A 144,179-nucleotide genomic window follows, 5' to 3' on the forward strand; every position below is an offset into this window, starting at 1 on the left:
AAATGTCCTAGTGCATATTTATAAGTAACGCCCTACATAAATCTATAGGTAGGGTATTTTAATAGCCTGAATCCCCTTATCAGAGAGTAAGTAATAACATAAAGAATAACATGAAGCTGAGGCTGTTTAATACACTTGAAGTAAAGCAGACTTAACATTCAAAACACAACAAAAGGTTACTATACTATTAATTGTGTATGTGCAGTATATTGTGTATGTGCAGGACTGCTTGAAGGGTAGGACACATTGTTAGAACACCTGTTAGCGCAGACATGTTCAAACAGTTTTATCAGCATATCAGCAGTGGGAAAAGAAGTCAGTGGCATAGAACTATTTTGCGGTTTATGTCTGTTCTTCCCGTGTATCAAGAGATACAACATTCAAGAACGTCTCCACTACAGGTTTCATACAACTTCAAAACATGACAACCCACTTGATCTGTAAACTCAGTTCAAGAACTGATGAAAAAAAATTCATAAGTAACAGCCAAAGTTCAGAGAAAAAAATACTGTAAATAATGGCACTCATTGACTTGGATCTCCAGCTGGTTTATTTTATGTAAACTGTTTTTACTGATTGTCAGCTCTGTTTTGTCACGTTGAAAGCAAATTTTATCATAAAACAATAATATAAGTAAAAATAAAAGTGGTTTTATTACCTTGGTAATTTTGGCCAATTTTGGAGCATCACTACTAGCCACACATGCACACAAACACACGTTTAAATGCACCTAAATGCCAACATACAGCAGCAATGCTGTAGATCACAGTAGACAAACTAAGGCCCTGAAGGGCTGGCGTCCAACACAGTTTGGTGACTTTTCTGCTCTTAACAAAGCAACTAATCCTGGCAATTAAGTGCTGAGTTGAATCAGTTGTGTTTTAGCAGGAAAACCACCAAACTGTGCTGGGCTCTGACCCTCAGATATAAATATAGTGGGGTCCAAAAGTCAGAGACCACTGGTGAAAATGCTTCTGTTTTTCATTTCTTTCTAAGTTTGTTTGTAATGTTTACATTACAGATATAACAAATTGAGTGAAAAAGTAGAATCTTTGAATGTTTACATGAAGATCAGACAGCATTAGTATTTGATATGTTCTTTTTTTTGTCTTTTTTTCTTCTTTTGTATGGACTCAAGCTGGCATGGACTCCATAGGTTTGTGCAAAAGCCTCTGATGAGTAGATCAAATCCATGTGACAGTCATCTGAACATGTGTTACAAACACAGGAATAAGACTTAAACTGTCCTTTTTGTACAAAGACACAAAATGTACAACAGATACAAAATGATCAATCTCAAAAATTTGCTTTCGTTTGAATAGTGACCTAGAAATATTGCAGAATTTGGAATATTTCATCTTTAATTTAAATCTAACACCGCATCTTATTTTGACCAGTTGTCATTTTCTGCAAATAAATGTTTTAAATGACAGTATTTTTATTTGGAATTTGGGAGAAATGTCAATAGTGTACAGAATAAAACAAAAATATTTATTTTACTCAAAAATGCTAAATAAGCAGTACTCAAACACATACCTATAAATTGTAAAACCGGAGAAACTGATAACTTTGAAGTGGTGAACCGAGCATCCTCTGACTGAAAGGGAGATGTTTTCATGATGAGCCACAAGTGGTCCATGGCAACACTGCAATTTCTGAGTCAAATTTATTGGTAGGGAGCAGTAAAGAACCAAGCACCTATTTTAGGAACTTGTTCCCAACTTTCAATTATTATGATTACTGAATAATAAAATAGAAAATTAATTCACAATACACCACCTGTTTGTCATTCTGTACGAACGGTTCAAATTCAGTCATAATCAGAAAATTGCTTATGTATTTGTAGCACTTTAAGTCAGAATAAGCCAGGTCACATCAACTCCACTGATTGTTCTAAAACCAGTTTTGAGGTGATTCAATAAAAAGTCAACGAGTAGTAAGAAAACATTACCGTCCAAATGAGTAGTAAGAAAACATTACCTTCCAAACTTTTTAAAAAGACGTACATGCAAAATTGTCAGCCTCAGTGGAAAACATAACATTTAGAAACTTTTTGTGCCCCAAGATAAATATTGTAAAGCCTGGCTTTGTAAAGGCTGGAGAATATATAGCCATTTCTGATTCTGTGGCCAAGAGGTGTTCAAGTCAAATTCCCATATTTCCTGTGCAATTTACATATAATTGCAACATACATATAATTGCAAGTTTTATATGTTAATGGGATGTGTAGTTTGAAACCATTATCTTTTCTTTATTTCAATCATCGAAAAAAATAATGACATTTAAGTAAATTCACATTACATTAAGCATTGTAGGGGCCCATGGAGACAAATTTAATTGCACTTTTCATGCTTCCTCAGGTGATTATTTTGTATAATATTTCAAAATTTTCTAATAATTGGAGAAAGACCCATAAACTAAACAGTTCTAAAAGCACATTTTTCACATGTTGAACAACAGCAGAAAACATTAAAGGATTGACTTAAAGAAAAAGACTTAAAAATGTCATGTACAACTTTTTTTTAAAAGCATTCAGGTTGAGGCTCTTGTGATTTTTTTTAAACAAGTCACACAAGGATTTAGCAAAAACCCTAGGACTAGTTCACAAAAGAAGATTTCGCATATTATGCAAATTTGCAAAAATCTAAGTAAGCGGAGCTAAATGTTCTAAATTGCAATGTGTCTTTACACAAGGAATCAGGAAAAAAAAATTGTCTCAAAAAAATTTTAGTTTAGGAGTTACAGGGCCAAATGCTTTGGGCTGCACAATAGGAAGAGTGTGGTATTAGCTTGAAACTTTGAATGAGTACAACTTCCAAACTTCCAGGTCTTTCTGCCTCCTTCTCGGCTGTACTCCAGCCCTGCCTCCAAAGCCCCTTCCCGCAGAGGAGGCAGCCTTGCACATTCAGGTTGGCAACCACAGCAACTGCCACATGCTTATTCAGTGCTTAGACTTTTGTTTGATAACATAAACTGTCATGAATGGTGCTAAATAAACAGTAAACCATGTAGGATAACAATTGGCTGTGAGAGCACAGGCACACAGAAATATCAGGACAAGCACCAAGTCGACTGCCTGGGCAATTCACAAAGATATTTTCAGCGACTTTAAAGAAAAAAAAAAACAATGCTAACCAGTGGCCTTCGGAATCGGCAACAAGCTAGCTTACATTAGCCCGACTGCAACATCACATCAACATACGGAGTGTTTCTGTAAACATTACCATCTTGGGCTCCCGAGTGGCGCAACCGTTTAAGCGTTGGCCCTATCATCAGGAGATCGCGAGTTCGAGTTCCCTGGTGATGCTACAGCCATCCGTAGCCGGGAGTCCAAGAGAGCACAATTGGCCTCGCTCTCTCTGGGTGGGTAGGATGGCCCCTCCTTCTCCCCCCATCACTCAGCGCGATGCTAGTCAGCGCAGGCGTCTGTTAGCTGACGTAACAGATCTGGCGGTTGGCGCTTTCCTCCGAGCGCGTTCGGCTGTCCAATGACGTTACGTGAGCGGCAGTTCGAAAAGAAGCGGTGGTTGGCTTCACAGGTCTCGGAGGAAGCCTGTGTTAGCCTTCGCCCTCCTAGCGTTGATAGCATCGTGTGATTGGGGGAGTCCTAACTAGCGGGTGGAATTGGAGACGACTAAATTGGGGAGAAAAATCGGGTAAAAAAAAAACAAAAAAACATTACCATCTTAGCTTTGTGGATTCTAAATCAAGCAGGAATAATTACCTGTCACCAGAAACGTGGCTAACTCAGTATTTGATTTGAAACTCTTCAGGTCCCATAGCTCCCTCCACATCTCTGGCTCTGTCTAATTGTTTATTTTTAGCTTACTTTGCTTCATTTGTCTTCTTCTCTTTGCTTGCGTTTGTCATGTACGCTGTTGTTGGGAAAAGAGGGATGGCCAGTTTTTTATTTGCTGGTGGTTGTTTACCCGCCAATAGACCACTGTAGTCGTGTTGTCATTTTGTAGTTGGTGCCATGCTTTTTTGCCCATATTAGGAACTCCGGGTGTAAGCTTCATTTCTCTATGGCCAGAATGAATAGGATTTTCGAAAAAAAAAAATCGCCTCCATCGCATGCTGTGTTCAATAAAAATGTTCAGAACCCGATATGTTTTGTCCTATGAACATTTTTCTCTCGAATACCACTGCATCCTCTGGTCATTAAAGAGTTGAAATATGAATATTGCTACATGTAAGCTAATGCCACTGTGCACTGACTTCACGTCATTAGACTGGCAGTCTCCTTAAGCAGGTTTTGGCAGTGTACATTTCCATGTACAGACTGAGGGCAGATGAAAAGAAGTCAGAACAAAATCAGCAGGTTCTGTTCTTTATCTGATGCTCACTGATGCTCACGATAGATCTGTTCTTTTAGCTTAATTTGACAAGATCTAAAAACGTACCTGCACATCCTACCTAGAGGTTTTATTTACGGGTATACCTGTAAATATGTGCTACTATAGAAGAGTTTGATAAGCTAGCACAACTCGTCAGAGCACCGGCACAGCCTGCCTTAGTTTCATGTAGCTTAGTGAGATCAAATTGATGCACAGTAGCTTTAGCTCACATGTAGCAATATTAGTATTATAGCTCTTTAACAACCTTGTAATTCTGAGGATCCAGTGGTGTTCGGGAGAAAAATGTACACAGAACAAAACGTATCAGGTTCTGAACATTTTTATTTAAGTTTTTTTTTTTTAATTTGAAAATTATTGTTGCAAAATACGGCATAAATACTACTTGTCAGGTTAATACAATTCCTGCAGAACAATTTCTCAGCTTTTCTAAGTCTCCTCCAAAGAAATAAAAATAAAAATCTTAAAAAAAATATCTGTCACAGGGATATTAGCGATTTCTTTCTGAGCTTGATTATGAACTGCAAGAAGTTCACATTTTTTTCAGGTTTAAAGTCAAACCTAAAGCTTTCGAAAAAAAAAAAAAACTTATTTGCTATTTCGGTGATGGACCTTGGGTAAGAGATATATTACTATAAATAATACTATACTATAAATTTTTGTAAAACAAAAAAATCACTTTACAAAAATGAGGGTCAAAGGCTAATATTTCCAGGGTTTTAAACATACATTTCTGATCTAACGTATCAAAAGCTTTAAAAAAAGTCTAAAAATAAGCTCAAACTCTAATGTGGTAACAAAAAATCATAGTCAAGCATATCGAGAATCAGTCCAATGTGACTGTGAAAATTTCTTAGTTTAATAAAAGCGAACTGGGTTTTATCAATTATACTACTCATCCCCCTTTTTGTAGTCTATTGGCATACACATGTGAAAGCAGCTTATAGTCACAGGAAAGGAGTGGTTTCCAGTTAGCAAGACGTTCTTTTTCTTTATTTGGCTTTGGGAGGAGAGTGATTATGCTTGTTTCATGGTAGGAGACATGGTGGAATTACCTATACAATCTTTAAAAGCATCAAATGATAAGGTTTTTATGTCAGGCCAAAAATGTTTAACTCAACTGCAAGGCCATCGAGGTCAGGAGATTTACCACTGGGCATCAGGGAGATCGCATTGTCTAGTTCAGCAATAGTAAGGTCTGCCTCAGTAATACTAATCATGTCATCATCTACTTTGGGAATTTTATCTTTAAGTGAATTAAAGAATAAGTTACAATCAAGCTTCGAATATTTAGATTTATACAAATCACTACAAAAGGAATAAATATAATTGCCAATTTGTGGCAGGTCAACACACACAATTTTCAATAAATAATGGCATCACTGTTTTTCTGGTTTGTCTTTGTTTTTCTAAATTAAAGAAACAGGATGTTTTTTTCTCTCCTTACCCCATTCATCATGGTCTGGACCATATAAAGGCTCCTTTTGCCATACCTCTATATAGTTCGTCTATTTCAGACTGCAGAAGATACAAGTCCTTACTTTCTTCCTCATCTAATTTCACTTTACTGCATCTTTTAAATTGCCTAATTTCGCTAATTGTTTATCTTTTTTTATTGCCAGTTTTTTTTCACTTTAAAGTTAAACCATTCCCTTTTACTGACTGGTGATAATTCTTTTGTATTTTTTCACCTCATGTATCAGAGAGTAAACATTGTTACAAAAACAATTATTTTTAAGCAAATAACTATTAAATTTAAAGTGAGATCTAGAAGGTTTAAAGTCAACGGACCATCTACGGGATAAAGTTTTAGTTTAATTTTATCTAGTTATTAGCCAAAAATCCAGCTTAGAGCGCCCTGAGAAGTAACCCCATGTGAACTGCTTTTTATAGGGGTTATTAAATTTCCATGTATCACCCAAATCCAGGGCCTTAGGAAAATTAAATATTAGAGGGTTAAAATGAGTCTGATATTTACCCTCCCATTCATCTGAGACAGCACTGAAATCCCTAGTCAATTAGGGAACTCGAGGCATGAAACAATCTACTATTATTGGCCTTGTTAGTGTGACCATATGCATTTACATGCATATAGTTACCTTGGCTAACCTTGAGAATAACCATTATCCAGTAATCCTCAATATCCTTTTCAAAGTTGACGATCTTACCATACTTGTCCATGTTTAGCTGTTGTTGCTGTTGGAATGTCAGTAGGTCCCTCTCTGATTTGTCCTCTATCGCCCCTTTGAGTACTAAGTGTTTTAACCGCCATAGCAATGTAAGATTGCACAGTGAGTTTGTACTTCAGGCGCAGAGGTTTCATGCTGCATACTTATTACCTAGCTATGTTAGAGAATTTAGTTTATAGCCAGAAATGCTAACATTGTCAACACAGCTACGTGAATTTCTGAACACACGGACACAGAGTAAAGTAACTTGGCAGAGAAACTAAGCTTTTGTAATTTTAAGATCAAAACAATGACTGATTACGATTTTGATGACCACATTTTCAGCCAGGTACATTAAATCAAATGAACAGAAGGTACAAGAACCCAGCCATATATGTTCGAACTTAAGTACACTCATAAAGAAATGCGTCAGCTGGACGAGACAGAAACTGAGTTTACTTGTGGAAACAGGTGATGCCAACCGAGATGCTGTGAGGAGTGGGAACGGTTGATGCCAGCGCTTGAACAAATCAGTATTGAAGATTAAAAAATGTTTATTTCTACAGTCACACCACCTAAAGCAACATTTGTCATGAAGAAAAAGTAAACTATATGCTACTGCAGTAGGCTTGCGGTTAGGGATTCAGACTTCTGTCGGCTGTAATGTAGTAATGTACATCTGCAAACCCTGGTGCGTTTTGTTTGCCCTGATTTGTGAATTCAGATGACGTCATTTTCCACGCCAAAATTCACCACTATTACACATCAGGGTTTTATTTTCTAAAGCTTATAACTTCAAAAGTTGAGCTCTCAGATGAATGAAACCAGGTCCAAACTGACCTGAAATATAAGCATTTTTTTACTTTGGCAGGTAATTTTCACTACATCATGGCATCAAAATCTATGAAAATGTGTTTGATTAAATAGAGCCCAATTTGAGAAAAAATGGAGCAAATAGAGCTCGGTATGTTTGATTACTCCATACAGCTCTGTCTCCTTAGGAATAAGACTATCTGACTTTGGAGTTTAAATCCATGTACAAACATTATCAGTGACCTTTTTGTAAATTAACTTATTGCACATATTATTCGATTTGTGAAAATACACACAAACAGATTTTGTGATATTTTGTTGCTTTATACAGGTCTATTTCCATTACCATGCATACATAATTGCGTATTTCTATCATTTACCCTGGCACAGTAATATACATGTAAGGAGATGAAAACGGGCTACAATTACTTATCAGTAATAGATTAAGAAGCTTTTGCACAAAAAGCTGAAAAATATGTGGTTTAAACTTTGGAACACAATTTAATATATGTACACTACCAGTAATCATGCAATGTTGGTTATTACCTGATTTGTAAAGAAAACTTTCACAAACACAGTATATTTGAGTGATTTAAGCAGTTCTACTCCCATTTTCATGTGTAATAACACAGTAGTTCAGCTTTCACAACTATATTAAATGACTATCAGTCATAATTAATAGGTTTAGGCAACAAAAAGCGTAATATTTGGAAGGCTTGTCTCTGAAACGCTATGTACACTAACAGTAGCAATGAAATTTCACTTGTTGTAGCCATTATGTGATTTGTGAAAACTTAAATGTTTTCAAATATAAGGATTTTTGATTTTGTTACATAAAAAATATTGACAGTCAATGAAATAAATGAAACTGTTAAATGAAAAAGAAAGAATAAAATAACAACAGAAAGTTTTACAAGATGGAACACTGATTAAAGCTTGTTTTCATCATTTGGCATAATCAATGTTTGAAGTTATATGCATTGCTGTGCCAGTATTTGACTAACTAACTGGAATATATTTTACAGGAGAAAATGTACACATCATAGTATAAAAAACAATGAAAGTTAAATCACCTAGTTCCTAAGACAAACTAATAACATTGCTAAAAGAAATAGCTGTATTTAAAAAAAAAGATTTTTCATTGGAACATTGAAAACCATCAAACTGTGTTTGTGAAAGTCTTCACACATCACATAATGGCTACAACAAGTTAAATTTCATTGCTACTGTTAGTGTACATGGCGTTTCAGAGGCAAGCCCTCCAAATATTTAGCTTTTTATTGCCTAAACTTATGAATAAAAGGACTGATAGACATTTGTGAAATATTTCACAAATCAGAAAAGTTAATTTGTGTGTACTGTTATCTGTATGCTTGATCAGTTACTAAAGTTACAAGTATTAATGTTCTATATTTGCCCCCATGAGCTGAACTACTGTATTATTATACATGAAAATGGGAGTAGAACTGCATAAATCACTCACTGTGTTTGTGAAAGTTTTTACAAATCAGGTAATAACATTGCCAGGCTATTGGTGGTATATATATATTTAATTGCTTTCCAAACCACATTTTTATTTTTTAGCTTTTTTGTGCAAAAGCTATTTAATCAATGACAGACAAATAATTCTAGCCTGTTCTCATCTCCTTACATGTTTATTACTGTGCCAGTGTTTGGGTAAATGATGAAATATTCAATTTTGTATGCATGGTAATGGAAATAGACCTGTATAAAACAATAAAATATCACAAAATATGTTTGTGTATATTTTCACAAATCAAATAGTATGCACAATAAGTTAATTTACAAGGTTACTGATAATGTTTGTGTGTGGAATTAAACTCCAAAGTCAGATAGTCTTATTCCTAAGGAGACAGAGCTGTATGGAGCAAACATACCGAGCTCCATTTGTGAATTTTTTTCACAAATCGATCTCTGCTTAATCAAACACATTTTCATAGGCTTTGATGTCATTTGTATTAAAATTGCCAAAGTAAAAAATGCTTATATTTCAATTATTTTCACTTTCAGTGCTGGCGGTGTACACAGACCACGGCTGGGCAAAATAAGAACTGTGAAATTTTTCACAAATCAGCCTGGTTAGTTTGAACCTGGTTTCATTCATCTGAGAGCTTAACTTTTAAAGTTATAAACTTTAGAAAATAAAACCCTGATGTGTAATATTGGTGGATTTTGGCGTGGAAATTGACGTCACCTGAATTCACAAATTAGGTGACGTCAACTAACAAAACACACCAGGATTTGCAGATGCATGTTACTGCATTACGGAGTTATAGCCGATAGAAGTCTGAACGCTAACCACAAGCCAACTTTACTGCTGTAAAAAAGCTTACCGTAAATCCAATTCTCACCCAGAGAAACTCTGAACAGCTTTTAATGGGATTAAAGCTGGATTCTTATTCTTCAGCTAAATTTCCCATTCCAGCTTCAATGGTGCAGCAGCAGTTACATTCTGGTATCCGTACCGGCAATAGAATGAAATTGAAAAGAGTTATTAAGTCTTAACTATGCTGACAACACATGTGACATCTGCTCAGTCCCCCAGCTTTTGCCTTCAGACCAATGCCACCGGAAGCAAGCTGTTCAGACACGAAAGGACAATTTGAGAGAAGCTTTCTGTTCTCCTTCATTAATTTTAGTCTGATTTCAGTCCAATAAAAAAGCCACACTTAAGCTGTTTTAGATCACCCCATGGCCTTGTCCTTTTCTCCAGAGACTAGACTGTCTGTCATTTTATCCACAGGCTTAAAAACAAAAACAGTTCACCAACAGAGACAGGCAATCATATCACATAAATTCATAAAGAGGGTAAATACATTTTTATAACCTCTGTGTTTCATGAATGTTTTTACGTACTTATTTTTATTTTATTATTTTTGTATTTATGATGTATTCATTCACTGGTGTGTGAATTGTCTATTTTGATTGTAAAATAATAATAAATACATGTATTTACATTATTTGCAATTAATACAATTATTATTTTTGTTCACTCATTATTTTTGCAATGATCATTATAAGGAAGTAGTAACTAAAATTCGTTATATGGTGAAAGAGTACTGTTGTGCTGAATGGTTGTAATGATTTATGTTCTCTTCAACACATTCACAAATTGTTGCTGGGCAGCTCCTACAAACAGTACGGTAATTTGAACTGCACGCTGGAGAATTGCGTCTGCAGAGTCTTACACTTTGCTGCTATCCACTGCATGAGAAGTCCATCAGGAGGTGACATGCTTAACCTCAGCTGGTCCCAATTTGAAACAGCAGGATGGCTTGCTCCAGTTTATACATATTGTAAAAGCATTTGCTTAGTGATGAAGGAGTACTTTAAAAAAGGGCATGTGTGTCCTTGATTGAAATATTATGCTGTGGTAGCCCGCTGCCACGCACTGAGAAAGTTTAGTGTGAGCTGACAGAGCTCTAGTGGTTCCTTCTCAGCTCTTTTTCAGCCACTGAGCATGTTAAAGCAGCATTCCTGCGAGCTGCAGGAAACGAAGGAAAAAAAGAACATGTAGCATAGCCAACGTTAAGTGCAGAGTAGCCGAGTTTATTACTAGAGGGAAGGGCACTTGTTATTCTAGTGTTCAAATTTGTAAATGCAAAGTATTTAAATATCAACAAGATAACAAAACTTTTTATCCAAAACGCCAGACAAGTGATGCAGAAGAAAACAAAGAGAGTAGCCTCATTATTTGCTATTTAAGTGGACTTTTAACAAATGGTGCTACATTCCCTGTTTAAATGGTCACTTTTTTCCCCACCCAGCAGCCAGCTAATGATGTTTTACTTTCACTTTCTCGCACTAGATTTAGTTTATGAGATGATGAGATGCCTTTTAAATAATATGAGAATGGCCATTTAAGATTGTTAAATATTTGTTTGGGGTTTAGAACGTAATGTAGATGTAAGGCAATGAGAATTGTGAGATTACTTTTTGCAGGAACTAATGAATAAAGTGATCATGTTATGTTATAGCATTATTTACCAAAAATTGCAGAGGAGAGAGTGTGTAGCCTGACAGTCTGGCAAAACTAGGATTTCATTTCCAATGGTAGCATGGAGTCTTCTCACAGCAGAAGGACAGATTGAAACACCTTTGAATTTTTTCATACCTGAAGCAAGTGAAGTTGTTGTCTCTGAAAGATAAAAGCTTTTAGTACTGTTTATCTGATGGTTACAGTTCTTGTGTTCTACCAGGTCTTGCATGGTTATTAGGAGTCCAATTTTCTCTACATCTGTCTCCTGTTTTTTTTTCACTTATTTTCCTTTTACCTTCCCCTTCTTTGTGAAGCTGGATTTTCTTATATGTTATATACATCTTAAGTAAATGAAGGGTGGTCCTAGACTTTTGCACAGTACTGTATGTATATGTGTTAGATTATACAGTATCAGACAAAAATTTTGACACACCTATTCATACTAGGGTATTATGTTTTTTTAATATTTTTTACATTTTAGAACAACAGTGCAGACAGCAAAACTATGAAATTGCACAAATAGAATTGTGCACAGACCAAGAAAGAAATCAAACAATGTTTTATTTTAGATTTTATTTTAGATCCTTTGCCTTGATGTAGCTTCACACCTTTGTGGACATTCTCCCAAGCAACTTCATGAGTAGCCCCCTGGCATACTGTGGAATCGTGGTGGAGAAGAACCAGAGGAAGATGCAGAGGATGCCATTTTTCAGCTCAAAGCTCTTTTATAAGAACCAGCAGATAAGGCAACTAAAAAAACAGCAGGAATAGCAGGCAAGGTCTCTTTAACTATACATCTTCTGTTTGTGGTGAACACTAACACTCTAACTATCCCACAGCCCAACACAATAAAGCACAAATAAAACATAAAACATCTTAAACCCAACAATAATAACAACATTAACAACAACAACAACTTTTCTAATGAAGGCGGGGTTGCGTGTGTGGCACAGCTTTGCATACCATTCCCCTAAAGCCCTTTCTGAAACGCAGAGCATATGGCAGACACCACAATACTTTTCTGTCAAGATTGTGAAAAATGAAAATTCAGTTTTCAGTTAAAATTCAGGTGCATACAAACTTTTGACTTGTAGAGTTTATTTTGCACGCTGGTTTCAAGCTGTTTTGTGGTTATCTGATTGCAGTAGTATGAATGTAAATTTGTTTTGCTTGTGCTTCATAAAAAATCTGGATCCCCAGTGATGAAGAGAGAAAGCAAGGAAATCGTGTAATATGCAATATTGCTTCAACATGATGCATTGGCATTAGAGAAAACAAATTCACCGTAATTGTGTGCCAAACAAGATGATTAGAGTAGTCACATATACATTACAATGCTTGTAGATTTACAAACATTTGACATAACAAATGTTTAACTTGGCACAGGTAAGACTCGCAGTAAATAAACAGGTTTTTTTTGTGCTTAGATTTTATCATTCATTCAATCAATCAACCTTTATTTAACCTTTGAGAACATTGAGGGTGATCCTCATTTACAATGTTGCTGAGGTGATACAGGACAAAGGGATTGATAATGAGCATATCAAAAAGAGCATATCAAGTAAATTTAATAATAAAAATGACTCAAATCAGGTAATTGTAAAAAATAAAACATTAATAAAAATATATTTAAAAAACAGTAGAAAATATAGAACAATAATTAAATAAATTAGTGTTTCTAAAGCCCCATTAAAGCTGGATTAGTAGATCCATAATTTTATTCCAATATAACTTCACTCTCAAAAATAAAGGTGCTAAAAGGGGGTTCTTAAATGAGTTTTCAGGGATCCCCAAATGGTCCACATTTTAGCTTAATCTTGCGTTGGGAGTTGGGAATAAGCAAAAAATGTGTACACTCTGGGGGGCCCTGAGGGCCATTTTGAAAATCACTGTCATATAACTTGAAGCGACTAATTTACAGTGGTGGTGACAGGAACCAGGGGTCATGATGTTTAGAATAGATATATAGAATTATAGAACTTACTATCCTAAACCACCAGTGAATCTACACATGTCTTCTGAGGTTTTCCATGTAATGCTGCATATTTTAAAAAAACTTTTTCAGAACTATTTTGCCTTATAATGTTGTACATGTACCTCTCTGCCATTAATAGATTTTAGAAGTATGTTTTAGTCCAAAACCTCAAAACTATTGTAAAGCAGTGTCTCAGGTATCAAGCAGCATATTAGTAACCATTTTGTGTAAAACCTTTCTGTGAAGAAGCTTTTAGAGTCATTAAACTCGTCAGATGTCTGGTCCCCATCATCACCATTGTGGAAAATTCGGACTTTGTAACTTTTTCTAGAATGGAGTATTTCACATCAAACCACTCAGAATGACTGTTTACATCTTAACCATTTAACTGTGCCAATCTTTTAAAAATTTAAAGAACCTTAAAGTTTTTTGAAGAATCAATCCAAAAATCATGAAATGAGGCTGACATATTTTATCACTCTGTCATCTTAAGTCAGTACTACTTTTGAGGGAAGGGATTTTCTGCTTAGATATCATGCATTCTATTGTCAGAGATTAACCAGAGCCCTTGCTCTTATCTGCTCTGTTCCTGGCCCCCGTCAGAAGCGCTCACTTTTGACCTGGACTTTCATGTGTGCGCCACATGCACTAATGATACTCTAACACAGACATGTCAATCTCCAGTGTTATCTCAGAAGTGACTAAGGGCAACTATGAGAATGATTCTGTGAGTTTTTAACTATATGCCACAATTAACCTATTTAACCTATCTGCCGACTGTGATCTACTGCAGCATACACTCCTACTTACAATGCCACTACTATGTCAGTGTCACTGCAGTGCTGAGAATGATACAGCACCCAAATAGTACCTGCTCAGTGGTGTCCTGTGCTGGTGCTGACCATTGGTGAATGAGGTAAGAGGGGGCTAACAAATAATTAAGACAAACAGATGGATTACAATCTGTAATTGTAAAACTACAAAATGCACCTACAGTCAAATTCATGAAAAAATATTTTTACACTGTGTTTTGGAACAAAAAAATATTGTTGAGGGGTCTTTGACCACTCCTCCATGCAGAACATCCCCCACTCCTTGATATCCTTGAGTCTTCACTAGTGGATTGCTCTCTTCAGCTGAAAACTTGTTGTGTGTATTGGATTCAAATCTGGAAACTGAGAAGACTATTGCAAAACTGTGTGTTTCTGCAGTCATTTCTGTGTGGATTTGTGTCTATTGTATTATCTTGCTGAAAGAGCCACCCATGGCCAAGTTTCAGCCTTTTGGCCAAGGCAGACATATTTTGGTCTGAAATCTCCTAGTATGTAGTGGAATTCTCTGTGCCATTGATTTTCACAAGAGCATCTGGCAGCAAAGCAGCCCCAAGGCATCAATGATCCACCAACATATTTGATGGTGGGTATCAGGTGCTTTTCATTGTATACAGTCTCTTTTTTTTGCCAAACAAGAGAATGGTGTGCATTGGTGTCCATAAAGTAAAATTTTTGTCTCATCTGATTTCATTTGTATTGCCAATAAAATTTTGAAACATTAGATATAAGGTGCAGATCTGGGGTTTCATAGACATAGAGTATTATGATAATCTGGGAGTGTTGGTGCTGTTGTACTGCTGCTCTCGCACGTTTACTAAAATTTGTTGACGGTGGACTGACATCTCAGGGAGCCCTCATGTCTTTGTCACTTTCTGGCTCCCCCTTTTAGTTAAACTGTAATAGCTAAACCTGCCTGAGTCACTACTGGATTCTGTTAACACTGTATACTGTAATCAGTCATTCTTAACAAAACTGTCTCTGTGTGTTTCTTTGCCGAGCTGAACCCTTTAGATGTTGGTCCCAAACAGAGAGGGCATAGCTTTTAGAACTATATCAGAGTGCTTCACCTCATTGCAGTTGCTGAGCCTTTAACTAGCAGAAATACAACCTGAATTCCTAAAAAGTTGGGACGCTGTGTAAATTGTAAATAAATGTAAATTAAAACGGAATGCAATGATTTGCAAATCTCATAGACCCATATTTTATTCACAATAGAACACATAACAGATGTTGAAAGTGAGACATTTTACCATTTTATGAAAAATATTAACTCATTTAGAGCTTGACGGCAGCAACACATCTCAAAAAAGTTGGGACAGAGCCATCTCTACCATTATGCAGTATCACCTCTTCTTTTAACAAAAGTCTGTAAACATCTGGGAAGTGAAGAAGACCAATTGCTGGAGTTTTAGGAGAGGAATGTTATCCCATTATTGTCTGATGTAGGATTCTAGCTGCTCAACAGTCCTAGGTCTTCTTTGCCGGATTTTTTGTTTCATGATGCGCCAAATGTTTTCTATTGGTGAAAGGTCTGGACTGCAGGCAGGCCAGTTTAGCACCCAGACTCTTCTCTGCGAAGCTATGGTGTTGTGATAGATGCAGTATGTGGTTTAGCATTGTCTTGATAAAATAAGTAAGGCCTTCCCTGAAGGAGATGTTGCCTGGATGGGAGCATATGATGGTCTAAAACCTCTATATACTGTTCAGAATTGATAGTGCCTTTCCAGATGTGTAAGCTGCCCACGCCATAGGCACTCACCCCATACCATCAGAGATGCAGGCTTTTGAACTGTGCGCTGATTACAAGGCGAATGTTTTCTTCTTGAGTCCGTAGGACACGGCGTCCGTAGTTTCCAAAAATAATTTCAAATTTTGATTCATCTGACCACAGAACAGTTTTCCATTTTGCCTCAGTCCATTTTAAATGAGCTTTGGTCCAGAGAAGACGGCGGCGTTTCTGGATCATGGACCCCTCAGTCAAAATCTTGAAGTATGTAGATGACACTACAGTCATTGGTCTCATCCGAGACGATGACGAGTCTGCTTACAGACAGGTGGTTGATCAGGTGGTCCTTTGGAGCAGCTACAACAACCTGGTGCTAAATACAGCGAAAACTGTAGAGATGACAGTGGACTTCAGGAGGAGCCCTCCAACCCTGCCAGCACTCACCATCCTGGACAGAACTGTGGTGGCAGTGAAGTCCTGCAAGTTCCTGGGCACAACAATCACCAGGGACCTGAAGTGGAACAGCAACATCAGCTCCATCACCAAGAGAGCCCAGCAGAGGATATACTTCCTGCGTCAGCTGAGGAAGTTCAACCTGCCCCAGGAGCTGATGGTGCGGTTCTACACAGCCATCATAGAGTCTGTCATCACCGCGTCCATCATAGTGTGGGGCAGCTCAGCCACCAAGCATGATCTCCACAGACTGCAGCGCATCATCAGGTCTGGGGTTAAGTTGCCCACATTCCTGGAACTGCATGCCTCCAGAACCAGAAAGCGTGCAGAGAAGATCTCCACTGACTCGTCCCACCCCGGACACCACCTGTTCCAGCTCCTTCATTCAGGCCGGCGCTTCAGCCAAATGAGGATCAGGACATCCAGGCTACAGAGGAGCTTCTTCCCACAAGCCATCACTCTCTTGAACAGTTAAAATATTACACATTAAAATATTCCAGCTTCTAAACTACACTTCTAAAATACTGGTATATAGTAGCAAACTCAACTCCATCCTCTGAAACTACCGTCACAGACCAGTGTTTATTTTACCATCTTACTTACCTGCCATATTACCCCACTTATCTGACTGTCACCTGATTGATCCCTTTCTTTGCCACTATACACCCTTTAACTGCTGCTGCACTCAGCAATTTAACTTTAAACCCATACTTTGCACAATGTAAAGGTTACAGGTATGACTGTGTGTGTGTGTGTGTATGAGTGAGTGATGGTAGGAATGCATGTTTTATTTTATTTTATTGTATTGTATTTTATTTTATTGTATTTGATTCTATTTTATTTTATATTTATTTTATTTTATTTTATTCACTGCATGTAAATGTCTGTCTGATACTGTGCACTGTGAGCTCCTGTAACCAAAACCAAATTCTTTGTATGTGTAAGTATACCTGGCCAATAAAGCTTGATTCTGATTCTGATTCTGATGTTGACATATGGCTTCTTCTTTGCATGATACAGCTTTAACTTGCATTTATGGACTGTACTTCAAACTGTGTTTTCTCAGACAATGATTTCTGGAAGTGTTTTGAGCCCATGCAGTGATTTCCAGTACAGAATCATGACTATTTTCAATGCAGTGCCGCCTGAAATGCCTTGCTGCCATAAAGTTCTAAATGAGTTAATGTTTTTCATGAAATGGTAAAATGTCTCAATTTAAACATCTGATATGTGTTCTATGTTCTATTGTGAATAAATGTGGGTCTATGAGATTTGCAAATCATCGCATTCTGTTTTTGTTTACATTTTACACAGTTTCTTAACTTTTTTGGAATTGGGGTTGTACACACACACACACACACACACACCTGCTCATTAGGCAGAAGGGCAGGACAGGCTGCCAGACCATCACAGGGCTGAAGCACAGACACATACATTTACACCTAGGAGCAATTTAAATTTAGCACACAGACATGGAGAGAACATACAGACTCCACAGAGAGGGGACCCTGGTCACTTGGCCAGGGAATTGAACCCAGGCCCCTCTTGCTGTTAGGCGACTGTGCCACCAAGCCACCCCTCTATGGGGCTATACAAATTCCTCACTGAATAATGTTTCAATGCTCTCATGATTTTTTTCTTCATTTTCCAAAAAATATTCAGGGAAACATTTATCATTATTACCATATTTATTAATTCTGCTCACTCATAGAACTGGCTGTTTAGAGAGAATGATGATTAAAAAAGGGAACTTCAGTGATCTGAGATACTGAGTGCAGAAAAATAAAGCCTTCTTTATTACCTTGAAAATCCTTAGGGTTTCTCCTTCTGTTTCTCTCTTTTACGCACACTCTCTCTCTGTCTCTTTCGTGCAGACTTCAGGAATCAGATGTGACAGATACATTTGCTGTAAAAAGGCTATGGTTCTTCTCCATTCTGAAAGAAAAACCCTGCCATGTGGCACCTCAGCTTGATGTTTGGCCTTATATCTACACCTGGATCCCATTGACTCCTGCCTACCAGCCAATGAGACTGTGCCTCTGGGACCAACGGCAGTAAAAAACAATAACAACCAGCTTTAGGCCATTTTTATGACTCTCTCGCTAACTCACACATGCACACACACTGAGAAAAATGCACACATGAACAACATCCTCACACTGAGCTATATGAAGTATTATTCAAAATTCTCAGCCTTATAAAAAGCTCTGGCTCTGTAGTTGACTGTATAAGGTAAGTCACAGATGTTATAAATGTTCAGGGATGTCTACAATTTGCCCTTTCTTTTTCTCTCAACTTACTGTATTTATAGTTTTATTTAGAAAAAAAAAATCAGTGAAGAAGCTGTTTAATATATTTTACTACACCACCGTGGCAGATGCTGTCAGTGACTAATTTTGCAAGTCAGATGATGTATCTGATTTAGTGGCAATCAGAAAGTTCTGCTACCCCAGGATCACCTGACAAATCTTCCCTGCTGTTCCAAAACGACTTTCCAAACAATGAATGCACAATTCTCTGACAGAAATTAATTTAAAAAAGTGTTCATGCACAAATACCTTTTTTAGATGTTCATTCAGTCCCACACCTTCAGGTAAATAACCCTCTTCAAAAATTGGCAGGAAGAAAGCCGCAGGTCTTGTATGCTAGCTTAACGAGCTGTTAGAATCGCAGAAGTCCTCTTGTAAATGACCAATTAAATGAAAAGAGATCACCAGCAACTGCATACCTGCCTGGAAGGAACCATAAAATCTAATAAGGGGCAGAAAGTTTGCCTCAGAGAGGAACACTCCTGAGGATAATTACAGAGGGGGAATTTCTCCCTTCTCTCGCCCCCTTATCCTCCTCCACTTAAACTTGTATCGGACCATGATCTTTTTTTTTGTCATCAACAGTAGCCTACATCTAAGCATAGAATATACACATACATATATATATAAAGAATCCTCAACAATTATTGGCACCCTTTGGTAAAGAGGAAAAATTGGGTCTTGAATCTTTCACTGAATGTAGAAAATCTAACCTTTCAGTGAGATAAAATAATTCAAAAAGGAAATAAGGGAACCCCTTAAGACATGTCTGGTTTTCTTTTTGAATTATTTTATTGGAATCCCTACATTTAGTACTTTGTACACACTCCTTTTCTCAAGATAACAGCACTGATTTTTTTTAATGCTAAATGAAGAACATGTATAAAGGGATCAGAGACCATTCCTCTATTCAAAATCCTATGTCCTAGAGTCTTTGGTCCTTACATTGTGGGTGTGTGTCAAGAAACTGTCATTTAGGAGCGTTATGTGTGATTCTGCTGGTTTTGTGTTCTGAAAAGAAAAACAAAAGAAAGAAAAAGCGATTGTGGAGTCATTACTGTGTGTCACGAAGAGGACAATATGGGCTGTCTATCCTTCAAAAAGAACTTGAGGTAACAAATGTGTTAACATATGAAGAACATTATATAAGGATGCACCAGCAGGAATAGGATGCACCAGCAGGAATTTAAGTAAACTTCCACTAGTTCAAAATGCTGCAGCCAGGGTCCTCATTAAAACTAGAAAATTTGATCATATCAGTCCAGTTCTATCATCACTCCATTGGCTGCCTGTTAAATTCCGTATCGATTACAAAATTCTTTTATTGATGTATAAAGCCCTACATGGGCTCGCTCCTGAGTACCTGCAAGACCTTATTTCCCATTATGAGCCACCACGATTACTCAGATCACAAAGTGCTGGCTTTTTAATAGTTCCCAAAATCCAGAAGGTTTCAGCTGGGGGAAGAGCCTTTTCTTATAAAGCCCCCAAACTCTGGAATGATCTTCCAGAAAATGTTTGAGACTTAGACTCAGTCGCAATCTTCAAATCTAGGCTGAAAACTCACTTATTTAGTTTAGCTTTTGGTAGTTAATGTTTCCCCTTAGATAAAGGCAGCAGATCCAGGGGTCCATGGACACTGGGAATTATAGTAAACTGAGACGCTGGTGCTGTTGTCCCGCCGCTCGCACGCGATCACTCAGGTTTGTGGACGGTGGAGCGGAGGGATGCCAGATTGTTTTAGGGTGCTCCCGTGTCTGTGTGTCCTTTTGGTTCTCTCCTTTTAGTTAAGCTGTTATAGTCAGATTTACCGGAGTCATTAGACACACTCTGGAAATGTTCACATTCTCTGTTTTACATACACTCAAACAGAACAAAACTAATTCCATCTCCCTACCTTTTTCCGAGTAAATGACTGCCCACCTGCCGGACGGACACTGATGGATGATTGTCTGCGGAGCTCTCCTGCTATCCGCTTCAGACCAGTTGCCCACGCCCCAGTCGCCGCCACTTGCCCAGCTACCGCCACTTGACTTGGACTAGCTGCCCACTCCCACTCTACACTGAAGTTTTCATGGACTCCTAATTACTACTACTATTACTACTACTACTACTATTAATATTAGTAGTATAATAATTTTGTAGGTAGTTTGACCAGAGGAGGATGGGTCCCCCCATGTGAGCCTTGGTTCCTCCCAGGGTTTCTTCCTCAGCTCTGAGGGAGTTTTTCCTTGCCACTGTTGCCCCTCGCTTGCTCACCTGGAGGATTTACATTTCATGTTAAAACTTTGTCTTTAATGGATTTCTGTGAAGCTGCTTTGTGACAACATCAGTTGTAAAAAGCGCTATACAAATAAATTTGACTTGACTTGATTATATAAATGTAGCTACCAGGTTCAATGTATGTAAAAAGATGCTATAAACACTATTTCTCACCAACATTTCTCTTTTTGGACTTTTCATCTGTTGTTCCATCTGACAGCTGCAACAGGAGTGTTCCTCTTTCTCTTTGCCATGTTTACATATGTGCGCCAGACAGCACTTTGTCATCCAATTGGTTAAGGTCAAGGAACATGTCATAGGAGATGTCAAACTAATGTACAAGACCCATTTATCATTCCCGACGCTCATATTCAGACCCAACACTGTAAATTTGTTGACTGCGACAAAATCTTGCCCAAATTTTGCTGAATTCATATAATCTGATCCTGGCATTAGGGTGTTTCAAACACCTCACATTTTCACCTCAGGTAAACAGGAAGTCACGGAGGCTTATATGAGAGTTCCTAAAGACCTAAAGACATGCTTGAAAAGTTAAAATATAAATGAGATTAAAAATGGCAATTACATTTTCATAAGACTTTCTGGGGGTCCCAATAGTTGTGGCACATATCTATATTACAGAAAAAGTTGTTTTTGGTTGGATTTTTTCTTTAGTTTTTCTCTTTTAGGTTACACAGTCTGACTGACTGATTACATCATGTAGTCTGTTCTCTAAAAACCCAGAACCATATACCATTCCTTCACAACTATAAGCACATTGTCACACAACTGTGATGTACTCTTTTTGCAGAACCCTACATACAGCTCTCAGCGCACTAGCACAGTTCTCATTGTGTACACTCACAACTCTTTTTCATCAACACTGGGGTCACCAATCAAAGCACATCTCAGCAGTGTAAACACTGTTCACCACCAGTTATCCACTTAGATCTCCTTACTGTTTGAGGCATACAAAGCCACACACTGACGCAGGGAAATCAAACACAGGAACAAGAAAGAGCAAAGTGGGTAAGAGGCAGAGGATGAATTAAAACCAAAAAAAAATTCTAATGAAGTAAATGTTTCCTCTGTGTACATGACATCCAAAATGATTCATTGTCCATCCATGCACACAAATCACATTCTGGTAACACTTTACATTAAGGGTACATGACCTATCAGTAATTAAGGCATTTACTAATGAATAACTAAACAGAGAGTAATGAGTCATTAATCAGGAACAAATGAAAAAATCATATATTAACAACCACAGGACTAAATTACTAATGCATGTACTAAAGAATGAAGATGAAGGTAATAAAGGCTTTCTTCAACATCTGAATTTATCAGGAATTCATGTGTTAATTAAGCATACAAAAAGAATGTTAGTACACATTGGCATACTGCTAGAAGCTCATTTAGTTTCATCCTATTCATGCAATTTATGATCACCTATGTCATACTGCAATGGCGTACTGTTACAACATAAACATAAATTATTGTATGTTTAATAAACTATAAACTAGTTTATTCACTGAAAATAGGCATTTGATTGAATTAAAACTGTGAATTATCTTAATACATGCCACCGTTATTGTGAAAAATATATACCACCTTTAGAAAAATGAAAATGTGTTTCCCATTATAGATCTGTTATTCTTTTTAAAAATTAGCTATATCTAAATGTTTTAGTTATTGAAACACAGCATTTTAAAATGAAACTCTTAAACTGTTTCCTCAGCTGGAAATTACTGCTATTTTTCTTCGCCAATAAGTGGCAGTAGTTGCAACATATGCTATATTTCAAGCGGCCACAGAGTCTTGAGTGTATGTCTCTATGAATCGTTTAAGAGAAGCAAATGAAAATAATTGAAATAAAAAAGTTCAATATTTCTCTTTTCACATTTTCGGAATATTTCAGTTTTTTTAAGTTAAGTTTTGAGTTATGCATACACATACTGGATTATATACACAATTTACATCGCAGACATAATATTTACACGTGGTATTGTTGTCTGAGTGTTGTGAGTGTTTGCTAGTATGTATTTTTGTGCCTCACCTCTTTTTAGACTAACGTGTAAAACATGCAGCTGTTATCTATGGTGAAACAGAATGGATTTACAGATGCTGTTATTTCTAAGTTCGTTGTAAAGTAGCCTAAATATTTGGTTTGGTGCTTATTATTTGAAGTAAACCTTTTTGATTTTAAGAGTAGTAAGGTGTTTGTGTTTCTCACAAGCGTCGTGTGATTCTAGTAGTAATATGTGGTGTCAGGCACGTCTATTCTGTCTGGTTAAAAATCACATTGATTTTATGCTGCTTGGTTCATTTATGCTGCTTGGTTCATCCTCCCCTTTCTTTTGTACGCCGTTCTGAGTTTTTCAGTAAAGCTGAGTCATGGACTCGATCTTCAACTTGTGTAAGTTCTTTGGAAACACCACATGCTGCAATATGAATGTCTTTGTGACGTTAACTAGCAGTTCTGTCCGTTTTGCAGATGTTTGTGGAACAACAGAACCAGTATGTATTGGTTCCTCTTCATTTTCCGTGTACTACACTGATATATTCTCGTGCTCTGGTTCTGTGTATTGTGTAAAACTTATAATGATAATAAAATATACTTTTTTATTCCTATGAATTTCATCTATGTCATGTTTTTATATGAGCCATATTGTATGTATCATTCATCACTGTTCTTGAGAGGGCAAAAAGAATGACTTTTATTTTGGTAAGTAATGATTAACCCCTGCTATTTTGTTAGCTTTTAATCAGTAATAAAGTGGTACTGGTTCATCACTTTACTTTAGGGGGCACAAACATTATGAATTCAACATGAATAATCAGTAATCATTGCTTTCTTTATAATAAATTGAGAATTGACTCTGCATATTGTTGTATTTTCCTTACTCTGACACACCTCAACCAGCACAACAGGAGCTTGTAAATTAGCAGTTGAGTTCAATTAGGTGTACTAGAGGAGGGAAAGCACAAAAATGTGCATAGAATTAAGGATTCTTATGATCCTAGGAGAAAGGCACTACACTTTCCCTATCAATTATTAACTCATTTCTGAGTTCAGCGGTAACTGTAGGATAAACCATTCCCTCATGAGGCACTGTGTATCAACATAGGAGTTAAAACATGTCATATTATTAACATGAAAGATGAATTAAAACTATGGCAACTGTCACAAATAAGGATTAGTTGCAAAACAATGTCAGTGTAAGCTTTTAATTTTATTAAATAAACAGTCACTAGGTGGGTAGAAAGAGACGAGGTAACATATGAAATCAAAAACAATAAACTCAAAACCTTACAGATAGAAACAGGCAGATACAAGGGCTGCTTACGCAGCAAGATGAAACAGAAGGACAAGATAATTAGAAGATGGAGCTACAGAAAAAACTAAGTTGACTTTGATAGACACACTATTCCAGAGCACTGTCTCAGGGGGATCTTGTGACAACAAACATTAATTAACACATGAATTCCTGATGAATTTAGACACTGAAGAAAGCCTTTATTGCCTTCATCTTCATTTATTAGTACATGCGTTAGTAATTTAATCTTGTGGTTAATATATGACTTATTCATTTGTTCCTGATTAATGACTCATTACTTTCTGATTAGTTATTCATTAGTAAATGCTTTAATTACTGGCAGATCATGTACCACGTTCCTTCATCATACTCCCTGTTCCTTTAGTCCACCTAAAGGATTTTTTAGCATTGAAAGGTATACAGATTGTCGAAAAGACAGCCGAACTGGGTTTAATTCCTGGCTGGGCGACCAGGGTCCTTTCTGTGTGGAGTTTGCATGTTCTCCCCGTGTCTGCGTGGGTTTCCTCCCACAGTCCAAAGACATACACTCAGGCCAAATAGACACGCTAAATTGCCCCTAGGTGTGAATATGTGTGTGGATGTATATGTCTGTCTGTCTGTTCACCCTGCAATGGACTGGCGACCTGTCCAGGGTCTATCCTGCCTTCAGCCCAATGACCGCTGGGATAGGCCTTCAGCACCCCCTGTAACCCAGAAGGATAAGTGGTTTAGAAAATGTGTGTGTGTGTGTGTACGGTGACGTTTATTTATTTATTTATTTATTTTTTTGAGAAAATATAAAGTATCTGTTTAGTGTTTGCTCTAAGTGGTGGTTGTATTTGACAGCATGCTTAATGGTTTGTAGCATAGGGCCTTAGTCATGCTTAGGGTGTGTACACATTTGCTTAGTGGATTTGTGATTCTGAACTGGATTATTTGGTTTCGAGGTGTGCTTGCAGAGTTTTTCCTTGTTGGTGTAAGTTTGTTAAGAACAGTATATATGATACTGAGCTTTGTGTTTGAAGGACACGTGTGTAATGTTCTGAGAAATATGTAAAAACTAACAATTTTACTTCAGCTAAAGATCAAATAAATTGTTCGTATGCTGGGGGACATGGATTAAGCCTATAGTACCTTTTAGTACCTTTTTCTGTTTTTGAATGCAAACTGTGACTGGAAAATGTTATAATTCAGTTCTACTTTATTTGCAACTAAATACAGCTGGAAAGGAAAAATCTGAATTCACTCTAAAGGAAATAAAAGAGGTATGTGAGTACTGGGTGGTCTTCTCTTAACAAAATCTCCACTCTCCTCATCTATCATAAGGTAGAATCAGACTTTTCTGTTATGGGTATATGGTCTAGTTGTTTCTGCAATGACACAGCAATCCAAATAGATCTTGGTCATCTACCCAGAAAGGCACAAATAGATCTAATCTGCCCTGTTACTGCCATTCTGTTTAGCACATGCAATATCAGTACTTTATATACGATTTTGAGTAGTTTTATAGAGGGAAATGCATTAAATAGGACTACCTTTTATATTCAAGCAAAAAGGTAAAAAATATGACAGCACTAAGACAATTTCACATCTTGAATATTTTTGCTTTGCCTTTTATTTGTAACACAGGCATAAATTGTAGGGTGTAATGGGCCCATCTGTCAGAATGCAGATATTGCTTAGTGTACATTTAGAATGCAAAATGTCACACACAGCATACAAAACAGACAACACAAAATAGACAGAATCTTGTTTTTAGAGCTAGTAGACCTAGACCTTCCCTGTACAAAAAGGGAAGCTCAATTCAGCGCTGCCTTGTAATAATGTAATTATGTCCTTACATTACTGTGTGCAATAATATTGAACACCTCAACTGAAGTCAGGTAGACATTCTATTTCATTGTCTGTGCTGTTCTTTTACCACTGCTAAATGAAGTGAAGAGAATGCTCCAGAATGTGACAAGAATGCTCCAGCAAACCAAAACTGACACCATCAAGGACATGGAGTGAGAGCCAAAATGTGCAACCAAATGGACAACAAATGAACACTTTCCCTATTTGGCTAGATTATTAATGTATTGAGATATTTGTGGCATAGATGTCTAAACAAGTCCATTTATATAAAAACTATAATCTTTAGACAGGTACAGTAAAGATCACCCTTCATACTGCTTTCTACGTTCAGAAATGCTGTGTGCAATGTCATGGACAAGCAGAGTTTTGGACACAATTGCACATTGATTGCTCATATTACTGCCCAACTAAACTGCCCTCTCACACAAAAAGGGCAAGTCTGTGCAGTCATCTGTGAGGCTGTGTATCATGTTTCCTATTTTAAAAACATTACTGTCAAACACATCCAATTCCATCAAAGACAAATGTTTATATACCCATATCATGGAGGGCAAAAGGGACGTTGCTGGAAATGTTAATGACCAGTACATTGGCATCTCCTCTATACTCCTGACATCTCAAACAAAAGAATTTGGTCCAGTTTGATAAATGGCTGTCTGGGCAACTAGTGATTCTTCTGACCTAAAGGGAACAGTAAAACTGAATAAAAATACTCAGAGGATTTTCATGCTAGATTGCTCCCCCTTTAGCATATCAGCTTCCGAAAAGTGCTTAAGAACATAGCAGTTGCCATAGCATTAACCTTGATGTGTGCACATCATTAGTCCCGTGCTCACTGGAAGGGTCCTGAGCCAAAGCTCTTGTCCAACTGTGAGCACTGCTGTTCAAGCTGATCCAGTAACTTGTCCACAGAGTCCTCCTTGTTTTCTAGTTTGAGATACCTCCTGGTATATCCAAGATCGAGTCGAGGCCAACTGCGATGCTTCTGCTCCTCCATGTGTGCAAGGTCAAGGGTCACTGTGCCAACCCTTGTCATATTCACACAAATGTTTGAGCTGGACTGTCGCTGAAGCTCTCTGGGGTTATCTGTAGATTGCTCAGCCCTGTCCTCAAGGATCAGAGCTGTAGGCAGTGAGTGTGGTTTAGTCCTGTAGTTCACACTGTGTGAGCGTCTGGGGGGAAGAATGCTTAACTCCCAGTCCTCCCCCTCCAGAGTGGACATAGAGCTTGCAGTCAGGCAGATGCTAAGCTTGCAGTGGATTTCTGGCTGTGGCTGCTGGCCACAGCTGACACCCTGTTCTGCATCAGTAATGGTGTTGAAGTCCACTTTGCTGGAGTTGCAGGAATTGGAAGAATGTATAGAGGGGGTGGAGGAAGACTCTTGGTGATGAAGGACCTCAGTGCGCAGAATTGCTCTCTGCTGCGAACCTCCTTCCTCTTCTGTGATTTTGACCTGCAGCAGTGGTTCAGAGGAGGCCAGCTCCTGAAGGCATAGGATGTTCAGATGGGCTGTAGGCAAGCTGCTGACCCACTGGTAGTGCCTGGCCAGGGTGTTGACCTGTGTGAAGTCCGCTGTAGGCACAGCAGTGGACACGGAACAGATAACGCTCCGCATCTGAGCCAGAAGCATCTGAGTCTCCCTGTCTCGGTTCTCAAACAGTACTGTATTAGCACAAATGAGAATGAAGAGACCCACTCCCATAATCACAGGACCAAGGAGTTTCATCCTCTCACTGTGGATCAGGCTGGCTGTGGAGAACAGCCCTTTAGCTCCCAGTCCCCATCCAGATGCCTGAGAGGTGCCAGGGAGACTGTCACTGACAGCGCCCAGTGCTGACCGCTGCACTCGGTATGGCCAGTACCCTGCCACTGCCAGTGCTGTGCCAACAATCACAACCACCATGCCAAGCACCAAGAATGCCCCTGGGATGGAGCGAATGCGCAGTTTGCCCTGGATTACGCCCTCCTTCTTTTTTCGTGAGCACAGACTGAAGTGTGGCAGGCGCTGATGGGAAGGCACAGAAGGAGTTTGGCCTTGAGTCTTCTGAGTTCTCATGTTTCCAGCGCCTCCCTCTTAAGGCCACACCTTAATGGGAGTCTGCAGAGAAGAGGGCAAAAAGGCTACATGTTAAAACAGAGATTAAAAAGTGGCTTTGAGCCCACATCCAATTGTGCATTCAGGTAAAGTGTTATTTTCAACTTCCTTGCTGGCTTATATTTGAAAGCCTTTGGAAACCCATGTTGGCTTATGTTTGGAAGCCTCCATATAATGTTACCTTGTGATTAAACTGTAGTCAAATAGATATTCTGCTGATGCCTGTTTTTGGCCATAGTTGATTAGGGATGTACCAAGACCCTATGAGGCCCCTGAGTACAATCATCAGACACACATAGATAGAAACACACACATTATAAAATGCTCAATAAAGGTTGTAATAGCAATACTCGATAAGAAACACCTGTAGCTAACTTATCATAAAGGTTATAAGACTTATATACCATGTAAAGAATTAAAATATTCAAATGAAACTCAACAACAATACAATTTCGAACAGCAATAACAAGGATCCACAATATCGAAGTCACTAGCTGGATGGATCCTTCTTTCATTTAGCCATTATTACAAACAGTACTTGCTGACAAGAACACGATTTAAAATTTATATTTACAATAAATTGTCCCTGTCCTTACAGCCTGAAGCCCCTGTGCACAGTCCCCACTGGCTTGACCCATAATCTATCCCAGCTGCTGAGCATAATCAGACTGCCTGTCATAGTAGTTTCATATTAATATACCATTTGCTGGGATTACATACATAATTTAAGAGATTCAGTCATCTTGAATTTTGTACTTTTTTCATTACCAATGATGTTTAACATGGCAAAGAATAAAACAAAAGCCAGATAAACACTTCAACATCTGGTTGCCATTATTGACAAGCACATGTAAAGGCAAACAGCATGTACCAAGATGGAATACAACTTCATTAACTTTTTACTGCAATCAAGATTTAATGTGTGCACGTTTTCCCCTCTACTTACCTAATAGAGAACATAACATTCATTAAAGGACATCAGAAGAAGAAATGTGTAAAAACTTTTATGTTATACATGAGTTATGCATGATTAGCCACATTGTGCTCTATGATTCTGAGAACATTTTAAAACACTAAAAATGAATGTCATAGCTGAACTAAACTAAAATTCTTTATAGTTGAGTAAAGCTTTCTGTCATGATTCTGTAAATCTTTATTAATTTAACGCATTACAAATTTCAGCTCTCTCCAAAGATTTTCAAAGGGGTCGAGATCAGGACTCATTGCTGGCCACATTAAAAGAGTCCACTTCTTCCTCTGACCCATGATCTTCAACCCACACCTAGCTTCCTTACAGTAGGTAGCACATTTCCCTCTAAAAATGCATTTGTAATCTTTCGATTTCATTATTCTATCAATTCGGTTGAGCCCTCCAGCAGCTGAAGCAGCAAAGCAGTTCCACAACATTATGGATCCACCACCATGTTTGACGGAAGATAATGTGTTCTTTTGCTTTTCAGCATAACATTGCTAATGTTATTGCTAACATTGCATAAATTGCTGGTATGCATTGCCAAAGAGCTCTATTTTTGTTTTGTCCACAAAATATTTGCCCAAAAGGACTGTAGTTTGTCTAGGTGTGTTTTGTCAAAGATCAGTCGTGCCTTATTATGTCTTTCTTTCAGCAATGGAGGCCTTCTTTGGCCTTTGCCTATGAAGTCCTTTTTGTTTTAGTGTGTTTTGATTTATAGGTTGAAACCATCACACCAGATTGCTCCAGGTCTGCCTTTAGCTCTTTATATGTTACATGTGGTGTTTTTTCCACACCAACCTTTGAAGACTTTTCTCCCAGATTTTCCTCTTTCCTACTCCTCCACATCTTAGAAGGTTCTTGATAGCTTCATGAACAATAAACTTCTTAAATACATTACGCGCTGTTGAAAGAGGGATGTCAATGACTTTAGAGATGGCCTTGTACCCTTTACCATTCATGTGTTTGGAGATAATAGTACTTCTGGTGCTCTCAGACAACTCAGAACAGGATCAGAGATAACAAAATGGCTTTTTAAAGCATTAAAGCCATTGTTCATTTGTTAATTCAAGTCATGTTATAAATGGAATCCATTAAAAGGGTGCCAATAAGTGTGCCGTGTCCATATTTCTGTTTTTATGCATTTGTATACACACACACACACACACACACACAAAAGTATATATGGACAAAAGTATTGGGACACCTAAACATTACACCTACAAGAGCTTTTATGACATCCCATCCTAAATTCATAGACATTAATATGGAGTCATGCTGGGACAGAAAAGGGCCTTCCCCAAACTGTTCCCACAAAGTTGGAAGCATACAACTGTCCAAAATGTCTTGGTATATTGAAACATTAAGACTTCCCTTCCCTGGAACTAAGCACCCTAAGCCAACCCCAACCTCATAGCATTATCCCTCCTCCACCAAATTTTGCAGTTGGCACAATGCAGTCAGGCAGGTGACGGTCTCCTGGCATTTGCCAAACCCAGACTCGTCCATCAGACTGCCAGATAGACCAGCATGATTCATCCCTCCACAGAATATGTTTCCACTGCTCCAGTCCAGTGGCAGCAATCTTTATACCACTCCATCTGCCTTCTTGGCATCGTACATTGTGATGTAAGGCTTGCATGCAGCTGCTCCATGCCATGAAGGCCCTGGTACACAGTTTTTGTGCTGATGTTAATGCCAGAGGAGGTTTGGAACTCTGCACTTACTAAGCCAGCAGAGCGTTGGCAACTTTTATGCACTAAGCACCTCAGCACTTGATGACCCTGCTCTGTAAGTTTACGTGATCTCCCACTTCGTGGCTGAGTTGCTGTGGTTAATAAACACTTTCACTTTTCAATTATATTATTTACAGTTGATCGTGGAATAACTAGGAGTGAAGAAATTTCATGAGCTGATGTGTTGCAACAGTGCCACCCTAATACAATACCACGCTCAAATTCAGTGAGGTCTTTAGAATGACCCATTCTTTCACAAATGTTTGTAAAGACAGACTGCATGGCTAGGAGCTTGATTATATATACACATGTGGCAATGGGAGTGATTGTAACATCTGAAATCAATGAGAAACACATGGTCTGTAACTTTAGGCCTGGTCTAAAAAACGGAGCTGTTAGGACATCCAGGACATCCACCAAGTCAGTACTTTGGTATAAACCAGCACACAACACTAACAGAACAGATGAGAAATGCTCTGAACTAACAAAGGTACCACAGCCAGTGTCTCTTGGGAACTCTGAGAATGCTATTTAAGATCCACCCGACTAAGTCTGGTTTATTCAAACTTAAGGGACATACTTTGGATTTTCTGCCAGAGTCATTTTTTTTTTTTAAAATATGAGATACAACGGCCAGGATATAACAATCACTAAGTAACTGTTCTGTGAAAGCGTGTAGGTAAACATCGAGATTGATGATAGACTTGATACTTATCTGAACGCACGGATCTGCTGCAATGGCCCTGCAGCTAAAAAGAAACGGATTCTAAACATAAAGCCACTGCAAAACATTCAAAGTTTTTAAATCTTCTAACCCACTGAGAATATTGAACATTTCGCAATGTGTCGATTTGACATGGTCGAACGACTGATCAATCTCTCATTTTCAGTTTAATGACTGTACAACTTAAGTCCAAAAATTAAAATTAAACACAGGGGACATAATTCATAACGACAGATCAGTCATCAGCAATTCCTAAAGCGTGGCGACAGATCACTTATTTAGTTAAATTATTCTTGATACCTCAAACGCTGACCCACGGAGAGGAACCGCCTGTGCACTCATGGCTGCGATTTACTGTCGACGAACGACAAAATTCCGTAAAATATTCTATTAGGATCACATGGAGCATATTTTCTCCCTATTTTACTGAGCGAGATTAACAAGATATTTGATTATTTGCAGTCGTCGTCCTACGTATGTTCTGTGACGCTGTGACGTCCTGTCAAATCACTTTTCTTGCAGCTAGCTTAAGGGGGATACATGTACATGCCTTACATGAATCACGCATTATCAAACTAAGAAGATGTATTTCAGTTTCCTGTGTTTGGGGAGAGGGGGGTGAGTGATGCAGATGAGTCTCACATGTCCTAATGCGTTCATCATGTTGCGCACTGCGAATCAATATCAAATACCTAACAGTGTTGATCTAACACATTCATTATTTCACCGACCTTTCATACACTGTGAAAACTGAGGTTAATTGCAGTTACCAATTTATTACAGGCAGCAGAAAGTTGCCATCTGGTAAAATCATTCGAACATATTTCTAACGTAGGCTGTGTAGGCATTTGGAGGCGTAGAAACAGAACAAGAATCAGATTACACAGATTATCAAAGCTAAAAATAAAACCATTTGAAGCTAAACCTAAACTTGGGCAAAATTCTAAGCCACGCTAATGAAAGTCACTGACCTTATGTAAGGTCAAATCTTGATAAAGTAGGCTGTCAAAGCCCGATAAACATCACACTAAAGGTATTCCATGTCCAACAACAGGAAAAATATCACCGAAACCACGTTCAACGATGCTTCTCTGATTTCTTTTGTTTAATTCTGCAAAGTTACTTGCCTTGACTACGCTGTATATCGTCTGCGTTCATTGTCTCCACATACGCTCGATGTATCCCACTCAGTATTGAGAGGGCCACACATACGAAGAGCCTGTCTTACCCGCTCCGCATTTGGAAGTTTCGCAGATGACAATAAATCCAGAAATGTGTGAGGATTGCTAGCGCAGAGACGTCCAAGAACCGCGCCTCGCATGCTACTAGGGCACCCGTTGACCAAGAAAAGAAAGAAACAGAGTGTAAAACTTAATGAAGAACGTTTAAACGAGCACAGTCCCCATTGCGAATCATAGAGGTCCACACAAAAACCACGGTGGTAGCGGTCGAGCAAAATCCCAATTACTCTCCCTTGGCTATAACAGCAGCACACACGGCGCCTCCCTCTACCTCGACTTTTCTCTCACACTCCGACCGTGTAAGTGTGGGCAACGCTGAAACTGCATGATATGCACTGCATATTACACAGTCCTCAACTGTTTAAGCGTGTAGGGCATGAGGCAACATCTCTTCGGTTAGACGAGATATCCGTTGACTGCTGGTTCTACAAATGAATCCACACCATTTGATCATCCGCCGTTCTTTACCAGCACTATTCCTATAAGAAGTGTGCCCACACCAATAATCCAAGATTTGATAGAGCATGCACATGGCAAATACACCAAAGACAGAGGAAACGAAACTCACAAGAGTTGCAACACATAAAACAGTAGTTGAAAACACAAACAGTGAATATATCTATAGGCATTCTCCAATAAATCAACCATCTGTTTGACGCCCGTCTATTCCCGTTAGAGATGGTTTAATTCCGCTTCTTATTTGGTTTGGCGACATCTTACGGAACAGTACGGCAACTGTGGAAGAGTAAACGAGAGTTACGCCTTAAAAATGACTTTGTAATCGACTTTCTGCAGCAACATATCACTCTTGAATCTATTTACAACATACACAAAGCCCTTTAAATGAAATGATCAGATATACGTTGTTATTACGCAAGCCTTTTTATTTCATGTCTTAAACGAAAATGGTTAAAGAAGGACAAAATGACAGACAAAATTAAGTACAATAAACACCACTCTACATACCAGCAAAAAAAATGTTCCTATTGTGCACAGTACAAAGATTATGACGTATTAATCTCACACATTAGTTTCTCCATGTTTTCAAAGCTCTTAAGACAGCAATGACTATATTCTACAGACACTTCTCAAAAGACGGCACTACTCAAAGGTGTACAGCAGTGACGAATACAAATAGATATTAAGAAATGAAATCAATAAGCAAATGAAGCGCAAACACATGGCACAAGTGTTCTTATCTATCTACTGCAGTATTTATAAAAATACAAAGGGGCAGACAAAAGAGGTTGGTGAGGTAAATTACGAAATGCAAAACAGTACTCAGGCTCATGATCGAGAGCGTGAGCGTGATGGGGATCTTGAGCTTGAACAGGATCTAGAGCGGGACTCGGAGTGTGCTGCTGAAGCAGAGCGACTGCTGCCCTTAGCTGGGGTGTGTGACTGGGACTTGGAGTGGGATTTGGATTTGTCCCAGGCTTTGGAAGCAGAGGGAGACTGGGATCTGGAGTGAGAACGCGATCTGGAATGCAAGGTCCTTTCTGCTGTTCCATCATCACCCCTCTTCACAGCTTCATGACTCTTTAAGACAGACTTTTTGGAGCCATCTCTGTTGCTGCCCATTTTGGAGCAAGACCTGGAACAGGACCTGGATCGAGAGCGTGACTCTTTGTGGCTCCTCTTGCTCTCCTGTTTGCCCTTTTTTCTCTTAAAGCTACGACTCCTGCTGCGACTCCTGGCCTCGTCACGGCATCCTTGCATCTCCCGAATAGCATGATCTTCATTGCTACGCTCCTCTTCCTCCCTCTTTTTCCTATTCGGATTCTTCTTGCTTAAAGATCTGCTCCGGGACCGGGAGACTGCAGGCCTGAGAACAACAAAAATTAAATGGTCATAACATGACATTTTAAACATGGAGACATTAATACACACAAGTTACCAGTTTATCTGTCCCTACATTCAATGGCCATTTTTCAAGTACACATGCTACAAGGTGCACTTTGTATGTATACAATTACTGATGATTCATCAGACACTTTGCATCCTCTCTCATCAAGAAATATTTAGGTGGTTGACCATTCTAAGCTGGTGGTCATTTATTGGTTCCTTTCTACCAGTTGATGCAGCAGAGAATGGCAAGTTCTGCACAGATGGGCCACAGTCAGTAATTATAAATCTATATGGTAGGTTTAACTAATAAACTCAGTCTTTCGACATTTCCATGGACTGTGCAACAGAGCCATTTGTGCTGGAATTTGAAAGTTCCTTATCTTTAAGTGGACATACCTCATACCTTTTTCTTAACCACATAAATTCATATTTGGTATCACTTCTATGTTTCTCACTCACAACCAAAATTTGTGGAAAGTAAAATGACCCATTTTACAAGTCTGCCACAAATTAACAAATGGAGGTGTTCATGGAGTGTTACCTGGAATAGGAGCGACTTCTGCTGGGGCTACGGCTGCGGCTCTTGCGGGACCTCCTATTCCTCGAAGGAGACCTGAGACATATTTATTATCAGGAGTTATAATTAAAATTTAATTAAAATTTTGAAATTGATCAGCAGTTAAGCAGTCAACAATGCTAAAAACTACAACAATGACACGGTATGAAATAATTTTCCAGGACTTTTTCAGGACATAAATATAGGTAGACTGACTGATTTCATTCACATATGCTAGTCTTAAAAGACACTGCTAAGCTTTGAGTCCCCATATATACATCTATCACAGCAATACAGGCAGAACTGGTAAATTTAAAACACAAAGCCCCATCGTAATGAAAGCTAATTAACCAGCAAACCAACAAAATTACTGAGAATTCTGGGAATTTCAACAATACATTATTGAAGACTTTCATTCTGCGTTCTTGCGTCATTCTTCAGTTGCAACCTGATGCCAAAAATTATGATAGTGAGCCAATAAAACAAAGTATTCAGCAGATCATGAACCAATGGTGTTCCTCATAGGCAGAGTCTGAGGCCGAGCTGGACATGTACTGCCCTTTGTACTTGTAAACAAAAAAAGTATGTATTTATAATCATAAAGATTTTAAAAAACGGATACGTATTTAGTGAAAACTGATACGTAAAAATGTATTTAGACACCCCGAATATTAGTACGTTATGGGATTTTGGCCCATTCCTATCAGCAAACTTTCTTCGACTCCCCCAAAATTACAAGGGTCCCTGTATTGGATTTACAATTGCTCCTACCACACAAGGTGCTCCCACCTCTACACCGTGGGTGTGGTGTTCTTGGGATCATACAGGCAACCCTTCTTTCTCGAAACACGACAAACTAAATGCCAAATTCAATTTTTATTTCATGTTTGCAATGCACTTCAATGTTTATCGCTTTCTGTGTAACTGTTGCTCTTGCTGCTTTTAGGTCATCCTGCACTCTTTTCAAATGACCGCTGTCTTCTCTATTACCCTTCTTATTATTTGTGAGAAATCTTGCATGGTGCACTTGTTTAGGGATGATTTGTTCCATGAACTTTTCAACTTCACATTATCAAACCAACTGTACTGGCAGGGATATTTAAAGACTGCTACTCCTCTGTAGGCTTTTCCATTCGAGTTTTGTTTAATAAATGTTGTCTCTGAAAACTTTAGGGATCTCTTCCACCTTCACCATAATTGCTACTTGTTGAATGAAACCTTCTAAAGAAATGGCAACATGTTTTATAAAAACAGCAATGGCAATTTTGCACCAGAACATTTTTCATTTTATTTTCACAGCTTTCATATACAGAACATGGCATTTTTATGTATAACCTTTAAATATATGTATATTTTAAAATATGGTCTGAAAACTTTGTTTTACTTTATTTATCTCTGTTTTAAAATATTTTGTTTATGCTTGTGAACACACTTTTAAAGTACTTATTAGTAGTTTAAAAGTACAAATTTAAAAGATGTCAATTGTAAATTTAAGGTGGATAAATACACTGGAAGTACAGTACAGTAAATAACAAAAAAAAATGTCTGAATACTTATTTCCTGTCACTGTCTGTGATATTGAGAGCAAGCTGAACATCTTACCTTGAGTAATTGTATACTGTGATTAACTGTGTACTGAATTAACTGTATATTTATATTCTCTCATTGTAAAAGCATCTTTTATAGATATCCAGAAGTCCAAAACAGTATAAGCGTTATAATCATGTTCTCATTTTTTTTTACATGGGAGACATGGTTGAATCTGGCAGGAATGAACATGTGTTTTTTAAAATGATACCTTCAATAAGACGAGGCCATTTAAGAGGCTTACTAATTATCAGGGATGCTTCGATACCATGCTCTTTTACACCTACTCATAAAAAAAATAAAAAATAAAAATAAAAAAAATAAAAAAAATCATCGATGTCAACATTCCGATACTAGCTGATACTATGTGACGTAGGCACTGCTGCACTAATGAACCAATGAAGCAAGCTGGCAGTGAACAATGGTCTGCTCACACAGAAAAGTGTTACCGATACCATGCTGGTCAGAAACAAAGCCACTGGTCACATTAAACATTCTACCTTGGCAAATTCTTGCCAGGAATACACTGTGCAATGTTAGCCCATTTTAAACACAATCACAACTGCTTCCCTGATATGGGTGGAGACACGTAAGGTCAGCTAAAGAGAGGCAAAAAAGAATATTGCTACCAAAGTCTGTATACATCGACTTTACTCTGTTTGAGTGAGTAGAATAGTGGGGTTTAAAGGTTGTTTTTTTTTTTAACTGTGTTTGCAAAAAAGGCTGAAGAGACCGCAAAAATAGCATGGACAGAGTTTTATAAATTGTAGGCTTTATCCATACACAGCAGATTATTCAAATGTACAGTGCAACTCACCAACAAACAAGACTTCTAAAATTGCAGTGTATGTCTAACTTTAGGGGACAAACAGCTACAGCTCAACTAGCCAAACAAATGACATAAGACATAAAACTCCACAAGAAAGCTCCTCAGGCATGATTCCTGCCATCAATGTGCTACAGAGACTGATGTTCAAAGAACCTAATCAGTGCTCAAAGCTATGAGTGTACTTTACTTACAGCTGTACAAAAGCGCTTTTCTGACGTGGAAGAAAAGACGCTCTTCTCCACTGCAGCGCTACGTGATCCAAGGTAATTAATGCAGTTAGCACAACTAGCTAATGCAGTTCATTTAAAATCAGCTTGATTTTAATGATTTAACTGTTAAGGTACATTGTACTCATTTACACTAACTACGTAGCTCTAAGAAGGGTACTCAATATGGTTTAGGACTCTGTATCGGCACGTACTAAAAAATCTGTACTCAAACTCAGTCTGAAAAACATGGTATCGATGCATCCCTACTAATTATAGTTATCTTGGTTTTAATTATGTTCATTGGCTTGTTGAAATGATACTGTAGCTTTTATTCTACAACAGGTCTGAATTAACATCAGACTGTTTTAGACTGCTGACATTGTGTAATATATATTTTAATGACAGAACTTATCTGCCAAAAGATCTCTACCTGGAGCGGCTGCAGCTGCGTGAATATGAGCGTCTACGTCTGGCACTGGGGCGGTCCTCAATCAGACGGATCTTTCTGCCATTCACCTCAGTGCCATCCAGTTTCTCCAGTGCCCTCTTCATGTCTGAGTACAGCCTAAACTCAATCACTCCTTCATTTCTGCGACCCTTATTAGTGTCTGCATATGTCACCTCACCAGCCTGCCGCATATAGTCCTAAGGAAGAGACAGAACAATAAAGCATTCATACATGCATCTGGAAAATAATCTTTCTTCATAGAATGAGGGAAAAAACACATGAACTTCTGATACATTACATGGGCGAATGTATGAGCACACCCCTTCTAATTAGTGGAGCAGTGGAAAGGAGTTCTCTACTCAACTGATGAACCATGTTTGACTAGGGCATATGTTTGGACTGTTTTTCATGGTTTGGGCTGGAATGGAATGCTGTGAGCAAGTCTTTATCACTGAACATCAGTGCATGGCCTCACTAACATTAATATGCCTGAATGGAAGTGAATCCCTGCCATGTTCAAAAATCTAGTGCTAAGCTTTCCAAGAGATGTGGACTTTTGTAGCAAAAAAAGGGACCAACTCACATTAAATGTCCATGGTTTTGGAATCCAGTGAGCAGATATGGATGTGATGTTTTTTGTGACCAATAGTTTTCATTTATTTATTTTACCTGCATTAAACAGCAAACATTACAGGACTACACTAAGTTATATGGAACAAAATATCAGGACACCTACAAATTACACCTACAGGAGCTTTAATGACATCCCATTCTAAATACATAGGCATTAATATGGAGTTGGTCCCATCCTTTGCAGCTATAACAGCTTCCACTCTTCTGGGAAGGCTTTCTACAAAATTTTGAAATGTGTATATTTGTGAGGTCAGACGCTATTTTTGGACGAGAGGGCCTGGCTCACAATCTCCATTCTAGTTCATCCCAAAGGTGTTCAATGGGACTAAGGTCAGGGGTCTGTGTGGGCCAGTCAAGTTCTTCCACACCAAACTCACCCAACCATGCCTTATGGACCTTGCTTTGTGCACAGGGGCAGTTATGCTGGAACAGAAAAGGGACTTCCTGAAACTATTCCCACAAAGTTGGAAGCATACAATTGTCCAAAATATCTTGGTATGCTGAAGCATTAAGATTTCCCCTCACTGGAACTAAGGAGCCTAGGACAGTCCCTGAAAAACAACCCACAGCATTATCCTTCCTCCACCAAACTTTACAGTTGGCACAATGCAATCCGGCAGGTGACGGTCTCCAGGCACTCGCCCCACCCAAACTTGTCCATCAGACTGCCAGATAGAGAAGCGTGAGTCATCACTCCACAGAATACCTTTCCACTGCTCCAGAGTTCAGTGGCTGCATGCTTTGCACCACTGCCCCCGACACTTGGGATTGTGCATTTTGATCTTAGGCTTGTATGTAGCTGCTCAGCCATGGAAACCCCTTTCGTGAAGCTCCTAACACACAGTTCTTTTGCCTCCAGAAGCAATCTGGAACTCTTTAGTAAGTGATTTAACAGAGGATAGGCACTGTGCACTTTAGCAATTGGCGGCCCCACTCCGTGAGTTTGCAAGGTCTATTACTTTGTGGCTAAGCTGTTGTTCCTAGGTGCTTCCATTTCAAAATAATAGCACTTACAGTTGACAGGGGCGCATCTAGCAGAACTGAAATTTCACAAACTGACTTGTGGCAGAGATGGCATCCTATTACAGTACTATGTTTAAAGTCACTGAGCTTATCGGTACGACCCATTCTACTGCCAGTGTTTGTCTATTGAGACTGCAAGGCTATGTGCTTAATTTTATCCACCTGTTAGCAACGGGTGTGGCTTAAGCACCTAAACTGAATCATTAGGAGGAAAGTTTTGGGACATTTGTCCATTTAGTGTATGTACATTGCCAAGGCCTGATAAATAATAATAATAGAAATATAGAATAAAATAAAAAAATAGAATAAAAAGTAGATATCAAGAGAAACTTAAAAAGTTTTGGTTTATGTTGTATGAGAGAGATGATTAAAAGGTTATGATAACCTAAAGAAATAAGGCAAATAAATTAGTCAGTGGAGCACTTTTAAAATACATCAAAACAACCAATCTTATCCCACATTTCTATAATTCAATTCATAGCATAATCTCATTTCTTTTTGATATATTATTAGTGCTCCTTTCGCTATATGTAGTAGGCCTAGTGTTAATATTTGCCCAGTCTCTAATCATTCGAAAGCTGGCTTTGTTAGGCCTTGCTGTCAAGCACTCTAATAACACTGTTTTTAAGCTCTGTGAACCACATTCTTTTAAGTAGGCCCACTGGCTCAAACCATGATTTTACAATGAATGTCTTGTTACTTAAAACTGACATCACGTGGGGAATAGTGTCCCATAGTTTAGTAACTAATTCACAACTATAAAACATATACAAATATGTACATACTGCCCTAGCACCAGTTCACTTTCAGCCAGGTTGTGTACCACGGTTTTCTTAAATTTACTTTTCTAGCGAACTTGGGCTTTAAAATCAAAAAGTCATCAGGAATGCGGTCCACAAGTCAGACACCAAGCTCATCACATGGAGCGTGAGCCGAATATTGGCACAAAAGCTATACTTTCTTTTCATGGCAGTGGATACTCACCTAAACTGAACTGGGGACAAAGAGGCATTGTGGTGTTTAATGTGTTTGAGCACGGTATGAAATAAAACAATAAGCCACTCGAGGTAGTGTTTTTAAGTGATTTCACCATCATTAGGAGAATTGTTTATGGATGGCCATTTCAGTAAAATCTGTAAATTTGTAAAGTATTATTAAAAAAAAAAAATGTTAAATATCTTCCTTCCCCAAACACAAGGACACACGCTCACTGTTCTGTGTTGGTTCAGTTTTTTAGGCAAACCAAGATATGAATCAAACCATGAACGAAAAAAGGCCCAACCCAAACAATAAATGAGGTTACACCACAGACCAAAACGACTCTTACCTTCAGGTCCTGCCAGCTGCAGCGGCTGGAGAGATTCTCCACAATCAGTCTGTAATCAGTACGTGTTGGTGGACCATATCTGTCCCTCCCCCCACGCCCATACCAGTTACCTTCAAGATGATGAGGACAACAACATACATCGGTTTGGGTGGGCAAGAAAGGTTGGAGGTGGGTAAAATTGAAAGCAGTAACAAAGCTATTCTACTACATTTTTCAGATTATAGCTAACTACACATACAGTGAATTCTAAATTTATTGTAAAAATAAAAGCTCAGTTATACAAGACTCCAGTATGTGTTTTAATAAAAAAAAAATGTTTACTTTTAACACACTGAAACAGCCATAAACTGAAAACTGAATAATCAGTGGAATCTACATTAATTACATGAACCAGTTCTGAAGGAGACTTTATACAAAATCAAGTACTTGAACCTTCAGTGAACCAACATCAAATCTTTGTGATGTTAAATTCAAATAATGAAAAGGAAAAAGGAGGAAAAGCAAACTAAAACCAAAATAGTTCAGGAACCTACAAGAGCTCAACCCACATCTTTTCCTGACCCCATGGCATCCTCACCACCCGGCCTAAGGGGAAAAGCGGTCTTCATTCACATTGGTTCCCTTTATTGGTCTGCACAGGGGCCCAGAATGGTCAAAGAGGCACACGCTTGGGAAGGGGGGGACACCATGGCCAGCAATAGGGGCAGGCAGTCACTTTCAATTAAAACATTGAGGTTCTTTGTTAAATCTCTAGCTTTACTGTAACATTCATTAAAATGTAAATAAATAAAAGTTTTAGAAAACCGAAATTAGTTAATTTAGTTACTTTGTTGAAGTTATCACTGGAAAGATCATTATTCAGAGTACAGCAATTACTATAAATCATTACACCGCTCTAAAAAGAAAATTAATTTTTACCAGCTCCCCATCCAAATTCATCTATTTCAGAACACTACTGGTAAGTGTCCTCCAATCAACTACAAACTGAAGGCAATCAGGCTTCTCAGACAATGTACTCATGGTGGCTCACATTGCTCCATTCCCACTTAATAAGTCCAAGGTCTTTTTTTGTTGTTTTGTTTAACGGTATGGCTTGATTATGTGTCACTTCATTTGACCCAATAATGACATCAACACATCTTAAGACAAACATACCCCATTCAATTTTCAAGTGCTTTTAGTTTACAATTTAGTTTGCAACTTAAGATTGCACTCCACCAATAATCCATTTCTATCTGAGATGCCTTCGCAAATACACAGCCATCCCAACCTAAACCTTCAGAAGTATTCAGTGTCCCACCAATAAATGCTTAATCATACTGTAAATAATAATTTACTTCTTCCAGAGCTGTAACCTCCATCACGTCGTGGTCCCTTAGTGTGCTCCACAATCACCCTCTCCCCACACAGGTCCTTCCCGTTCAGGTCATATACTGCATCATCTGCATCGCGGGGATCATCAAATTCTACAAATCCGTACCTTGACCAAGAGAGAAACAAACTTGTCATTTTGGTTTGTAGCTGCTCGTGTCCGTATAATCTGCAGCAGTACGGGAGGAAAGATTAGCTATAGCTATACAGACATGCTCTGATATAGCTAACGCTAGCTAGTATTTTCATTCGTCGAGCACAGCAAACTTAACTACTTGCTCTATATTAAGCATGTACACTGAATCTAGGTTACTGCTTATTGGATTCACTGACACTATACGTTAAAAACCGACCAACAATGGGGTTGATGAACGAACTGCCTAAACTAACGATGTAACGTTAATCGCATTATACTCATCGGTGTTAAATGGAGTCAGTAACGTATTCATTTCCCGAATGCAATGAACCAACACCCAGCACAACTTTCGGTCAAAAAACTATCCTACCCCATGTCGCTAAACTGAATTTAACGTTATATTAATCATTTCAGCATTAACTAGCGTAACATGCTAACTGTTTGTGCCAGCTAGCTAGCTTGGCCTGGCTAGCTAACTTAGCTTCAAAATGTGGAAGACATTCAGGTTACCCATTTTTAAGGTCCACTTCTAAAATCTTTCCATATCCTTTAAAAAACTTTTCGACGTCTTTCTCCCTTGCGCGATAACTCAACTTTCCAATGTAAACTCTAGACATCTTCGTTTGAATCTAATGAATGATTTTTTTTCCAGTTGCTGCTTTTCCGTTAGCTAGCTAGCCACGTAGCGGCTAAGTGTAAGAGGAAAAGAACAGGCGGAGTAATCTCTAGCAAGCTGGTGAAAAGCCAGCGGAGGCGCTATCCAAATGTTGTACAGTGAGCATGCGCGTTGTGTGAAAAGCGTGCTTCTCTTAAAGGGCACGTTTAGCATTTGTGCCCTCAATGGGACTTATGCCACTGTAGTCGTGTCGTCATTTTGTAGTCGGCGCCATACTCTTATGCCCATATTAGGAACTCCGGGTCTAAGCTTGATTTCTCTATGGCCAGAATGAACAGGGTTTTCAAAAAATCACCTCTATCGGACCCCGTGATAGATAAAAATGTTCAGAACCCAATACGCTTTGTTCTATGAACACTGTTCTCTCGAATATCACTGGATCCTCTCAATTACAAGGTCATTAAAGAGTTGAAATATGAATATTGCTACATGCAAGCTAATGCTGCTGCACACTATTGACGTAATAAGACTGGCAGCCTCCTTAAAGAGTAACTACACCCCCTACTTTCACAACTCCACTCCTGGCTCAGCTTTGAAAAATGCTCAAAAATGGGAGGGGCACCGCGGTGATCTAGGGGTTTGGAGATGGGGCTGGGAGGGAACCCAGGTGGGCTGAGCTGCTGTGGGCTTAGAGCTCCCTACCGTTAGCTACCAGAAAATATGGAGAGTGACAAAATCAAATAACACGCTTGTGACTGAGAGGTCTTACGAGGTTGACGATTTTTCTTCACTACCATACACATCTTCGATTGGGGAAGGTGTTTCTGATCAGGCAGGGTGCCTTTAGCCTTACCACTTTGAGGCAGTGACTCAAGCTGCCGAAGAGTTAGCGTCAGAAAATGATTAGCAGCAAGTGAGAGAGGCGCCAGAATGGTAGGAAGTTAATTTAAACCGTGACAGCTAGCTTCTAATTATCTGCTCAGCAAAATACACATTCAGTAAAACCCAAGTCCTGATTACTTAGGTGTACTGAATTTCAAACAAATAAGGTGGATTTCTTTAAACATTGTCTAAGTTTCAGTCATTTTGATATCAAGCTATGGCGGACTTCTTGTGGGCACTAGCTACAAAGCTCTAAACTTTTATGAACACAAGCTAATCAAACCTTTGTAGCCTAAGCTAGTTAGCTACCTTTAGCTGTTCTCTGGAACTACTAGCATCACAACCTAGCTTTTTCGCATGCTGCCAGTTTAACAGGGATACTGTTATCGTACCATACAGGTTGTTCACAGATGTGACCAGACTGGGGTCGTACACTGCCTCACCAGTCATCCATGGTTTGCTGCAGTAGCCCTAAATCCTTACGTTCTACACGCTGTTCATGGGACTTATAAGTAACTATATGGAGACTTGCTTTTAAATCCTGCTCCTGGAATCCCTCTGCCCCAAACAGTTTCAACAATTCCCTGTTTCAATATGTCTATTCCACCTAATCAACTGATTATTAAGCACTTTGTGAGCTAGATAAGGTTTGTTGAAGTAGTGAATAGTTAAACTGTAGGACAGGGGTCCCCAGAAGCAAGAAAATCTTTTTCAAAAAAAAGATTTGAAAGTCATAGTCTCCTTAACCCTGTGAGTAACAGAGTGTAGTAATCTCCGTGAGGGATGCGATGGCCTAGATTTTTTCACAAATTATGTAAATCCCCTTGAAAGCTGAAAATAGTAAGTTTATTTATGAACGTAGTCAGTCTCTAAAGCTAATCCCGTAAACTAAAGGAATGAGTCTGCATTTAGGGACACATTTTTAAAAAAGGTTTACCTATTGGGACAATAATGTGTGCGATTAATTTCTCAACTAGGAGGAACGTCTCTATTCTTCTCCGGACGGACACCTAACCAGGCTCCTTTTAGGACCCGTTTATTTAGTGTGCTGTGACGTCTGATGTCGTTATAAGGAAGTCTCCAGCTACAGATAGATGGAAGGAGTAGGAAGTTAGCTGTTTTAAGGAGTTCCAAATCTAAACTTATAAATCTATGAATATTTTTATACCCAGGAGTATTCAGCGACCCGAGAAACGTTGAATGTTAAGAGGACCAAGTTGACTGCACAACGCATCTTTGCTACTAGTATACTAGCATCATTGTACAATAACGTTGCTACTGGGCAGGAAGCGTTTTTCTTTTTTTTCATTGATTTCGCTAGTTAACAATTACGAATGGTAGCTAGCCTGATATGTGGGTGGATACATTTACTATAGCTTTAAGGTGGTTCTATAAATCCAGTTTCAACCTGATCTTTGCAGTTGAGTATAGTGTCGTTATAACTGCGGTCTTGTATCGGTTTATTGTTTTCCTTCAGGTATGGTCAAGTACTTGTCATGTTTGGACTATTTATCATAGTCAGACAGCAGAATGCACTAGTGGTTCTTTGAGCTAGTCGACAGATAGACCTGGGGCAAATACGAATTTAATGCATTATTATTATTATTATTATTATTATTATTATTATACGTTTACTTTGGTCAGCAATAGACCAGGCTTTGCACTTAAAGTCCATTGGCACTGTCCGAATATGGAAGATGAGGTCTTTAATCAGATTCTTTATGTTATCAATCAACTGGTCTCTTGGATCGCTGCACTTGCTATTATATTTGGTGGTGTGGTACCATACATCCCCCAATACAGAGACATCCGCAGGACGCAGAACGCTGAGGGATTCTCCACCTATGTTTGTCTTGTGCTTCTTGTAGCTAACATTTTAAGAATACTCTTCAGGTAAGTTATTTTCTGTCATTTCATTCACCTTAGAGAGGGCACATACTAAACTGAAGGTTTTGCCTCTAATTTAGATTTACAAACTCAAAACATAGGTCTGTTTGGCATAACAAGTGTCAAGATTATCTGGGTAATGTCTAAAATTCATAGATTTCTGCATAACATTATGGAATATAACACCAGTAGTTTATGGAGGACCAGATTTGCCAAATTGAAAAATGAATAAAATAAAAAAAAATAAATGGCCCAGTAAATTAATCAATAAAAAAATTAAAGTATATATTGCTTATTGTAATTGTAATTATACACATATTTCTTTATTCTGCAGTTATATATTTCTCAATTTATTTCTGTATTATTTGTTGTTTTATTAATGCCATTTTTATATATTTTTTCCATATCTATATTTTTAACATTTGTTCTCTTTATTCATTATTCATGTATTCATATATTTATTTATTTTTTCATTGATTCATTTATTTATTTATTTACTTCATTAATTCATTTATTTATTTCTGTATTCCGTCGTTCATATGATAATTAGCAGGCGTGTTTTTCACGTTCAGGTTAGCAGTCAAGCCCAGGAGGAGAAGAGCTGATTAAACTGTTCTTTCGCCAACTCCATAAAGAGCTGCAATGCCACGAACAGACAAACCTGCCAGTAAATAACTTGCGATGGCTTCCACAGGCAGTATGTGAGAAAGGGGGTTCAAATGTCTGGGTTTGATCTGAATTTTGCAGAAAAAGATGAACCTCCTCCTCCAAAATTTCTGAACACTACGGGGTCAACCTCTGTATCAGCAGAGGCAGCATAATGGACCAAACTGTCCGCCACAGCCTCCATATGAACGAGTAAACAATCCGTACTTGCATTTTCAGCCAGATCAGCCGAGACTCTCAGATCTCTGACTGTCTGCTGCCTGTAAGAAGCCATTACTGTACTGTCTTGTCCTTAGTTACCGTTGAGAGAGCAAGACATGAACAATCAATCTACAGAATCTGATATCGATCAACCAATAGGAATATTAAGATGCTGTGACATCATTGACTGAGAGCCCCTTTATTAGCATGAGGACAAGGAAATACAGAAATAAATAAATAGAGAAATAAATAAATAAATTAATAGTCATGAAAATAAATGAATAGAAAAAATGTTAATAAAGAAACATAAATAACAAAAAAATAAATACAAAAATTAGTGAGAAGGGGAAATTACTAAATAGACATATAAGTAAATGCAGACTTATTAATTTATATAAGGTTTTTTTATTCATATATTAATTATGTATATATATATTTATTTTTAGATTTATCATCATTATTCTTTGCAATTCTACTTCATATATTAATTTACTAAGTCATTTATTTTTAATTTAATTTATTTTTCATTTTGGTAAATCTGGTCCTCCATAGTAGTTCATAGGATGGGATATGTAAAAGAGTGCATTCTCATTGATTTATATGCCCTGTTCTTTGCATTTTTGTGTTTTCTAGGTTTGGACGTTACTTTGAAATTGCACTGTTGTGGCAAAGCATCATAATGATTGCCACCATGCTGATTATGCTGAACTTGTGTACTAGTGTCCGTGTGGCTACCGAAATCAGCACCAAGCGCCGCTCATTTACAGGTATGCATTAGCAAGTTCATTAATGATTTTCATTGTTTGTAGAGAGGTGTTAACAGTAGCATGTTGTATATGTCTTGTATTTGTAATTATGAGAGAAATAGAGACTTGATTGATGTACATTTGACTCCAGGAATCACTGAATGTTGTAAGTATAATGGCATTAGCTCAGAGCTGTGGGTGGGTGGGTAGATGGGTTGTTTGGAAGATTGGGTAGATGGGTGGGTACAAATAACACAGGTGGAGTAGCTTGCTGAAAACATAAACATCTTTTGCATTATTTAAGTCAAATACTACAAGCAACTTGTAATTTTTGTATGTATGTGTATATGTGTGTGTGTATATATATATATATATATATATATATATATATATATACACACATACATACAAAAATTACAAGTTGCTTGTAGTATTTGACTTAAATAATGCAAAAGATGTTTATGTTTTCAGCAAGCTACTCCTCAAGCACATATCGCCACAATGAAGGTGGGCTTTTCTTACGAGTGGCTTTACTAGTAACTTGATTGGCTCTTTTAAATGCACTACTATAACCTAAGAATAACTCAACTCATTTTCTGCCATTGCCTGTCCTAATTTTGTTTTGCTTCTTCATGTTTTGCTTCTTTGATGATGAGGAGGTTGTCCAGAATGCAGGGTGTTTACCTGGTGCAGGGTTGGGAACCACTAGTTTAGAGGAGAAAAGAGAAACAGCCTATTGAAGTACTGTGACTTTTTAGCAGAACTTGCTGTTGCATTATTCTATAAATCCTTTTGGCTTGACTTTCATATTTACAGTTACTGTATATGTATGGATATATGTATGTATATATATATATATATGTAGTATTTAATAATATGTAGACAACTGAAAGAAAAGTATTAATAGGGATCCCCCCCAATTTGCTACAGTAACAGCCTCTACTCCTCTGAGAAGGCTTTACACTACGTATTGGATCATTTCTGTAAGGATTTAATTGTATTCAGCCACAAGAGCATTGGTGAGGTCAAGTACTGATATATGATTAGTTCTGGATCACAAATGCCACTCCAACTTTTGCTTTTGCTTTTGGATATTTTTGGACGTATAGTGTATATTCAGATGGCATTCTCTGAACTAACTCTAGCCATCTGATTGGGAGTTGAACGGCAACAGTTGCTCAGTTGTTAGAACCACTTACACTGTTCTTTCACCCTCTAAAAATGTACTATAATTTCTATGACAGACACTCACACACACACGTTTCCCTTGTGTTTGAGACTAATTTATGTGGCATCTGTGTTTCTGCTTTTGCTAGGTGTGATATTTAGATAGATTCAGTATGTGCTGTGAGACACATTCTATTCAGAAACTAAATGAAGGGCCATATCCTCTTGCCAAGCACGTGTGTACAGGTATGGTCTATTGCAAAAGTGGTTTGTAAGTCACATTGAAACCAAATTCTTAAGTAGTCTTGATGTAAGGTAAAATCTCATTTGAGCAGTCTGTAGTGAAACTCTTTGCTGTGATAAAGAGAGAATATATATATATATGTGTGTGTTTTACCTTACGGTAAAATTACCTTTTTTATGGCCATTAATCAAGACATGCATATATGTTATTTTATTTGTTTCTTAGGTACATTTAAAGTGGTAGATGTTTGTTGCTGAAATGGTTTCTCTCTGTTTATCTGTGTGCTTGGTGGTGAGCTACCACACATAAAGGAAGCTAGTACCAAAACAGAAATCTTTCAGAACTAAAACATTTGCGCCAGACTTTTCTTTAAAGATGTCGAAGCATTATATGAGCTATAGTAAATGCGAGCAAACAGAATGTGAATGTGAATGTTATAACTACATAAAACTTTGTTGTTTTAACTTTAGGAGATGACTCATTAGGCTTTGAAAACTATGAAACTCTTGGGACCAACTGGTAACACATTGATAAGAAAGAGCACTCGAGATTTTTAATGAAGTCTCACAGAATCATGAATGTAAAATATTTATCACATATTTTTCAAAAGGTTCTTGCTTGCCTATAGCAAATGGTTCGGGTTATATGATTGACAGAATCTTCTTTGTTTAAATCAGGAATGTGTTTTGTCTCACTCAAAACTTAGGTGAAAAAGTCATTTTTTGAGAATTAAACATCAAATATGTCCTTGTTCAAGAATGACAGTGTATCTGATGAACATACAAATAACACAAGTGTAAAGCTAAGTATACATCTATATAAATCCTATATAATTAAGCAAAAATATTTCAGTGAACTTGTGTGCAGTTATGGATACTCTCATTATCTATCAGTTTTTTAACTTTTCTGGAGCTGTTTGCCTGACAGTAAGGAGGGAAACAATGTTTTCTTCTCTCTTTCTTTCTTTTTTTCCTTTCTTTTTTGTTTTCAAGCAACAGACAGTAAGGACGAGGAAATCAAAGTTCCTAAGAAGTTCTTTCTGGGTATGTACTGATCAGTTTGCCATGAAATGCTAGTCATCCATTATTGCCCATCCTTCTTCTCTGTGTTGTCTTTTAAATATATTTTGAACATCTTGGGCCTATCAAAATCCTCTGTAAATTCTTAGAATCTTATCTTTCAATTAACTCAGGCCAATTTTGACACTTTTGAGTTGCATGTTTCCATAGGAGGTTAGTAAGTATGTTTATGTAGGAATTGACATCGGTAAATATGTAAATTAACGTTATCATCGGCCAGGAGTTCCCATCAGCACATCCCGGTTTGAATCCATTGACCTTTTTGACTGCATACTTGCAAAGGGAAACATAATGATCAAATATATATAATTTGATAACTGTAGTTTGTCAGCTTTTAGATTTTGTTCTGATATTTTTTATGACAGCCAGAAATAGTACATTGAGTGGTGCTGTTTTTTTCTGCATTTAATATGCTACTTATAATCCTAGGATGTTATTAACTTAAATATGAAAGCATCACTCTCGATTTCACTCTCTCTCTTCATTCAGTTATATGCTGTGAGACAACATATAGTAATTTTATTCTAACATTTTGTAGCTAAATGGCTGAGCTTCATTGTGATGGTGGACACACAAGAATGTTGTTGGTCTCTGAATGTACTCCAGATGGCACTATGGCACTTGCTCTGTCTATTGTGTGACTGAGACTTTCCTCTTTTTGGAGGAAGCTTGCTGATTTTGGTTGCTGGTCTTTGTGTTTTTCTGGTCAAAGCAACATTTCATATCAGTTTGATTGTTCAGAACTGTGAGAGATAATATTTACCTTTACATGCAGTGTAAAAGACAGCCTAACCGTATTTGCATTGATGGCCTGTGTTTTCTCTTATACCTTTATTAAAATTACCATTATTCGTATTGATTGTGGGAGAAGAAAGTGATTTGGATCAAAAGAAGCTCAGTAATACAATGAAGTGTTGTATTCTTCCCGTTACTGGAATGCTTGATTGTATTGTTTATTGTTTGGGGGGAAAAAAAAAACAAATTAAAAAAATGGAAGAGGTTTGATGTCTGACCCTTGTTATTGGATTTTCTGTGATACATTTGTAATTTTGCATTTCTTGTCGTTGACCTTCATTGTGATACATTTGTTTGCATTTTACCTCAATTTGTTGCATCAGTTCTCTTTCATTTTTCCTTAGAAGAGTTGTCCTCACACTGATTTCTGTTTACCCATGTTGGGTTGAATGTTTGTTAGATTGGTGGATGCTTTGTGAATATATGCGTTTCAGTACTAGGCATAAGATGCAGTACTGTTTGCTGCCTCATAGCTTGAAGGTTGTGCTGCATTTTTAGACCGGGCTGACTCGTCAGTATCTCTGTGCATGAAAGGGCAGTTTATTTTTCTAAAGCCAGTAGGCCTACATTTCACTTTGAGCAGTGGCACAATATAGATTATTAGTGGGGGCATATACTGCAATGCAACAGAAGATTATAGAGAAAATTGCAATGGGTATTTGTTGTGCTGGAAATTACAGTTTACAGTGACTCTTCTGTCTGATGTGGTGAATTCAGTATTGTACACTGCACTGATAGCATCTAAATCTGCTCTATTCCAATGCCTGAGGTACTGACTGGGCTTTGGCAGTGAGGTATATGATTTTTTCTGAAATTGTTCCACATTTTTTAGATGCAGTTTTTCGCGGATTGCCCATCTTTGCTTCTGAGCAACTCTGCCTCTCTAAAATGCTCTTTTTATACCCAGTCATGTGAGTTAATGGCAAATTGCTCCTCCAGCTGTTTTTTTATTTGTAGTCAAGTCAAAGTTTATTTATATGGCGCTTTTTACATCAGGTGTTGTCACAGACAGCTTTACAGAAAAATCTGGGTCCAAGCCCCCATGAGCAAGCCAGTGGGGACAGTGGCAAGGAAAAACTCCCTAAGAGCAAGAGGAAGAAACCTTGAGTAGAACCAAGACTCAAAAGGGGAACCCATCCTCCTCTGGTCGACACCGGATAGCAAACAGCATTAGTATAAAATATTAGAATACAAAACGGGGAAAACAGGCGGAGCAATGGTTAGTTAGAAAGCTTGAGTTTATGCAGCAGCATCAGGAGGGTCAGTTCATGCAGGTGAGGTTTGCACAGCATTGTACAGCATGAAACTCCATGGTGGTCAAAACGGTGCAGATCAGCCAACAGAGATGGAGCTCTGGTGACTATAGCAGCTCTGGTGGCTCCCATGTGGCGACTCGGGCAAACGTCGCTCAGGGGCTCAAATAAAGCGAGAGAGAGAGGGAGAGAAGTTGATTAACAGGACAGGCCCTTTTATGGACAGATAATAGTGAGTAATAGTGCAACAACTAATATTAGCAAAATATTAAAATTTGCAAACAGATACGTTTTAAGTCTAGTTTTAAATGTAGAGAGTGTGTCTGAGTCCTGAACAGAGATTTTGGGGCTACGTAGGAAAATGCTCGACCACCTGCTGTGGTTCTTCTAATTCTACAAACTGTCAGTAAGCCGTTATTTTGTGAGCGGAGCATATGTATGGGTTCGTATGACTGAATTAATTCACTAAGATACTGCAGGGCCAGGCCTTTTAACGATTTGTACGTTAAGAGAAGGATCTTATACTCTACATCCAGCTAAAGTAGTCTGGAGGTTATGAAGGCATGCACCAGCTTCGCATCATTTAGGGCTAGAATATTACGTATTTTAGTGATGTTACACAAGTGAAAGAATGCGGTTCTAGCGATGTTGCAAACGTGTATCAAAAGAGAGACAGGAATCGGAGATGACGCCTAGATTTTTTTACAGTGGTACTTGATTTTTTTTTTAATCTTTTTTTTATCCGTTTTTATTCTTTTTTTATCCTTTTTTATTATTTTTATATCTGTGCCATCACTGCCAGACTCTGCAACAGCTTTGTTCCTCAAGCGATCAGGTTTTTAAACTCACAAGGACTGATCTGAAAACTCCCTCACACACGTAATCTACACTCACCCTCTCACACACACACACACACACACACACACACACCTCTTTTGATGATCTACTTGCACTGGAACATTGCTGCTAACATTGTGTTTACACTGTTTACTCAAGTACTATCTCAGTAACTGCTGTGTTTATGTATGTTATATGACTACGTAAACTCATAGATCACAGCATGTTAAGTATCTCTGCACCTTATTCCACTACCTCATGTCCAGAAATGAGTGCTGTGTCGGTGCTGCACTGTCCTGTCTGTTTACTGTGTCTAATGTCTGTTTAATTTATCATATTTATTGTATTGTTTCTAGTTTAATTTTTTATTTGCATACTTATGTCTGCACGTTTGCACTTTGTACTCTTTTGTTCCATGTGCACCTTGTTCCTGGAGGAACATAATTTCACTTCACTGTGTACTTGTACGTAGATAGAATGACAATAAAAGCCTCTTGACTTGGCTTGACTTGGAATGACCGTATCACCATCTAAATTTAGTTCAAATTTGGAGAGTTGAGATGTCTTTGCTTTGGGTCCAAGTAGTAGGACCTCAGTTTTGTTGGGATTAAGAAGAAGGAAATTGTTGGTCATCCAGCTTTTGATATTTGTAACACATTCTTCCAGTTTATTTAGATTCAGAGCCTCATTTGGTTTAGCAGATACGTAGAGCTGTGTGTCTTCTGCTTAGCAGTGAAAACTAACGCTGAACCTGCGAATTATGTTACCAAGAGGTTGCACGTACAGAGAGAAAAACAGCAGCCCGAGCACTGATCCTTGGGGGACACCATATTGTACTAGCATACGATCAGAGTGTTTACTGTTAACACTGACAAATTGATAATGGTCAGTCAGATAGGATCGGAACCGCGACAAAGCCTGTCCTTTGATACCAACCAGATTTTCCAGCCTATCAAGGAGGATCTTGTGGTCAATAGTATCAAATGCTGCGCTGAGATCTAGAAGGACTAATATGCAAATATGGCCACTATTGAGAGACACAAGATCATTTACTACTCTGTTTCAGTACATGAAAGGGTCTAAAGCCAGACTGAAACATCTCATGGAGAGAGTTTTCTTGTAGATAGGAGCACAGTTGTTGTGAGATCTTTGCAATGAAGGGGAGATTGGAAATTGGTCTATAGATGGTAAGTTCATTGGGATCAAGATCTTGCTTTTTAAGTAGTGGTTTAACGACTGCAAGTTTTAATGATTTTGGTACGTATCCCAGATGGAGGGAAGAATTTATTATAGACAGCAGAGTTTTAACAACACAGGGGACAATCTGTTTGAGCAATTTTGTAGGTACTGGGTCAAGAATGCATGTTGATGATTTGGGTGAGCTTTGGGTGTGACTAATTCATTTGGTTGGCTAGGACTAAAAGATAGCAATTGGACTTTGGGGCTGGCAGGGCACTCATCATGTTGTGAAATTAGACCTATAGGCAAATTTTGGATTTGTAGTCTAATATTTTCTATTTTATCATTGAAGAATCTGCTAAAATCATTGCTGCTGTATGTTGTTTGAATATCGTCTTCAAACTGTTTAATGTTACCAGTTAGTTTGGATATAGTCCTGTAACAGGATCTTGGGATTATTTTTGTTATTCTCAATTAGTGATGAAAAATAGGATGCTTTGGCTGCGTTTAGGGTACACTTTTACTCTATGATGCTGTTTTTCCATTCAATTCAATTCCATTAGTACCTTTTACTTTTGCAGCCTTTTGTTGCCCTGTCCCAACTTTTTTGAGACATGTTCAAGTTCTAAATGAATTCATGTTTTTCATGAAAAAGTAAAACGTCTCACTTTCAACATCTGATATATGTGTTCTGTGTTCTATTGTGGATAAAATATGGGTTTATATGATTTGCAAATCATTGCATTCTGTTTTAATTTACATTTATTTACATTTTACGCAGTGTCCCAACTTTTTTTGGAATTGGGGTTGTAGATCAGACAGATAACAATGTGCACATAGGTTCTCTCATGTATCTCTCATGACATGTAGGGCAAGTATTCAATACTCCTACAGGCTTTTTCACTGGTCCGCCTATTTATTCTTATGATTATGATAAGAATGAAGCTCATATATAGCCATTTCTCTCTCTAATGGTTAAAGCCATGCTAAATGGCAGCCATTGTAGGGCGTAACCCCACTATGTATGTGTCTTGTGGTGTTTTACAGCAAACAGTGGGCTTAGGTGTTTCACAATTGTTACTGCAGTACTGGCTGGTGTTGCTTTCACTATGATCCTGTGGTATTAACATTCATCTTAAATGATCTGATCATAAGTGGACAAAGAGATGTATAGCCATTTACGCCTAGCATTTCCTTGGGTCTCAAATGCATCTCCGATGACCACTTGTGATCATCATATTTCTTTTTTATTCATTTGTTTATTGAAATGTTTATTGGAAAAGACATGTATCCACTTATTACTTACATACTTATTTACAGAACATTTAGGCTCTTAGCAGTGGTGCTAAGCTACTTATCTTTACATCACCAAAACTAGTCTAATTCCATTTTTATAAATGTCAAAGTAAGCAGAAAATACAACCACACTTCCAAACAGAATGCATTAACATGCAAATCACTGAACCATATATATGTCATTGAAAATAGTACAAAGACAACATTTCGAATGTTGAAACTGAGAAATGTTATTGTTTTTTAAAAAAGAGATACTCATATTAAATTTAATGCCAGCAACACGTTTCAACATTTGGGACAGTGATAACAAAACACTGGTAAAAGTATGTAACACAAAAAAAAATAAAAAACACCTAGTGGAACATCTTACAACTAATTAGGTGAATTGGCAACAGGTCGATAACATGACTGGGCATAAAAAGAGCATCCCAGAGAGGCTGAGTGTTTCAGAATTGGGAGGGGTTCACCACCATGTGAAAGACTGCGATGGCAAATAGTGCAACAATTCAATAATAACATTTCTCAATGTAAAATAAGGTAAGATAAGAAAGATAATCATTTATTAATCCCACAACGGGGAAATTTACAGTGCTACAGCAGCAGAGGAATAGCAAGGCACTCAAGAAAAGAAGTAACAAGAAGAGAATTAACAATGTAATTAATCTTGTTAATTGTTCAACAAGGTTACAGTTTGTTACTTGATACTATATAGACAATATATACAATACTAAAGATAAGCAAAAAATCTTTACATTGTAAGGATATTTTCCCAGAATTGCGCATGGAATATTGCACATGGAGTAATTACACATAAAATATCGATCATATTACACATGGGAATGGCAATGAATTAACAATATAAACATTATAAATAGGAAAAGCAAAAAGATCTTTAAACTATACAGATATTTCACATGTATTGCACATGTAGTATTGCTTGTACTGCACATAGGAAATAGTGATGAATTCACAGTTTATGTACTTTAGGTGTGTGAGGTCTAACAGGGGGTGGGTGAGGATTCCACTGGGAGCTGTGCTGGTTGTACAGTCTAACAGCAGCAGGAAGAAAGGACCTGCGATAGCGCTCCTTCACACACTTGGGTGAAGCAGCCTATCACTGAAGGAGTTGCCCAGTGCTGCCAGTCTTATGCATGGGATGGGAGCTGTTCTCCAGCATGGATGCTAGCCTGGCTGACATCCTCCTTTTATCCACCACCTGCACTGGGTCTACGGGGCTTCCCAGGACAGAGCTGGCCCTCTTAATGAGTTTGTCAAGTCTCTTCCTGTCAGCAGTTGAGATGCTGCTGCCCCAGCAGACCACTTCATAAAAGATGGCTGCTGCCACCACAGTTTTGAAAAAGGTCCTCAGGAGTGCCCCCTGCAAACAACTTCAGTCTCCTAAGCAGGTAGAGTCTGTTCTGGCCTTTCCTCTAAAGTGCTCTAATGTTATCTGACCAGTCCAGTCTATTGTTGAGATGAAAACCCAGATACTTTTAAGAGTCCAGTCTCTCAATGTCCATTCCCTGGATGTTGACTGGTGGAGGAAGCTGTGGAAATTCACCACCATCTCTTTGGTCTTCCTTGCATTGATCAGGAGGTGGTTCCTCAGACACCATTCCACAAAGAGCTGGGTCAGTTCTCTGTACTCTCTGTCATCCTCATCTGTAATGAGTCAGATGATTGTTTAGTCATCAGAGAACTTCTGTAGATGGCAGTAGCAAATAGCAAAGAATTTGAGATTTCCTTATCTACAGTACATGATATCATTGTAAGATTCAGAGAATCCAGAGAATTCTCTGTATGCAAGGGAGAAGGCCAAAAACTAGTATTGGCTGGCTGTGATCTTCAGGCCCTCAGGTGACATTTAATTAAAAATAGACACAATTATGAGTGGAAATCATTGCGTGGGCTCAGGAACACTTCTGAAAACCGTTGTGTCTGATCACAGTTTGTCGCTGCATCCACAAATGCAAGTTAAAACATTACCATGCAAAGAAGAAGCCATATATAAACAAGATTCAGAAACTCTGCCACCTTTTCTGGGCCCGAACTCATTTAAAGTGGACTGAGATTAAGTGGAAAAGTGTTCTGTAGTCCGTCACATTGATGCTTCATCCTCCAGGCTAAAGAGGCCTTGCTTATTTCAGTAATACAATGGCAAACCACATTCTGCACGTATTACAACAACGTGGCTCCATAGTAAAAGAGTCAAGGTGTTAAATTGACCTGCCTGCAGTCCAGACATGTCACCCTTTCAATTGCCGCATTATGACAAAAAAAATAGACAAAGGAGATCCCAAAGTGTTGACCAGCTGAAATCCAATTTCAAGCAAGAATGGGAAAGCATTTCACTTTCAAAACTACAGCAATTGGTCTTCTCAGTTCCCAAACGCTTACATAGTGTTAAAAGTGATAAAAGTGGTAAACATGCCCTGGTCTCAAATTTTCTGAAATGTGTTTTCATCACATTTAAAACAGGCATATATTTTTCAAAAAACAATAAATTTTCCCAGTTGCAACATTTCATGTGTTGTCTTTATACTATTGACAATTAAATATAGTACATATATTTTAATTATTTGCTTACCGTTCATTGCATTCTGTTTTATTTACATGTAACACAGCGGCCCAACTTTTTTGGAAACGGGTGTACAAAAAAATAAATAAATAAAAAGTTTGCCTTGTATTTTACAGTGTTCATTTTCTAGTTTTTACATTTTCTATTTACAGTGTTTTAGGGAGATGCTGGTAGTTGGTAGCCTGTCTTTCATACATCTATAAAACAAATACATTAGAATGAATAGGATTATAGTAATGTTAGAATTGGCCACAGATGGAATCAATAAAGCTACAACATGTACTCTTGAGACATGGCGGCAGATTTGTTTTGACACATTGTACAGACTAGCGTATTTTAAACATGTATAACCTTTGAGCATCCTATGTATTCATGAAGGTATTTCCCAGATATTGAACATCAAATCAAAAATTAATACATATTTCTAAAATAATTTCTAATGCACTGTATATATTTAATGATAATGGTTAGCATTTTGCGATCCATATTTGGATTGTCACTGGTTTATTTTCTAGTAAAAATATTGTCTCACTTGGAGGGATCTACAAAAATATGTTGTTTCAAGACCATGACAGTCTTTTAAGGCTTTAAAGTTTTGGAAATTACCCTTACCCATCAGTAAGCTGAGAGTTCTTTACTAATCCACATTTTGAATCGATTATTTAGGGTATTAAGGGAAAAATCCAGATCAATAGGACACCATCTTTTCTACATATTCTCTAGGTATTCCTTACCTCATACCATATTTTCAGTGATAGCTTTACCCATGGGTTTTCTGTCATACATTTAGTTAGTCTTTTATCTGCTGCCATTGCTTGGATTCAGATTTTTCCTGATAACTAATCTCTGTATCTTTCCATCTTGCTTTGTAGTAAGGATTGCACCAGCATATCAGTGGTCTTATCTGAGCTTCAGAAAATGTTTCCATAAACATGATAATGCTGTTCTACCTTTTTCCTTTTTCAGCTGAAGTGTTTTAAATTTTACTCTTGGGTTCCTGCCTCTCGATAAACAGATGAAGTCATAAGTTTACATACACTTAGGTTGAAGTAATTAAAACTCATATTTATCCCCTCCACAGATTCCATGGTAACAAACTATAGTTTTAGCCAGTTGTTTAGGATGTCTACTTTGTACATGACACAAGCAATTTCTCTAACAAATGTTTACAAATAGATTATTTCACTTACAATTCACTATCTCAAAATTCCAGTGGGTCAGAAGTTTACATACACCAAGTTGAATGTGCCTTTAAATAGCTTGGAAAATTCCAGAAAACTACATCATGGCTTTGGAAGCTTCTGACAGGCTAATTGACCTTATTTGAGTTAATTGACGGTGTACCTGTGGCAGTATTTTAAGGTCTGCCTTCAAGGCCTACTTGCCTCTTTGCTTGACATCATGGGAAAATCAAAAGAAATTAGCCAAAACATCAGAAAAAGAATTATGGATCTCCACAAGTCTGGTACATCCCTGGGAGCAATTTCTAAATGATAATATTCAAGTTTAAATGCTGTGGGACCACATAGCCATCATACTGCTCAGGAAGGAGATGCCTTTTGTCTCCTAGAGATGAACAAGTCAAGTCAAGAGGCTTTTATTGTCATTCCATCTATGTACAAGTACACAGTGGAGCAAAATTACGTTTCTCCAGGACCATGGTGCTACATGGAACAAAATAATACAGTACAGACAAAGTGCAAAAGTGCAGACGTAAGTGTGAAAACATTAAATTAGAAACGATACAATAAATATGATAAATAAAACAGACATTAGACACAGTAAACAGACAGGACAGTGCAACACGGCGCTCATTTCTGAACATGAGGTAGTGAGCATAAAGTGCAGAGATATTTAACATGCTGTGATATGTAGGTATACACGGTCAGATTATAACATGTAAGCAAAGCAGTTACTGAGGTAGAAATATACATTACTTGAGCAGAATACAGTATTAGCAGCAATGTTCTAAATATTGCAAGTAGAGCATCAAAAAGAGGTGTATGAGTGTAAAGTATGTGTGTGAGGGGGTTTTCAGTTTAGTCCTTGTAAGTTTAAAAACCTGATTGCTTGCGGAACAAAGCTGTTGCAGAGTCTGGCAGTGGTGGCACAGATGCTCTGGTATCTTCTGCCAGATGGCAGCAGTGAAAAAAGCAGTTTGAAGGACGTATGGGGTCGTCCACAATGCTGGTGGCTTTGCGGATGCAGCGTGTGGTGTAAATGTCCATGATGGAGGGGATAGAGACCCCGATGAAACCATGAGTCCATGTTAACAATGACGGGGAAGATGGACTACTTGGAAGGTCAGTCTAGAAGAAACAATGTGGTCATAGATGGCATTCCGGAAACTCTGAACGAGAACTGGACAGAAACAGAGGATAAAGTAAAGAAATTAATGTCAGAAAAGCTTAACATGGATGTGAAAAAAGTTGAAATTGAAAGAGCTCACAGAACCAGGAAACCGACAAATAATAAGGCCAGACCACATTCTGTAGTGGTAAAGTTTCTCAGGTTCAAAGATAAAACAACCATCTTAACTAACTCCAAACACCTGAAGGGAAACAACATCTACATTAGTGAGGACTATACAGAAGCTGTATGTCAAAAGCTGTATGTCATTCTAGCAATGAGAGCTGCAAGAGAAAGGGGAGAAGTAGCATACATCAAGTATGACAAACTAGTAGTCCATCCTCCCTCAAAAAAAGAAAAGAACGAAAAGGATGTACAGAGAACAAGAGGTATGAGTCCAGCTGTACGTACACGAATCAGAACACATGCAGAGACAGATAATGTGAAACATTAAGAAGCACAGTAATATGAGGTATAGCAAAAACTGACAGGGACAGACCCATCAAATGTCATCCTTAAACAAACTACCAAAGAAGGGGCTGAACATAGCACACATTAATATATGTAGTCTGAGAAATAAAGTTTATGAAATGTCAGAAATACTGAAGGTATATGAAATTCACACTTTAGCAGTCTCAGAAAAACACCTAGACTCTACCTTTGATGATGATGCAATTAAGATACAAGGTTTTAACCTTTTTAGAAAGGACAGGAACAGCTCTGGTGGTGGTATAGCGATCTACATTAAGTCACACATTGCAGTAAAGATTAGAGCTGACTTAATCTTCAATTATATTGAAGCCTTATGGTCGCAAGTTCATCTACCGTATGTGAAACCTATGCTTGTGGGATGCTGCTATAGACCACCCAGCACCGACAGCTGTTATTTAGAACTGATGGGAGAAATGTTGGATAAAGTGTCAGTAAAAGGGAAGTGTACTTTTTAGGTGACACAAACATTGACTGGCTATCAACTTCTTTTCTGTTTAAAAACAAATGGATAAATATCTTAAACAGCTGCAACATAAAACAAGTTGTAACTGAACGTACAAGAACTGTGAAACATCAAACAAACAAAAACATCCTGATGAAGCTTTGGAAATCTTCATGAAATTGTTAATGCCAGTTGTAGAAGAACATACACCCTTAAAGAAGTCTACAGTAAAAAGTACAAAGGCCCCCTGGATGGATGAAGAGCTAAAAAGTATCATAACAAAACAGATGCTGTGAATACTGTAAATTGAGAAATTGTATGTGCAGACTTAATAGGAAAAAGAAAAGGGAGTATTACAAAAATAAGAGTGAGGTTTCAATGAGTAATGGAAAGGTATTATGGAAAATGTTGAATTGTATCTTAGGCAAGAAAGATAACTCATTGCCATCTTTTATTGAGAGAATGGTCTTTCTTAACCAAACCAGGAAAAAATGCAAAGTATTTTAATGATAATTTTATAAAGAAAACAGACAATCTTCAAAACAAGTGAACAGGCATGTGTAAATATTAAAGAGCTAATTGTGAAAGAAAAACAGTGCAATTAAAAAAAAGGAAGAGGTTGAACAGCTTATAAGAACTATACAAAATGAGAAAACATCTGGGATTGATAATCTGGATGGGAAACTATTAAAAATTGCTGCAAAACATATAACTAAACCAGTTTGCTATATCTTCAATTTAAGCTTAAAAAAGGGTATATATACAAAGCTGTGGAAGGAAGCGAAAGTCATCCCACTGCCAAAAGACAAAAAAGCTTCCTTTAATGGACCTAATAGTCGACTTATAAGTTTGTTGCCAGTTTTAGGAAAACTGTTAGAGAAAGTGATGACCTCTAGATTACAAAGCTACTTCTTGGAAAACAATTTAATTACAAATTTTCAGCATGCTTATAGGAAAGGACATTCAACATGTACAGCATTAATACAGATGAACGATGATTGGTTAAAAGAACTGAATGGGAAAAGATTGTTGGAGCAGTACTTTTAGACCTGAGTGCTGCTTTTGATCTGCTGAATCATGATCTATTATTGAAGAAGCTAGCCTATTATGGGCTAGAATCAACAGTTATAGCTTGGTTTCAAAGTTATATCTCAGATAGAAGTCAAAGAGTTTTCTATAACGGATGTTTATCAATGAGGGTAAATCTAGGAGTACCTCAAGGAAGTTGTCTTGGCCCATTATTATTTTCGATAAATATAAACGATCTGCCTTTAGTACTGAACAGAGCCAGGCTGCAGATGTACGCAGACGACACTACTTTGTATGCAGCAGCTGAAAGGATCTTTCAAAAATGCTGGATGAAGAATTAAAGATAGTGGTAAACTGGATTGAAGGCAATCAACTTGTACTAAATGTACAGAAAACGAAAAGTATAATAAACGGGTCCAACTCATCACTGAAAGGAGAACCAAAGTTAACATTAAATATAGGCAAAGATGAAATAGCACAAGTTCAAGAGGTACAACTCTTAGGTGTTACAATTGACAACAGATTATCATAGTTAAAACATATTAAGAACATAAAAAAAATCGGAAAAGTTTTGACAGATGTGCAACAGTTTTAACACCGAGGTCACTAAAACTAGTGTCAGAATCACTGGCACTATGTAATTTAGATTATTGTGCTGCAATATGGTCAAATGCAGCAAAGAAACATCTGACAAAACTGCAAATAATGCAGAATAAGGCAGCAAGAATTACATTACAATGTCCATATAGAACCAACATCAATAAAATGCATCTTAGACTTGAATGGTTAAAGGTTGAGGACAGGTGGAAGATGATTCCTACTCGACTTATTAAAAATACTTATGAACAAAAATATCCAGCAAATCTCTTTAATCAACTGGAGCAAGTAAAAGGTAGAGAAACTAATATAACAAGATATACGACAAAAAATTATTTCAAATTACCCAGAGCAAAAACTAACCACATGTGTTGAATAATTTATAGAGCCATAAAGGAGTGGAATTCCCTATCGGTCTCACTGCTTAAAATTGAGGGTAAAATAATGTTTAAAAAACACTATTTAACAAATTTAGAGATCAGTTAAGTAGGTAGGCCCTTGACAGCTGGAACAACACTATGGTGGACTGGGCAGGAATGTAGATATTTACCAGAATATAGTCAACTAAAGTTTTTGTAAATATACACATGATATTTTCTTCATGATTTTTCAGTTTTCAATCTCTTTCTCTCTCTTTTTTTTTTTTGTTTGTTTATTTTGTTTTTCTTGATTTTTTTACTTTTGTGTTTTGTATGACTTGTATTGTTAATTGTTACCACACTGTTTTTGTTATGTATGATATGTCTACTGGACCCCAGGAAGAATAGTGGCTATCACAATAGCAGCTAATGGGGATCCTAAAAATAAACAAAAAATAAACAGAACTGTAGGGTCTTGCGGTCAGAGGCATTGCAGTTCCCAAACCAGGCGATGATGCAGCTGTTCAAGATGCTCTCCACAGTCTCCCTGTAGAACATGGTGAGGATGGGAGGGGGGAGATGAGTTTTCTTCAGTCTCCGCAGGAAGTAGAGGCGCTGCTGGGCTCTCTTGGCTATGGAGTTGGTGTTGAGGGACCAGTTGAGGTTCTCTGTGATGTGAACACTGAGGAACTTGGTGCTCCTGATGATTTCCACAGCAGAGCCATTGATGTTCAGTGGGGGGTGGTCACCTCGCACTCTTCAGAAGTCAGCAAACATCTCCTTAGTTTTCTCCACATTCAGAGACAAGTTTTTGGTTCTGCACCAGTCCGTTAACTGTGGCACCTCCTCTCTGTATGCTGACTCATCGTTCTTGCTGATCAGACCCACCACAGTCGTGTCATCAGCTAACTTGATGATGTGGTTTGAGCTGTACTTTGCAATACAATCGTGAGTCAGCAGAGTGAACAGCAGTGAACTAAGCACACAGCCCTGGGGGGCACCGGTGCTCAGTATGGTGGTGCTGGAGATGTTGTTACTGATCCTGACTCATTGAGGTCTCTGTCAGGAAATCCAGGACCCAGTTACAGAGGGAGGTGTTCAGGCCCAGCAGGCTCAGTTTTCCAGTCAGATGCTGAGGGATGAGGGTTTTGAATGCTGAACTGAAGTCTATGAACAGCTTTCTGACATAGATGTCTTTATTGTCCAGGTGGGTGAGAGCCAGGTGGAATGTGGTGGAGGTGGCATCATCTGTTAAACGATTGGGGCGATACAAAAACTGCAGTGCCTCCAGTGAAGGGGGGAGCTGGTCTTTAATGTGCCTCATGAAAAGCCTCTCAAAGCACTTCATGATGAAGGGAATGAGTGCAGTGGGACTGCACATCAGGTGTAATATTACAGTCACAACATGCACCGTGTGGTCTCTTATGCATTCCAGGAAGCATCTTTAAATTGTAACAAGTTGACTACCTTAGACTAACACCCTGACTAACCTGCAGTCTACTGTCACAAATAACACAGTCATAGCTTTAACCTACTTCAGTTTGTTTCACTCTTTTTCAGGCTGTGAGCATCTGAATAGTTGTAGTTCTTCTTTGTAATTACTGGTCGAATTGGCTTGCAGCTCCGCATACCACAGTAAAGTTGGCCTGGGGTTAGCGATTCAGATTTATGTCAGCTATAACTCCATAAAGCGGTAGCATACACCTGAAAATAACTGGGCATTTTGTTAGTCCTGATTTGTGAATTCAGATAATGTCATTGTCCACGCCAAAATCCGCCAGTATTACACAGGGATGTATTTTTTAAAGCTTATAACTTCAAAAGTTAACTACTTAGATGAATGAAACCAGGTTCACATTGACCAGGCTGATTTGTCAAAAACTTCACAATCCTGATTTTGTCTGCCTGTGGCCTGTGTAGACTGCGAGTAAGGAAAGTGAAAGTCAAATAGTGAAAAAAAAAAGGATTTTCAATACAAATGACATCAAAATCTATGAAAATGTGTTGTTAAGCAGAGCTTAATTTGTGCAAAATTTCACAATAGGAGATCCAAAAAGTCCTGTCCCACTGGACTATGACACTTCACTGCGTTAAACTGAATATAACTGAAAAAGCTGACACTGAGGCCCAAATAAGCCAGGCTGATAAAACAGTCCTGTTTTTATCTTTCATATATTGGTAAGTCTTTACATCATAAAGTGAAAAATAGGGCTGTCTGTCTTTGGAGTTTTGCAGGGGTGTAAAGAGTACTGAAAATCCCTACTCAAGTACAAGTACTGTTACTGTAGTGATAATTTACTCAAGTACAAGTAAAAGTATTAGTAAATAAAATTACTCAAGTAAGAGTAAATAAGTAGTTAGTTGAAAAACTACTTAAGTACCGAGTTACTTAGTTACTTTTTCGTATTTCCGCTGTCACAACCTGAACATATATCTGAGCTGACTCAAAGCTGAGGCTACATCACTGGAAATAATCTGTACAAAAAAACTTTAAAGTTCTGAGAGCTGAGACTGATCACAGTTTGCTCTGCTAGTGCACATTTACACATCTTTCTGTGAACTGTGTAAGGAACAAGGTTTACATTAAATTGCATGTGTTTCATGGTTAGATGATTATATAAGATGTCCTAGTTTATCAGTTTTTTTAGAATCCCTGAAAGACTGTCAGAGGGTGGTACTGTTTAATTAAGTTAATTTAAGAGAAAAAACTGAGTCAAAATTTTGATTAGATTGCTTAATTAATAATGTAATTTTAGTGAGAGTCCTGCTACCCATCAGCTCCCTGGACTCTAGCTTATGATATTAGGTGTGAACCTCTACAGACAGTAAACACATTCACAGTCTTCAAACTGTGTATTTGTCACTGATATCTGTTCAGAACATTTCTTCTATTAGAATCAGCAGCAACATCAGCAATTTACCCAGCTTTGTTTGTTACTGTAATATATTTCACTGATAATCATGCTGATTACTTCATACAGAATCAGACATTATTACTGCATTTCACAGTTAAACAGCTACTCAGTTGTCTCACAGTTAAAGACAAACACCAAGGGAGGGAGAGAGAGAGAGAGACAGAGAGAGATAGAGAGAGACAGACAGAGGGAAAGACACAGAGAGAGAGAGGGAGGGCAGGGAGGTGGGGCGGGATCAACGACAGAATCACTGCGCAGAGTTGATGAAGAGCCTGTATTAGACTAGATTTCTTGTATCACAGGCGTTCACGACCGTTTATCTCCAAAACAGCAGCTAAAGTATGCTGTATAAACTGTAGGCTGTGGGTGACACCTGTTAACTAAAGTAGCTGACAGACACTTGTAATAGAATATACTCAACAGATTTCAAGTTTAATAAACAGAAACATTATAAAAGAAAGAAGAAAAACGTAAACATGGTACCTGTTTAGCTCGGATCAACTAGCTCGGCTAACGCTCCCTTAGGCTGGAGTCGAGTTGTGAAAGCGGATCTCAGCAGGTTTCGTGTTTGGCCACTGATAATAACTCCGATTTCTTTAGCTTGTGTGAAAATAAATACAGATGACTGTTTGGATGCGGTCTGTTCCTTATGTGTGCTGGTTAAGTTCTCCTTTGTCCTTCTCCGCTAACCTGGACATGTCTGAAGTATTTTTCCTACCGGAGCTGGTTTTTGATTGGTGAATCTTTTAAATTTAACCGCGCTTCATTTGTGTTGGTTTCTGAGCTGATACGCTCATCGTATATTTTCACTCTGTAACGTTATGAAAATTAAAGTAGCGAACTAAAAGTATTTCATTAAAAATGAACTCAAGTAAGAGTAAAAGTACTATGATTTAATTTTATTCCAAAAAGTACCATTACAGGGAAAACTGTACTCAATTACAGTAACGAGAGTAAATGTAATTCCTTGCTTACACCTCTACCTTTATGTGCAAACACTATCAAACCTTTCAGATCTACATACACCACCAGTAACCATGCAAGTTCACTTGTTTTAGACATTACCTGATTTGTGAAAACTTTCTCACACACACAGTTGGTCAAATTTGATTGTTTTATTCAAGTCTATCTAACAGTTATTGATATGAAGATTTTCACAGATGATTAAAATCGATTAAATTAAAATAGACCTGAATAAAACAATCAAATATGACAAATTCTCTTTTCACAAATCAGGTAATGCTTAAAACAAGTGAATTTGCAAAGTTTACATAGTGTTGGCATATGAAATGAAACTCCAAAGTAAAATAGCACTGTTTCTCACTTTATAATGGAAAGACTTACCAATGAATGACTGACAGATGAAACAGAACTGTTTTTATCAGCCTGGCTGGTTTGAGCATCTGTGTCAGCATTTTAAGTTTCAATTTAAGGACTAAGTTCAATGCAGTTAAGTGTCTCGGTCCAGTGGGATAGAGCTGTATGGAGCTCTGTTATCACAAATCAAGCTCTGCTAAATCAAATTTTCATAGATTTTGATGTCATTTATATAAAAAATAATGCAATATGCCCAAATAGCTGAATATGCCAAAGTAAAAAAAATGCTTATATTTTACTTACTTTGGTGCTCCTTACTTGCGATCTACACAAGCCATGGACAGACAAAATCAGGACTGTGATCGAGATTTTTTTTTTCACAAATCAACCTGGTCAATTTGAACCTGGTTTCATTCATATGAGTGGTCAGCTATAAGCTTTAGAAAATCCTTGAAGTGTTATATTGGTGGGTTTGTCATGGAGAACGATGTTGCCTGAAATCACAAATCAGAGCTAACAAAACGCACCGTTTTTGCAGGTGTACGCTGCTACATTACCGAGTTATAGCTGATATAACTCTAAATCACTAACCACAAGCCAACTTTACTGAGGTGCGACACATCTCTTTTTTGCCAGTCTTTGGCTAGGACAAGTGCTAAATCTGCTCCATCAGTGTAGCAGGGGGTTTGGTAATGGCTATCGAGAATCCTCTTTCTGCTTTGTCTTTCTCAGCTTCTTCAGCCAAATTGTAGACCTTTGTGCCTTTGTTGTAAAAGACCATTTTAGCCTACTAAAATGCTTTGTGTCGCTGGTCAGTAGTCATGGTCAAAAGTAATTCTGTTTGGCTGAATTCAGAGGGTTTAGGTGCTAATGCCATGTGGGGTCTTTTACGGAGCCCTGCTGGTGACATCCCATGTAAATAAAAATAATGCACGGCCATGCTTTACTAACGCGTGGTAACGAGATCCTAATGCGTGGCCACGACTTAGTAAGGCATGGGAATGAGATAATTAAGTCATGGCCATGACTTAGTAAGGCATGGGAACAAGATTATGCCTTACTCAGTTGTGGCCACGCGTTATTTTTATTTATACAGAATGTCACAAGCGGGGTGCTCTTTCAATTTAAGCTCAAGGGACAAGGATCGAAGTGTAGGGTTGACTTTAAAAGATGTTCTAAAAGTCCATCATGCCAGGAAACTTTTTTCCCGACCTCTTAGGAACTCCGTAAATCCTGATATTTTCTCATCTTGACTGACTTACTGGTCATTCAGCCCAGCATCGAGGTGTCTTTGTAGCTTTAGCATCTCTTTAACTTCTACGTTTTGGATTCTTGTTTTTGCCACTTAAATTTTTTCTTCTGCCTCTTTGATTCTTTTGGTGTATTCAGTTTGTCTTTTATGTGTCGCAGCCCCGGCAAAATTCTCTTGTCTCGTTAAGTATTTTCTCCAAGCTGGCTTGCTCTGCATTTGTGTTAATACTTGCCAGTTCAAATGCATTGACATTACTGTTGTTGTCTTTTGTTGGGTTTTTTCTCTGTCTTCACCTCTTCTTTTGCTTCTCTGTTGCCTCTTTTATGTCTTGTTTTTAAAATTCAAAAACAATGCAGAGTTGTGACTTTAGGGCTTAAAATAGGTACAAGTTACGAGAGCATATGCGCTAAACTGCCATCAGCTAGCAGCCAAAACTGAAGTCTGTGATTGGGTTTCATGACTAGAGACAGGGTTTTGCGCATGTTTTCTATGGCAGTCTCTCGCTGTGTTTGTTGTTCGTATAAATGTAAGGGATGTTACAAATGTTTAGACCAGATGCATTGCTAACACAACATATAAACTAATGGGAGAGGAATGGAAGAAAGAAGCTGTGCAGCTCCTTTTGTCTTTGCTGTGATGACACAGTTGGTTTTTATTGCTGTTGAGGTCGCATCGAGAAACTTTAGCGTTTACACAGCAAATGTTGCGTGGTCATGTGTGTCGCTGACAACCTGTCCTCTTATGCTTAGATCACCCAAGATGTATGTTAGACCTTTTTTTACACCTGTCATACTTTATCATACTGTAGTGTGCACTCACAGTAATTTCAGTTGCATTTCAAGAGCACACTGAACTAGCTCAGATTTTTACTGTTTGTACTGATGTTTTCTTGTATCACATCGTATTACCTACCCAGAGTTTAGTAGTTGTATAACAGTGCATTATGACATTGTAATATTGGGATGCAAAAAATGACTGTGCATTGCTGAGAATCAGTGCTATATTTATTATGCCATCTAATGTTGCATTGTTGGCAAACATACACTACACTACTCCAGTTTTCCTGGCTCTAATCTATCAGTAAGGTATGCAAAAACAAGAATACAGTCATAATTTTGTTTCATTTAGGTGTTGCTAAAATGTCATGGGAGTATCAGATCATGTAACCAGCATCGTAAACAGAATCATGGGCTAGTTGTATCGTTACACTTTTTGTATTTAATAAGATAATTTCACTCATCTTTGTTTGTTTTGCTCTAGCCTTAGTTTTATACCTCAGTTTGTATATTAGTTTCACACAAGCTAATTTAGTTTTCCAGATTTTTAGAATGTTAACTAATATCCGCCAAAAGTGGATAGTGGATCACTTTTTAGCTCTCCATCCTACACTTGTGACTTTTTGCTGTGTTTTCATGCATATGCAGTCTTGGTTGTGTAAGTGTGTGCTGATTGACAAGGCAAGCTGGTGGGGAAGCTGTTTAAAAGCCAAGGCCAAGGTAAACTATTTTCCAAGCCATGCTTAAGATAATATTTTCACAATTATTTGTTTTGCCAAATAAACTTTCATGAAATGAAAGGTAAGTGAATATTATTATTTCTTTTTTGTTTCTATATCAAAATATAAAAAATATAAAAAATAACATTTCGTAGGGCAGAAACCACATATATATCAATTGTACTGGTTTATATATTGTATAGTTGTTAGATCAGATCTGAAGTGTGCTGTGCTGGGCCTTTTTGCTATAAAATGTTCAGATAGAGCTTTATTTTTGGTGAGGGGACTTTTAGTACAGAAGTGCATCTTGCATCCGTGGCACTTGGAGTTTCTCCAGCATTCTTCAATATTTCACTGCTTTGAGAAGGAGGTGCTGGTATGTGGCCCCTACTGCTGTGTAGGGCTGGGTAATGTGGTTACAAAATATGTTTCTATATTTTTCAGTCTTTTGGCTGGGAATGTGCTGATATGAAATTGTGGACTGATGATGATATCCAATATTTTTCATATATGAATTTTTATATTTATAAATGTAGAAATAGGGACTAAATCTACCTGGATTAGCGTTACAAAGAAATTTGGTAAAAATCTGTTTGAAATAATCGTGGTCCACTAAATAAACACATGGACAAATGGTATACAAATGAAATGAAATCAATCAAATGCATAATTCTTTTGTACCCGTTCATGCATTCTTTGTACTGCAAGGAATTCTGTTGGAGGTGGTGAAAGAAGCTTTTACATTTTTTTTTTTATTAAATCTTTACCCTCCTCATCTCTCTTTGAGCACATCTATGTTATTAGAAAACATTCTTATCCAGAGCAGCTCACAATGGCAAATAGGACTCTTTCCAGTATTGCGTTTCCTTCCTGGATGAGGAATTTTAACCCGCTCTTCCATGTGCGAGGTGAAGGCATCCACTGAGCTATCTCAGCTCAGCTACCTTACATGTTGCACTGTCACTTAATATTGGGGTCATCAGACTACAAAAGCTGCTATGGTTTTCAGAAACTTCAAGTACCTGCATAAAATATAGAAGTCCACCACAATGTTCCTAATGTTGCCTAATTTTGTATCTAGGACTACAACGATCAACCCAACACAATTATAATAGCATGCTGACCACAGTGGTGGACATACTCCCACTTTTTATTTTTTCATGAGGGAATAGCTTAGTGAAGCATATTTCAAACCAGGAGCAGTAACCAAGTCATGATGGGTTAATTCAACCTTGTTCTAGCTCTCACTTGCTGTCTCCCACAAACATGTGTCTGCTGCAGTCAAGCTTCAGCAAAGGTTCTGTAATTGATCTGATTCAGAAATGTCATTTGAAATGCCAGCGCTGGTAATTATCAATAGTTCAATAAATCTTTTTGAAATGTCAGAAACTTGCTATTATTCTGATTAGCCACCACAGTGATCACAGTCTGTGAGGCATGTTACTTCAGCAAAATGTGACATTGAATTTTGCTAGTAAAAAAGGGTATTTCTCTGATTTATAAGTCTGATTTTAGCCTGACTTTAACATTTTTGCAAACAAGATAAAACAAGACTGACTTCAAATTGTTAAGCTAATGTCATGACTAAGGTGAATTTTAATTTGGCAGTAATAAACTAATATTATTCCCCATATAGACTGTAATCTCATTTACAGTTGAAGTCATAAGTTAACATGCACTTTAGCCACATTCATTTAAACTCAGTTATTCACAATTTCTGACATTTAAGCCTACTACCCATTCCGTCTCTTAAGTCAGTTAGGATCACTACTATATTTTAAGAATGTGAAATGTCAGTATAATACTAGAGACATTGGTTTATTTCAGCTTTTATTTCTTTCATCACATTTATAGTGGCTCAGAAGTGTCCATACATGTGGTTAGTTTTTGGTAGCATTGACTTTAAAATGTTTAACTTGGATCAATGGGATTGAGGTCAGGGCTCCGTGATGGCTTCACTCTGTAGTTCTTAAGCCATTTTGCCACAACTTTGGAAATATGCTTTGAATCATTGTCCATTTGGAAGACATATTTGCGCCCAAGCTTCAGATGCTAAATGCTTATTTGTGTGAATCCATACTTAAGAGAACCTGCGAGAACCAATCCAACAAGTCAGTTTGCACAAGATTGACCCTTTAGATATTTCTGCAGTTTGTTTTATAGTAGGTAAAAAACAGCTGTATTCTTTAAATTGTAACCTCTGGTCGATACCAAGTAGCACACAAAGAGCAATATGGATAGAGTATAAAATTTTACAATTCTAAAAAAAAAGTCTAAAGTGAATAAGCAGCAGCAAAAGTTTAAAGTAAATAAGCAGTGGGATGTTGTGTAGGAAAGTGGCAGAAATATCAGTGGTCTAGCTAGGGGTGGGAATCTCTAGGCACCTCACAATTCGATTCGATTACAATTCAGAGGGCTGTGATGCGATTAAAAAACCATGATGGATGCCATCATGATCAAAATAATTCTCATCAAAATAATTGATAAGATGCGTCTTTTTTTTTCTATACAGGATTTCTTTTTTCTCACTGTGTGAGGACTTGGTACTTTTAAAGCAAATTATTTGTAATGATCCATAATGAATTTTACTTCCAATATCTTTTATTAATAAAACAATTGAAAGTTATGTGGCAAGTGAACTGGAAGGCTCTCATTCTGCTCTTGTTAGGGGTACATGAGACACTGGCTGCCACTCATCTGTGATAAAATGCGCAGTTACAATGACATCTACTCCAGTGGCAGTAGATGTCCATGCAGCACGTTACAGCTGTCCTTCCAGTTTTCTTTTATATTTTTTTGATTTTGTAACTTCGGTTTGGTCTCGTTGTAGAGTGGGGATCGCTGTGTCAGTAAAATATCTTCAAGACAGGATGCTGTATCTTGGCTCCAAAGTGTGCAACATAGCGCAAAACCCTAGTTCTCAACGACTGAGAACTGGCATGCAGACTGCAGGTTACATAGCAACGCAGTTATAGTACCTAGCTAGTAGCTAATGAAAAGGCAAAAACGAATGGACTTATTCACATTTATAAGCAGTGCAGTTGGTTTCCTGGAGCGTTAAACCTGCAATGAGAGACTGTCAAACACTAAAAAGTTGCGAAGATGAAGTCAGCTTCTCGTTCAAATTTTACAGCTCCAACTGCATTTACATTCTGGCACCTCAGGCAGAATTTAAGGTGGAACAGGAAAATTCAAACAAGAAGCTGGCGAATGAGAAGCAACTTCAGCCTTGTAAAACAGTCAAACGTTGAGAGACATTTTACAAGAAACTATTCTACTTTTGAGGAAAAGTTTTCTGGCGGAGATGCGAGGAAAGTGGCTATAGCTAAAGCTTAAAGCAGAGCAAAGTAAGTCTGCGTTTTTGTTTATATTTTCAACTTATATTAAGACATTAGCACATACTGAGACATACTTGACATTAAATATTGTGGATCCCAAGGTGGTTTGATTTTTGTTGAAAGGACAAAATGGCTCTTCTTAACATTTGAGTTGTCGACTCCTGACCTAACCTAGCTTTTAATGCAGAGGGTACCGATTGGATTTCTCAGTCATCCAGTTGTGTTTTTGTTACGTGCATGTCACAGAGTGTCCAAGCACTGCACTTCCATGCTTCCAAGTTCCGCCTTTTGCGTCCTGTCGACATTGTTATAAATGAAAATTTAGAAAATCGATTTGTGACATTTGTGAATCGAGTCAGAATCGTCCATGTCCGCATCGCGATGCATCTAAGAATCGATCCCCCACCCCCACCCCTAGGTCTAGCTCTGTATAGAATCATCTTGACTCAGCAGCACAAATGACTTTCCTCAACTTTGCTTGTTGCTTTGTCTTGTTCTGCGTCCTAGATTTTGATTGGAACTATTTCTGGGTGTGGAGTCGTTTTGTGGATTATCTGCAGTGCGTGCTGGCATTCACGCTGGTGGCAGCTTATGTGACGTACCTGCTGCTGGAGTCTGTACTGTTTGTGGAGACGCTGGGCTTCTTGGCCGTGTTCACAGAGGCCATGCTGGGTATTCCACAACTCTACTGCAACTACCAGAACAAATCTACTGAGGGCATGAGGTAGGTGGCATGATATATATGCACACATTTGTTTCTCTATGTAATTCTTTGTGCTGAAGTATGATATATTCATCTGTACTTCTCAGTTCGTCTAATCTGTAGTCTGTTTTAATGACATATCTTTTCATACCATATACTGACAACTCGGAAAGCAACTGTAAGCAACTGCTGTTTTGCTTGTATTTGTGAGTATTGGCCTGTATATTTGCTCTTTGTCCTCTCATGGTGAAATGTAACAAATACGCAAACAGTAATTTCAGTATTCAAATACTGGCACCTCAAACAGTTAACCGAGTATTCAATTTCCCCATGCACATCCCTAGTCAAAAACTCAACATTGATTACTTTGACGCATACTCACACATACTTTTATTCAGTCAATCAATTAAATATTTCTTATTTGAATAAATGAGGAGAAATTGTGAACAGCAGCTATAAAGGAAACAACTCACTTCTGCAGTCAAAAGAAGAATTAAATTATCAGTTGAAAGAGGTAGAAAAAAAACAACAGTCACTGACAGTCACTCCAGTTGATATCATGCCTTACAACAATGTGAAACCATGATAAAATCACAACACACTCCCTACTATGACTTATTGCTTTAGTTAACACATCTAGGTGGTCTAGAAGGGTTAATATTTGATTGCATTAAGGCAAATTGCTCATCTTAAATTGCACTGATTTAGAACCAGTGCTCTTTGGACATTCACTATCTACATCGCAGGTGCATAATTATCTTTCCATGTCCATTTATTTGTTTGAATGATCAACATGGGAGTTTATCTGGTTAAGTCATAATGTGGCCAATTGGACTAGGCACTTAATGATTAGATAGTCAGTTATTTTCATTAGCTCATTGCCATTATTATTACTATTTTTATTATTTTTATTGTTATTATTATTAATATTGTTGTTGTTAAAGTTGTTAATAGTGATAGTATAGTATTATAATCATATGCTGCTAATTCCCCAGAAGAGAGTGTTTTTTAGTTTTTATAAACTAAACTATGGAACTCACTTTTTTATTAGGCAGACTCCTAGGTACTTTTTGTAATAGGCCAGGTTAATTGTTGATTTATGAATGAGCTTATGCAGTACTTTAGTGTATAATTTTGAGGAACACTAGTTTATTAACAAACATTCTTAATATAAAATGAAAAAAGTATTTAATATGATAAAGCTTCTGGGAGGTGCTGCTCCCAGAGGTGCTGCTCCCCGACCACAACAGATAGAATAATTCCAGAAGCCTGCTGCACACGTTTAACAATCTGAGCATTCATGGAAAGAAAAGCCAGCTTTGGTCTTTTCTGTAGAGAGCATGCTATCAGTCCAGCCCACTCTGTCAATCAGATGTCCCCCCAGGTACTAGTAGGGCCAAAACATCTCCACATCCTTCTGCTGAATGTTGAATGGTTTCATAGACCTCCTATCATGGCAGAAATGCACCAGCAGAAATCCCCCACCCATTTGTCTTGTTGAGGTAGCCATCCTATGCACCACAAGATAAAGTCATTTCACCAGTTCTGGAGCCCCGCACACAAAGTCCATGTTTCCCAGTCAGAGAGGCATGAGGGCATTGAATGCAAAGTACTGTGCCCGGTGGTGCTTAATCGAGTTACCAATGTAACAGCTCCCAGTGACTTTAAACATTGTTCATTTTAGGGCTGCACAATATTGACATAAAATGCGATGTTCGATAAAGCTGCTTCGGATTTCATGAAGACTATGTGAGAAGCGATAAATTATTATTAAAATATTGTGTCTCTGGCTAAATGTAACGCGTTTTTTTGGGATGTGTAAACAGAAATCTAACTAACCTTTCTTTAAACCTTTAAATCTTTAAATCTGTTTGATTTTATGTTTTTGTTTAGCTATTAAATATTGTGCTGTCAGACACATTGGGTTGTATTTAGTAAATGTTGTTCATGCTTTTGGTTGAATGTAGTTAGGCACTCTGTTCTCTGTTGGTCCAGGACTCACACATACAGTTTTTTAATATAAAAAATATATGTTGTGATATAGCATGTTTTGTCAAAACTTCTTGGAAGTACTGCGATATTACATTGTTATCACATTGCCCCCCTCTACATAGTGTCACTGCCCTTGTGAGCAATGGCCTTAGAGGTACTCTCGCCAGCATTCACCAGTCTGGGTGTAGATGTAGAGAAACCAGCACAGGGGTTGGTGGCTTACTGCTGCTTTGAGTAATATGAGTGTGGGTACTATGTTCTGGCAGTATTTAAGTGCAAGTAGTAATGAGTATCATTTACCCTGATACTTGCTTGTTAACCATTAGCATGGTCCCTAGCTAATGTGCTTAGCTGACTCATTATTGTGCTAATTATTGTGTTTTTGCACTGTCCACAAGCCCTCACTTGCTTTAGGATGACTGCATCACAGTCATTTGCTTCTGATGTAAAGGATATATTTGTTCCTGACTTAATTGTCAGAAAAATAGCATATTCTCCCTGAAAAAAGGAGCTTCACATTGATTATATTAGTAATCCAGTAAGTTTATAAGAGGCACTATGGCCTAGGTACAGTTGCTTAGCTAAGATTGGGCAGTTGACATTTAAGAGAGTGATTTCTTATTTATAGAACATGTTAAATTTTCATTTTGAGTAACTGTTAATATAATACTTTTTATCAAAATTTCACCTACACATATGTGTCACTGTGCCTTTTTAAGCAAGTAAAAACAAATCTAGTTTCCTACAAAGTAGTTTCCTAGTGAGTATATGGCATATACCATACCATAGACTACACCTCGAGTAATTCATATATGAGGTCACAATGGAAAAACGTGCTTTGGCAAAATGCTAAACTGCCCACCTGTTTCCTCTTTTGTGTGTTTGTCTGCCTGTCTGTTTGTAGTCCTTGTTATATCTGTGCATAGATATGAATGAAGCCTGAGCTCAAGACCTGTTTAGCCAGTTTTTGGAAGGCTCTTGCTGTTGTCCTGTGGCATTAAAGCCTTATGTGATCATTTTCAATAGGGTATTAAAGTACTATTTATTTGGAAAGAGGCCAGAGTGTGATTTGCTGTAGAATTTTTTTCTATATTCTTATTATGAATTAATAATCCTGCTCATTTTTATTTCTTTTAGGTGGCTGTCGGCCATAGTGTAATTTTCTTACATTGTAAATATGTGTATATGTAGGGAAAGAAATCTTTCTGCAGTTCCTTTTGTGCTTGTACATGGTTTGTATTGATTGGAGCACTGTGTGTGTGTTAATATAAACACTGTGTGGTTAGAGCGACCCTGTGAGAGTGAATTTGTGTGTTTTGTGTGTCTTAGTAAGGTGCCGTCCAGCTCTCTGCTCCCCTGTTTGTGTGTGTGTGTGTGTGTATCTTCTCCCACACTCTGCAGTGACAACACATACAGTGAGGTTTCAGTGGCACCCTGCCACACTGACAAGATAAGCACTGCTGCTGTGCTGTATTTTTATTTCTTGTATAGCTGTTTGTGCATTAGCCTGCATTATGTGTATGCTGAACTATGCAATATTTACAGTGAATGGAAACAAGTAGCCTATACAAACCTATGTTATTTAACAAACTTCCATTGCATATATCCACTTCAGATTTACACATAATGTACTTATACTGTATTCAAAAGAATAAATTAAAAAAATTAAATTGATCAGGGAAATTTTATATATATATATATATATATATATATATATATATATATATATATATATTTACATATATATGTATGTATGTATGTGTGTGTGTGTGTGTGTGTGTGTGTGTGTGTGTATAATTGGTTTGATATTAAAGCAGAAAGTTCGTAAAACCATACGTGATTGCCCCCGACAGGTGCACCACACAAGTTAACAATGCCCGCTCAGCCTCAGACTAATGATAAAGAACATAAAAGAGAAGACAGCAGTGACCTGAAAACATCAGAAATAACTACATAAGCAGTGAACTGCACCGCAGTCATCTCTGTTCCTACACCTTACGCAAAACTCCTCAGCTCATAAAAGAGCCAAGAGATGCCCATCTAAAATTTGCAAAGGAGCATTTAGACAAATAAGAACTCTTTAGGAGCAATGTCAGATGCAACAAAAATAGAACCCTTTGACAATAATTTAGGTTGTGATGTTTGGAGAAATAATGGTTGACGTATGATCCCAAGAACACCATATCCACAGAGAAGTACAGAGGTGTGAGCATCATGATAAGCTTCTTTGCACATGGAACTGTGGCAGTAGAGATCATCTGAAATCTGAAAAACACGTATGGAGTGATGTACTGGGATATAAACTTCACTAAGTAGACTTAGCAGATACAGATTTGCAGATACAACCAAGCTACCTAACACCAGCATGGTATAATGCTGTTTTTAAGTTAAAAACAAATTTATAAAAAGACTACTGATGTTAAATATGGGGATTAAACATAACCCAAATCGGTGTCCCAAAACCACAGCTGGACAGCTCTGTCAGTAAAGCAGCTATTTTCTGATAGGTCTGTGGTTTGTTTTGACACGCACACTTGATGTTTCCAGTGTAGACATCCAGAAGGCTTTGTGATTATCCACGATGCTACGCAAAATTTTTCAGATGATGGAATGCAACCTTAGTAACGTTATTTATATGAGATATAAAACAGAAATCAGAATCTAAAATGACACACAAGTTTCAGACTTCAGATTTGACGTGATTCAAAAGGTTTTGAATTTCAGGGAGAATGGAAACATAAAAATGGTATCTCATCAGCGTAGCTATGAAATCTCATGTTTCTTGATTACATTTCCTAGACAATAAAGGTAGAAGAACACTGGTCCTAAATAGAACCTAGTAGAACTCCATAGGAAATACTAAAGTTTTTTGATAAATGACTACCCAGTGCAACAAAAACACGAAGCTGCCTGTTTGTCAAATGTGATCTAAAGCTTTCTAAAATTGTGCCTGGGCATATCCCATTTTCAAGTCAGTAGATCTTGTGCAGGCAGAAACTTCTATATTTTTCTATATAAACTCATAAATTTCCACAATAGGTATATAAAGGTGCACATTTGTTAACCCTGTCCTCATATCAGGGACAGGAGTAACAGTACTATGGGACTGTTGTAAGAACAGAAAAGAAGATAATAACATAAGTAATACATATATATAATCTGTTTACAAGGGCCACATATTTGTAAGATGTAATATGTACGTGTAAAATTTCTATATTGTTTAAACAGACAAATGCACTGTCATGGTTTTGATGAGCTACTGGATTGTCAAGTTTCATTTGTTGCTCTACACATCATAGATTTCTTTAACTTTTGTTTTATTTGGTATTGTATTTAAAATAGTTGCAAATGTCAATGCCTAAGATGAATGGTAACAACAAGTACAATAACTAGTCAATAAGTTCAAATGCACAATAATAAGCTACAAATGATTGAACAATAAAACTGGAATAAAAATAAATGTAATCATTTTGAATTTTAAATTTTATAGATTTTTTTTATTTGCGTCCTGCAGGACAACATTATGCTCGGCCTGATTGGTGACACTGAAATTGTCACTAGCAGCGGATGCTAATGTACCAGTGCCACCAAAGTCTACCCTTTTTCATCACTTCCTCTTAAAATATGCCCGCAAGTCCCACCCAATGTCCCAACGATAGGGTTTGATTGACAGGAGTGCTTAATGATGGTGAAAATGCTATTGCAAAACAGGATTGCAAATACATTTTTGAAAATATCAGAGTAATACTACACATTTTGCATTTGAATTTTGTCTTACATAATGCACACTGGAAATGCAATTGTACACAAATACACCATTGTACATAAATACACCATTTAATTAGCATTTTTAAATTTGCATTTGAATTTGAAAAAAGTCCAGAACATGCGTACGTAGTCGTGCTCTCTGGGCCACAGACACCATCCTGATTTTTACCAGTGCAAAGTTCAAAAGCCAGTGTCTGTCATAGAAATTTAGGAGCAACTAGTTCCATCTAGACATCTTTTTTAGTGATGTCCCTGCTTGTTTCTGAATGACGTATTGTGGAGCAAGTGGCACAGAATTAAAAAAAATACGGAGAACCCAGCAAGGGATGAAATAGGCAAAAGAAGTCAAAGAATTCAAAAACACACACAAAAAAAAAAAACTAATGCAAAGTACAAAAGGCGGAAGTGATAAATGCATGACAGGAGTCAACCATTTGTTCTTTTTACCTTAAGAAACATAGGCTGGTTATGGCTTATATTTACTCTAAACTTGGGTATACTGGAGATTAAAACACTAAAATTATAACTGTAAAATATGATGTGAATATACCAAATATAAAATCTGTGATTAAAAGCTATCCCAATTGGCCCACTGTATATACATTTTAGGACTGTCAAATGAAATGAAAATACTTTAGTGTGTAGTTAGTCATTTATTTGCTCTATTTTCAGTGTTAAACCTATTCTACCTTAAACCTCAACACAAAATCTTGTCAATGCAGGGTCAGCATGAAAGTAAGGTGAATGCAGTTGCCTATTTTCATTACCAAAGTTTAGTGTAAGCAGCAGTGGCTGAACTTCTTTCAGACTGTAGCTGTCTCATTCTCGTATAGCTGTTACTTGTTATTTTGAGGTAAACTGGAGTCTTCCTCTGTTTTTTTTTTTACTTTGATTTATATCCATAGCTCTCCTGCATGAACTGTCCAGAATAGCATGCTGAAGGCATCTTGCTAACATTACTGATATTACTAATAATGTTGTTATCTGCACTGTGTTGTGCCTGTAAATGATAATTCAGAGTTGACGTGCTTCGGTCATTCATGGCAATACAGCAGCTGCAAATAACTTATCAAGAGAGCAATCATTTTTGCCATGTAAAAGCTGTATTTCAATGAGAGGGCTACATAGCATCAGCGAGCGAGCGAGCAGCTGGACTTGAGGCTGGAATAACGGTATAAGGCTGGTAAAATAAGGATATTTTAAAGGGTCAAACTAGTAAAATGCGTTAATGGTGAAAATATTTGTGGTGTGTATAGCTTAACACAGTATGGATGACTTTGACAAGATCATTAACCATGTCCTAATAGCAGTCGAGAGTTCAAATGTAAAGTTAGACATTTTTTATCCCAGAGTAATGCAGCAAAACTTGCTTTGGTTGCATATCACACATCTTCCCCTTTATTTATTTACTTTTTTTTAGGCTTTGGTTTTTAGGGCTGTAGTCTGACAATAAAAAAGAAGAGAGTCTCTGAAGTGGTGTGCCATAAATATTTTTATAGCAGGAATGCAAGTTTTATGAAATTATAAATCAACTGCTGTGACAATTTGTGCACATTGTGTACATCCCTAGGTCTCAGGTGGAACTTTCCTCTGCCTGCTTTAAGGGTTCAGGTTTCAATTGTTTTTCATCATTTGCAGCTGTACAAACTCAGATTAAAAATTTACTGGGCTTGCATACTGCATGGCTCACTAGCTAATTACTTTAACATGTTAAATGTTATATCTATACATTTAGCATGATTCACAAGTGAATTACTTGATTCATAAAAACACTGGCAGAATTTGCTAATTCAGGTAACCTTGAATGTTTCAAACAAAAACACCATGTCTACCCATGATCTACAAAGAAACATGTACCTGAATGCTAAATTAGAGCTTTCTGCATGCAGCTGTGTTCTCTGCTGATGAGTGAAAGTAGCAGGATGCTGCTTTAGCCTGCTGCTTTCATTGTTGCATGCATTGTGGCTGTTTTCTAAAGCATTGACATACAAAGCATACACAATTTTTTTTTTTAATTTTTTTTTTAATGTGCTTTTTGCAATGGTAATTAAGTCTACAAATTTTTTGCTGGCTTTGACAGACCATTAAGGAGAGGCAAATGGCACTTGCAGTTGATTCCAAGGCAGTCAAGAGGTTTACAGTAGGACTGCAGTATGTATTACATTTGTGTCTTTATTGCACTATAAGTTTCTACTATAAACACTTTGCAAAGGGCTGTGATAGCTGTGATTGGAAATTATTGTGCCAGGACCACAAGGTAGCACCACAGAGAATTAGAGAGCTGCAATGAAAATAAATGCAGATGAACAGCTGAACAAGGCCATGGTTAATGAGTAGCCTTCAAAAAAAGGCTTCAAAATAAGTATGGATTTGGTAACAAAAAGGGGAGGTGCATCATAGTGGTTGGGTAGCATAGTGAATACTTCCATAGCACTTGACAAGGATGATCTTGGGTTTTATTCTCTCTCATGGCAGGTTTAGCTAGATTCCTAATGCCTAGTCCAACACTTGCCTCTGAAAGTCTTTGTGAATAATATGTGCTACTAAATATGTAAATATGTAAATGTGAAAAAATTTTGTCAAAGCTTTGGTTTAAATGAGATGTGTAAAACAAACCTGTATCGCCACTGAAAACACAACTATAAGGAGCTACTTTATCTATATCTTTATTCATTTTTACATTTTGCTTATAAAAGACACTGTGGAGGAAAAACTTAAGGCTGTTTTTCTAATAGCCGTATGATGCACAAAAAATACACATATGCAAAATGTTGAACACCCCCAGTCAACTGACATTTCATTGATTTTCTAAGTGACGTGCTCTACAGGGAATAAACTGTAGAGCATGTCACATTTTTCTGCAAGTTGTACAATTTCTGTATACACCGATCAGGCATAACATTATGAGCACCTCCTTGTTTCTGTGCTCATTGTCCATTTTATCAGCTCCACTTACTATATAGGTGCACTTTGTAGTTCTACAATTACAGACTGTAGTACATCTGTTTGTCTGAATACTTTGTTATCCCCTTTTACCCTGTTTTTCAGTGGTCAGGACCCCCATGGACCCTCACAGAGCAGGTAGTATTTGAGTGGTGGATCATTCTCAGCACTGCAGCAACTGCGGTGGTGTTAGTGTGTGTTGCACTGGTCTGAGTGGATCAGACACAGCAGTGCTGCTAGAGTTTTGATATGCACACAAAGGGCACAAACAAATCATTTATTAAGCTTTTGACCATCCTTTAATTTTGACACCGTGACTATGATGCTGACTACATTTAAAGTACCACACTGTGTCTGGTATTTTGGTTTCTTGTCAAAAGAAGCAAATACAGAATGGCAGCAGTGCTGATTGTTCTGTGGCTCTCTCGATTGAAAGGGGTGTTGACACCTTATTTAGGAAAACTGACTGTGTTACTGCTCTGGTTTGAGATTACCCTAGCGATGACCTCTACTCTGCAACTAAAAAAAAATGCCTGCAGCAAACTGGCAGTTTCTCTGCTTTAGAATTAAAGAGGAGGAAAATAAAGAAGCAGAGGCAGAAATTATTTAGGCAGCATATCAAATAAATGTTTGAAAAATGCTGCTGTGGTGTTGAACTGTTCTACTCTGTAGCATTGCTTAGATGATCTTAGTGAAGATATCACAAGGAAACTTTACCTGTATTGTCACAATGCAGGTAAAGTATGTGAAGTATGCAAAATAACATCTAGATGAGCCAGAGGCTTTTTGTAAACAAGTGCTATGGACTGAAGAAGTAAAAATGGAACTCTTAGAATGTTAGAATGGCCCTCACAGTACCCTGACTTGAACATCATTGAAAATCTAAGAGTAAATCTGTGCATGCAAGACAAGGCAAGTGTTCTGCAAGGAAGAGTGAGTGAAAATTCCTAAAACATGAATAGAAAGACTCCCAGCTGGTTACGAATAGCATTTACAAGCTGTGATTTTTGCCAGGGGGGCCAGTATCCAGCTGAGAGCTGTGCAGCGGGATCTTAGAAGGAAAATCCAGAAGGGGAAAGCCAGCTACAAGATGAAGATGGAGGAACAGCCGCAAGAAAACATCTTTAGTGGGGTCTGGAAAAGTCTTAAAACAATTTCCAGCCACAAGAAGCCCAACTCCCAGGCTGTAGGGGACCAAAAGTAGTTGAATGATCTCAATCTTAATAGACCAACCCCTACACAGCTATCCCTGCTGCAACCCCCCTCTTCTGCATTCCCAGTGTGCTGCCCTGCCCCCTCTCCCACATACACCCCTTCTCCACAACTCTCATCTCACAGCCACCCCCTACTGGTTCCCCTGCTGTCAGCCCAACCCCCCCTACCCGTATACTCCAGCACTCAGGACCCTACTCCAATCTGTCCCTTACAACAGCCCAGGTGAGAAAGGAGCTTGGAAAGGTCAAAACAAGGAAGGCTGCGCGTCTGGATGGCATCAGTGCCAGGCTCCTTAAGTCCTGCGCAGATCAGCTGTGTGGAATAGTTGGGCACATGTTCAACATGAGCCTGAAGCTGGGGAGAGTACCACAAGTATGGAAAACATCTTGTGTGGTACCAGCGCCGAAGACGCAGCACCCAGAAGGGCCTCAGCAGCTACAAGCCGGTGGCACTGACTTCATATCTGATGAGGACCCTAGAGAGTCTGGTCCTTACCCATCTCTGTCCTCTGGTGAGCTCATTTATGGACCCACTTCAGTTCGCCTACCAACCTGGCATTGGAATGGACAACGCCGTCATCTACCTCCTACACAGAGCTCTTTCTCATCTGGAGACACCTAGGAGCATTGTAAGAATCTTGTTCTTTGATTTCTCCAGTGCTTTAAACACCATAGAGCCTGGGCTCCTGAGGGACAAGCTGGAGAACATAGGAGTGGATCACCACCTATCAAACTGGATTCTGGACTACCTCACCAACCACAGAAAGTGAGGGCATGGGACCTTGTGTCTGACATGGTGGTCAGTAGCACAGGGGGCCCACAGGGAACAGTCCTGGCACCATTCATTTTCACCCTGTACACTGCTGTCTTTATATATGGCTGACCGAACTGTTACCTGCAGAAGTTTTCTGATGACTCCGTGATTGTCGGCCTCGTTACAGATTACCTGACTCAGGACTTTGTGGACTAGTGTCTGCGGAACCACCTCCTGATCAATGCGGGAAAGACCAGAGAGATTGTGGTGAATTTCGGCAGGTGCAGACACCTCCACCAGTCAACATCCAGGGAACAGACATTGTGAGGTTGGACTCTTAAAAGTACCTGGGTTTTCACCCAAACAATCGAGTGGACTGGTCAGATAACATTAGTGCACTTTACAGGAAAGTCTCCTGTTTAGGAGACTGGGGTCGTTTGGAGTGCAGGGGGCACTCCTGAGGACTTTTTTTTGACACTATGGTGGCATCAGCCATCTTTTATGGAGTGGTCTGCTGGGGCAGCAGCATCTCAACTGTGGACAGGAAGAAACTTCACCAACTCATTAAGAGGGCCAGCTCTGTCCTGGGAAGCCCTCTAGACCCAGTGCAGGTGGTGGGAGACAGGATAATGTTAGCTAAGCTTGCATCCATGCTGGGGAACAGCTCCCACCCCATGCACAAGATTTTGACAACACTGGGCAGCTCTTTCAGTGATAGGCTGCTTCACCCCAAGTGTGTGAAGGAGCACTATCGCAGGTCCTTCCTTCCTGCGTTAGACCGTACAACCAGCACAGCTCCCAGTAGATCCCCCACCCTCCACCTCACAAATTAACTGTGAATTTATCACCATACCTGTGTGAAATATAATCGTACCCCATGTGCAATACTTCTAAATATCCTTATAGTGTAAAGATTATTTTGCTTTTTGTATTTGTTTATATTGGTAATTTTTGTGAAGGATAGAGTTTATATTTTTATCTTTAGTTTATCTTCAGTTTATATGTATATACGGTTATAAGTAACAAACTGTAACCTTGTTAAGATTAATACCCTGTTTGTTAATTCTCTTCTTGTTACTTTTCTCTTGAGTTCCTTGCTATCCCTTTGCTGCTCTGATTCACAGTATGAAGGGAGAAGAAATTTCTCACTTGCCTGGTAGGCTTTTGGTATTTCACCAGAGAAATGTGTCATGTCAGAGTTAGTTTGCATGTGTACTATGCACACTAACTCTGCATTAACTGCATTATGTATTATGACTGCATTACTACAGTCATAATGTTCTGGCATCTTTTGTTTTAGTGTTCCTATTTTACTAGGGCTTTGAGACATTTTATTCCCACATTCTTTCATCTGGTTTCAGTGCTGTCACTGCATGTGGCTCCTTTGCTGTGTGGGTGTTTGTGCTGCATTCTCCGGCCTGCACTAAGAAGCTCTCCAGAATTGTTCTGGGAACACTGCAGCCACTGATTGCTTGTAGTGGCGACCAGCATGGTAGGGAAGCACAGCCTATGCTTCGTAACAACGCTGCTGTCTGGATGTGCTTGATCAACATATATCAGTTTTTCCTCCATGTTTCTGTCAGCCATTAAGTCTTTTCAAGTGTATAGTATTATAAATAGGATTAGGGTTCATTATTCTTAAACCCCCACCAGCGACCCAGAAGCATAAGTGGCTTAGAAGATGCGTGTGTGTGTGTGTGTATTCTTAAAACTTAGTTGATAAATCCTTAAGTGTTGGTTTTTTTTTTATTACCATGACTAGTAGACAGGATGCGAATGCAAACAGAAGGTAAGTTTGGACAGTTTTCAAACTGCAGAAATTTGTCCTTTTGGTGACATTGGTTTTTGCCTCCCTTTTACACCATATCGTAGCAGGTTTGTAATGTTGTATTAACTCTTCAACCTCTGTAAGAGGTCTTTGATTGTGTGAAATTATCACACTCAGGGTGACATTTAGGTCATTGGCAGTTTATGATTCATGGTTTCTATAGCAACAATATGGCACATTTTTCATTGCTTAGTTTGTGACCAAATGCTTTTGTAAGGTGCTGATTGTGGCAGACCTGTGTCCTTAATCTGCTCACATTGTTTTGTTTTTTTTTTTTCTCTTAGGCTAAAAGGCCTGATCTAGGTTTGATCCTTAATTTGTTTCACTAGGAGAGAGCCTACCAGAGTTATTATCGCCCTCTGTAGTATCGGCAGTTCATTTTGTTCTTTCATGTGGGTTATGGTTTGGTGAAAGAGCATGCTCTATTTTAAATTTTATTTCTGCCAACCCTCCATCAACCTGACATTGGTTGGCTTCCACTTTTGAGATGTTCAATTTAAAGAAGCAGACTAGAAGAATAAATACAACTGTTCAAACACTGCTAAGTTGCCATAACAGCACTTTCAAAGCTACTTCACTTTCTGAGAGAATAAATCATAGTAACTGCTAGACATCTCAGGCTTGTCAGAGGTTTTATTTGAATTTGTGTGTGCTACTTTTTTGCTGTACTCTGAAGGCTATTCATAATTCAGCTGTCTTCAGTGTTTGGGTGTTTGAGCTCCGTGCCTTTCAGTTGTCGCCTCATGTTAATTTCAACTACACAGTATCTTACTTGTTAATTTAAATTGTTTCTCTGCTTAGTTGCTGTCATTTTCATATTGTAATAACAGCATTTATCTTGCTCATATTCATTACTTTAATTCCTTGATGTAGTGGATATGCAATATATGTTCTGGGTGGAAAAACATATCTCAGTGGTTTTCACAAAAATGTGGAATTTAGGTTTGTAGGTTTACCTCCTGATGAATTCCCATTCTTATGGGACAGTGGCAGTGGAATAATGTTGTATGGTTTAGTGTAAGCTTAAACTGCTGAAACAGTGCAGTGCATGAATTTTGTTTTCTTAATTTAAAATGTCAGATAATAAAAAAATGTCTGCCAGGTTTGCACCATTCGCTTTTCCTTGTAGCACTAATCCTGTTATTTTTCTCTCTTGTCAGAGGCACTGAGCTTAGCTGACTGGCTGAGTGTGTGAGAGTGTTTAGTTTCTAGCCCTGAGTATTGGCTCGCTTCAGAGACTTTACTCAACATCATTAAAGATGAACGTCAGTCTAGATGCCATTACAGTCTTTTTGTCTTTTATCGTTGCTTTACATTATCTTGAAATAACCTTTCATGTTACCTTTTTCACCCTGAGAGGATTGCATGCCTTGTGAAGAAAAGAGCTATAACTGGGACTGTTAGAATCCTTTGGGATAGTGTGTGTTTTGAGTGTTGTCAGAACACACAGCCTTTCTCTGTTCTGTTATTTCCTTCCTTTCATTACCTTGGCTCAAATTCAGTGGTGATACTCTAAAGTGGCATTTCCTGCCTTAAAGGGACATCTCTGCCCAAACACCCAACAAGACTTGACTTTCTTTTTAATTATTTATTTTCTGTGGGTTCCTGAGAATCTGGAGCTAAGTTAGGCCAGTGAAGTAGACGTTAGACATATGGGGCCAATTGGATTCTGGGAAGCGTTTACTGACTGTGGTAGTTGGTGCACATTGTAAAAAAAAATAATGCAAAGTAAAATATATATTGTTTTTATTAGAGTTCTTCCGCTTGTCTCTAGGTAAATCACTTTTTGCTGCCGTTTGTTTTGACAAACAACAAGCAGTTCTGTATTTGGTACAGAAAAGAAACTGTACTTTCTTACCTTTTCATTACAATTTGTGCTACAATGACATTTACCATGAACATGAAAAATGTCATAATTTGTTCTCTCCCACACTCTCTCCCTTCCTCTGTCTCTTTAGCATCAAAATGGTGTTGATGTGGACAAGTGGAGACACCTTTAAGACAGGCTACTTTCTACTCACTCAGGCTCCTATGCAGTTCTGGATCTGTGGCTTGCTGCAGGTGTTTGTGGATATTGCCATCCTGTCCCAGGTGTACTACTACAGCCGCTACCCCCAGAAACCTGCCTCACACACCACACACACCACCAGCGCCAAGGCACTCTGAAACATGCACACAGGACACATGCATGGAGTGTGAGAAGACTGTTGCCTGATGGTGGACTCGAACTCTTGTCCCTTTTTTATATTCTGAACTGATGGATCCTTATTTAATATATTTTGTACATGCTTGTGTGTATATGCAGAGATAGGCAAGGGATGATGTTTATGCTTCTATGTCTGCATGCACACAGCCTCAGTAAATGCAGTATGATGTACATGCAGCTTTTGTATAGTGGTCAAAGCTGTGTGGCCAAAGCCAACAATTATTGAGGATGAAAATGTGTACCTTAGAGACTCAAAAAGGGCTACTTTACTTTCACAAAAGCAGTAATATACTTTTCAGCTGTTTTCACATGACCATTAACTTGTCAATATACAGTCTGTATTTGTAAAACCTGATACTGACATACCGTATGTTGTTTCAGTTTTATCTATATTTTAGCATTTTATTTGGATAGATAATGTGCCCATCAAATAATGTGGCCCTGTTGTCAAGCAGTTTTTTTTGCAATTTAATTTTGTGCGCTGTGCTCATAATACTGGGACCTGACAGTTAACTCCAATGTATGTAATTTACTGTGACCTTCAGATTGTTTTGCAATAATAGTTTAAAATCCACCAAAGATAAATACATTGTAAATTTTTTAGAAATTTGCTTTCTGTCTGGTTAACAATTAAAATACCTTGTAAGACTCTCATTAGTGTAGTTTTAGGAGAAGAACATTACAGTGGCCGACAAGACCCTACGCACAGTACAATTAAAAATGTGTTGCGAACTCATAAATGCAATGCAAATTCAGAAAACACTTTCCTTAACAAGACTACACCTACACTGCATTTCACAATCATGCTACAAATACAGAAAACACTTTCATCAAAATGACTGCATCAGCGCTACATTTCACAAACATGCTAATGCAGAAAATGCGTGTAACTTAAACACTGCAAAGCCAGTTTTCTGTGTTTGCAGAAAATTTACGTGTTTGTAGAGCACTGTTGTCATTTTGATAAGTGTTTTTGCAGTTCGTTTTTGTTTGCAGTTCATTGGGTCTTCTTAGCTACAATAGAAAACAGAACAAAACAGTCTAGTTCCAAACAAAACTGTACGTTTGTAATGCATTCTTTTTTGCAAAAAGTAGCAGTACTCAGGAAGCATAGGTTTCTTTATTAAGGTGAACTTCCTCAAATATCATCCGATATGATATATTTGGAAAATATTGAATTTCATCAGTATTGCCCACCCCTACCACTAACATAACAATGAATGTATATTGTTATCTGTGATGACAATAATTCAACATTTAGTTTTGCTTAGAATACAAGATGCGTAAAAATTGTCCCCTTTATGGTGTCTTTTGTAACAATTTCAATTGCACTCTAAGGAGTGCATTATGATGTTTTATAGATGGAGAAAGCATGAAAAGAAAGAAACTAATTATTTGAATCATTGGGTGGTTGAATCAAGGGTTTTTTTGAGGCCAAAGTTTCAAACATAGTGTACTATGTCTATGAACTATGTATGTACTTACTGAAGGTGCTATTTACTGTAGTATTTAAGGTTAAGAATGTTGGTGATTAGATTGTTTAAATTAGATTGAATGAGCTATGGATGAGGAAAAAGTATTTAACCGGGTGTAGTTTAAGGGTCACAATGTTCCTGAAAAGCCACTGATGTTTTCTTAAATGTCAGAAATTTAGTTATCTGTTACCTCTTCAGTAAAAATCACAAGATTCTCAATTTGTATATTTTATATTTTGGGGTATTTTGCTGAGCCATTGTTTGAATATGTTGTTTTAGGTCAGAGGATATTACTTTGAGTTGGTTTTAAATGGTCCCTCAGGGAAATGTGGCTCTATCTCTATATTATATGTGTAAACAGCTGGAAACAGATCATTTTTCTTTGAAATATTCAGAAAGAAGTTTTGGTTTTTTTATCGAACTGGGCATGCTAAAATGAACTGTATATCATATGTTCTTTTTTATGTGACAAAAACATGGCTGCCTTAAAAACTTGTATAAATTTGTGGTGTGAACAGGGGAATCAGGCACATCTAGGCCAAGTGTTTTATTTTTCCTGTAATTTCTTTCTTCGTTATCTTTTACTTTTATTTCTGTATTTCTGCATGTCATTCTGGTCAGTCAAGTCATCATTTGCATTTCTAGGATGTAAACTGCCAGTTTATTAGGTCTTGTTGCCTACATTCATTAGCCATTTCACAAAACACACGTCATAGAGACACTTTATAGGTTTACAGTTACTAACGTTAGCCCATCTGGTGCCGCATGATTTAGCCACCACCTTGTCCGTCAGAGTCTGTAGCTTATCTTTATTCATGAGCAGTGTATGTTAGTCATCCTCTAGCCCTTCATCAGTGGTTAGTTTCTGACCACAGGACCAGTGTTGACTGGATATTTTTGATTGGCAGACTATTCTCAGCTCAGCAGTCACACTGAGGTTGCTACAACAAGAAACATGTCACTACCGTATCAGTGTCACTGCTGTGGTGAGAATGATCCCCCACTCACATAATATCTGATCAGTGGTTGTCCTATGATGGTCAGCATTGATGGACAGCATTGAGGGTGGTTGACAAACTGTGCAGCTGCAGTATGTTTTGTTTATTATGTCGCTGATATTTTAAGTCATCTGTATAATTCACAGTTTTTGCCTTTTGTTTTCTTTGTTACATATCACGTGTTATTGCCAAAACAGGAATGACTTGTGTCAGTGTGGTTACTCCTACTCCTCCTTTTACAATTTTTTTCCTTCTTTCACAAATGTGTTTTTGTTTTTGTGTGTTTGTTGTTGTTTTTATTTTTGGAGGCGCAAACAAATACTTGTAAAATAAAAAAATATTTTTTTTGAGTGACGCAGTGGGTAATACTGTCGCCTCACACCAAATAGGGTCTGGGTTCAGTTCCCTGGCAGGACGAAAGTGGTCCTTTCTGTGTGGTGTTTCCATGTTGTCCCTGTGTCTGTATGAGTTTACTCTGGGTGTTCCAGTTTCTTCCCACAGTCCAAAGACATGCAGTCAGGCCAGTTGGAGATACTAAATTGCCCAAGGTGTGAATGTGTATGCCTGTATGTCTGTCCAGTGATGGAGTGGTGACCTGTCCAGGGCGTTTTCTTCCTTCTGCCCAATGAGCACTGTGATGGGCTCCTGCAACCCAGGAGAATTAGTGGCTTGGATGTGGAGTGAGTGATAGAATGTGTTTTTAAATAGCAGTTTTTCAAGAAAATTTTGATTGTTGCCCTATTATTATTATTATTATTATTATTATTTATTTTTAAACATTAATACATGTTTATTATAGTTAAACATATATATAAAAATCACTCCATTTAACATGTTCATTTATCATACTTAGTAAATTTGTCATCTGTATATGTCTGTCCATACAGATCATGTATCTTCATTTTTGTTGATTTTTACTTGTCTACATTGTTTGAACATGGCAGCTGTCAAATTGTGTAAAAACTTAATGATGATTGAGCCAATAGAAATAAAAAACATAACACTCCTTTACATTGACTTAAATTAAAAGATTAGACATGTTTTGCTTTCTCTTGTAAAGTTGCCATTTTGAAGATACTTGTTTGTTTTTTTGTTTGTTTTTTTTTGGGACAGTGACGATATGGTATGTACTAATGAGAGAGCACCAGCTTACAGCCAATTTGAATGATCATATCTCTATTGACAAATCTCAAGCCTTTTGGCATATTGGAATGTTTATTTGCTGCAAATGTAAGCACTTTATGGTAGAGCATCAGTGTTTCTAAGTCATTTTGTCACACGTATGGTGTAATAAGTAAATATACTACAAATTTTTATTAGAGATTGCAAGCTGACAGTTTAGTTGGCATGAAAGTAAGTGCAACAAGGGATTACAACACACAAAATGTTCCTTTTTATTTGACCAAAAAAACAGTGCTATGTGTAAAGATGTTTTAATCATTTGAATCATTGGGTGGTTGAATCAAAAGGTATTTTGAACTGGAACTGAAGTGAACTTTTTTCTCTTTTCCGTGTTCTATGACTCCTTGTAACCCTCACTGGCTTATCTCATCACGCACTGCAACTGCAAAAGTTCTCTGGAACTGTATGGAAAGGAATGGAAAAACATTTTTCCAAAAGATATTTCCTCAGTTGGTGTTTTGAGGATGATTTTGGAGAGAGCTGCCTGACACGTCGGTCCTAAAAACCGTCATATGTTCAGCTAGGCTGATATCTGGTGACTTTTTTCATTATTTTCATACTCATCAAATCATTCAGTGACCTCTCATGCCCTGCAAATAGAGATATTGCCATCGAAAGGTGGCTCCTAGAAGTAAGAATAAAAACATTACTCCAAAAGAATTAAACAATTACAAATGCAAGTGATGAATTATAAAAGTAATTGTAAGTACATAAATGTATTCTGTGTTAATCCCTTGTTTTTAATATTTCATTTTTCTCATTGTGGAAATTTTCTTTCACAATGGCCTATTCTTCAATAAATTGGAGCTTTACGTGATGATCTACAGACTTGTTGCGACCAGTCAAACAGATGATACACTGTATCAAGGATCCCTTGCAGCAGCATGTTTTTACCTTGTTTTATGTTGCTGCATGTGACAGCCTACCGTCACTGGTCCCTTCTATTGTCAGACTAAATTTACACCTCTGCTTAATTGAAATAATGATTGACAGCCAGTCACAACAGGCTCTAAGCATTACTTCCTCCATCAAATGAAAAACTGCCATGAGAATGGTGGGGCATTGAATTTTTCACATGGTGAAAAGGTTTCGTTGGGGAACATGTAATCCAGGCATATCCTCATCAAATCGTGATGTTCTTACTTCATTTCTGATGCTAAAAAAGTTTTGGACTAAACTATGTGCAATGTCAGTACTTACATGTTTGCTCTAAGCAGAGGTGTAAAATTGGTCTGACAAGTAGAAGAGACCAGTGATGGTAGGCTGTCGCATGCAGCAACCTAAAACGAGGCAAAAACATGCTGCTGCATTTAATTAGCATTTGTCACAATGTCTAATGATTTACATTTCAATATTAAAACACAACAAGAAATAATAGCATTAACAGAAATGCTAAAATCTGTTTTCTAATACATATTCAGTGAAGTGATTCAGTTTTTTTCTGGCAGTTGTCCTTTCTGTTGCCTGTCACTAAATATTTACTATAAATATCTGATAATATTTTTAGCAAATTACCTCAAAAATGTCAAATGATCTAGTAGAAAGAGAAAGGATTATTCATGATTTACAGCAGAAGTCAACAAATAATCATTGCATAGCCTATATGTGTTGAAAGTTTCATTTATAACATAGAGGCAAGGCAGGCTAGTGTTTCTTTGCTTTTGTTGCATTAACTGCATATAAAAGGCTCCAGCACCCCCTGCAACCCAGGAGGATAAGTGGGTTAGGTGTGTGTGCATATGGTCCATGCATATATGAACTTTGTAATCAGGTCAAACACAGAACATTACTTATTCTAACTAAGCAAAATAGCTTTCTATTTTGGCTTGAATTGGATAGTATTCTTCTTCATATCTCTATCCATACAAATGAAGCAATGTGTCTGTTTTATAAACTAAGTAATGCATAATGCGTAAACTAAATAAAGACAAAAATACATAATATGAGGTGCATCAGGTGGCAGACATTTTCTGACATGCCAATGTGCTTCCTCATTCTGACATGCCATATGCAGAATGCCTAAACTAAATAAGGACAAAAATACATATTATGAGGTGCATCAGGTGGCAGAATTTTCTGACATGCCAGTGTGCTTCCTCATTCTGACATGCCATATGCTTTGTAGCATAAATACACAATAAACACATAACAGTGATGGAAATGAAAGGTAGGATCTCTGAAGAGGTGCAACTGTCAAAGCACTAGTGGAGATGACAAGAAAAGAAAATGAAAACCAAATTACACCACAGACGATAACCTCTAAGAAAACAACTGGACCTAAACCAGCAACCATGTCCCCACTCACTGTATGGGACAAACATTTAGGCTTAGACCGTTCTTGGCACGACACACATGTACTCTCCCTTGAAGAACATGGTAAAGGATGTCCGTAGACCAGTGCCTATTGTTTTTACATCACTCTTTCAAATGTGCATTCATGTTTGTAATGAGGGATTGATGAACCACAGCCCTACTATAATGTCCCTCTCTGTGTAGTTGTGGATGGACTGTTCTTGCTGACACGGTCTGATCATGTCCTGCTTTGACACTATGCATGAGCTGTCATTAAATGTTTTCAACCCCAATTTTCACCCCTGTTTACTGATGTCTTTCCCATAGATCTAAACACAGATATCATGTTCCTATTGAAACAGTAGCCAGTTAAAAAGCTTTCTCAACAGAAGCTCCTTCCACCCATGCTCTAATAATGAATGCATGTCAAAGATTGTTTACTCTTGCCATCTTTATCCACATTAAAGGTCAGCTGGTCAGCTTAAATTTTATTCATGCCACAGAGCAGGATGTTAACTGCTTGAGTACATCAAATGTTAAAAAAACGATTTGTCAGTGCACTCTAGAAAAAATTACTTCATGTGGTAACAAGTAATTTCATTGGTTTTATTCAGCTCTAATAAATACTTTGAATCATACAGTGCAAAGTGCAAAATGAAAAGATTAGATGAAAAAAAGCAACATTTTACATAATTTCAAACCTCAAAAACATTTCAAATCAATCTCTTCCCTTTTCCACTTCATACAGTGTATGTTTCTCTACACATTCATTCATTTGTCTCCTATTATCTGTTGTACTGTTGTTTTCACTGGCAGTGAAAACAACAGTACCACAGATAAACTGGCCCTTTGAAAAAAATTTTCACGCTTTGGAAATACTGATATGATTGTTGTCCTACTCCAGAGCCTGAAGAGTGTGTTTAAAGAATAAAAAATCCTGAGTCTACTGCATTTAGAAGCAAGTCATCAAATTTTGAAAAATCATCTTTAGTCAGAAAAAAGATATTCGTGCTGTAACGGTAGATGCAAAATAATATGACAGTCATAGGTTTGAATAGCAGTGTTCACCATGCCATTGCTTAAGAGTTGTGCTTTGCATTGGGGTTGTAAAGACTTATTACAGTACATGAGATTAGCTCCACTTTGTCCTTTCTAAACCCTCCTCTGTGTGGCATTTAACTCAGCTCATGACAGTGCACTCAAAAAATACTGGGCCTATTTTTCATTAAGTATGAACAATAAGGAAGTGGTAGAGAAACTTTAACATCAGGTTATTACTGGGCCTATGAGATTTTGAGTTTGATATAGCAATACTGGGCCCAGTGGCCCATGGAACAAACTATTTGTTGCACATCCCTTGAGCTGTAAAGTGGCCACATGCAGTAAAAATTACAACAGGCTAGAATTACAGTTATGCACCTGCATTTTACAGACAGGACAAGATGACAATACAAACTTGTGGAAAACAAATGTGGAAAAAGGACCAATGAAGATAGATTTAACACTTAAACATATCGCTGTTCTTGGAACAAAACCTCGTATCTCCAAAAAGATAACTTCACAGGAGAAAGAAAACATATACTTTACTTTCAAGTTAACCAGACTTTTTCAGAAAAATTTTGGACTATTTCTTTTGGTCCATTCATTATGAAATTTACACAGAATGTCAAGGGCAACAATTACTTTTGACTCACATTTGCCATTTTCTCTAATTTTACTTGTTTTAATTCATATTTCTATCTTTGGAGGGCACTGCAAGCAGATGTGGTAGGGCAACACACAATTTTCTACATTTTATTTTTGTTAAGTATTTTGTGATCTTCTAATCTCTTAGGACTTTTGCATTGGCATGGGTTCAGTGCTGCTCCCTGGCAGCTGCTGTGTGATCTGTGATGCCATGGAGGGAGCTGTCTGTGTCTTGCGAGTCTTCACTGTTCTGGGACTTGGTGCTGTCCTGCAAATGGGGTTTGTGGAGTGTAGCACGGCTTTGCTCCTCCTTCAGCTCCAGGTAGGAGCGGGAGAAGGTGTGGAATATAGATGTGACTGGGAATGCCATGAGCAAGATACCACTAAGGATGCTGCTCAGTGCCACGACCTGTCCCGGAATACTGCGTGGCACCATGTCACCATAGCCCACCGTTGTCATGGAAATGACAGCCCACCAGTAGCTCCCAGGAATGCTGGTGAACTCCTGCTTGGCACCCATCTCACTCTCAGCTAGGAAGACCAGTGGTGAGAACAGTGCCATTGCGACACACAGGAAAAGCAGCAGCAGGCCAAACTCACGTGTGCATCGGCGTATCGTCAGCCCCAGCGTCTGAAGGCCCAGAGAGTGACGAGCTAATCGCATCATGTAGAAAATGCGCAGTGCTCGCAGGACTTGCAGGACCAAGCCTACCTTCTCCAGGTAGTTGTTTCCTGAGGTAGTGGGCCGGTCTCCCACCGACAGAGAGTCCACAATCAGAGTGATGTAGTAGGGCAAGATGGCAACCACGTCAATGATGTTGAGAGGTGTGCGCAGGAACATACATTTCCTCTGTGTCTGAATGAAGCGCAACAAAAATTCTAATGAGAACCATCCCACACACACCGTCTCAAGCACAAAGATGTTGTAGCATCTCTGGGAGCACTCACCCTAGGAGAGAAAATAAGTAATATAAAGAGTCACTGCTATTTACTCTAACTGCATGGCCTACTGATGCAATGTTTTCCTTTTCTATTCACAAGATCATTTTACTCCCAGATTATTTGGGTTTAACATATTAATTAAACACAACAACAGACAGCAATATAACAGCAAGATCCAGCAAATCCAGCACAAAGCTGTCCACATAATCTGAGAATCAACTTCTGTTTGACTGCCAGTACTGGGCAGATTTTCTTGGATTCAACAAGCTGTGCTAGAAAAGATGCTTCAAAAAATAAGCTGTTCCAAGGACATTTTAAAATTATTAAAGCAGTATTTGAATTCATCCACTGGGAAATTTTCATTCTTCAGTTCTCATCCAACATTGCAATCATAAATTTAGTAATGTTCATTGCAAAGGACAGATTTCTGCAGGCCATGATTAATTAAACATTATGTACTCTGGGGAAAATAATCAGTTTACTCCTCAGCTCATGACTCAGTCTTATTACAAGCTTCACCCAGACATACATGCTTTTTTCCCTTAAAAGATCATTCGGAACTATGGCAACTGCTTTAGATTTAGAAAATCTGCTCTAATTCATTCACCTCATAAACCCTGAATGATCCTCTGCTTTCTCAGAAATAATCAATTTACCAGGTACCAGAGTCCATAAATATTTCAAGATATTATTACATGATTATTGCACTTTTGAATCAGAGAAAGTAGACATTTGTTCAGCTTTTTCCAATAATGCAAAGTGTATGTATTTATTTTACTATTCTAACTGGATAACAAGTTGTTCTTTGCAGCATCAGATTTAAAGCATGTTCATTTTCAGTTGTTCAAGTCATATATTTGACTATATTTTTTGTCATGGTTGTTTCTCATGAATGCTACAAATCTCATAACTATGCACAAAAGTCTAAATATCTGTTACAGCCAGCCAAGTGAAGCAACACAGCTCAACAAAGGAGCACCTCTGAGAGAACAGAACATGACTGTGGTAAGTAAGCACAGCTACAGGAATTATCATTTACATAACATAGATGACTACATGCAGCCACATTTGCTGGAAAGGATTTGGATTCTATCTGCAGTAAATATCAAGGACTCTGCATCTTGTTTGTTTTTGTCTGTTTGCACACTGCTAAATCAGTTGTTTTGTTTGTATTGTGTGTTTAGGGGGTGGGGAGGGGAGTGTAGGTGCAGTAAGAAGAGAATATTTGCAAACCATTAGCTTTACTCTTGGCAGTCAAGGCTATGATACTGCTATCATGTTATCCTTTTGATGGCAAGATTTTTGGCTGAGTGCATTCTTCAGTAACAGTGCATCTACACATTAACTGGCTAGATCCAATTAAAAACAGACAATTACCCAGCTGAGCATACTCTCTCTGACCTCTTCTCAGAATGCATTACATATGCTTAAACCAAACAACATGGTACTTGTGTGACTTCAGTTATTGCAGGGAAAAGCATAATTTACACTAGAAACTCTAGAAAACCTGTCCAATTATATAACATAGTTCTATTTCTTAATCCAATACAATTATAGATACATTCAGATTTTCAAGCAATGATCTCACCATGAATTAGAAATCTTAAAGTGAAAAAAGTTTAACTAAGTAACTGTGCACAGTATAGCATATATGTAATTCACTTTTAACATGAAATATTTTAAAAACTAGAGAAGCAAACTGCACATATCCAATGCGTTTTCAGCAAATACAATTCTATATAACACTGTGTCCTAACAGCAAAGGAGCACTCAAATGTAGTATCATAGCATCATAGCATAGCATCGAATGTCAACGTCATGTTCGCCATCAAGTCGAAACAAACAAACCATGGACTCAACACAAAATAGTTGAAGCTGTCCTACTGCGGTTTTGGGACATTTGTTTAATAAAGTATATAACAGATTATGTTTTATCCCCATACCATCAGTAAGTAAGTTAGTCTAAATAACATAAATAACAAAAACATTGTGATTTTCAGTCTTCTTGTCATGAACTAGAGGATTAGCTAATGAACTGGGCCAAACTGAGCTCCATTTTAGCTGTTAACATTGTCTTCAGGTCACAAAAAACAAAATACAGGGGGGTGCCATTTTCTATAAAGCTGAAGTCAGCTTCTTATTCACCAGCTTCTTGTTAGATTTTTTTTTTAATTTAGGCACCAGAATGTAACTGCTGCACCATTTAGGGTAGAACGGAAAAATGTGAACAAGAAGCTGGTGAATAAGAAGAAACCTTCAGCCTCTTCTGTGTTCTATAACCCAGTAAACTAAGGACATGGCAGATTGGTACTGGATTAAAATCATGCAGCTCTTTGGTAATCACTCAAATTACTTCATGTCCCCAAGTAATACTAATCCTGCTCGAATAGGGCTTTAGTAGTCTAAAACTCTATTACCTGGGGGTAAGAGAAAATGGATTAGGTTGAAGTTGGCTTTATATCTGCGATCTTCTTGTTTGAATTTTCCCATTCCTCCTCAAATGGTGCAGTTACATTCTGGCACCTCAGTTTAAAAAAAAAAATTCTGATAAGATTTTAGTCACATGCGTTTACACTTAGTTGTCAAATGCGTCTCCAGTTAGTCGGACTGAAATTCGATTGCTGTGTGGAATGTGCATTGCAGAATGTGCAAATTCATTACGTGGCAACGAATAACCAATTGTTTATCCTTTCAGCCTTCATCTGCAGTCTGTTTTGCACAGTAATATCTGTCCATATTGTTATTAAACATTTTGGTTTGCTCCAGTTCCCATCCATGTGCGTCCTCCATGATTATCTGTCTCGCAGACATGTGCCAGTGACATACATGACATTTGGTTGTACTGGGAGGGGTTTTGGTTGTACAGGGAGGAGTTTCGGTTGTACCAAGGGGGGTTTGGTTGTCAAATGTGTCTTGGAGAGACGGATGCATTTACACTGCTATAACGTGGCTCAAGTGCGTCACAGAACACCTTGTAAAGTGATTTGAGCGATTGGATTTATATCTGTTTTAAATGTGTCCTGAGTGCATTTACACTTGCATTTTTATGTGGCTTGACCTTATCCAGATATAATCCTGATACTCAAGATGCATGAATCGGCTAGTCAAATCACAGACTGCGTTTACATTTGGTCACTTCATGTGACTAGTATCTGAGTTGCATTCTAATAAGATTTTACCCATATTCATTTACATTTGGTCGTCAAATGTGTCTCCAGTTACTGAAATCCTTTTGCTATGTGGGGCAGAGAATATGCAAATCCGCTCATTACGCAACAACCAGTTACCAGTTGTTTATTATGTGGTCTACAGTTTGTTTTGCACAGTAGTGTCTTTCCATATTGTTATTAGGCATTTTGTTTTGTCTGGTACCCAACCATGAGTGTCCTCCGTGATGAGTCTTGGGGAGACTGATGCATTTACGCTGCTATAAAATGTGGCTAAAATGTATCCCACACCACCTCCTTAAGTGGTTTGAGCAATCAGATTTGTATCTGTTTTAAATGTGCCTTGGGTGCGTTCACACTTGTATTTCTATGTGGCTTGGCCCTATCCAGATATAATCCTGATACTCAAAACGTATGAAGTGACCAGGTGTAAATGGGGTCACAGACAAATTACATTACTGGACTTCTTCTGGTAAAATGAATCCAACTCAAATCATGCTTAAGAACGGGATTATTACTCATTTATTTTTTATTTCAATGTTAGTTAAAATTTTCTTTGATGTAAATTTCAAATTCTTGTGTTAGAGACGATGTTTGATTGTTCTGCCGTGTTAGACAGAGAGAGAGACAGAGAGAGAGAGAAAAAAAGAACACGAGTGTGTACTTCAGATTAATGCATCCATGCCAACGCTACCTACAAACTCCAAACTATAGCATTACAGTAGCAATAATTTTGTCTCTGAGTGTCAAATTCATAAAAACATACATGTTCTACATACACAGTGGACATACTAGGATTAATCTTTTTCAGATGTTTATGAAGAACACCATTCACAGCACACTGTACCATTAGACAGCAGAAAGACAGAGTGACTTTGCCTTTGTTACAAGCCATGTTATGCCTGTTTTAAACCAGATGTTCTTACTGTTTATGAGAAGAATTGTTCTCTACTGATAGGTTTCTATAGTCCTGGACTATTGGTCTAATCTGTGTTCTGGACACCAAAACATACTGCTAGGTATGTAAGCATTCACTCACCCTTTCCTCTTCCTCTCTCAGGTCTGGCATTGTACTGACACAGAGGGTGACTGCTGTTATGGCCACAAACACTACAGACAGGCAGGCGAAGATCTTCCCTGGCAGGCCTGAGTGTGGGTTTTCAACCATGTTGCTTAGGTTGTGCATGCACCCAGCTAGACGGCCCTCCTCCTGGCCCTCTGGCCCCAGTGCCTCTTCACAGGATTGCAGTAATAACAGCTCGGTTTCTTCTTCCTCCTGCCGCAAGTGCTCTCGCTGGTCTTCCTGCCTGAGCCGCAGCTTCCTCAGGCAGCACCAAGCTAGACTGGCCTCCTTCACACCCCAGTACAGCAACTCCTCCTGGAAGGATAGAGCACACATCTCTTGCAGGAGCCGCAGCTTTCCAGCTGCTAGGAAAGTCACAATGCAGCGGAAGGCATTTGGGCTGCGGTCAAAGAAAAACTCATTGCAGCGTGCATCGTAGTCATCACACAAATCCAAGATTTCCTCAGCACTGCTGCAGCTCCTCAGCTTCCCTAGACGTGTCAGCGGGGAGTCCTCAAGCGTCGCCCATGGGATACTATAACGGATACCACCTACGTTAATAATGGCAGTGCTGTCAGTCAAGAAAGTTTCGTCTGTAATGGCTGTTCTACAACGAATCTCTTCCTCTTGCCCAGAAGGCCATGGCAGCTGTCTGGCACGTTTGTAGAAGACACTCTTCTTGGTACCCGTTTCCACAGGGCTCTTTAAAGGATTGAAGTGGAAGGTGGTAAACTGATGCTCAGTGCTGCCTGCAAGGAAGGCCACCTCCTGGTACATCGCTGGTCCTTCACTGGCCTGGACCCACACTGGATCAAAGGTCAGAATTTACCAGGCCACTGTCACCCCTCCACACTCTAGTGACTTCTATGAGAGAGTAGAAAGGAAATGTTCCTGATGGAAAGCTTGAACTGGTGGGAGAAACACACAAGCTTTAGGATTCATTCTTCATCATGCATTTGAAAATTAATAACAAGACTATTAGCCTTTGACAGTTACCAGCTGGAGTTCTTCCCCCAGTGCATGTTAACTGTTATATTCCTAGATACGTGAAAAAATTACAACAATTATATTACCAAGTTAATAAAACCAATATTTGACTAGGAATATAGTCTTGCATTGTAGTATATATGTGTACATAAGAGGTTGTTTGTTACAGTGATTTTATCATGGGTAAATAGGCACAATGCAAATCCTCATAACAAGATGACAAATGATAAAAAAAAAACCCTGGAGTTCAATAAATAACGTTTATTTATGTAAATAATCTGGAAACTTTTCCATTGATTTTCATTACATTCTGGCACTGAGGCATTCTAATTATAACTGCTGCACCATTTAAGGTGGAACAGGAAAATTTGTACAAGTAGCTGGTGAAAAAGAAGCTGAGCAGCTTCCTCGATAGTTGAAAGGCATGAAAAGGGATGATGAGGTTGCTCTGTTTCTGCTTGAGAGGTAATATTAACTTATTTTTGCTGTTTCACAGAACCAATAGATATTAATAGTATTGTTTTTTTTTTTCCCATTTGCTAATGTTTGTGATAGCTAATCACAACTGCTTCACCATTTAAGGTGGAGCAAGAAAATTCAAACAAGAAGCCGGCAAAACTTCAGCCTTGTAGTTTTAATGCTGGTATTATTTTTTGATCCTACCTAGAGGTTTTATATAAAGGGCTACCTATAAATATGTGCTACGGTAGGACATTTTGACAAAGTAGCATTTGTCAAACTTTTTTTTGACAAAGTAGCAATTTGTCAGAATGCCTCCATAGCCTGCCTTACTTTAGTGTAGCTTAGTGACAAGAAATCGTTGTGCAGTAGCATTAGCTTTCAATGATAGTATTATGACTCTTTTATGACCTCATAATTCAAAGGATTCAGTGATATTTGAGAGAATAATGCACACAGGACGAAAAATATATCAGGTTCTGATTTTTATTTACCACAAGACTCAATAGAGACAATTTTTCGTCATAGAGAATTCAAGCTTAGATCCGGAGTGGGCATAACACGAACTGCACTGGTCTATAGAGCCGCACCTGCTGTTTTCTGTTTCTAACAACCCATTGATTAAGCAGTCACTGCTATTCAGTCAAGGATGTATCTAAAAGTTCTGATGTATCCAGAAAGCTTAGAGTGACGTTTTTCTCACGGAATTGGTCCCACCCTTCCAAACCTGATTGGTAGAATCCACTGTCAATTTGTAATTATGCTGATAATTAATGTGTTAGGACTTCTCTTAACCTTTAGGCTAAACTAAAGTCATTGGAGAGCTTAGCTAAATGTACCTAGATACCGTGGAGAAAAACAGTTCCTTATTCTTGGCAAATATTCTGCTGGGTGCTTGAAGAATGTACCCCCTTGTGTTTCCCCAGTGTGTAAGTGTATTTCCATGTACAGAATGAGGGCAAATAAAAAGAAGTCAGAAATAAAAGAAATCTGTTCTTCATATGATACTCACTGAAACACGATATACCTTTCCCTTCTGTTTATAGCTTGCTTTGACAAGCTCTACAGGCTTACCTGGGCTAATTCAGTACATACTCAGCATAATATTACAGCTAACCCACCTTAAAAGCTGATTTAGGCTCCAAAGAGGCAACAGGCCTTGGGGCTTGGTTTTTGGTGACTTCATTAATAGTCAAGATGGCATACTTCAAACCATTATCCACCTTGGGATGACAAATTATTCAATCTTTAGTTGTCAGTTTCCCCCTTTGGCTCTCTGTGCCAGATATAGTTGCACATCAAACCAAACCATTATGACGTGTGTTTGGAGTGCCAGCTTTTAATAAAACCTTTGTCCATTATAGACTGGTGGTGACTGACTTGTCTTGACCCTCTCTGATCTGAATCTGGTTAGGCAATATTAATAATCTGAGTTATATTTGTCTCAGCACACCAAGTCTGAAAAATATAGCTATTTTTAGCTATGGCCTACATTATCTGTTTCACCCTCTTCACTTCTCAATTTTTCTAATACTTCCTTATCATTAATTTCAGCATTCTCATTTTCTCATTTTATCTCTTCATACCTTTTGCCCATTATTAACTCACCAAGTAAAACAAAAATGACTTCAAAAGTTTACATTTTTAATATGCTGCTGTAGATCAAACTTGCAGTATCCACATGTGCAACCACAACCACAAATGGTTTAATCAAAGTTGTATATAGAATATTCTTCAATGGCTTTGAAAATGGCATCAGTCAGATTTTAGAATTGTAACCATTCATTTGATGTATAATCTGACTGAATCACACACACACACACACACACACACACACACACACACACACAATATTCATATTCAATTCATGCTTAATTTCCCTATTAGCAATTTTCTCTTAGATAAATGCCTATGTGTGAGCGTGTAAATGAGGTATTCGAAAAAATGGTTCTGTAGCTTCATTGATGTGAAATAACTGCAAGCCAATTAAATATGCAAAATATGGTACATGAATAAATATAGAGTTCTATAGAATTTTGAGCAATATAATTCAATAACTTGATAGGCAAAAGCTATTCATAAAATTAACATTTGTACACTCCTGTATTTATGAACAGTTATGGTTATATGACAAAAATTTAAAGTTAACTGCGGTATACAGTTTTGGGCAACAAAGTTCTTGTCCTCATTCAGCAGCCCATTTGTATGTGTACGTATGAATGTAAAATATGCTTTGTAAAAACAGCAAACTCACACTAGATTTCTTGGCAGAAGACCCTTACTGAAAAGTCACATATATTACACATTAGAAGTGTGCAAAAACTACAGTAATTACATGTTTTTTACATGCAAACAGTTTCACGTGATTGCATTTTTTCAGATATAAACACATTTTTTCTTAAGTAAACACATTTTCTCATGTGATAACACAATTTTAAAATGTGAAGTGTGCAAAAATGTTTTTTTTCCAGATATAAAATGCATGTGACTTTTTTATAAGAAGAATTGTTAATTTTGATCATATTATTAATAAATGTAATCATTAAGTTCACTGTGTTTTATCATATTGTGTGTTGTTGCCATTTAATAAAGGTAATAAGCTGTGTAAGACCATGTGTTACAGGGATTTTACCCTCCCTTAAAAAAAAAAAGACTCATGAATTTCACCTTTGATTTCACGTTTTTTAGAGACCTTGCATGTTATTTTGTGATCACATGTGAAAACATAAAAAATGTTTTCATATGAAAAAAAGTTGTGATCTTGCATCGTTTCAGGTCATGAAATGTTACATGTGGTCACATATTCATATGATGTTATGTGCATTTGTGATCATGTGTTTTTCAGACACTTGAAATGTAAAATATGTGCGACTTCTTAGTAACTGATGGATTAATGAAATAACTGTATCGCAAGGCCTCTTATGGCTTATTGCTTTATTCTCAATGCAAAAAAGCAAAGAAAACTCAAGTCATGTTACTGGAACAATTCGGTGATCAAATTTGCCTTTGGACATGCGTATTATTATGCTAGAAGTGTCCACATTTATCCCTTCAAGGTCTAAATGTGGGCAGAATTCTTCTGTTCTATCAGGCACCCTAATATGTTCCAGAAAAACATTCCACATTACAAAATGCCACTACTGCCACTGTATTTTTGGGGAAAACTCAAGATGACTAAATCGCATGATATTGCAAATGCAAATTTGAAACCTCAAATGCGAATATAAAAATGCTAATTCACTTGTGTTTACAATTGCATTTTCCCTATGAAAGTGCATTATTTAAGACAAAATTCAAATTCAAATAGAAATGTGTATTTGCCTTTGCATTTCTGTGTGTAACATTTTCCAACCTAATACACATTTTCCAAACTGTTTGCAATTTTATTTTCACTGTCAGCTAGGTACTCTTTTCAATGAGTGGATGGGACATTCTAAAGCAGATCGTGTTTCAGAGGAAGTGACAAGTGTAAACTTTGGCGGTACTGGAACATTAGCTAGTGACATTTTAACACTCGCCAAACTGAGGATAATTCTGTCCAAAGTGATTCTTGGTTGTTTTGTGTGGAAGTGATTTTTGATGGTTTTAAGGGAGCTTGTGGCTGCACAATTACCAATGTTAGTGACCACTGTGGGTTAGCACAGTGTTTCCCAATGCTAGCCCTGGGAGAACTTAACAATAATAGTATTTTGGAAAACTGGGCTGCCCAGCTCGTTAACAGTCCCTGACTTTTTGTAATGTCTGTGTTAAAGCAGTGAAAGCACTAAAATGTGTTTCTCCGAAAGTCCTGTGAGCCTTCGGTCAAAGTGACAGTGAGGCAAAGTGGAAAAATGTCCTGTGTTCCAGCAAATCAAAATTTGAAATTTTATTTGGAAATCATGGATGCCACATCCTCCAGGCTAAAGAGGGAGACCATCCAGTGTATGATTCAAAAGCCAGCATCCATGATAGTAAAGGGGTGCATTAGAGCACATGGCATGGGTGACTTGCACATATGTGAAGGCACCATTGCTGCTGAACGATATATACAGGTTTTGGAGCAACATATGCTGCCAACCAGATGATATCTTTTTCAGGGAAGGCCTTGTTTGTTTCAGCAAAACAATGCCAAACCACATTCTGCACATATTACAACAGCATGGCTTCATATTTAAAGAGTCCAGTTGAAGAACTGGTCTGTCTGCTGTGCAGACCTGTCACCCATTGAAAACATTTGGCACCTTATGAAATGATAAATATGACAAAGGAGACCCCGAACTTGTAAAGCAGCTGAAATCCTATTTTAAGCAAGAATGGGAATACATTTCACATTCACACTACAGCAATTTGTCTCCTCAGTTCCCAAAAGCTCACAAAGTGTTGTTAAAAAAAAGAGCTGATGCAACACAGTGGTAAACATGTTTTGCAGAAAATGAAAAAAATTTTTTTTTTAGCATTTGATATGTTGTCTTTGTACTATTTTCAATTAAATACAGGGTTTAAATGATTTGCACATCATTGCCTATTGTTTTTATTTACATTTTACGAAGTGCCCCAACTTTTCTGGAAACGGGGTTGTTTTTTGATTTTGTTTTATTCCTGAACTAAAAAACTGCACTCAAAAAAGGCCCTATCCTTATACATTAACAGAAGTTGTTTTTTAGTAAATCCGGGGCCGTGTACAACATTTGGTAAATGTAATATTATTAGTCTTGTCTAAGCACTCCTATTTTCATAGTGTTTCTGTCTGACCCTTGGATGGGGAATCAGACTCCCTGTGAATCATGTGAATAATGGCATTTTTCACTATGCTATTGAACCACTATTGATAATGTCTCCGCTGAGAAGCCTTGTTCTCTCCAAAAAATAAAAAGAATTCTCAGCACCTTCTTTGTGAACTAGGAAATAACACATTTTGCTAATCTCTTACAATAGGCTTAACATGTTACACTATTAATTAAATAATAAAATATCAATATGTGGGCCTCCATGTATCTATGCTATTTTTAAACAGAATATATTGCAGAATATCACAAGAAAAAAACTGAATTTGTGATTATGGTTAATATTATATTGAGATGATGACCCTCAGGATTCAGTTAACAAATGGTTTGGATCTAATTTACTAAGAAAATGGCCTCAAATCACAGTGTGGACAGCATGCATAAAAGGAATACAGGTTGTGTACCTATTAAGATATTTCCTTTTCTGACTGTAACCTTTTTTTTTAATATCATACTAATATATTCTGATTCATATTTATGGGGTCAGAGTCCAGGGAAGTAGCTGTTGAGAGCAGATAAATCTGAAACAGGAAAGGGCCTTCCCCATACTCTTGCTGCAAAATTGGAAGCACACAATTCTTTAGAATGTGATTGTATTAAATAAATAAATAAATAAATATATATATATATATATATATATATATATATATATATGCATATGCATATTCAATATACTGTGATCATCAGAGTTTTTAGAATGCCTTCTATTTACAATCACTGTTGTGGTCTGTCAAATTGTGTGTACGTTGCTGTTTTGACCTTGGTATGGTAAGCAATTGTTTTTTTACAAATAAGAAAAAATACTTGAAAAGCAGTAGAATTTTGACATGACTTGTATTAGCAAAGTTTTGAACTCAATGAACTAAATCATTCTACAGCAATTACTTGTTTTGTGTTTTATTCTCAGTGTGCCAGAATGCTTCCTTTTCATGATAAAATCACAAAAATGTTTGCTGGAAGATCAAGCCTCTTGGCCCCTCCACAAGGATTTGTTTCTGACCTTTTCCACCTTTTTTACTCCTCATGAGTTTGCATGTCTGCATATAGTAGTTGTGAAATGATTAGCCTCATGATTAGATATTTTATCATGTCTGCAGCCTAGCCTTTCTATGCAAAACCTGACTTGGGGCCCCCTCCCCTAACCCACACATCTTCATTCATTCATGTCTTCATTGACATAATGGTAACCCAGTAGATCTTTAATTATATATTGAAAACTTATTGAATCTTACCTTAGGAGTTTAGCTTTTTACATAGACAGTGGGACACAGGCAATCTAAGACAGGTCTTTTTAACTTGGAGAAACTTCATTCTGCAGCTGGATAGAAAAAACTCATGATAAGCTCTGTTCCAATTCAGTGCAACTCCCTACGGTCAGCCACATAATTACTGGCACCTCTCAATCATATAAAATATAATAATGTAATGATTTATGTACATATAATGATTAAGTGTTCTTCAAAATTGTTAGGGGAAATTTATCTAATAGAAATCAGTAGTGTTTTATTTTAAGGATAGTGTATTCTTTCGAAAACACATGGGGCAAAACTATAGGCAGCCCTAAAAATGATTTAAAACCAAAGAAATGTTCATTTTTGGGAAAAAAATATTTCTTTTTATAGCTCCTAGTTTCCAGGAGCTCCATTATTGGAGTGACCATTTCTGCTTCCCTGAGATATAAAAATAAGGTTACACACATGTATCATCTTTTTGTCATCCATCAACATGTGTAAAACCAAAGAGCTGTCAACCCAGAAGACACAGAAGACTGTAGACAAACTGACTTGTTGTACAGGTGGTATCATATGACAGTCCCACTTTGAAAGTCACTGAGCTCTTTTCAATTCAGTTCAATTCAATTCAACTTCGTCATTATACATTTATAGGGGTACAGTATAACAAAACACATTCGGGCTACTTCTCTGGAGTATAAACATTAAGAAAGGGACATGAGTGCACTTGTACTAGTTGGATGACACACAACATATATACACAAAATAAGTCCAAAAACAATAAATAGACAATACAATAAATAGAAAATAGACAACAAACACAAAATAAACTAGAGATGCACAAGTGTACTGGTGCATAGGCAGTGATGAGTGATGAGGTGAGATTCTCGGCTATATTAGTTTAAAGCAGCTCACTCTTTCCACTATGGTTCCACCAATGCTCAGAGATGTGTACACTTTGCTCCTTTTCCTGAAATCAGCTCTTTGGTTTAGTTTAGTTTAGTTTAGACTGAGGAAGAGAGTGTTGTCTGGGCACCACTCTGTAAGAAGTTTCACCTCTTCCCTGTATGCTTTCGCATTGTTGTTAGTGATACCACTACCGTTGTATTGTCAGTAAACTTGATGATGATGTTGGAGATGTGTTTTGCAATGCAGTCGTGGGTGTACAGGGTGTAGAGCATGAGTAATGAGACCTTGTGGACAGCCTCTGCTGAGAGTGAGGGTGGGAGAAATGTGGCTGTCTATCCAACAGACTGAGGTCTGCCGGTGAGGAAATCCAGAATCCAGCTGCAGACTGTGTGATTCCTAGGGTCTTGACCTTGGAGACCACTCTAGACGGCGTAATTGTGTTAAATGCTGAATTGAAATCAGTGAACAGGTGCCTTGTTCTTGCCCCCCAGTTTATGTTCTTAACATGAGTCAAGACCAGTCTTTTGACCCACTTAGCTCTTCTAACCCATTCTACTGCCAATGTTTGCCTATGGAGATTAGAAAGAGACTGTCTAGAACAAAGGTCTTTAATTAAAATTCAATAAGGTCCATTCAAAGAAAATTTCCTCAAGCAAAGGTCCGGAACCTCATAATGTCTAACTTGTATTATGATTCAGTGCCATATACTGTATACTGAAGTAATAGTTATATCAACGTCTTATGTAGTCAACAACTGAATGTCAAATCAAATAAAGTACAATCAATTCAGTAATATTTCAACACTATTTATTGTCAGTTTCCCATGTAAAATAATCTGGCTCACTTTCTTCTCCAACTGCTATATCTCGCCTCGTCCCTCCCCTGTGTGTGCGCCACTCACTCGAGTCTGAGTAATGCACAGATCTGATTGGCCGAGTAGCGCCACGTGTGATTTTTACAACGCATGCGATTGGTCTGTGAGTTTCCCGGGCCGCTAAAGCTGTACCGTAAAGGCTAGAAAAGTTACGCAGATTAAAATAGGACCACCCGGTCAAAATTAAATAATTCTCCATAGTTTATTGGTTATAGGCCCAGGTCCGCATAGGACAGTGTCTGGGTCCGGACTCGGACCGTGGTCCGCCTATTAGTGACCTCTGGTCTAGAAGATTACCTGTTTGGTAATTGGTGAGGCTGAAATAGTCAAAATTATCGGCACCCCTAGAAATCTACTTCAGATATATTCCCATTCATATATTATTTTTTTTAACTCTTAGGAACTCCCTGACTTTCTGTTTCAAACATGAGGTGACATGTAGATCAAATCATCCAATCATCCACCAACATGGGAAAGATCTGAGAAAACACTAATGAAATTATTACCTCTCCCTTACTGTGCCCCTGACTTATCCAAAAATGCCTTGCCATACGTGTTTGCATAAATCTTTACATAAAATAATATTTTGCTCCAACAAAATACTCTTGTGGGAGGACGGTTTAAGAGGCTTGCAGGAAAAAAGCCTCTGCTGACATTAAACCACAAATATAAGTGCCTAGAGTTAATTAACATGAATGGAGCTTTAAATCTTAGATCCTGGACTTTTTCTGCCAGCAAACGCTAGAGATAATTTTGGAGCTAGAAAAGAATTTGTGTGATGTATGATCATGGATCGGTGATGACATGACATCATGATTTTTCTAATCAGTCTAATCAGATTTATAATAAAATTCAAAATTCTAAACTCTGCTTACAAGTTTTTGTTTGTGTACAAGAGCTGTAATCCACCTTACTACATATGGCATAATGTAATGTATGTGTTTATTATGGTGCTTGTTTTGTATTGTTTATACTGTGAGCCTTCCTGTGATTTTTTTTTTCAAACCAGAGGAACTGCTCTGAGGTACACTCACTTATATTCATCTTGTGATGCTGTAAATGCATGCGCACATGATAAAAAAGAAAAGTTGTTGAGTTGGTTTATTGTTATCATCTGAAGCTGTCAACAAAAAAGGTATGGATTTTGTTGGATGGCTCTACTTTGAGAGAATATGTGAAGGGGTGAGAAAGCTATGTTACTTTGTCTGTCTAATACCATGATTAAATATAACACATTTTTGAACTTGAGGACAGAGAGACGTCCAGTCCAACCTACAATTCCATTTGATATATGGATTCGAAAACTGCAGTGAAAAAATGACTGGCCAGATGCCAGTAAGCATACTGTGCTGCTGCCATGCTTTGGAACAGATCAACAAATAGTATTCAACATTCTTACAAATGAACAAACAATATGGCCACTGATGATTTCAAAGCATATCACATTCCTAGAATAAGCTTGGTTGTGGAAAAGCATAAATTTCACCAATTCATGAAACCAAAGACCAGATGAAACCATGTCTGTGACTGTGAAACTGTGAATTTGTAGCCACATTGGCTGCTATGAGGCTCTGCTTCAAGTGCTGATGAGTTGAAACCTAACTTGCTAATTGAAATAATAGAAATAGAAAATAATAGAAATAATCTGTAATCAATAATGTATTTCATTACTAATGAACAAGCATGAGAAAAAATCGCTTGTTCCCCCAGTAGTTCCCATGATATAAAGTACATTTGTGGAATGAATGGATAGATTAAACACAGTAGCAACAAATGTTCCTTGATGAATGAATTACGAAGTTATTTGCAGCATACCTTTTCAATGTTTGAGGTGAGAGGAATTTGACTTGCTGTTTTTGCTCACAAGTTTATGCACTCGAGTTTACGCAATGGGCTCCAGGAGACCTAAGGAGAAAAACAGTTTGACTCTGAGAAGCAGTCATATAGCCATAAGCCATAAGTCATAAACTTTTTTCTGTGCTGACCAAAAGCAAATCATGTTTAGTTTATTCTCATTCACAATATACTGTAATAGCAGGGCGCCACCTGGGGGAGGCGCTGCCTCTGCTGTACTACCAGAGATTGAGTAACGTTCAGCCAATCAAATCAGACCTCATACGTTATAAGCCAATCATTTTAGATCTGGGGGAGCGTCTATGTTTATGCACTGCAATGTAATCGGTAGCCGAGCTGAAGACAGGATTTTGGCTAAAATCCTGAGAAGGGTCTGCAGACATTGTGGGGGGAATCTAACTAAAATAAACATTATACCTCATTCAAAATCTATAACATACAGAGTGAAAAAGAGTTTATCAGAGTGAATACATCCACCTACAACATGAATTTGTGGCAAATTATGGTCAGTATAACAGGATATCTGTTTTTTTTCTTACTTGATTACTTAACTCTAGCCAGCTAACTTTGGGTTTGATGAAGTAAAGAGAAGAGGTTAGGTTAACACTAACATTTGCTAACTAGCTGACAAGCCAACAACTTTAACCTCATGTCATAGTGTATGCGAGAGTATGTATGAACAAAAACAACCTAAATGAACAAAAATATAATATCTGTCACCGTGACCACAAATTTCTGTCATTCAGCTTATTAATACCTACAGAGCAAAATCATGGTCTTTCTGATTGCACCAACTGAGACTGAACTGATCTATAATCTATGTGTTTAAAAATTTATTTAGGACCTTGCAGCTTATCTAAGAGAGAGGAGATAGCATTGTTTGAGTTCAGTTCCTTTGTTTGATCTGTGCCTGATGTATGTGGATGGATATGGTGTTTGTTATACTAGCTCTGTATCTCTTTGGGGACCATGCCCCTAGACCCCCCTAGTAAAGGCTTAGCTCCCCTATCCATGAACCCTTAATGATGCCCCTGTGCATACACTCAGCATGACACATACTGAGTTAACAAAAAGATTACAGAGTAAAAAACGAAGTATTAGTATTAAAGGTATGAGGAGAACAAAACAAAAAAGTACATAAATTCTGAGAGACAATTGTTTTCACTCAGAATTGCATCTTCTTAAAGATGGGGGCAACAATGTTCTTAGTCTTTAGCAATTGCTCTTTAGCCCTAGAAAAAAAAAAACAGCTCAGTAAATCAAATCTTGTAAGTTGTAAACCAATCGTATCAGGCATTTGAACTCAGTGAAGGTCTGCGAAGCTACCTTCAGCAAGCTTTGGACAGTAACCTTCAGCATTGGCAAAAAAGTTTACTAGCATATTCTGCACTATACATTCCCATTTCAATTTAGTTAAAAAAAAGACTAAAAAAAGAAACCATTACTTATTATCATTACTCTAATCTAATCTAAACTGTCAAATGCCACAGTTACACCCCTGCACACCAGGCTATAGAAACTAGGAGCATGATAGCAAATGTACACACATTTTCATACATGTAGGAGCATGTTCATACAGCATTGCAATATAATGTGACGCCATGGACAAAGGCTGGAGGGGGTGAGGGTGGCAGGGGCAACATTTATTACAGTAAATAATATCCTTCAGGCTTACTATTTTACTGCATGAAAACAGCAGTGATACTTAAGGGTTAATGTTAGTATAGTTACCTACAGTCCTGGGGTAGTTACTCAAAAAAAACATCCATTACAAGTTACTAATTACTACTTTCAAATTGTAATGGAATTACATTACATTACAAGAGGATTACTTCTTCGAAAAAGTAATCGCACTACTCAATGCTTATTTTCTACTTTAATCAGAACCTAATTATCATCTCACTATACATTGTAACATATCTTAAAACAAGCAAAAGTAGTCTCAACTGATCTGCAAAAAATGTGCATTCAGGGCCCCCCTTTTTTGCCAGAATCACTAAATCCAGCCTGGAGATACCTCTGAAAGTTGATTAAATAAAAACGATAATACTGCTGCAGTAAATTTCCAGAATTTCAGTGCTTTGTCAGTATAGTAACATTCCTGAAATTGGTTTGAAAATGGTTTATTTTTTACTTTGCAAGCTACAGTTATCATTAATCAACTAATTAATTAATTAGTTAATTAATATAGCCATTCATTCTCTCTCTCTTTCCCTCTCCCTTCCCAGGTGTATCTGCTTTTGCCGTCAGTCATATGGAGGGCCTTTGATCAATCAGAGCCCTGACTTGTGTAATAGGGGCACGAGCCTAATGCTTAAAAGTTGCCTTCAAGCTTCAAGATGGCAGGGGACTCACCTCATAAGGTCAGCACATACAATATATGGACAAAAGTATTGGGACATTACACCTACAGGAGCTTTTGACATCCCATTCTAAATCCATGGGTATTAATCTGGAGTTGGTCCGCCCTTTGTAGCTGTAACAGCTTCCACTCTTCTGGGAAGCTTTCTACAAGATTTTGTAGTGTGTCTGTGGAAATTCATCCAGAAGGGCATTTGTGACGTTGGATGAGGGCCTGGCTCACAATCTCTGATCTAGTTCATCCTTTGGACAATTGTCCAAAATGTCTTGGTACACTGAAGCATTAAGATTTCCCTTAACTGGAACTAAGGGGCCTAGGCCAACCCCCTGAAAATCAACCCCATAGCATTATCTCTCCTCTACCAAACTTTACACTTAGCACAATGCAGCCAGGCAGGTAATATTCTCCTGGAATCCACCAAACTCAGACTCATCCATCTGACTGCCATATAGAGAAGTGTAACTCGTTACTCTGCAGAGTACGATTCCACTGCTTCAGAGTCCAGTGGCACACCACTCTCCCCGACACTTGTCATTGTGCATTTTGATCTTAGGCTTGTGTGTAGCTGCTCGTCCATGGAAACCCATTTTGTGAGGCTCCTGAAGCGAAGTTCTTTTCTCCAAGATGCTTCCATTTCACAATAATAGCACTTACAGTTGACAGGAGCAGATCTAGCAGGACAGAAATTTCACAAACTGACTTGTGGCAGAGCTTGCATCCTGTGTTTAAAGTCACTGAGCTCTTCAGTGCGACCCATTCTAATGCCAGTGTTTGTCTATTGACAACTCAGTAATTAGGAGGGGTGTCCCAATACTTTTGTCAATATAGTGTATTACCTTCTGGTTATATCAATAGGCCACAGGAGTACCAGTCTCTCAGCATCTGCTCAAAGTCAGTGTTTGATGTTTGAGTGAAAGAAAGCAGGTAATTTAGGAGAAATATCCAATCATGTCATACTTTCAAAACTAATATCTAATCTAAAAGGAAATGGTATCTAATATGCTACATATATCTAATATGCTACATATGTAAAGATAGATACTATATACACTTCTTGCTAAAAGATACAGCCTTACATAATGAGCAAATTAACTTCACTGTTGCAGTAATGAACCTATTGTATACATCAATTATCTGTTTTCTTGGTTTAAAAAGTGAGAGGCAATGCAGTACAGATATGCATTCACCGAGGAAAGTAACTGAATATGTGTCTTCAAACAGCAATAGAAGCATTAAATATGGTTTGAGCTATGCCTCTGGGAGGTGATCTACACCATGAAAATGATTCTTCTGAAGTGGTGTGCTCTTATAAAGCAGCTTCCTCATCTGGTTGGAATCTCTATAAAGGCATCTTTTGGACATAAGACAATATAATGCAGTCTAAAGCAATCACAAGTAAATGCTCACAAAGCTGTGTGGTGTGTGCATGAACATATAGTGAAGAAAATCACACATATAAAAACTAATCGTTAACTGACCTGGAGGTGATTTATTTTTAAATTGGTTAGGACTAAAGCTCTAATGATGAGTGTATTAGGACTAAAGCTCTAATGATGAGTGTAATTAAAATCTATGCAGTTCTGTGAACTGGAAGACTCAGTGACTGATAGGTTTTATCAGTCATTTATTTTATTAAGGTTATAAGAAACAGAACTTCACGAGTGTTTTGCAATTTCTCTGCATGTTTACAAACATCAAACACAAACGTGTGTATCACCCTCCCTCTTGTGCCAAACACACATTTTTATGCTAACTACGACTTCCTCACAAGCTGAATTTCTGCAAATAGCCAACAATGTATCTATCCATTTTTCTTTAGTTCGTATTATGATGGACACATTATTAATACCACTTTAAGACTACGTGCTGTTTAAGTTTTGTTTATAGTGGGGGAAAACAAATCTCATGAAAGGTTATTATAAGCTGAAGAGCAGCTGTCATGCACAGCTAGACTGAACTGCCTAGTTGTGTATATTAAAATAAAATCGCCGATTTGACTTCGTTTAAAAGGGGTTAACAGAATTGGCAGCATTAGCACTTCATTGCAGACTCCTTTAATGAAATCACATCCATCTGTGTATTTTAAAATTAAAACAGTTGCTTTGACGGCATATGACAGTCCTATCTCAGGCACGTTTCTCACAGCTTTGGATGCACTGGATGACGATTTTTAAAAATAAATTCTGCGTGGCTTGTAAAATTTTTACATGTGTAAGTCAGCCTTTGTGTTGCTGTGAGTGTCTTTAGAATGGGATCAGCCTGAAAGTTCAAACGCCTTTACAAATGCATCTATATTTTACGATGCCTTTGGGTACTCATCATAGTTTTTGAAAGAGACCGTGAAGTAATGAACAGCGCGTATCATTTACCAAATGCTTTACGGTGGGAGACGACCACATAAATGCAAGATGGAGCCAAAGCCCCTACACCCCAGCGGGTGAAAACAAGCACGGTTATACAGCTGACTTACCCTTTTTGTTTGAAATAAATCCAGTCATGTAGTCAGCTCTTCCATTTTCGATTTTCACGAGTATGCAGTAAAAAGTCCCTTTAACACTGCATCGTCAGTATTCGAGCGACCGTATAATTTTACAGAACCGTCCTATGCGCGTATAGCAAGTTTCACCGCAACCTAAAGTTGAATTCCTGGAATATCACCAGAGTAAACGCGAGGTCCATGACTTGAACTCACAACAAGCTCACTCCATACGAGTTTCAAGGAAACAGATCTTTTTCACACAAACGCTCATACGCGTTGCATATGAATTCCCCGTATTTATAAAGGCTATTTCATGCAGCAGTATAACGACAGTAGAGATAATATAGGAGCTGCCGTTTTCCCAGCCCCTAAATAAGCTACCGCACAGTAAGCATGCTCAGAGGCATCAGTGTTTGAAGAGTTCATGCGCAAAGACGCCACTTTAGCGCCGACAACATAACAGCAATCAATTAATTCAGGGTAAAAATTCTGTTTTTACAAAGCACGACGGCGTTTTTATAGTCATGATATTCAATAATACACATGCGTTTTGAAGAACTAGGACCTAGATAGCTCTTTCTTTTGACGTTTAAGTAAGCTTAAAGGCTCAAAAAATCACAAAGTGGCATTATCTTTACCTCATTTTGTTTCATGGGTAGTATTGTATACAATCGCTTAGCTGCTGTATTTGTGACATATTGGAATAAGAATATTACGCATAAGTGCAATGCAAAATTTATAAAGGCTTATAAATTAGCTCACAGATGAACTAACAGGCTACATGTGACTCCTCTTCACTACTGGACCATGAGTTTTGTTTAGTGAAATAAAATGTAGAACAGAAACATACACGTAAAGGAAAGACTGTATGACCACTGGGAGGAGACAGAGTAGCAGGTTCTTGTGGCTGTGGTGAGATATAGGAAGTGACTTTTTGTCTTGAAATTACAGTTGTTGTGAGTTTTTTTCTTCAATTGCTAGACGCACTTCCCAAAACTCCAAAAACAATCCCACAGGAGTACATCTTCAGTATCTTTAGTTGGGTAACTAGGCCTGTCACAGGTATTACATAATCGCCTGATTACAATTATTTCAGATAATTGCAATTATTTCATCTGATCGCATTTATTTTACACAGTCATTAGATTTCACAATCATACTGAAGTTGGCTTGAGCCAAATAAATGCAAATGAAATAAATCACTTTCTTCTTTTCCTTTTATAACTTACAATTCTAACATTTGCATGCTATAACATGTTTAGGGGGAATATCAATTTGTTCATTTGATAGCTAGTATAACTAACAAGAACAAATGTTTTTCACTCACATTTTCACAGTCTCGAGAGAAAAATGTGAGTGGTTGACTGTGTAACTGTAGACATTTGTTACACAGAGCATATTGCAGCATATCTCTTGTTAGCTGCAAAGAAAAGATAACTAATAAGCCAGTCTAGTTGTTTTGGATTTGTACTTTATTTGTTGCATAAAATGAACAAGATCATCAGCTAAAATTTCATGATCATGACAGGCATTTTGCAAACATATTCCATTGCCGTTCTTTTGCTGCATTGACTCCACATACCCTGCTCCAACTCCTTTATTTTTATTATACCTTTAAATTTAAAGAAAGAGTTAAGTTATGAAAAGATATAATATATGCAGCTATTCCCTGGGACTATGAATGTAGTCTACCTTTAACACTCATTAAAGATACACAAGACCACTGTTGTGGGTTTGAGGGTACATCTACTTTATTCATACCATTATTGAAATTTTCACACAATGTAATGGACAGCTCAAATGATGTAGAAAAAGCTTTAAGCAAAGGAAAAACTTTTCAACAAAGCTGCTGTAAGAATGGTTGTGACAATAAATCAGTCAGAATTTTTACACTGTAAACTCCAATGTTGAAAATCATTAACTGAATTAAGAATAATAAAGAACACTTAAAACACACACTAACGCTAGAGTATTATTTATTAAATAATATATTGTGTTCAATAGAATTTTCCTTTTTAAGTTCAGAAAAATACTAATTTTAACCCCTTGAATGGCCAGGGCCCATCAGCAGGCCCAAAGTTTTATTACACATTTCTATAATCTAAAAAAAGCTCTACCAGTTTGCACTGAAGTCCTTGTAGTTACTGATTTTGAAGGGTTAATTTTGATTTAGTAATGTAGGTGGTCCTTTCTAGCATTTTCGGTGCTTTTATTGGTTTGGGTTAGCTCTTGTTTTTAATTTGTTCTTAGTTATTTTTTAGATAAAGTTAATTTTGGGTTATAACATCTTCATGCTAAGGGTTAGGCTTGTAAACAGTTGGTTGTGGATTGTAACATCCTAGCCTCCTGCTAGGCCACCCCCGTCCACCAGAGGGAGAAAGAGAACTGAACCATGCTGATCTAGAATTCATGCTGTCTCATAAAAAGTGCTCTTGACAAAGTCAGTAACTTGGTAAAAGTTCACAGTCTTATCTCAACCCAAAGCTTTCTGGGCTTCGCCAATATCTTCTGCCCGTTTGTTTGGAATTTTAGCATGGTGGCTGCCCTGTTGACTGCCTTCACAAAGAAAGGGACAGTGTGGTTCCAGTAAACCCTGGAAGCCCAGAAAGTTTTTGAAGAGCTAAAGCATCACCTGCCCTTCACTCTGGTTCTGTGGCTTCCTGCCCCTACACTACCATTTATAGTGGAGGTTGACATCGGCTGTAGTGTGGAGGGGCCCCCAGGTCAGCAGTAGATCCCATCCTCCATCAGAGATCAGGTTTTCAAGTAGGGGCACACCTCCCCTTTTGCTTGCCATCCAGGGGTGTCCCTCACACTCAAGTTTCTGTGGCGGTGCTTTTGCTAGCCAAGCATGGAGAAGGATGTATGTGCCTACATAGTGGCCTGCCAGGTCTACGCTCAAAACAAGGAGCCCAGAATGCAATCGGAAGGTCAGCTTAACCCCTTCCCATACCATCTCGGCCTTGGTCACATATTTTCGTGCACTGGGCTTTCCGTATCCCAGGGCAGTCATCATGGTTGTTGTCGACTGGTTTTGTAGGGCCTCCATTGGTCAAGGAGATGGCCACACTGCTACTGCAGCATGTGGCGAGGGTCCATGGGTTTCCTGGCAGACTTAGTGTCTGACCTTGGATCCCAATTAAACACCCAGTTCTGGAAAGCATTCTGCCAACTGCTAGGGGCCTCCATAAGCTTATCCTTGGGCTTCCAACTTTAGTAGAATGGGCAGTCTGAGAGGGTTAACCAGAAGATTGAGCAGATGCTTAGATGCCTGGCCTCCTCTAGACCATCCATGTGGTCTGAGCACCTGCTCTGGGCAGAGTATGCCCATAATACCTTGTGGCATTCCTCACTGAGCATGTCACCTTTGGAGTGCCATTTTCAGTATGCTCTGCCCATGTTCCTGGAGCAGGAGTCTGAGGTTGAGGTCCCCACAATCTTCTTGTGCAGTGGTGTCGGCAGGTCTGGCGGAAGGCCTGTGCTGTGCAAAAAAGGCCTCAGCATTGCAGAAATGAGGAATGCAAGTGAGGTCTGGGACCCTCATTTCAGCTGGGGCAGTGGGTCTAGCTCTCCGCCAAAGACCTGCCTAAAAGATTTCTTGCAAGCTTGCCCCACAGTATGGCTATTTAAGGTGATGCGGTGTCCTACCAGCTCTTCCTTCTCCACTCCATGCAAATAAAACTGACATACCTCAAGCCAGTCTTCTGTAGCTCCTTTGCTCTGGCCTCTACCCCTCCACCACAATGTTTGTTCACCAGGTCCCCGGCCTACACCATGCAGTGGCTGCTGGGCTCCCATCAGGTGCAGGGCGGTACCCAGTGCTTAGTGGACTGGGAGTGGTATGGGCCAGAGGAGTGTTGCTGGCTCCTGGTTCAGCACATTCTGGATCTAGAGCTCATCAGGGCCTTAGGGAGGGACTGTGCAGCAGAAGTGGGAGTGAGTCTTTGTCATGAGGGGTTTATGAACTAAAACCTTACTATGATGTTCCACTCTGTGTAGTTGTGGATGGACTGTTCTTGCTGACACCGACTGATCACATCCTGCATGACATTGTCAGTCAACTGAGAAAAAGTTGCTATTCTGTTTTCCTAACATATCACACTAATGCACGAACATAGAACTAATTAAATATGTGCTTTAGACTACAATTTCCAGCACTGAATCTAAAGATCTAAATACAGATATCCTTTTAGTCATTGTGTCTACTCAAACACTAGCAGCTTTCTTGATTTAAGCTTTTGTCATCTGTGCCCTAATAATGAACTTTTAAAAGTCACTTCTTCTTTTCTTTTTGCCACATCGATCCAAAATTGAGGTCAACAGTTCCGATTTTTTTTTTTACATGCCACAGAGCACTGCAGGATGTTACCTAAAAATTGTATCATACAGTACACTTGTCTGGAAGCATCTTTAGTCTGTATGTTTCTACACTCATTATTCAGCTTTTCTGTTAATTTATCACCTGTCTGTCACACTTCTCATCCATGCAGCCGGTTTGTTTTCACAAGATCTATACCTGAAGTCACAAATTCAAATTACCAGGGGGCCACTAGTGATTTGGTTTTCTTCAAGCAGAGCCAGTTGAAAAAATCCAGGTAAAAAAGGCTGCCATAAAATTGAGAATGAAATTTAACTTCATGACGTTTTAGTATTAGTAGTGATTATAGAAATATACTACGGTGGCTGAGAAAACCCAACGTGCTGCATATTAACAAACACTACAAAATCACAAAACATCTCTATCAAAACTAGAACTCGTGCTACATCTTACAAAGACACTGCAAATTCAAGGACACTTCACAAATTAAGAAAACGCTTTAATCAAAACGACAACACTCACTACATTTAACAAAAGTGCCGCAAATTCACAGACGCGATGCAAACACAGAAAACAAATGCAACTTCTGCAACGCCTCAAATCCGATCACAACACAACAGAAATGAGCCATAACACAACGAAAGTGTTGTTTCCGGACGACACTAAAAGGAGATGGACCCATATGGAACCGGTGCCAAGCCATGGCAACTGGTCCGTATGAGAAGTTATATTTGCTAACTATAATTACCATGGTTTTATCATAGGTATATGATAAGGAACTAACAATTGACTTATCTGTACTCCGCATGTTGTTGTAGTTACTGTTGCTAGGTTGGATAAGCTCTAAAGAATGATAGAAAATTCACAATAACTACATTTAGTGATTTTTTTTGATAACATAAATCTAAAGAGTATTATATATATATTTTTATACTTTTCCTTCTTCTCTTTGTGTATTGCCCTTTCTGTGGCTTCAGACTGGAGCAAACGCCGAAGGTTTCTAGTTCTTGTGGGCATGATGTGCAATTTTTAAAAGAGGCCAAATCGCAATGCCTGAATCTACAGATGAAGGCTGTGGACCATCTCAAAGCACAGGTCAACGTTTAATCACTCAGCTAATAAATAAATTACAGTCCTATTTTGTGCAATATAACTGTGTGACCTAGTGACTTAAGTCACCCAGGAATACTTTTTCACATGTTTAAGAAACATTTGAAAACATATCTCTTTAACTTAACGTTCAGTTAAAGTTCTATGTCTCTTTGGTATTTCTTTTTAAATTGATCTGTCATTGTCTTGTCTGTTACTGTAAAACATAATCACCTGTCTGAGCTGCCACTGGTATGAAAAGTCCTATTTTAATTGTTAGGATTTTTCTTATTCTTCTTCTTTTTCTGCCCTAAAACGAATCATGCAGACCAAACCGTATGTCGTACAGACATGAAACTTGGTTTATTAGTAGTAGTTCCTCCTGCTACTCAGATGCTCAAGCTCAGCCCAATTGGCCTGATGGTGGTGCTATAGCAAAGGTCTGGCGAGAGCCAGTTAGGGCCAGCAATTCTGTACCGTATGTCATAGAAACAAAATTCTTTCTTCTCCTGGTTAGTTATGTCATGGCCCTCAAACAGCTATTTTGGCTATATCAAAAATCTCAAAAAATTGCACAAATATTCAAGCGCGAACTAGTCCCTGGGTTTTCACTCAATCTGCACAAATCTGTTATCAATAGAATACCAAGAAGCTGAACTTTAATATTCATCAAAAAAATGTTTCAACAGCAAAATATTGCAAAAATCATGCATATACAGCTCATATTGCAAAAATCATGCATATACAGCTCTAAAAGCTTTGACCAATATAGGCATGTACACTAGGGGGGTCCTCAGTGATCTTCAGAGTTTGGTGCAATTGCATCGCTAGGTGGCGCTATAACAAGCAAAAATGTGTTTTGCATCCAAAGATTGCCCGATTGACATGAAACTTGGTATGCTGCTACTACATACTGTCCTGGAGCAGAATCTATGAGGCTGATGTCATATTCGAAAAAACATGGCCACCATCAGCCAATCAGATTTCAGCAGGTATTTGACAACCTTAGAATTGGCCAAATACCACGAAACTTGGTATGGACTGTCTATTGCCAGTTGAAGTATGACAGGTATCAACAACTAGTGGGCACTACTCATGTTTTAAATACTAAAATGAGCAAAAGTCTCATATCATTCAGATTATAAAGATAAAGTTGGCATCAAATAATGCTCTAAAGTGAACCTGACAATTTTGCAATTGGAAGTCATTAACTTATTATTACCATTTTTTTACAAATGCACATTGTTTGAATGTGATCTATATTGAACTAGGCCTACAGTTTACAAATTATCATCCCAAATCTGGTCAGAAGCTAAAGATTAGAGTCTAAAAGCAAATAATTATCAAACAAAAAATTGACTTTTTCACAAAATGTGTCAGAACATGCCAATGAATCCATCTGGGTGGAGTTTTTAAACTCCATTATCTGTAATTCACACATACATCATCTGATTGAGACCAACATTGGTACAGATATACAATATGATACTCTGAGGAAGCATGCCAACTGTGGTCTACATTGACCTCAAGGGGGCGGTACAGCACATTGTGATTTATATATATATTTCCATGACAGTAATGCTACGACAATAGGCATTGTCTGACTGACACCAAACTTGGTACACCTGCTCTATGCCAAACACTGAAACAAGGTGCAAAGTTTAGTGGGCATATGGTAATAGGGGGCAGTAAAACAGTCATACCACATGTTGAACATGTTTGCAAATTCATCACATTTCAAAAAACACGACAGATATTGCTTCAGTATCTGTCATACTATGCACAAACCAAAGAAGAAGTCATTGTACTGCAGCATGTAAAAGTCATTTACTGCCGAAGTTGCCAAATCGGGTCATAATGTTGGTATATTTGCACCCCTGCTAATTGACACATAAGTCAATTTGAACAATCTATGAACGAGTATTACCAATAAAAATACCACCAAACAGCAACCTTTCATTTAACGCTCTTCATAGTTTGAACATATCAAAGATGTTCCAACTACAGCAGAATTTTAAACTAACTGGCAGCCAAACGTAACAAATCTGCTCATTTATACCCCTTCTGATTGTCACATGAGTCCAATTCAACACATTATAAAATGGCCATGTCCAATAAATAGACCAAAAACACCACATATAGGTGTAAAGTCTGTCATACTATGAACATATGAAAGATAACAAAAGATAAGGTCCATTTACTGCAGCATTTTAACATAAAATGTTGCCAAAGTTACGAAAACTGTTAATTAATTTAGTAATATGTAGTCCAACCAAATGACACATGAGCCAAATTCTACACATCATAATATGGCCATTATTAATAAGTAGACCAAAAAACAAAATATTGTCATTTAAAGTGTATCAGACTATAGGACATACCCAATATGCAGTCAGTGCATTACAGCATTTTGAAGTAAATGGCAACCAAAGTTACCAAATCAGTTCATTTAGTTTTGCACTACATTTCATGACTCATGAGTCATATTCAACAAATTATTAAATGCACAACAGCACATTTTGGTTTATAGTCTGATGTACAATGCAGAAACCAAAGATGAAGTCCTGGTATTGCAGCATTTTTAAGTAACTGGAGGCCAAATTAACCACATCAGCTCATTTGTACCCTGTCTGACTGTCTCATGAGTCAAATTCATCGCATTATAAAATGACCATTTCTAATATGTAGACCAAAAAAAACATTTAGTGTAAAATCTGTCATACTATAAACATAAGAAAGATGAAGTCCATTTACTGCAGCATTTTAAAATAAAAGGCAGTCAAACTTACGAAAACACTCCATCCAAATGACTCATGAGCCAAATTCAACACATCATATTATGATCATTACTCATAATTAGACCAAAAAAAACCAAACAAACAAACAACGGTTATTAGTAACAGTCATTTAATAATGTGTTGAAATTGACTCCTGAATCAATCAGATGGAGTGCAAAACTACCTAATAGCACTGATTTGGTAACTTTGGTTGCCATTTACTTCAAAATGCTGTAATGCATTTGCTGCATATTTGGTTTATCCTATAGTCTGATACACTTTAAATCAGAATCTACTGTGGTTTTGGTTTACTTATTATTAATAGCCATATTATGATGCATAGAATTCGGCCCATGTGGTGCATATAACTTGATGAACTGTTTTTGTAACTTTGGCAGCCTTTTATGCTAAATTGCTGCAGTAAATGGATCTCATCTTTCACATGTTCATAGTATGACAGACTTTACACCAAAATGTGGTGTTTGTTTGGTCTACTTATTGGGCATGATCATTTTATAAAGTGTTGAATTGGACTCAATCAGATTGGAGACAATCAGATGAGCTGATTTGCTAACTCTGGCTGCCAGTTACTTTAAAATTCTGCTGTAGTTGAACCTAATCTTTGATATGTTCATAGTATGAAAGCTTATAAAGCTTTCTGTTTTGGTGGTCTACTTATTGTTAATACTCATTTTATACATTGTTCAATTTGACTTATGAGTCAATTACATGGGGTGCAAATATACCATCTTAAAGAACAGATTTGCATGCAGGGCAGTGAGTCCCCATGACTGTTTTTCGAACCTTTAAACTACATTATAATGAACAAAATTGATCAGGAACTCTGATTGATCGATTGTTTCTAGTACGCCACTGTTTTGTACATTTCTCCAATTCGCTTCTCTAATAGACACACTGTAACTAAACTAACAACTGTTAATAAGCTAATCAGCTGAATGACATGTGTTGGAGCAAGGCAAACATTAAAATATGTGGTGCAGGAGTAGTACAGCAGAGTTCATTATTTCACTGGAATTGTCAATATATAAATGAAAGAATGACAGACAAAGATAAAGACAGATGTGGCTACTACAGTCCCTCATAACAGCAACACCAGTACCCTACACATTACCATAAGTGAATGAAGCTGAAAATGTAGTTACTTGTATTTCATGACTCATTAAAAAGTAAAAGGACTTTATCTTTGGTTTGTGCATACCATGCCAAACTTTAAACCACAATGTGCTGTTTTTTGGGACTACTTATCATTACTGGTCATTTAATAATGTGTTAATAATGAATTTGGCTCAAGAGACAATCAGTGTACAAACAAGCTGAAATGGTAACTTTGGCTGCCAGTTACTTTACAATGCTTTAACAAAATGACTGCATATTAGGTTTATCACATACCCATCAGTAATGGGTCATATTATAATGTGTTGAATTTGGCTCCTGGGTCATTTGGATGGAGTGCAGATTACTGTTATTGCACTGTTATTGACTGTGGCAGTTTGACTGCCTTTAATTTTAAAATGCTGCAGTAAATGGACTTCATCTTTGTTATGTTTATAGTATGACAGATTTTACACCAAAATGTGATGTTTTTTTTGGTCTACATATTAGAAATGGTCATTTCATAAACCAGTGTTCCTGATCAATTTTGTTCATTATAATGTAGTTTAAATGTAGTTTGAAAAAACAGTCATGGGGACTTACTGCCCTGAATGTGCTTCTGTTCCAACTCCCACTGATGTAGTGGGCTGATAATATGTGAGAAACTCTATGAGGTGTGCTGGATCTCCACTGAAGTAGAGAATCTCAGTTGTAGAGCATGCACTACATAGACTTTCCTGATGCTGCTGCTGCATAAACTAAAACTAATCTAATTAACCATTGCTCCACCTGTTTTCCCCGTTTTGTATTAGAATATTTTATACTAATGCTGTTTGCCATCCGGTGTCGACCAGGGGAGGATGGGTTCCCCTTTTGAGTCTTAGTTCCTCTCAAGGTTTCTTCCTCTTGCTCTTAGGAAGTTTTTCCTTGCCACTGTCGCCACTGGCTTACTTATGGGGGCTTGGACCTAGATTTTTCTGTAAAGCTGCTTTGTGACAACACCTGATGTAAAAAGCACTATATAAATAAACTTTGACTTTCAACTTTATGTGTATATAGCTGTTGTCTGAAGAAAACCTCTTATCTCCAAAATGGTAACTTTACAGGAGAAGGAAAAAAAACATACTTGACTTTTAATGTAAGTCAATGAAACCAGACTTCTTTCCAAGTCATTTTGGGTCATTTGTTTTGGTCCATTCTTCGTGAAATTTACACACAATGTAACGGGTAACAGGTATTTTCAAATTATGACAAAAACTGGAAAACGAACTGTTGTTTATTAAGTAGCAATGATGTGAAGATGATGAAGGAGACTCCGCTGACACTGTCTTCATTGTATAAGATGTTTATTACAAAGTAAAACAGTATCATATCAAGCACTATAAAGTACCTGAGAGAGGATCCGTGCCAATTCTAAAGTGTTCCCCCCAGACCACTAGAGCCAATGGTTTATATAGGCTGCTTGTTGTTGAAAAAAGGAGACAGAACATATGGTCTTTTTTAAAATGATCTCATCTATTTGGAACTAAGAGAAGAAGGGAGAAAGTAAGAGGCCTACTCCCTATGGGGCCTTTGGACCAGGGGGCCCCCTTAACTTAAACATTCCAAACCTACAAAAACAGAGCACATGGAACCTCAGATAATCCAACATCAACTTATACTGAAATTAAGAGTGTTTTTGCCTTCTTCTATAAAAGCACTCTTAAATATACTTCAGAACAAAAATGGACGAGGTTTTCTTCCAACAGCAGCGATATATATATATATATATATATATATATATATATTCAATATACAAATAACGGTGAACAACAGAAAACAAGACAGAAAAACAAAGCACAGCACCACAACACTAGGGAAATGAGTAAAAACTGTACAGAACTGCACACAAACAACAAAATGTAGTCTTGCAGTTGCTACCCATTGGGTGTGTAGCATGTCATGCCACTCATTGAATACAGGCCATCCCACAGAAGATGTTCTATAGTGCTGATTGTAAGAGAGAAGGCAGTCCAAGACAGCACCTGCAGTACATCACTTGTTGGGGCATTTATGATAACAACACATGTGTGGACTTGTGGACTGTCTGGCTGTAACATCAGGCAATGTAGCTTCACATAAAGATTGATATGTTGCACAAGCTCAGGACACTGCACCCTGTTAAATCTGCCCTTGAAGAAGCAAAGATGCATCCTGCCAGCTTGGTAACTCCAAAAACAACGCCACCATGTTGTTGCTCCTTCAGTTCAGCAAACATTACTTCACTGTTGTCATATGCAAAACATCTGGGTGTACTATGGAATAAAAATCCAGAAATTTATACATCATCCGTGCAGTGGTTTGATTTCAACCAGGTTTCTGTTACACAGATGATATCAGCTTCCATATATCTCCTGTCTTGTTTTAGGTCTTCTATGTGACATGTTAGTCATTGAAAATTGTGCAGAAGAATTTTGCATGATGATGCACATGGTGCCGTTTGTGTCACAGGCTCAGTCTTCTTTGGTATATATAGTAGTCTCTTTAAAATCTTCCACTATGAGTTCCTATAGAGAGGTTACACGACTTAAAGCCACATATGCATGTACTGCTGCAAAAATACCGCCACTCTTTGTCACTTTTTCTTCTTCTGGTTCTATTGGTGTTGCTCTTTTGAGTCCTTGTTTTAGGCATGGGTTTTTTTGCTCTTAATGCTTTACTAGCTCTTTCATTGTCAAAAGTAACATATTTTTGAAGGGAATTGCTCATCAATAGTAAAACATACTTCATTAACTGTACCAAATGCACCATTTACAAGTTCATCTGAAACATCAATGTTTTTAACTAGTATGACTCGTGCACTGACACCTATATGCAATGCCGATATTTTATCACGTTTTCTGAAATGGTTGAGTAACTGTGCAAACTTTATGTCTTTTTGTTTCATAATGTCCGTGAGCTCCACCAAAGCAAAATGATTCTGCCACAGATTTACACCAGCAGGCTCAGTGTAGAGAGGTTTTCCTTTCACAGGAGAAAGCTGATAGAAGTCTCCAACCGCAATGATTGAAATCTCCTGTTTGTTTGATTTGTTTGAGTCTGCCATGAACATAAGCAAGAAGTTTGTGATCGACCATTGAAATTTCATCAATAATTACTGCAAAAATAGTGAATTATCTTCTCATCTCCAAGTGGTTGATAAAGCAGCTGTTCCAATGGAGAAGGATGCATGAATTGTTGCAGCATCAATGTTGTGGGCACTGACACCTGTGGGAGCTGTTAATGACATGTGTTTCATCAGGATTATCTGACAACTAAAACAAGATGCGAGATGCTTTAATCAAGACAAATTTTCCCACACTTCCAGGACCTGCAATGAACACATGAAAAGGTTCAGGATTTTCACCATGTGCCTTTTGTAAGCACAAATGACAAATTTTATAAAATATTTGTGACTGTTTTTCATTCAGTGAACGAAGTAGAGCTATGGCTTCCTGCTTTGGCATATCATGAGGATTATCTTGTAATATACAGGCTGATTTCGGTAGTATATGTCTTCCATCGGACCATGTGCCTCCAGGTCATCTTGAGCTCTGTCAATGATGTCTGCCTCTTTTTCAATCATTGCCATAATGGAGTTCACTATCAGTTTGACAGAAATGAGTTCATTGTCACAAAACATCACAAAGCCAGTTTCATTAAATTTTGTGTTGAACCTGGAGGGTTTCAACTGACTATCCAGATAATGAGGCAAAAACAACTGCAAAATGCTTAAAAATGCATACCGAATAACAGCAGCTCTGTATGTAACATTTTCTTCACAAATCCTAATTGTTTATCCAACTTTACACTGTCAGTAGATGAGCTCTCACATTTTGACAATATTCTGTAATCAGATGCAAAGATTGCAAGGCACATTTCTGCAAATTCTTTTGTTTTCGGTCCTCCTTTATGTCTGTCATTTATGCTATTCATCCAAATGTGCTGACAGTCTTCACCACCACATTCAGCTTTCCTTTGTATGATATTCAGTGGCAGACTCATCCTAATTGCATCTCCAAATTGGACAAACTGCACTTTGCGAGATGCTTCTTTCAGCTTCATGTTAGCAAGTCGATACACACTTTCCTGAGCTGAAACTTCACAATTATGTAGGAAAACACTGCCAAGTTTATGTAAAGCTTCTTTTGTGTTAAGATTATAAGATTGCCTTGTTCTGAAGCCTCTTTTGAGCATGTGACAATAGCAGTCCCATTTCTCTTTCTGCTTTGGATATGTAAGAGATAATGTACACAATACAGGAACATGCGTCAACAATATACTGAATATTTGCGTTCCAACAGCGTAATAGGTCTCGGTTTTACTGATTCAGCCACACATCACTGGGTTTCCTCTTTAAAACAACTCTGGTTTTCCTTGTGATTGTTAAGTAAGGTGCATGAAATATTTCCTGATTTATTCCAATTGAAGAAAATAAAGCATCAACAGAATCAAATTTGCCCTCAGGATATGGTAAAGCATTCTTTACCTCTTTCATGATAGCCTCTGCTTTTTCCATTCGAGGACTGTTAATTCTCACTGAGTTTGTAAAATGCTCATCCTTATGACACTTCCCATCTTCGTCCTTTTCAGAATCACCTGTTTTACATCTTGTCATAAACGTTCTATTGCTTGGTGGACGTGTAAAGTTAAATCTGCAAGCAGTTCCTTTTTTTTTTTACACGTTTTTCAGTGTCTTTTGCTATGCAGCTGAACACTGGATACAATGTCCTGCATTTCTTTATCATGATCTGGTGGCATTTCACATGTTACAAAGTGATCAACAAATGCAACAAATGCTTCATCATCTTTATCCTTATCAATCTGAGGGGCATTTTCCACCCAGAGCAGTGGGTATGTGGTAATCCCTGCTGAAATTCCATTCTGTAGAAGTAATCAACAATTTTACCAATTGGTTGTGCTTCAGACATAATTATATCTTTTAGAAAACAATGGAATCGATGGTCAAACATTCTCGCAATTGTCACAGGATTACTTTTTGACAGGGCACATCGTTCTGGCCAGTCAAATTCATCAACTGATAATTCTTTACCTTCTTGTTTTAGGATTGTGTTCATCTGTTCAGGCCAACATAGATCAGCAGAGGAAAATGAGCAAAACCATGTAGGAATATGCAGCTGTCTCACCATTGCAAACAAGTCTTACTAAACACCTTGCCAGAAAACAGGGGTGCCTCTTATGGGCTTCACAAATTTGTAGCCCTCATCAAAGTTTAAAATTTTTTGCAGCAACTCTGTGTTTGTCAACATTTCAGAGTTAATGTCAGTTTTGTTGCAAACATCATGTCCTTTTCTTAATGCAATAGACACAATTTGATTTAGCTCCGACAAATATTGGGAATAAAATACATAATCCAAGTTTTTTGCAAATCCTCCATCTACATTGAGTATTCTTGTATTGAAATATCTACAAAATGTCAGCTTTTCTGGCCTGCTATCATGAAAACTGCCAGTGCCTTATGGGAAAAGAAAAGGAAAGCATTTAGCTTTTTTTCTTTCATCACTCATAAGTCTCACTGGGTTATTCCTTTCAGCAGGGGCAACACTTATTATGCTGTCAAAGTGCTGGTCTAGTATCTCTTGTGCTATATCAGCAGGTTGAAGGCATGTATCCATGAACATACCATGTTGCTGTCTGTCATGCAGAGTTTCATCAGTGTTCTCATCTTCAAATGCGTCAGTATTGTCATCATTTAAACATTCCTCATGTGCTTCATCATGCTTCTGTTTCTCAGTTTTACACAGTGGATTAACCCAATCATTTTTAAACTGCATATCACTTTAGAATTTATTATGATCTCTGAGGTACATCAATGCCTTTTTTACTTTTTCTGGATGGACAAATTCATATTCATAGTGACCCTTGTATGTTAACTTCCTCTTTTAGTTTTACACGAATCATGAGATCGAGATTTCCTGATCTTGGTAAAAGTTGGGTTACATCTGTAATGCTAGATGGTACACAAGTCACAGGACCATGAACATCATTTTGTCCTCCTTTTGTAAGGAGGAGACAATTCTCATTAATGGAATATGCATCCCAATCAAATGTTGTTCTAGTGAATTTAATCTCTGTAACTGAGGAGGAATTGGCTCCAGTGAAAGATTGTTTGTAACACTCTCTTCTGGCATTTTGCCATTAAGAATCTTTCTGTGACATGTGTAGCAAATCCACAGTGAACCAGCAGGACCACTTTTATCAGTGCGGCTAGAAGTGTAGGCATCACTGCATGTGTGTAAATATGTCTCTGTAATATGTCTCTGCTACAGATGCAACCATGTGAGATCTTTTAAGATATGCATGTCTTCTGCATTTGATGAGTAGTGCTCGATGACATACTGAACAGACATATTCAGTGCCTGTGCATATTTTTTCTTTGAACTTTTCTATTACATAGGCAATGTCTTTCCTGTTCTGTTTTTTCTTTTTTCTGCATTTCTGGTTTTATCTAGTAGCATAAGAGGTGTCCGTTCTGTATCTATCAACACTGCTTTGTTTTTTAGCTGCTTTATGTACTGCATCTGTGTGGTACAATTTTGACTTTTAATGGCTTCTGTGTGACTTTCATTTATAGAATATTTAGCCATGCTTAACATTTTTTGTGCTCTCAATGTTCTGTGTCTGTCATGTATTTTTCTAAGATTAATCGCTTCGTGTGTTGTCTGTGTTGTGCGTCTGTCGCATATCTTTCTAAGCTTAGTTGTTTCTTGTGTTCTCTGTGTCTGTCGCATATTTAATGAAGCTTAACTGTTTCTTGTGTTCCCTGTACGGTGTGTTTGCACTGTATTCATCAGCATTTTTTTTTTTTTTTGACACAGCTTCTGTAAAGCTCATCTTCATAATACCGCATCATGATTTTCTGAACTTTTTGCACCCAGAATTCTTCATTTGTTTCATATTGTCATTTCTGTCTTTCAGATTTACGACAACTGGATGCAGTTTCATGTTGAATGTTCTCACAGTTCAGTGAACATAGCCCTGTGCAAATCCCTGCATCAATAGTTTTGACACATTTCACTCATACTGTGACTGATTGCAGTGGTTTAGATAAATTCCTGTTTCTTGACTGCAACGATTGGTAAAGTGATTGCATGTTGAATATTTCGACCATTTGTTTTGGGTGTATGTGACAGTGTCCACACCATGTAATTCAGTGGCAGCAGTTAACTGAGGCAGTTAATGTATGCAGCCTAATTTGTGTCTATGTGTATGACAACAGCACGCCTGATTTTTCTGTGCTGTTTTTTCACTTCCACTAACTGCAAATGCAATTGATCTAAAAAAGCAATTACCATCACCGGTGATAGCCTGTATTTTACAGGGTTGACCCACTGAAATTGGACCAGTAACATCTGTCTGATCATGCTCATTATTCAATTCAATATACAATATTCAGTTTTGAGCAAATCCTTCCCTGTTGCTGTACTGTTAAAGGGCTGAATTCAAAACATTCAGTATGTGCCTCGCCAATCAACACAACGTCACTGTGGCTACTCATGTGTTTCACACGTTTATTTGCAGGCAGCTTGTTTTTACTATTTACTGCTTGTTCAGTATTACCAGCTTTAAGTTTCCCTTTCAGTGTTTTGGAATATTGTAGACAACATTACTTTGCTGTTCCTCTGAGTCATATTCAATGTGTTTCTTGTGCAGAGGCTTCAAGACAAGATGAGCTGCTAGGTTCAGATCTGTCCTGCAGTGTGATTCTGCCAGTCACTTTCACTACAACCCCAGTCACTTCAAACTTTTATGCTTCTGCATGTAATGACAAACCCAGCATTCTGATATGATTTAGAAGTGACTTAATATTAGGATGGTAAGCTGCTAAACTTGTACCTGAAATGTGGTCCTCACCAAGTGTGTGAGTCAACAACCACATACCATGATCCTTCTTTGATGATAGGACGTGTATTTTCCTTAACAGTAAACAAACATCAAACTGTGAAAACACTCGCTTTATTGCTTCATCATGTGACATGAACACATTCTGCATTTCTCCATATTCACTGACACCAAACAATCCTGTAAACATTTCATCACAGTAGTGTATTGAAAATGTATAAACACTGTACATTCTGTAGGCAAATCTGGAATAAAATGGTAACCAGAAGAATCAAGGATTCTGCCTGCATCTCTAATGCTACTATACAACTTGTCTCCATTTAGCAGAATTTCATCCAAATCTCTAGTGTTCCAAGTCAGCATATTCTTTACTGTAGACATCATTATGGCTGTTACACTATTAGCATTAGAACACACTGCTTCCCATTATTGCTGTGAAACTTTGGGTGTCCTTGATGGAATAAGCCTCTCACTGAGAATGTTCAAGGAAACACAGATAATGCAGTTAGGGGTACAGTTTGTGCATTCCTTATTATGTCAATGTTAGAGCTTTTCAAAGAATATTTAATTGCATCATGAATGCAGTCACTAAGAGAATAATTTAGAGAGTCAATCAGAGAATGGTTTAAAGAGTCATTCAAGCCATTATTCAAAGAGTCGTTTGGAGATTCATTCAAACAATCATTTAGAGAGTGATTCAAAGAATTGTTCACAGAATGATTCAGAGAGTTCTGTATGGAGTGAACTGGAGAGTGGTACAAAGAGTCATTCAGAAAAAGATTCATTTACAGAATCATTCAGACTGTGGTTCAGTGCTTTAGAGTGCTTCAGACACTTGTCCTGGTATTTGTCCAGAGAGCCATTCAGAGACTCATTAAGAGCACACGTACATGACTCTATCAGAGACTGGGTCTGTGGCTCATTCAGAGAGAGGTTCAGCAAGTCGTTCAGAGAGAGCTTCAGTGAGTCGTTCACAGAGACGTTCAGGGAGTCGTTCAGAGAAAGGTTCAGGGAGTCGTTCAAAGAGAGGCTCAGTGAGTTGTTCAGAGAGAGGTTCAGCGAGTCATTCAGAGAGAGGTTCAGCGAGTCATTTAGTAAGTTGTTCAGAGAGAGCTTCAAAGAATTCTTTGGTAAAGCTTTTTGGCAAGGCTTTTGGCTTTTGGGACAACCTCATGAACCAGAGATTTATGAGGTGGGTTAGCCTCAGTGGCCCGCTACTTGGCCATTCTCTGCCTGGCTACTGCAGACCGCTTTGCTGCCTTTGTCCGAGGCATCTGTAAAACATACACACAAAAACAGAACAAATATATTAACACTTTCTTGTAAAAATCACATTGCAGCACAGGGAATTTTATATGTAATTCATATGTAACTGTATGCTTTTGCAAACACTACACTAATAAAGAATACAGCATAACTAAAATCACAAACAGTGGTGGGACGCACTAGTAGTTATTAACCCCGGTAAAAGTCAAAATGATTTATGAGTTATGCGTGACGTCACGTGTGAAATATGTAAAGTATTTTCCCATAGTGTTGATGTGTATAAAAATGTAAACAGTAGTAGGACGTCACGTGTGAAATATGTAAAAACTTCCCAGGAGTTGGTGTGTGTAAAATGTAAACATCAGTTGTAGGACGTCACGTCTGAAAATTGCATCTAATTTTGTGTAAAAGTTTAAAGGGGGTGAAAAATTAAAACGGGTGGGCGCTAAAAGCGTAAGGATGAGATGCGAGGACTTACCGTCGGTGGGTGGGGGGGTGGTTGGGTCGGGGTATGGTGTGTGTGTGTGTGTGTGTGTGTGTGTGTGTGTATGTGTGTGTGTGTGTGTGTGTGTGTGTGTGTGTGAATGCTTTTTGATAACTTCCCAAGGTTTGTCCGGTATGGTATGTGGGAAGAATTTTCAAAAGATTCCCAGGATGTGTATTGGAAAAAAAGATTCCCAGGATGTGTTTTGGAAAAAGATTTCCATGATGTCCTTGTTTTTGTGTTTTTGAGTGACAGTAGCAAGTGGGGGGCCTCCGTTCTGCTAAGCATGACTAATAATTGAACAGGTGTCGTGGTGTTTTTCTCCTCACAATACTATAAAAACTGGCCGTAAAACAACCATAATAGTTGTAAAAAAGTTGCTCATTATGGACCAGTTTGCGAGCAATTACAATACCCCTGCTGGGGGTGAAGCTGAGGTGTTAAACTTATCGACCGACTCCGAGTATGAGTCTGACACCGAATCTGCGAGAAGTACGACGGGTCTCACAGATTCTGACGAATCATCCACAGCGGAGGATGGTGTTATTCGCAACACCCCAGAAACGGACGTGCCAAACTCAGCTGTCATTCAGGAAAGACCCAACGTGATTGTGTGGCGATCTTTCAGCGGCACAGGTTCAGACGAATCACTCAGAGCGACGGCGGTGGGGGATGAAGTTATTTGCATCACCCCTGAAAAAGATACGACAAACTCGGCGGTGGTTCAAGAAAGACCCAGCGTTATCGTGTGCAACGTCGCCAACTGTGTCAACTGTATCACTGCCACGGTCCGGTCGCCACCGCGAACAGACAACGTTGTCATTTCGGACGATGAGCAGGAGGAGGAGGAGGAGGAGGAAGAGATTTCGGGGGTTTGTCAGCCACGACCCGGCGACCGTGTTTGCAACACGCCGAAAGTCGGTGCCAACACAGGTGATGGACCGTCGATCGCAGATTACAGCCCAGTCTCCGATTACGAGGAGCGAGTTGATGAGTCGAGAGTTTCTGCTAATTTGACGTCAACGATGAGGTCTGTGTTATTTAACGACAACGCTGTATCTTTTTTTGATGACAGGATACAGAGTGATGCCTATGACCATGTTGCGACAAACGGAGGTGTGAACTTTCTAAACGTCGAAGATCCAGTCGATTTGTTTGAACTTGAAACTTTAGTGGACAGAACTTTTCGCTGCAACTTCATTCAACAGAATGAGTGTCGCTCAGCGAAACAATACAGGAATATTGACCGAAGCTGAGGATGGATTACCATGGCAGAACGAATGGGATTTATCGGATTTTACCTCGCACGCTGATGATGGAGCGAATCAGGATGTTTTTATGCAGGATATCAATACATCCACTTTGACGGAGCAAACGGGAGTGTTATCAACGCTTCGACGGGGTGTGAACGGAGGTGTCAGGCGGCAGACCCAGAAATTTACACAGAAGACCGTTGGATCAGCAGGCCCTCGACAAGCGGGGAGGGGGATGGGGTGAGGGAGAGACACAGACCCATGTTTAATCACAGTTAATACAATTATCATATAAATTTATCGGATCTAGGTACAGGTTTGAATTTAATTCATTTCACGCAGGCTCTACACAACTAAGTAGACCATTTGTTACAAAAAGCCAGACAGGTTTCACAAGGGAATGACATTATCCAAATAAGTCTGAAAGGTGAAAGCCTGTTCTCGCCCGTGATATTTCAAATTAACGCAGAGGAGCTGAACGCTGAACATTTTCTGAATTACGTAGAATCAGTTGTTCAATCCAATAAAAAACTGTTAAGCGACAAATCACTCACACTGAACGCTCAGATAGTGAGAAACTTTCGAGGCGGAATAGGTTATTCCACAATGATAAACAGTATTTTGTCATCGGAAATACTTACAAAAAAAAGTAGGCATTTAGTTATATTTTTAAACGCTTACCAAAATTCCTGCTTCGCGTGTAGTTTGACGGGTGTGATGAAACCAGGTTTGACCCAAAGCGAATGTCAAAAAGAAGCTCTACTTCTTTTAAATCGGTTAAATATTTCACCGGAACATTTAGTTTCATTTAACGACGTGACTTTATTCAAACAGTTTTTAAACGTCAAAATTGTGATTCTTTACAGAGTAAACAACGGTGGTTCGTTTCAGACTTTCCAAACGCATGAACAACCGCATGAGAAGACCGATTAGCTTCTTTTACTAAACAATCATTATTATGGTATTTTGAATTTAAAAGGTTTTTTCGGTGTTAAACATGTGTGCAAAGCCTGTCACAAGCCGTATTCGCACAGTAAAAACACGCACCGCTGCGATTTTATGTGTAACGTGTGTCAGAGGGTTTGTTTAAAAACTGATAACGTTTTGAGGTGCGCGGAATGTCTTAGATTCTGCAGGTCACAGGATTGTTTTTCACACCACAGACGAATGGGTTATTGTGAGAAGGTTAAATGGTGTCAAAACTGTATTTTTTGACATAGAGTCCCGTTTTACGGAACAAAACGAGCACGCGGCGATACATATACACACCGTACGAAGGTCGACACTGGTGCGCCACGGGCCACGACTGCATAGCAAAGTTTTTTAAATGTTTTAGAAAAAACAGATACAAAAAGTATATATTTATCGCTCACAACAGCAGCGGTTATGATTCGTATTTTATGCTAAATTACCTAACAAAGAACAAAATAGTATCACATCTCATTACTCAAGGAAATAAAATCTTATGCATGACCTGAAATGTACGGATATTCACAAATGTCTCCTACGGAGCGGACTGAATTTGTAAACTGGTACGAATCGGTAAATTCCAATACCAATATTGTAAGAATGATGTGGTTATTTTAAGAAAAGCCTGCGTAATATTCAGAGAACGTGTGCTGTCCATGGCCAACGTGGACCCGTTTCAACACATCACCATAGCCAGCGCTGCGCTAAGCCTGTACAGAACAAACTTCTTGCTGGATAGATGTGTGACGTTAACAGGTCCGCGTTATTTTATGAAAAAAAAGCAAAAGTTTTTCAAATTGCAGTATACAATAGCTAGAATTTGTCAAGTTCAAGGAGAACGTTTTTATCCAACATGCGCTGAACATGGGTGAAAAGAAAGTCGGTTCTATTTTTGTGGATGGATTTAGCCAACGGACCAACACCGTGTTTAAATTTCTGGGCTGCGTGTTTCACGGGTGTCCGAAATGTTCGGACCCTAACGCCGAAAACCCTCTGACCGGTGAGTTACAAGGTGAACTTTATCAACGTACCACGGAATGATTGGAATATCTGAAATCCTTGGGTTATAACGTTAGAATCATGTGGGAACATACGTGGATTAAGCTGAAAGCGGATAACGGGAAGCTAAAGACTTCTTTGAAAAGCTGTGATTTTCCGGAGAAAATGAACCCGAGAGACGCTCTGTACGGCGGACGGACCAACGCCATCCGTTTGCTGCACAAAACCGCCCCAGACGAAAAAATCCATTACTTGGACTTTACGAGTTTATATCCTTACTGCAATAAACGTATGGAATACCCCACCGGAAACCCGACGGTGATCGTGACTGATTTTAAAGACATCAGAGAGTACTTTGGCATCGCCAGAGTCAAAATCTACCCCCCAAGAAATCTTTTCCTCCCCGTGTTGCCTTTTAGATGTGATAAACTAAACAAATTAGTTTTCACCCTTTGTAGAACTTGCGCGGAGGAGGAGGCCGAGGACGCGTGTCGACATTCGGAAGAAGAGAGAGCCATAACGGGTGTTTATTGCACGGAGGAGATCAAAAGGAGTTTAAACCACGGCTACACGATCGGGAAAGTGTACGAGGTTTGGCACTTTGAACAAAAGTCCCGTGATCTGTTCTCAGGATACATCGATTTACATTTGAAAAACAAGGTGGAAGCCAGCGGCTTCCCCCCGGGCATGAACACGGACGCTGAGAAAAATGACTATTTGTTTAAGTTTAAGCGACACGAAGGTGTCGAACTGGATATGTCAAACATCGAATTTAACCCCGCTCAGAGGAGTATTAGCAAACTGTTTCTGAACGCTCTCTGGGGGAAATTTGGACAGAGAACGAATCGGATGAACACGGAATTAATAACGGAGCCTCGTGACTTTTTAGAACTGGTGTTCTGCAAACATAAACGCATTTCTTATTTTACTTTTATTAACGACGACGTTGCTTTGGTGCAGTGGCAGTACAAAAAGGATTATTTGCAAAAACCCGTGGTTTCTAACGTATTTGTAGCCGTTTTCACGGCGGCTTACAGACGATTAAAACTGTACGATGTGCTAGAAAAATTACAAAAGCGGGTGTTATATTTTGAAACGGATTCTGTCATGTTCACGGCGAAACCGGGAGAATACACTCCTCCCACGGGGTTTTATCTCGGTGATCTGTCGAATCAGCTAACACATCGAGATTATATCAAGGAATTTGTGTCTACAGGACCCAAAAGCTATTGCTTCGTCACAGCCGGCGGGCAAGTTTCTCTGAAGGTCAAGGGATTTACAGTTAATCCAGAGACTTCTAAAATTCTTCATTTTGATTCTTTTAAACGGCTGGTGGAGCAGCGCGTTCGGACGGGGCGATCCGACACTCTGCTGACCGAGACCCGTTTAATTCAAAGAAACAAAAAACGTTTGGCTCTGCGGAACGTCAGAGCTCTGAAAAAATTCATTAATTTATAACAAGAGAATACCGAGACCCGACTTTACCACGGTGCCTTGTGGATTTTGACGTCAGATTAAAGTTGCCGTTTACATGTATTTTGGCCGGACCGAGCTGTTCGGGGAAGACGTGCTTTGTGCAAAGACTTTTGGAATGTTCTTCCAAAACTAAACTTCGAAATATTTCCTGGAATCGTTCCAGGACGCTACGAGTAAACCTTTCGGTTATTTAATAGTGGATCCTAAAACGTCAGAAAGATTTAGGTTGCAGAGCGGGCTGTTACCCGGACAAGAATCTATGGTGTACGTACCTAAAACCTAGATTTTTTTTAAAATCACGTCAGCCCATTTAAGAAAAGCTGTCCCTTTTCTAAGCGCTTGGATAAACGCCAAGAAAAAAAAACAAGCCGACAAAAAAAATTACCCAAATACGTGATTTTGGCCATTTGTGAAATCGTTCTAAACGTTTTAAAAGGCAACGTTCCGCTGACTGACTCTCAGTATAAACAGTTTAAGAAAAGTCGACGCTGTTTAAGGCATCTGGCTGACAAAGGTTATCCGTTAGGGCGCAAGCGTAAACTCATTCAGAAGGGGGGGATAATCACCGCGGCCCTGCCTTTTGTGTTGCAAATGCTGACCCCTAAGTAGCTATGAACCACGCACGAAAACTGTACCTAGTCTCTGTCGACCAATTGCAAAAACTCACACCCTCCTCTAAAGGAGACATTAGGGAAAACAGCGAGAATGAACTGGAGCGAGAGATTAAATCCCTGTTGGAGAGAAAGGATTTATCCGCGGACACCAAACTGGATTTGTATTCTCAACTTTTGCGGAAATATCTGACTCTGGTCAAACAAAAATCTTTGGAAAAAAATGAACTGACTTTAAGTTTACCTCCTCCTAAAGAAGAAGAAGAAGAAAAACGAGAAGGTAAAATACCGGAGGGTTTCTCCATAAAGGTTATGGAACACTTGCCCGGTCGTTCGAGAAACAAAGCCCGACTGATTATGGACGCGCTGGAAAACGCGTGGACGGCTCGCGGCGAATTCGTGTACAGAGGGGATGTCGTGGAAGGGAGTCATATATTTGATTTGTTAAAAACGGCAACCTCTTATCAGAAGCTGAATTACAAACCCGTCGGGTGGAGCAGTTTCCTTCGCAGCTTGGCGGAGGCCAACGTTCCTTCGGGGGCCTTGGGGAATTCTTCTGTAAGGCGAGAGCTGGAAAATTACAAACACATCAAGGGGTCCGTTGATGATTCTTTAACGTTTAGCACGCCTGTGAGTACGCCCTCGCGGGTTAAAAAAAAAAATAAAAAAAGAATATTTTGAACCTCCGGGGTGGATGACGTATTAAAAATGTTTTCATTTGTATGCTGAAATAACCACATCATTTATATTTGAATCAAAGTACATTTTATGCTTTTTATAATCGTGTAATTTTTTTTTAAACCAATGGGTAATGTGTATGTTTGAATCTTTTTACATTTTTATTAAAACCAAAATGTTTTCATTTGTATGCTTAAATAACCACATAATTTATATTTGAATCAATGTACATTTTATGCTTTTTATAATCGTGTCATTTTTTTTAAACCAACGGGTAATATGTATGTTTGAATCTTTTTACATTTTTATTAAACCAAAATGTTTTCATTTGTATGCTTAAATAACCACATAATTTATATTTGAATCAAAGTACATTTTATGCTTTTTATAATCGTGTCATTTTTTTAAACCAATGGGTAATGTGTAAGTTTGAATCTTTTTACATTTTTTATTAAAACATTGTCTCATATTTTCAACTCTTTTAATATGTTTTTTCTTGTGTGTGTTTGAATAAAGTAAACATTTTTTTTAAAGCGTAGCGATTTTATTGAAATATATAATTACACAGACGTTAAAAGATCATTTTGTAATCATTTATTGATAAAATCACAACGGTAAACACAACTTTGTACGCCGTGTACAATATGACTGTAAGAATCTATCCGCAGCAAACTTTTTACATATTTTTTAACCGAGCGATCATTTTCTCATGAATCGGTGTTATAAGAATTCAGGACTTGAGAAAACGTAAGGCCCTTCATACACTGTTTTAGAAAATACACGCAGTGATGACCGCACGCGTCGGATGTATAGTCTTGTACTTGCCAAGCGTTACACAAAACTCGTCATGAATTATTTTTTAGAAAAAGTATGATGTAACTGTGGAAAATTTCAGAGGCCGGCGGAAACCCGTAGGAATCAAAAAATTCGGCATTTCCATCTGATAGAGTTAAAACAGCCAACCAATGTTCTCCAGGTCGTGTGTGGGGGTGGGTGTTAACGACATAACAGGACGGAGGTGCGTGGTTTAACACCCGCGGCAGTTGATCGCAGGGGAATACGCCTCTGAACCCTCGGGTGCATCGCATGGCTTTAGCGATCTGTCTGGTGTCCATTTTTTTCAAAAATAGTCTATAAGCACTTCACATTTGTGATTAATTTCTAAAACGTTGTCGGAAACCGCAAACACAATGACGTTTATGGTGTTGGGCAAAGGCGCTCTAAACCACCACGGTAAAGTTAGTTTTATTTTCGATATTCGTCTTTTCGGCGCTAATAACATTTGATCGGACTACGGTGTATTCATGACAGTACGACCACG

General features: G+C 38.1%; 4 protein-coding genes across 7 annotated transcripts; 1 reads left to right on the plus strand and 3 right to left on the minus strand.

Moving 5' to 3' along the window:
* Positions 1-25,739: 25,739 nt before the first annotated feature.
* On the minus strand, positions 25,740-33,499 carry tmem200b (transmembrane protein 200B). Of its 3 annotated transcripts, none has more exons than XM_036567051.1 (2): positions 32,822-33,499; positions 25,740-28,166 (listed from the first exon to the last, which is right to left on the minus strand). In XM_036567051.1, the coding sequence occupies exon 2, from the start codon at positions 28,122-28,124 to the stop codon at positions 26,901-26,903; it is 1,224 nt and encodes a 407-aa protein (XP_036422944.1). In that variant the 5' UTR covers positions 28,125-28,166; positions 32,822-33,499; the 3' UTR covers positions 25,740-26,900. The 3 variants fall into 3 exon arrangements, with proteins under 3 accessions (XP_036422944.1, XP_036422942.1, XP_036422945.1); XM_036567049.1 differs by having other exon boundaries at positions 32,721-33,499; XM_036567052.1 differs by lacking the exon at positions 32,822-33,499 and adding an exon at positions 28,345-28,515.
* Positions 33,500-33,697: 198 nt separating this feature from the next.
* Positions 33,698-43,565, minus strand: srsf4 (serine and arginine rich splicing factor 4). Its single transcript, XM_036567053.1, has 6 exons — positions 43,312-43,565; positions 42,632-42,774; positions 41,295-41,404; positions 38,294-38,508; positions 35,224-35,295; positions 33,698-34,659 (listed from the first exon to the last, which is right to left on the minus strand). The coding sequence occupies exons 1-6, from the start codon at positions 43,416-43,418 to the stop codon at positions 34,122-34,124; spliced, it is 1,185 nt and encodes a 394-aa protein (XP_036422946.1). The 5' UTR covers positions 43,419-43,565; the 3' UTR covers positions 33,698-34,121.
* A 1,654-nt stretch (positions 43,566-45,219) lies between these two features.
* On the plus strand, positions 45,220-92,734 carry LOC118805902 (solute carrier family 66 member 2). Of its 2 annotated transcripts, XM_036567054.1 has the most exons (5): positions 45,220-46,192; positions 47,687-47,820; positions 50,203-50,253; positions 74,320-74,536; positions 88,973-92,734. In XM_036567054.1, exons 1-5 carry the CDS (start codon positions 45,888-45,890, stop codon positions 89,178-89,180), a joined length of 915 nt encoding a protein of 304 aa, XP_036422947.1. In that variant the 5' UTR covers positions 45,220-45,887; the 3' UTR covers positions 89,181-92,734. The 2 variants fall into 2 exon arrangements, with proteins under 2 accessions (XP_036422947.1, XP_036422948.1); XM_036567055.1 differs by lacking the exon at positions 50,203-50,253 and having other exon boundaries at positions 45,222-46,192.
* Positions 92,735-97,022: 4,288 nt separating this feature from the next.
* kcng2 (potassium voltage-gated channel, subfamily G, member 2) lies at positions 97,023-118,301 on the minus strand. The gene is made up of 4 exons (XM_036565705.1): positions 117,936-118,301; positions 113,065-113,154; positions 102,002-102,933; positions 97,023-97,802 (listed from the first exon to the last, which is right to left on the minus strand). The coding sequence occupies exons 3-4, from the start codon at positions 102,800-102,802 to the stop codon at positions 97,023-97,025; spliced, it is 1,581 nt and encodes a 526-aa protein (XP_036421598.1). The 5' UTR covers positions 102,803-102,933; positions 113,065-113,154; positions 117,936-118,301.
* Between the last annotated feature and the right edge of the window lie 25,878 nt (positions 118,302-144,179).

This window comes from Colossoma macropomum, unplaced genomic scaffold, assembly GCF_904425465.1.
Source record: "Colossoma macropomum unplaced genomic scaffold, Colossoma_macropomum, whole genome shotgun sequence".
Lineage (NCBI taxonomy): Eukaryota > Metazoa > Chordata > Actinopteri > Characiformes > Serrasalmidae > Colossoma > Colossoma macropomum.

Excerpts from the sequence above, each read along its gene's own strand:
- tmem200b (XM_036567051.1), bottom strand. The coding sequence starts at position 28,124 with ATGAGAACTCAGAAGACTCAAGGCCAAACTCCTTCTGTGCCTTCCCAT.
- srsf4 (XM_036567053.1), bottom strand. The coding sequence starts at position 43,418 with ATGTCTAGAGTTTACATTGGAAAGTTGAGTTATCGCGCAAGGGAGAAA. Across the intron at positions 41,405-42,631 it reads AGGTTACAGCTCTGGAAGAA|GTAACTGGTATGGGCGTGGG; the intron begins GTAAATTATTAT and ends ATCATCTTGAAG. Across the intron at positions 38,509-41,294 it reads GCAGCTGGCAGGACCTGAAG|GACTATATGCGGCAGGCTGG; the intron begins GTAAGAGTCGTT and ends TCTCTTCCTTAG.
- LOC118805902 (XM_036567054.1), top strand. The coding sequence starts at position 45,888 with ATGCATTATTATTATTATTATTATTATTATTATTATTATACGTTTACT. Across the intron at positions 47,821-50,202 it reads CAAGCGCCGCTCATTTACAG|CAACAGACAGTAAGGACGAG; the intron begins GTATGCATTAGC and ends TTTGTTTTCAAG. Across the intron at positions 74,537-88,972 it reads AAATCTACTGAGGGCATGAG|CATCAAAATGGTGTTGATGT; the intron begins GTAGGTGGCATG and ends CTGTCTCTTTAG.
- kcng2 (XM_036565705.1), bottom strand. The coding sequence starts at position 102,802 with ATGTACCAGGAGGTGGCCTTCCTTGCAGGCAGCACTGAGCATCAGTTT. Across the intron at positions 97,803-102,001 it reads TGAGAGAGGAAGAGGAAAGG|GGTGAGTGCTCCCAGAGATG; the intron begins GTGAGTGAATGC and ends TTTCTCTCCTAG.